The sequence below is a fragment of the Carcharodon carcharias genome, chromosome 8, assembly GCF_017639515.1.
Source record: "Carcharodon carcharias isolate sCarCar2 chromosome 8, sCarCar2.pri, whole genome shotgun sequence".
Taxonomy (NCBI): domain Eukaryota; kingdom Metazoa; phylum Chordata; class Chondrichthyes; order Lamniformes; family Lamnidae; genus Carcharodon; species Carcharodon carcharias.
In genome coordinates this window covers 154,878,296-155,005,264 of record NC_054474.1, presented here as the reverse complement: position 1 = coordinate 155,005,264, position 126,969 = coordinate 154,878,296, and the positions used below count along the sequence as shown (strand labels likewise).

At 41.3% G+C, this 126,969-nt stretch overlaps 1 protein-coding gene across 3 annotated transcripts; it reads right to left on the bottom strand.

Moving 5' to 3' along the window:
• Positions 1 to 10,143: 10,143 nt before the first annotated feature.
• camsap1b (calmodulin regulated spectrin-associated protein 1b) lies at positions 10,144 to 108,473 on the bottom strand. 3 transcript variants are annotated; one of them, XM_041193131.1, is made up of 17 exons: positions 107,874 to 108,473; positions 64,558 to 64,820; positions 58,331 to 58,492; positions 52,396 to 52,476; positions 40,361 to 40,502; positions 38,366 to 38,505; positions 37,643 to 37,739; positions 37,125 to 37,296; positions 36,700 to 36,791; positions 35,059 to 35,143; positions 29,777 to 32,366; positions 24,837 to 24,973; positions 22,897 to 23,105; positions 20,735 to 20,852; positions 19,480 to 19,595; positions 19,272 to 19,390; positions 10,144 to 16,507 (listed from the first exon to the last, which is right to left on the bottom strand). In XM_041193131.1, exons 1-17 carry the CDS (start codon positions 108,043 to 108,045, stop codon positions 16,205 to 16,207), a joined length of 4,998 nt encoding a protein of 1,665 aa, XP_041049065.1. In that variant the 5' UTR covers positions 108,046 to 108,473; the 3' UTR covers positions 10,144 to 16,204. The 3 variants fall into 3 exon arrangements, with proteins under 3 accessions (XP_041049065.1, XP_041049066.1, XP_041049067.1); XM_041193132.1 differs by having other exon boundaries at positions 37,152 to 37,296; XM_041193133.1 differs by lacking the exon at positions 107,874 to 108,473 and adding an exon at positions 92,136 to 92,214.
• Between the last annotated feature and the right edge of the window lie 18,496 nt (positions 108,474 to 126,969).

The window sequence follows — 126,969 nt, the reverse complement described above, 5'->3', positions numbered from 1 at the left end:
CGCAGGTGTTCTGCAAAGCGGTCGCCCAGTTTACGTTTGGTCTCTCCAATGTAGAGGAGACCACATTGGGAGCAACGAATGCAGTAGACTAAGTTGGGGGAAATGCAAGTGAAATGCTGCTTCACTTGAAAGGAGTGTTTGGGCCCTTGGATGGTAAGGAGAGGGGAAGTGAAGGGGCAGGTGTTACATCTTTTGCTTGGGCATGGGGTGGTGCCATAGGAGGGGGTTGAGGAGTAGGGGGTGATGGAGGAGTGGACCAGGGTGTCCCGGAGGGAACAATCCCTACGGAATGCCGATAGGGGGGGTGAAGGGAAGATGTGTTTGGTGGTGGCATCATGCTGGAGTTGGCGGAAATGGCGGAGGATGATCCTTTGAATGCGGAGGCTGGTGGGGTGATAAGTGAGGACAAGGGGGACCCTATCATGTTTCTGGGAGGGAGGAGAAGGCATGAGGGCGGATGTGCGGGAGATGGGCCGGACACGGTTGAGAGCCCTGTCAACGACCGTGGGTGGAAAACCTCGGTTAAGGAAGAAGGAGGACGTCAGAGGAACTGTTTTTGAAGGTAGCATCATCGGAACAGATGCGACGGAGGCGAAGGAACTGAGACAATGGGATGGAGTCCTTACAGGAAGCAGGGTGTGAGGAGCCGTAGTCCAGGTAGCTGTGGGAGTCGGTAGGTTTGTAATGGATATTGGTGGACAGTCTATCACCAGAGATTGAGACAGAGAGGTCAAGGAAGGGAAGGGAAGTGTCAGAGATGGACCACGTGAAAATGATGGAGGGGTGGAGATTGGAAGCAAAATTAATAAATTTTTCCAAGTCCCGACAAGAGCATGAAGCAGCACCGAAGTAATCATCGATGTACCAGAGAAAGAGTTGTGGAAGGGGGCCGGAATAGGACTGGAACAAGGATTGTTCCACATACCCCATAAAGAGACAGGCATAGCTGGGGCCCATGCGGGTACCCATAACCACACCTTTTATTTGGAGGAAGTGAGAGGAGTTGAAGGAGAAATTGTTCAGTGTGAGAACAAGTTCAGCCAGACGGAGGAGAGTAGTGGTGGATGGGGATTGTTCGGGCCTCTGTTCGAGGAAGAAGCTAAGGGCCCTCAGACGATCCTGGTGGGGGATGGAGGTGTAGAGGGATTGGACGTCCATGGTGAAGAGGAAGCGGTTGGGGCAGGGAACTGGAAATTGTTGATGTGACGTAAGGCGTCAGAGGAATCACGGATGTAGGTGGGAAGGGACTGGACAAGGGGAGAGAGAAGGGAGTCAAGATAACGAGAAATGATTTCTATGGGGCAGGAGCAAGCTGAGACGATCGGTCTACCAGGACAGTTCTGTTTGTGGATTTTGGGTAGGAGGTAGAAGCGGGCCGTCCGAGGTTGGGCGACTATCAGGTTGGAAGCTGTGGGAGGAAGATCCCCAGAGATGAGGTCAGTGACAGTCCTGGAAACAATGGCTTGATGTTCAGTGGTGGGGTCATGGTCCAGGGAGAGGTAGGAGGAAGTGTCTGCGAGTTGACGCTCAGCCTCCGCAAGGTAGAGGTCAGTGCGCCAGACAACAACAGCACCACACTTGTCAGCGGGTTTGATGACAATGTCAGGGTTGGACCTGAGAGAATGGAGTGCAGTAAGTTCAGAGAGACACAGGTTAGAATGGGTGAGAGGAGCAGAGAAATTGAGACGACTAATGTCGCGCTGACAGTTCTCAATGAAAAGATCAAGAGGAGGTAAGAATCCAGAGGGAGGGGTCCAGGTGGAGGGAGAATATTGGAGGTGGGTGAAAGGATCCGTTGAATGGGGAGAGGACTCCTGCCCAAAGAAGTGAGCCCGGAGACGAAGACGGCGGAAGACGAGTTCAGCATCATGCCGAGCCCGAAATTCATTGAGGTGAGGGCGTAAAGGTATGAAACTATGTCCTTTGCTGAGCACTGAACGTTCAGGATCGGAGAGGGGAAGGTCAGGGGGTATAGTGAATACACGGCTGGGGCTGGGATTGGAAGATGGGGTGGAGACGGAGGGACAGGCCGGGGTGGAGGGTCCTATATGGGTGTTGGTGTCGATGAGTTGTTGGAGATTGCGTTCCTTAGCACTTGAGAGAAAGAGAAAAAGTTTCTTGTTGAGGCGTCGGATGAGCCGAAGGATAAAATGAAACTGGGGGCACTCGCAGCTTTGAAAAAGGGTATGGCGGTGCTGCTGGAGGGAGAGGTCGAGTGTGTTCATATGGCGGCGCATGGCACTGAGTGTGGATCTCAGAATGTGATGGGAACAGCAGTCCGAGAAACGTTTTATGTCCCGAAGATACCTGTAATCCTGGGTGGGTTCGAAACATGAGGGGTGGAATTTCAGTTGAAATCCACGTGGGGTAAGTCGGAGACGGAGACAGTCACTGAGAAAGGAGATATGGCTGTGAAAGCGGGTTTTAGTAAACACCTTGTCAAACACCAGGAGAGAAATGGAAAGCAATGAAAGTGAGCAAGGCAAAAGAGAGATACGGAAATCTTGTCGCAGAGACGAACAGAACTTCTTCAAGGAGGTAGGCATTTCTTGAAGAGCAGTGGCAGTCAATTAAACACAGAGATAAAAACAAAAAAACTGCGGATGCTGGAAATCCAAAACAAAAACAGAATTACCTGGAAAAACTCAGCAGGTCTGGCAGCATCGGCAGAGAAGAAGAGTTGACGTTTCGAGTCCTCACGACCCTTCAGCAGAACTGAGTGAATCCAAGAAAGGGGTGAAATATAAGCTGGTTTAAGGTGTGTGTGGGGTGGGGGTTTGGGTGGGGGGGAGAGAAGTGGAGGGGGTTGGTGTGGTTGCAGGGACAAACAAGCAGTGATAGAAGCAGATGGCCCGAACAATCCCCATCCACCACTACTCTCCTCCGTCTGGCTGAACTTATTCTCACACTGAACAATTTCTCCTTCAACTCCTCTCACTTTCTCCAAATAAAAGGTGTGGCTATGGGTACCCGCACTGGCTCCAGCTATGCCTTTCTCTTTATGGGGTATGTGGAACATTCCTTGTTTCAGTCCTACTCCGGCCCCCTTCCACAACTCTTTCTCCGGTACATCGATGATTACTTCAGTGCTGCTTCATGCTCTCGTCGGGACTTGGAAAAATTTATTAATTTTGCTTCCAATCTCCACCCCTCTATCATTTTCATGTGGTCCATCTCTGACACTTCCCTTCCCTTCCTTGACCTCTCTGTCTCAATCTCTGGTGATAGACTGTCCACCAATATCCATTACAAACCTACCAACTGCCACAGCTACCTCGACTACAGCTCCTCACACCCCACTTCCTGTAAGGACTCCATCCCATTCTCTCAGTTCCTTCGCCTCCGTCGCATCTGTTCCGACGATGCTACCTTCAAAAACAGTTCCTCTGACATGTCCTCCTTCTCCCTTAACCGAGGTTTTCCACCCACGGTCGTTGACAGGGCTCTCAACCGTGTCCGGCCCATCTCCCGCACATCCGCCCTCATGCCTTCTCCTCCCTCCCAGAAACATGATAGGGTCCCCCTTGTCCTCATTTATCCTCACTTATCACCCCACCAGCCTCCGCATTCAAAGGATCATCCTCCGCCATTTCCGCCAACTCCAGCATGATGCCACCACCAAACACATCTTCCCTTCACCCCCCCCATCGGCATTCCATAGGGATCGTTCCCTCCGGGACACCCTGGTCCACTCCTCCATTACCCCCTACTCCTCAACCCCCTCCTATGGCACCACCCCATGCCCAAGCAAAAGATGTAACACCTGCCCCTTCACTTCCTCTCTCCTCACCGTCCAAGGGCCCAAACACTCCTTTCAAGTGAAGCAGCATTTCACTTGCATTTCCCCCAACTTAGTCTACTGCATTCGTTGCTCCCAATGTGGTCTCCTCTACATTGGAGAGACCAAACGTAAACTGGGCGACCGCTTTGCAGAACACCTGCGGTCTGTCCGCAAGAATGACCCAAACCTCCCTGTCGCTTGCTATTTTAACACTCCCCCTGCTCTCTTGCCCACATGTCTGTCCTTGGCTTGCTACATTGTTCCAGTGAAGCCCAACGCAAACTGGAGGAACAACACCTCATCTTCCGACTAGGCATTTTACAGCCTTCTGGACTGAATATTGAATTCAACAACTTTAGGTCTTGAGCTCCCTCCTCCATCCCCACCCCCTTTCTGTTTCTTCCCCCTTCCTTTTGTTTTTTCCAATAAATGATATAGATTTTTCTTTTCCCACCTATTTCCATTATTTTTAAATCTTTTATGCTCTCCCCACCCCCACTAGAGCTATACCTTGAGTGCCCTACCATCCATTCTTAATTAGCACATTCATTTAGATAATATCACCAACTTTAACACCTATGTGTTCTTTTGTTCTGTTGGCTGTGACATCTTTTGATGATCTGCTTCTATCACTATCACTGCTTGTTTGTCCCTACAACCACACCAACCCCCTCCACTTGTCTCTCTCCACCCCACCCCCCCACCTTAAACCAGCTTATATTTCACCCCTCCCTTGGATTCACTCAGTTCAGTCGAAGGGTCATGAGGACTCGAAACGTCAACTCTTTTCTTCTCCGCCGATGCTGCCAGACCTGCTGAGTTTTTCCAGGTAATTCTGTTTTTGTTTAGGATAGCAATGACTTTCAGCAATGAAACACTGGCCGAGATTTTTCACGGCCAATCGTGGACGGGCGTGTTTGGTGGCAAAATTGGAGAATCACGTGAGAAGGCCCCTAGGCGTGCTTCCCGGCGACATGAACCCAGACAGTGATTGCCCCCCTCCCCCGTCAATGGCGGGCCACATTTCCCAAATGTCGGAAATTTAATCTGAATTTGCGTCTCATCGTTGTGGCCACGAGCTGGAATCATGACCCCCACCCCCCCCCCAAACTTCAAAAATAAAACCCATGTCGGTGTGATTTTACAACAATGTGATTTACCACTGTCTTTAAAAGGCATTCACCTGATGACCTGAACTTTTGAGGGGAACTTGGAGGTGAGGGTACACCACTTTGTGCAGCGCTCACGATGACCCCAATGCAAGGAAGCAGCTCCGCAGATTCAGGATCGCAGGCAGGTCTCCACAGCGGCTTCTTTGAGGTGCCGCAGCAAGGGTGACAGTGCGGGTTGGGGGTGATAGGGTTGGAGAGTGGGAGAGACACAATACAAAAGGCTGGGGGGGTGGGTGGGGGAGAAGGGAACCTCGAAGTAAGGGCTACAGTGCAAGGGGAGGGGGAGGGGGTGGTGGGAGTGGAAATCATGGTAGGACAAACTGAAAATTGAATGTAAGAATATGCCTGGGGAGGGGGGGAGAGGAGAACACAGCTGGGCAAATGCCAAGACATGTTAAAGATGATCACTCTTCTGCAGCTGAGTGCATTTAGCTTGAGCTCAATTGACATGCTTGGGAGTCAGCCTAGTCAAGCAGTTGTGCCCACTCCAACAGCACTAATTCCTCACAGTGCCAATGATTGCTCCTCTACTGTTAATCAGTCACGTGCACACTTCAAACTCAAATGAGTGCTATAGTGCTGCAGAACCATTGGGTGACTGGATAAGCTTGAGGATTCTGTTGGGAAAGTGGCCATCGAACACTGATGAAAGGGTGCGCTCCTAATCCCTTGCAATATGTTTCAGTTGACATTGAGAAGTCACTCTCAGGGCACAAGCAAACCCTGAAGCCTTGGAGTCCAAGTTAGGAAAATGCCTGTGCCTGAGATGAGAGTTCAGGATGCAGTCAAGTGGCCGAAGCTGTTGCCACTCGGTCATGCGGTGTGGGGTGGTGCTGGGTGTGGGCATGGTGAGTCACCATGCGCATTAAACACTGGGCATCCATGTGGTGGCCTGGACTCTCCTGCATGTTTTAAGGGGCCTTGAGAGGAAGCACAGGCAATGACTTGACCAACAGTGGTCCTTGGAAGACAATTGTTGGCCCTTGTGTCTCTCCTTTTGATACTGCAGTGAGGAGACCATCAGGAACATATACAGACTTGCTGTCTGCCTCTAAGCAAAGAATGCGACAGAGGCACCTGGCTCACCAAAGAGAGGAACAGAACCCTGAGGACCAAGGGGCACCACAGCCTCCTCGGCACAGAGGATAAGCCCCATAAAGTCATCATTAATAGGCGCATTGCTAGACCCAGATGGCACATGTGCTACCTGCAGATGAGTGAAAACCAGTGTCACTGACACCTGCACATGTCAAGGGAACTGGTCACGCACGTATGCCACCTTCTGCAGGATTTGGCACAATGGGGACTTATAGGGCATCCGCTGCTAGTGGCAGTTAAAGGTTACCACTGTGGTCAATTTCTACAGCAGTGGCTCCTTCCAGGGTTCCACTGGAGACCTTTGCAGGATCTCGCAAGTCTGCACCCACTAATGCATCCAGGAGGTCACGGATGCCCTTTTTGCCAAGGCACAACTTTGTCAACTTCGACAGCGATCAGGCAAGCCAGGAAGCAAGAACATGGGGATTTGCTGAGATTTCTGGATTCCCACAGGTGCTGGGTGCCATCGACTGCACACACATGGCTCTTAAATCTCCCTGGCAACAAACAGTCCAGTATGTGAACTGCAACGTCTTCCATTCCCTCAATGTTCAGCTGGTCTATGGCCATAACAAACGGATCATGCAGGTGTTTGCAAGATACTCCAGAAGCATCCACAACTCATATGTACCCAGGCCTCAGATCTCTGACATCTTCCAGGGACCACACTGGATGCAGGGTTGGTTCCACGGGGACAAGGGCTACTCACAAAGGATGTGACTGATGACACCCATGCGGTGACCTCCGATTCCTCGTGAGAGAAGGTACAGCGAGGCTCATGTGCTCAACCAAACTCCAAGTTGTGGCACCATTGACATCCTGAAAAAGAGGTTCCAGTGCCTGGAAAGATCTGGTGGAGCACTGCAGGGCACTCCCCAGAGGGTATCATGCATCATAGTGGGTTGCTGCCCGCTACAAAACCTGGCAGCATAAGGGAGGGGGGAAACTTGGATGATGAGGAGATACAAGAGCTGCATGTCTCCTCCAATTAGGAGGAAGTTGAAGGGGATGAGGGTGATGAGGTCCTGGAAGGCAAGGGTGCAGGCAATGAGGCCATTGCACTGACCAAACGAGGCAGGCGTGGTCGGGAAGCCCTCATTGCCACAAGATTCCAGGAGGATGATGACAAGATGCAGTGAGGACACTCCTGAGATCTTCACCTTGCATCTGGGAATGTCTGACACCTGTCTGGCTGAGGGCAGCACACTTCCCTCTGTGAAGAGGCTCATGTAATCGAGACGCTGCTGAGAAACAGCGGCCACATGGACTTTAAGACAAATTGATCCTTTGGCAGGCTTCATCACCTGTTCCTTTCAGCACCACACCTTCACCTGTCAGGAATAGTGTCGGGATTGGAGATCACACAGAGAACATCACAAAACCCAGTGAGGCTTGGGTACGAGATTCTTGTAGCAAACAAAAGTCACTTTGAGGTGCACACATCACTTATCTTTGAGTGACTTCGAAGCTGGACAATCACTGTTCTCAAAAAGGTAACACACTGCATAGTGAAGAGGCCCAGGACTGCGGCACTGGCCTTTGTTTTGTGCAAGAAGCAAGGTTTCACATCTGATTGACACAAGCACTGCTCATTGTAACAAGGAGCCATAGACAAAGAGACATTCTTGGGAGCGCATTTATAATGGTCAACATCAAGTGCGAGTGATGAACACCTATGCCCATGTCATGCAAATACATCTTGATGTATCGATGCTTCCCTGATATCCACAGCAGAGGGAGAGGTGGCCTGCAATGACCCTGGCGGGCATAATCTGGAGGCCCCTGGTCTGCTTTCAGGGTCCTGCTGTGTGGCAGAGGCACCCTCCTTGGCCTGTGGAGCTGGAGTTGAAGGCACAGGAAGAGGGGATTCAGATGGGCTGGACATTCCCAGAGTCACCTGGATGGATGACCCCGGGATGTGCACCTGCTGATCCTCCTCCTTATGGGTGCCCGAGGGTGACTCCTTGAGAGGAAGGGGCAGCTGGAGTGTGCTCAAGATGCCCTGCACCTCTCTCGCATTGACACTGATGGATGCCTGCAAGTGCCTCAGCGATGCACTGCAGTTCCTGCAGCAGTGCAGGACCAATGTCCTGGACCAAGAACTCCATAGCTCCATAGTGGCCACCATCCTACTAGTGTTGACCGCTATGTGATGGTATGCTAGGGCTATCACCTCAGACTGAAGGCAGACGGGCTCCTCCATCATGCCTTGCAATCTGAGCAGACAGCCCTTCCTGATAGTCCTGAACTTGCCTTTGCAGCTCCAGCAACTGAGGTATGACTGAGTCCGGAGGCCCCTCATCTGATTCAGACTCCGCAGATTTCTGGCCACCAGCAGTATTCCAAGTGCTGGAAACCTGGGAAGTCCCTGCATCGGACTGCTGTAGATCAGCCAGTGGGATGTGCTCACTAGATGGTGACCCCGGGGCTATTCTAGAACTAGGTCCCACCGAGGTGTGTCTCTCTATGCTGGTGGAGGGTGTGGGTAAGCGCCAAGATAGATCGTCAATTTCTGTGTCTGCCGATTCCTCTTCTGAGGTGTCCTCGGGGCTGGAGTTGATGACCTGGCTCATGGATCCCCTCGGCTGCTTCCCAGATGTGCCTGCAAAAGCATGGGAAGATGAGTGCATGGCAAAGGACTGTGGAACAGGGAAACTCATTGACAGCATGGCTGTCTGACGGATGTTGCAATGCTTGTCTCACTTGGCTGAGCAGTGCTGACCTCACCGTCAACACAGGGACGGTCCACATCATTGTTGGCCATCTGGATGGCTCTATTTTCAAAGACGGAGAGAACCTTGATGTCAGGCATTGCTCACTAGTCTGTGACCTCTCTGTTGTGTGCCAGGTTGTTGTGCATAAATACATATGGAGTGTAAAAAGGACACCTGCCAGGCCAGATGAGAAGGATGCCTGGCATGGGTGGGTGCTGAATGGTGCCATGGACAGGATAAGGGGTGAAGATGAAGGGGTGTGTGAGTGAATGGTGATGTCCCTCGAGTTGTCAATGAGCGAGATCCCTATGGATGTGTAATGGGTTTGAGAGTTGAGAGTGGTGAGAGGAGGGACTTACCCTGGCTGAATGGAGGAGATCATTCATCCTCTTTTGGCGCTAGGTGGCTGTCCTCTTATGGAAGGCTTTGGCGCTGTCACCACTGCCTCCCATATTGGATGTGTCACCTTGGATGAGGTCCTGCTGTTAAGTTTGGCGGGACTTTAGTGTCCCCAGTCATTTTCAGTCTTTGCCAGAACTTGCCTGCCAGTATCATGGCAGACATGTCTAGCTGATTAACTCATTCCAAGATTTTACTCCATCCATTCACCATAAAGCAGATTGCACTGCACCAATGCTGTAAGAAAACTACCTTCAGCTAAGCCTCAAAATAAACACAAAATTGGTCAGAGGGGCCTAAATGCACATTACCTAGAGGGTACAATTAAAAACAGACACTGTGTACAGCATACAAACTATAATAGATGGGTGGAAACTATAATTTATGGGCAAATAGAAACTTACAAATGCCTACAGGAAGGGTTTATATACTTAGCACATAGTTCCAAAGGCTTGGCAGAGACTCGAAAACTATCAGCGGTATGTGCATAAGTTCTACCATATTTCTTCTTATCACCCTTCTCTTCATCTGGAGCTGAAGAAACCACACTTACCTTTTTATACAGCTTCAGAATTGTCAGAACCAAGGAAGTACTTGCCCAGCATCAGCACTGCCAAAACCTCAATTAGTAAGCATAATTGCGTGAAATGTGTTCTTTAACTGTTGCTCTGGTGGAACACTCAATGAAATCATATGGAAATGTCGAAACAGTCACAAAACATGTTCTCTTCCAAGATTTCACTTGTACCTTTTGCTTAGTAATGATGAAGTACACCATTTAGTAATGAATGATTGTAGATTTTAAGAGTGCTTCAGCGATTATATGCACAGCCTGACTTGGAATTATTTGTTGTAAACCACCCCTTCATCCAATAACTGAGTCAGTGCTGTTTCAATGACACAGATGTAGAAAAAAATGTTGCAACAAAATATGAACAAAATTAAAGTGATGGGAATCAAAATAATACAAATGACCTGATCAGTACAGCTCTTTATTAACTTTTCAGTGCTTTTTAAAATAAATATGTTTTATATGTCAAACATACAAGTGGACAAAACATTTACGTGATGACGAGAAGCATGGTAACGTTACAAAAAAAATGATGCCATTACTGTGATCTGTGTAGTAATACTCAAACCTTTAGAAAACAATTGTGGAGTCTTTAGGTATTTACAGTTCCAACAGACCAGATATTCATACACTTATTTACAAGATGCTGCAATGTATTGCAAGCTCTCAATCCATGTCACACTTATGATTTAAAAATACACAAATAAAAATAAAAAAGCAGTGGAAGACAAACTTGCATTTGTTAGCTCCATTGTCAACATCTTGAGATTATTTCACCAAATGCATCAGTGCAACCTGGTTTTCCTAATATCTGTAGCTTACTACAATGTAAACTGTAATTAGTGCGCTATTACATTGGACTGTGACAGCTTTTTTTGAATATGGTCCATTAAAAAGTGCTCATTTTGAAAACATCTCCCTTTCAAAAGATCAAGATAATTGCACTTCCTTTACACTAAGTAATTCTCCCCTAAAGCACTTTGCATTAAAGTTCCACAATGCTGTCTCTGCATGCTCAGCTCTAGGGAACATTGTTTTCATAAGAGTAATATGGGTAGGAGAGAGGTATGTTTGCATGTCAACGTAAAAATTTTTAATTTCCATTGTTTTCACTTTACATGTTTGGGCAACAAGAAAAAACACCATCAGCTAACTAGCAGCTGTATAAGGAGGAATTTTCTTTGTACTCTTGTACATTGTACTTTCTGTACGATTTACTATTTAAACTACCTTTGCAGCAGTCTATTTAATCATGATTTGTCAAGTTACATTTTAATTTGCGAAGAATTTAACATGGACATTTTTAAACACGTTGTTTTAAAAACTAAAATATCTGAAAAAAGTCACAATTGACCGGCCTTCTCCACCGCAATGATATAAAAGCAAAATACTGCAGATGCTGGAAATCTAAAATAAAAACAGAAAATGCTGGAAAAAAACTCAGCAGGTCTGGCAGCATCTGTGGAAAGAGCAACAGAGGTAACGTTTTGAGTCCGTGTGACTTTGAACTTCAGGGCTCTTGTATCTGTTTTGGACCAGCTATTAAAAATTGCTGTAAGACTTCTAAATGAAAACTTGGCAGTTTTAAAAACTTCATGCAGCTTGCTAAAGAAATTTAAAAATATTTCAATTATTCAGGGAAAAGAGTTAAAGACAGAAGCAGCTTTTTGGAGTGTTGGTATCATCTAATTATACAAATAATTTTTAAAAAGGATTTGGGTTCAAATGTATGAAACTTACTGGAAAACCAAAGGGCTCAAAATATTTGAACAGGCAGGAAGTTACCATGTGAATGTAACATAAAATAGGCAACAGTTACATGAAGCAAAACAGGTCAGGATTTCCTGATCTGCATTATCTTATTTAAAATAAATGGGTTATCATTAATGATGTTCAGAAAATCTGAACCAGTCTCATGCATTAAGGAATTGTGATGATACAAGAACAATATGCAACCAACAGCAGTTCATCAAGTTGTCTTAACCCCAAGATAGTTTGGAACACATTTAAGTGTCTGTTATCAGCACTTACTATTTTCAGTGTTCCAGTGTTTTGCTGACAGGAGTGCTGAGACAGATATAACCATACAGCAGGATACAACTATATACTTTGGCTGCCAGTCACTGGGTTTTAACTGAATGATACGAAGGAACATCAATTTAAAACATACATGTGCACACACTTAATGTTGTCATGATTCTTGGTCGCACTTCTATTTCACCATTTAACTTTGAAACTGATTGCATAAAACAGTTAGAAATTAAATCCTGCATGTGAAGAGTTTACTGTAACAATGGAGATTCTGGCCATTGGGTGCCACTGTGGAGTTTCCCTATTCACCAGCTTGCATACGTGGAGGCAACTTATCCCTGTCTGGACAACATCATAGGCAATTTACCAGTGTATGTTAAAAATATATTTAAGTTAAATGTACTTAATGTTTACAAAAAATGCTTTGTGGACAGGCTCTTTCATTGGACTCTGATACAAGATGTGTCCAAGGGTCCATAAGCAAAGCACTAATTATCCTCTCTTTTTCATGTGCGGGTAAGCTTGTTGATTACTTCTAGTATCTTCTGTTCTAATTTCAGGTTGCCAGCATTTTTGGGGATCCATTTTAATGATTAAAATAGTTATACAGAAAACTGCAATGGGTAAATGGGTAATAAGATTACCGTCAGATTGTGACAGAAACAATGCACTTTCCATCATACCGATTCACCTACATACCTAATGGGGAATTAGAGTTTTGCAAGTATTGCATGGTTTTGCCAAATGGTCTGAACTCTGTGAACACTAGCCACAAGCATAAGCATTTTAAAGGGTCTTAAAAGACTTCACTATTGTAACATGCAACATAGCTAAACTTGATAGATGTTTGGTAATGGCAGCAGTAAAGTTCCGCGCCAAAAACGAAAACTTGCAATACTGAGTGGCACGTAATTAGAAATCTCTATGCTGTCTGCACAATCCATTTAAATTATGACAGCATGGCTGAAGCTGTATACATTTACTATCTTCACTGTTGCTAATGGGATTTTCAAAGTGGCAAAGCTTTCTGGAGAGAGGAGAAAACAGTTCACATAAAGGGTGTTATTAAAGGACACTTTGCTTTTAGGATAAACTTTGTTATTCCAATGTTACTTTAGATAGCACTTTGTTGGGCCATATTTTATACCAGGGCATTATACTTAATGGCAAGTTACGTACAGTACTTATCCTATATGGACCCAACTCACTTCATTTGGGAGATTTCTAGTCAGCAGACTTGCATTGCCTCAACCTGGGCTTGATTAAATCTGGATCCTAGTATTTGGAATGCATTTAACTAATATGTTATCCAATATGCTGTAGTTGCCAATTTCTAAATATCTCAAAGCCAATGTTAAAAACAATGCATAATAACACACATCCCTCAATGTCCTTTATATGTAAAAAAGCGCCTTTATATCAGACATATTGCCTTCCATGGATTATTTTCACTTGCTAAAACAAAAATCACTGCACACAACTGGAAGGAACTCACGTGGGTCCATGGGTATCAGGTGAAAACAAATGTTTCACACCCATAAAAGCAAAACAAAATCTAATCAGCTTAAATGTCTTGTACATCCTGTGAAAGAATTCAGGATACAATAAATATTTAGGTGAACTTTAAATGAACTATCTAGTAGTTGCTCATGAGCACTATTCACCCATTTTAATCAAATGTCAGAAACCAGTCAAAAAATTGGAAATTCTCACTTTAATGAGAAACTCCATGCATTTTTAGAGCAAACTTCCACAGGTGTATTTGCATCTCTGGCACTGTTAATTGACAGGAATACAAGGTACATAAAAAGCACAACAGATAGTTCAAATCTTTTAAAATATTAAGTAGTGAGAATTTACAATGTGTATAAATACTTGAGTCTCTCATAAGTGTTGCACAGATATGAATCCTTTTAATACAGGTACCAAACATGCAAATAGCTTAGTGTTGGCCTACATTCAAGATAATGGTCTCCATATAGAAAACTACTTAGATGAAAAGTTAAGTTCTCACATTTTTAATCTCCTCCTTCTCAAGACCCTGTTAATCAGGATTAAACATTTCAGGTATTGCTACACCATATAGTTATTTATCACAATACTCAGTCCTCTGTAACACGCACTCACCAAAAGTCATCAGCAAAATTAAATGCTTGCTGATTTCCTTACCAACCAGGTTGAACAGATGCATTGCAAAGTCAGTTGTAAAAAAAAGCAATGCACCATAAACACTGCTCTAAAAGGGAAAAAAAAAGTTCTTTGACACTATTCCATTCACATTTCTGTAATTAAAATATCTAGCAAACCAATGAAAATTCTTGCAAATAGCTTTATGCTTATTTTTCCATGGTGCTTTCTGACTTCTGGCTGACCATTTTTAAGTATACACAACCCATCTCGCATACAGTAACTGTGCATCAGCAAACAGAACTCGCTTGTGCATAGCCTCAATAAAAAATTTAAGGGGAGGTGAGAGAGACAACAAAGGCAAAACCCATTTAAATAGTTTTTTTTTTCCCTACAAGTTAATAAAAAAATTAAACTGTGGAAATGTAAAATCCTCATAAGAACCATTTCAATAAACCACAAGATTTTTTTTCTTAGAGAAATCTACCCACTCCCAAAATGGGACTGACTCCATTTTCAAGTCAGGCATTGCCCCATTTTAGGCAAACCTACACATAACCCTGACTGCAGCAATTGGTTACAACTGCAAACTCTCTGCTGTCTTTTCTGCATACAGATCAAGCTTGGAGTGTATGTTTTGTTCAATATTTTTTAAAAACTGAGTTGTCTACAGACAGCAGCAATTAAATGCTATGATTATTCATAAAGCCTTTAAAAAAATGTTCCTATCTAAGAAACTATCATATGTTGGTAGTGTTCTGACCCTATGAACATGCACAAGAGAAATTCAATCTAAGCAGCTTAATCCTAGTTTAGTTCATTGCCACTGAATGATGGCACAATGCTGCTGAGTAATGGAGAAATGGATGCAGCTTTAAGGATCATCACCATGACCACACGTACAAGAGCGATCAAATTATTTTACCACTATACCACTTATTATTAAGATTTTTTTTATTTTAAACGGAACACACACAGCTCTCGACAGGTTATGTTAAAAACTTCAGAACAGGGGAAAGAAAAAGCTGTGTTTCATGAATTTCTGCTGAGTGTCCATTTTGCAGAAATTAGTCAAGGATGACACCTGAAAGAATAAGCTGCTATGAAATATATTAAATACTGTCACCCCAAAATAAAATAAGGATTAAAAGAATGTACACTCTTACAAGAGCATGCTGCTCATACAGCATTGGGAAATGAGAGGATGGAAAATTTTCAGAATGCACAATTCAATAAGAAGCATTAAAATTTGATTGCGACCTCTCAGTGTGCCTCCATACAGCAATACTGTGCTCTGTGTGGTATTACTCTACTTCTACAACAATCTTCCTTACAGGACAATTAACACCCAATCATTACTGCAGAACACAGGCTTTGTCTAAAACGATGGCACTTATAAAATATGCCAAATTCAAGTGTTTAATAAATCCGACTTTCAAAGAGGCAATTCTCTGCATCCACTATCATCTCGCTGTCCTGTGTGGTTTTGTTCATACGTTTGAGTGATTGCTATACCAAGAGTGCTATGGCTATTGATAAAATCGGTCAGGATGCTGCCTTAAAACACACAGATCACAATCCATCATTCTTCACGGCAAGAGTACAAGGAGAAAATTAAGCAGCATCTGGAATTGCAGAAATTCAGTAGTTGTTGGCTTCGTGGCAGTTATTGAATCGGTCTGACTGGTACACGTAGTCCCAGTTAAACGAAAGTCAGACCAGAACTCTCTTAGCCAGTGAAGGAAAATGGCTTTCTGTATTGTTTTGATTTCAGATCAGTACAGTAGTAAGAGCAGTGTTTCAAAACCCATCATTTCAAGTAAATCTCAAGCCAAACTTAGCTGCTGCATTACTCGATCTTCATGGCAACACCACTCCATGGAGGAATAGAGGGAAAAGAAAGAAAAAGCAGAAGAGGCTTTTCACAACTACTGTCCACAAATACTTTTAAGAATCCACTGGCTAGAAAACTTGCCACATGCAAAGAAAAGACAGTTACAAGCCAGAGTAACCAGCGCAGAAAACTAAGCCAGAATTCTGTCACGTACCGCCAGATGTTGGCACCCAGAGACTGACAATCCTTCAGAAAAATGGCCCAACTATTCACTCTGTACTCTGTAGGGTACATTACATTTCATGTACAAAAAAAAGTTTCAATTCTCTCATCTGTAACGGAATCGGAAGGGATTTGTACTCTCCCAAAACTGAATAGCCACCAAATCAAATGGAAAAGTTGCTGATTTCAACACAATCTACTTTGCAAGGGGAGAATGTCTGAGAACTTCCAAAATGAACCAGCAAAAAAATCCTCTCATTTTCCTGTTGACTGTTTCTTTGGCACTGCAGACCGCTTGGCTTGCCACAGGTGATTGTGAATTGTGATAGCGTCCACGCTGACTGACATGGTTTTAGTAGGTATTAGGCTAAATAGCTTTCTGTCCGAACTGTACTTGTAAAGCTTGTCGATCATCTTCTTATTAATGTTTTTTGGCCCTGTCCCAGTTAACTTCTGGATCTCCTCAGAGTCTGGGGAATAAGCATAAAGTGCTCGGAATTGGCAGCCCGCATCACGGAACAAGATGATGTAATGGTTAGCTTCGCATTTCTCAAGCTCCTAGGAAGAGAGAAATCAAAATGAATTTTCTCAAAAAAATTTAAGTGGTAACTTTAACATTTTTATTGATACAAAAAGGTATTTTCGCTCTCTTCCCTCCACTCATATCTGGTGCCGGGGAAGGTAAATTCCATCTCTGCCTGAATCAGATGCAAAATCGGCCACATCTCCAGCCCTAAGCTGTATCAGAAGTCCAGAATCATTTGAAAATTCAGGCCTTGAATGGTGCTGGCAAGCTGCAGACATCCTGGCGGTGAAAGGGTAGGGATTCAGCCAGCTTGCATGTCTGGCCTGGAAAAAAGGTAGATGGGAGCCAATGTTGTCTCTAAGCTGTGCAGCAATCTAAAAGTTCCCATCTAGGCCACGCACAAGTTAGCTCCTTTAAGTTACACAAGAAATAGGAGCCATACGGCCTGTTGAGCCTGCTCCACCATTCGATGTAATCATGGCTGATGTTAGCTTCAACTCCATTTTTCCGTACACTCCCAATATCCTTTGATGCCTTGAGAGACTAAAACTCTGACTATCTCAATGATGGAGCATCCTCAACCCTCTGGGGTAGAGAATTCCAAAGATTCATTAATCTTTCAAGCAAAGAAATTTCTCATTTCAGTACTAAATGACTGGACCATCATCCTGAGGCTGTGCCTGTGTTCTAGATCCCTCAGCCAGGAGAAACAATCTCTCAGTGTCTATCCTGTAAAGTATCTTGTAGGTTTCAATGAGATCACCTCTCATTCTTCAAAACGCCAGAGAGAAGAGGCCCAATTTACTCAGCCTCTCATCATGGACAACCCTCTCCTCCCAGGGACTAATCTATGAACCTTTGCTGTACTACCTCCAATGCAAGTATATTCTTTCTTAAGTGTGGAGAACAAAACTGCATACAGTACTCCTCTAACAATTCTAGCAAGACTTCCTTATTCTTGTACTCCAATCCCCTTACAATTAAAGTAACAATCCATTTGCATTCCTAATTGCTTGCTGTATCTGCATGTACCTTTGTGTTCCTTGCATGAGTATGCCCATGTCCATCTGAACATCAACATTTATAGCTGCACACCTTTTAATAAAACATTCTGCTTTTCTATTCTTACTGCCAACATGAATAACCTCGCACTTCCCCATATTATACTCCATCTGCTGCTGCTCATTCACTTAACCTATCACTTTGAAGCCTCTTTATGTGCTCCTCACAGCTTGCATTCCCACCTAGCTTTTGTATGGTCAGCAAAGTTAACTATATGTTGCTCTCTGTCTCTTCTTCCAAGTTGTACATATCAACTGTAAATAACTGAGGCCTCACTGTTCCTGCAACACTCCACTAGTTACAGCTAGGGAACCAGGCGTACACGTCTACACTAATAATTTTAAACGGCCCATGCACTTAAACAGGCTGCCCTTGCACTACAATAAAATTAGAAGGTACATTGATGAGGCCATGATAAGTTGATCTCAGAGTGGGGTTAAACACTGGCCAACGAGCAATAGTACCATTGTGCAACTTGGTGCAGCAATCCACACCTCTCCTAATTTTCAAGTGTCGGCCCTTTTTCAGTTGAGAAATGGATGGTCATCAGTTGAAAATCACCTGCATTTCCCAGCCAAGATGACAACTTGATCAAAAGCCTCTATCCAAGACCCAGCTAAGTACAGATACATGGGGAAGTAATCAACAACTTCAATTCAAGCCCTCCCCATGATAATACAATTAGGGTTGCACTCTCTGAGACAGTGCATTGGAGATTCAAAGCCCAACCTAATAACCAAAAACAATCAACACAAAGTAGTTATAAAATATTGTCACTTTCCTTCTTGTCCCCCTTTTTCAACCCATGCAACTTAATGCAGATAAGGATGAGGTTATGCCCTTGGGTTAAAAGGAGTGGAAGTATACATTCAGTGCTGATGGGTTTGGAGCAACTGACATGCCTAGTGATACAAATACATAATCACTTAAAAATCAGCAACTGGAGTTTTAAAAACAGGGATTTAGGGCACGAGAGATAATGAGAAATTTGTACACTGCATTGGCAAGACTATTTTAACATTTGGATGCTCTAAAACAGAAAAGGCATTAAACTCAGAAAGTATACAGCATATACTTAATCTGGATGATTCCAGGGAATTCTGAGACTTGAGATCCTCCCAATGGAGATGAAAAGCCTAAGGTGAGATTTAATTGAACTTTCTGATTGACTACCTTCAGAAAGACCACTTGCACTGATTGGACAAGGAATTGGAATTAATTTTAAATCATTTTGGCAAAGAGCCAGTAGAAACACAAAGGCTGAAAGGGCCTCCTTCTCTGCTGAAAAGTTTATGGACCACCCTAGACTTAACATAAAATAAATTTATTTCGATGATTGATGTGAACTTTTTTCCTCAAGTTAAGCTCAAGCACCCAGGTAAATTAAAGCCAATAGTTAAATAAAATGAGAAGGTTGAATAATTGACCACTTTTTGTTGCACAGTTTTTGATTCTTGATTAGCATGGAATATTTTTCAAAATCAAAAGCTTCACAGTTATTACTTTTCGTGGGCTGTGCTTGATATATTTTAGAAATACAAAACATGCAATTGACACGTTTATACATTAACTATATAACTTGGAATGGAAACAAAGCTTAAAAAACACTGGAATTATTTCAGTAAGTGAAAAAATGGCTTGCAGTGTGCAGCTGCTGTTCATTTAACAACAGTTTATCAGACTGTCACTTGAGCAGAGCTCTAGTCACATAGAAATTGGTTTTCTGTTACTAACCTCAAGTATTGAGTTTTTCTGTGCCTCATTTACTTTTCCTGCAAGACAGCAGTGTGAGATAGCGTTATGAATTATTGGTTTGTTTGACTTTGAACTCGGTTCCTTGAATAGCTTTGGACCTGCAACACAGTCACAATGTTGATTATAAACAATTCCAAACTTCAACACACAACTCATAGGATAAACATCCTACTGTTTGTGACTCTACCTGTGTACTCAGCTACTGATGCAATTGATGAGGCTGTGGACGTATTCTCCCAGTCTCGTTCTGTGTTCCTACTCTGATTTCTGCTCAACACCGAGAATGTCTCCATGGAGTCTGTCCTGTATATTGAGCAAAGCGACAAACTTAATGATGAACAGTGGCAATCGAGGCTCCCAAGTTAAACCAATGAGGTGTTAAACTGATTAGCTGGGAGAAAAACATGCATTACTCAAAAAATTGTTCTCTACTGAATTAAAGTATAGAACTAGGAAAATGTCAAGTCATTTCCTGCTTACCACAAAACATTTTAACTTACATTTCATCTTGACTCACTATCAAGATGAGACATAATTGAATTTTAAACTTTGCTTTAAAGTGAAGCATCCAGTAATTTGCTAATTTTAATTTCTGGATACTTTATCTGAAGCACTGAAACCAACACAATATTTGATTTATATTTCTTAGAAATGCTATCCACTAATTTGACTTTCCCAGCCAGATAAATATTCACAATTCACTTAGCTGACAACCAAGTTAAATAAGAGTTATCATCTGAAAATAAAATTGTGAATATTTAAATGCTTTTACTTTTCACCTAAAAACATTTTGTAACATGAAGACCAGAACTGCACAAATGATTTGGGAAACACTCGAGAAAGTGCAGAAAAGATTTACAAATAGGTTACCAGAATCGAAAGGATAGAACCATCAGGAAAGATCAAGCAGGCTGAGCCCTTTCCTCTGACAAAGAAAAAACTGAAGTGACTGGACAAAGGTCTTCAAAATTCCGATCAGGTTTAATAGAATGAATGTGGAGAAACTGTTGGCACCAGGTGAGTCTGCAACAAGGGGCCAGTAATATAAGATATCACTAAAAGATCAAATAAGGAAGTTAGGAACTTTTTCCTTATAAAAGGGAACAGTTAAAATGTGGAAGTTGCTGCTGCATGGGATGCCTGAAGCACTGACACTGTTAAAGAGTAGCTTGACACATATATGATGGGGAATGGAATAGAGAGATACAGGGATAGGGTAGGAAGAGTTAATTAGAGTTACAGAAGGCTCATTTGAAGTAGAAACACCAGCACAGATCAGTTATCCTGTAGATTCTATGTAACAATAAAATGCATACAGTATAAATCATGATCTGAATAGGTAGATTAATACATTCTTTGGTGAATTATTATAACTATTTTGCTTTGGGAAGGTAGATGATTTCAATCCACAGCCATTTCAGGGACAACTGGGTTATGCTTACCTTTGCGAGTAACCACCACTACCACTCCCACCACCAGAGTTCACACTTTCTGCTTCAGTAGTAGCAGCTGATGCTAGAGAGAGACTGGAACCAGACTGAGCACTACTCAGATTATCAGCTAGATGAAAGAAAACAAAAACCAGAAACTTCAGGCAACAATTTTCTCTTTCAATCTCTAAAGTTCAAGTGAAGTAGCTTTCTTTACTTTTATACAGGAAGCTGGAAGCTAAGGTACAGTAGAACCCAGCTGGGGACACTTTCCAGAAAAGGAGATAGTTCAAATCCTAACTTATCTTAACAAGGATTTCAGTATTATACTTGCTTATCTCATCTGACTATTTTTAAAGTAGGAATCATTTTCCTTGAAGCAAAATGGGTGCATTAGAATGGAAAATTGGCCCTAACTTGAGCTTTTATTTTTATTTTTAAAAATTGAGTCTAAAATAGGAAGATGGAAGCTAATCGGCCATAACTTCCTCAGAGTGGCAGTCAGCATCAGATTGCAACTCTGTGCCCACTTACCCACACCGAATTTCTTCCATGCTTGCCTCACCCGATCTTCCAACTCAGGCCGGGCAAGATCCAGGCAGCGCAGCTGTCTCTGAAGTCCAGCACCGTCAAATTAAAGGAGGACACGCCCCCTTTTTTACGGCACTAGATGCCATAAAGCAGGTAAGTTTAAAGGTCCCATTGAAATTGACAGGCCTGTGGGAAGATAAGTACCTAAGGTAAGTGAAAAGGATTTGGGGGGTGGTGGTGTTCAGATGTCAGGTGGGGATGGGGGGAGGAAGGGAGTTGTTCATTGGGTGGGGATGGGGGAAAAGAGGGGTTGGTCATCAGGAGGGGTTGCAGCGGGCCAGACATCAGGAGGGGATAGGGGCTTTGGACATCGGGGACAGGTGGGATGGGGTAAGAGTCAGGAGGTCAATCTCAATTTTTTTTGGGGGGGGGGGGTGGTGGGAATTAGTAAGGGGTAGGAGAATGCCGTGGGTGGGGGGGCGGCGTGGGAACGATCAGTCTGGGTCTTTCCAATAGTTAATCACAAGTTAGAAGAGGTTTTAATTCTTCTAACTTTTTCTAGGTAACAATTGGTATAACCCTTGTGGAACAATCCGAAGTTTGAGATTTAAACCGCATTTTTGGATGGTTACCAGTGCAGTGTAATTGTCCAGAGTGGGTTAGCAGTTCTGGGCAATTGCCATGCAAATTTTTACCTGGGAACTTCCCAGAAGGATTCCTCAGCACATCTTTGGAGTACCCCCCAAATCCAAGTTTAAGATGTGTAAGGTGTAAAAGAGAGTGAAAAGGAAACTCTGACTAAAATATTAGCTTTCATCTTCCTATTCAAGAATCAATCTTTTAATAAAGAAATAAAAGCTCAAGTTAGGGCTAATTTTCCATTCTAACAGACCCATTTACAGTTTTCAAGGAAAATAATTTACATGTTTATAAAAAACAGATGGGATAAGTATAATACTGAAATTCTTATTAAGATACATTAGGATTTGAATTATTTCCTTTTCTGGAAAGTGTGCCCCCAGCTTGGTTCTGCTGTACTTTTATGCAGGAAGTTAGAAGCTAAGAAAGCTACTTTCTTAATAGAATGGATGAACACATATTTCAAGTCGTTATGGCATTTAAAATAGTTGTTTAATCTGCACAAGTTTTCCCACCCTCCAAATTCCACTCCTTCTGACAAAACTCCATTCCAGTGCCTTCCTATAATTATGCATCAGATGACAAATTTGCCACTGCAGTTCTTTTTTATGCACACCAAAAAGAATTTCAGCCATCATTTTAAATTTCATAATGTTAAAAGAAAAATGGATGCACATCATTTCAACCTAATATTAAAAGCATTAAACTTTAGATTTAAGACCACTGCAAGCAGTCCAACAGACACTTTTAAAACTCAGCTTTGCAATGGGTTATTATAAGGGATCTGTGAAAGCTCAAAATGCACTGAGAACGTAGCCTGGCTGAAGCCTCCTAATACTCAGCAGCAATACAATTGGGAGTTAGAATAAGACTAAATAGCTGAGCTACACTGCTATTTTTACATCAATGTGTAATTAAACCATTGATGCAAAAGCATAGAATAATTATACCCTCTTAAATGACGATACACTCAACACTCAATTTGCTCTTTCATTGTGACTTACGGGTAGAAGGATATTGAGATGGTGGTTCACTACAGGATTCTTCCCGATGCACTGATTTTGGGCGTTGCTTCTTAACTTTAGGTTTGGGTTTACCAAGTCCTTGCTCCTCCAGTATTTGCTGCTGCTTACGCCTTAGATATTCCTGTTTGATCAACTCTCTTCTCGCCTTCTCCTCCTCTTTACGAATCCTGTCCTCTTCAGCTTTGCGCCTTTTAAAAAAAAGACCGAATATTCTTAAGAAGAGCACTTTGTGGAGAGTTTGTCTCAAATATAAATTTGTGAAGATCTTGAACAGAAGACCATAATACACTTTGAAAAAAGATTTTTTTGCAGTTGTACTGATGTATAAGAGGAAAGAAAACATTTAACCCAGATTTTTAAGTGATTTACTATATTTACAAGACATGATGTAGCCGAATTACACTGTTAAATTTCATCATGTCAGAGTAGCAGAACAAAAAGTTCTACACAGAGCTTTCTAATTTATCTCATCACTACGCTTTATGTCACAGGATAAGTAAATTATTTGATCATAAAAATAGCTGAAGGGTTAGGGGGCTGACACTAAAGAATAATGTATAAATGAAGCTCAAAGCAAAACCTTTTCAATATACAATTTTGAGTGAATTCAGTAATAATCAATTCAGAGACCATGTTAAAAGTGTAATATGATTAACCAGATTATTACTCTGCAATAATTCAGATCCAGATGGCAAGGTCAACAACGTGCTAAGCTATGAAAACAGCAAGACTAAATGAAGGCACAAATAGTGCAAAGTGTAAGGGGATTTGGAATTATTTTGCACTACATATTGTAAACAATGTTTTAATTAAAACAAACACTAACGAAATCAGACACAACTAAAGATAATAAAAAGCAAAAAGAGACAATGCTCAACTTAAAAAGGGATGCGCACACAAACAATTTGTCATGCAACTTCTGTGTTATATAGCCAGATTATCTATATCCATCAGTGACCCCTTATTTTAATAAATACTCCTAGATGTGGCAAACAAAGTTCCACTCCAGTAACAGGAATAGGTTGTGAGAAACACTCCCAATTCACGCTATTATATTCAGGGAGTTCTATGTATGTCTGCCCCGAGGTTCTTACTAGCACACTCAGAGTAAAAAGAAGGAACAGAGAGACCTACCTAACTAAACTTAAAATTTTACAGCAAACCAGTAGAAGAAACTACATTGAATTTCACTTGTACTTTAAAAAATATATATCATGCTTCTAACTGCTTATACATCCATATGATTTTAGCCCCTTACAACATTCTTGCCTCCTAATGGTGGACTGGGATCCAGGGGAAATGAAGGAGACATTTAGGGGCAAAGGGGAAGTTAACTCAGGTATTGAGGCATCCCCTCGAAGGCTGCTCAGAGTAGCACTGACACAGGCAAGTCATCTGATCACACCCGGCCAGAGATACGGCATACTTTAGAAGGAAGCTAAACAGAAATGGGAAGGGGAAATATTAAATCAAAAAGCAGGAGGAAGTTCAAAAAAAAAATTACAGCAAATATTACACATGGAAGCAGAACAACCAATTACTTTGAAGCAGTACTATTCAACTGATGCTGACTAGAGAAAGTTTGAACAAAGATACTTTTGCAAACAAGAGTCAGACCGGTATTTAAATTTTTACTGTAAGCAGTACGTTTATTGGAACAGAAAATGTTCCCATTGTAGCAATATAATTTATAAGATTAAGCCATCTGCATCCTTTTAATGGTTAATTTGAAGTGTCCCATTTCAACATATATCACCTTTTCTTCAATGCCCATCTTACTTTGCAACTTAATTACAAGCTTCACTGTAATCAGTAGGTTTGAATAACTTTTGCTTCCAGTTCATAGCACTGAACCACCGGGCCATATCTGACACTACACATGTTCTCTAGTTCTATTTAAACGCTCACTAATCCCTCACCTTGCTTCATCACGCTTCTGTTCTATCTCAGCATCTAGCTGCTGTCTTCGTAAGCGAGCTTCCTCTGCTTTGCGCTGTTGTTTAAGGAGGAATGCAGCACGCTTCTTTGCCAGCTCATCTTCTGCTTTCTGGTCATCCTGTAGGGAGTAACAAGTGAGCAAATGGTAGAGGACAACATACACTAAAAGAAAACTACCAGTCGTAACTTTAAAATCACAGCTCACAGTTGAAAAATTGATCTTTCATTCAATTTCAGATTTCTTTTCTTATGTTCTAATGGAAGATATCCCACAGCTGTTATGCAATGACAGAAACATTTTATCAGGTAATCTGCAATCTATTATTCTGCTGCTGAGGTGGGATTGCTCCATCCTTTTAAATCCACAAAATGTAATTGCTGTAAAAAAAAACCTCTTCAAACCATTTAGAGCTTAATTACTGATTGGTGGGGGAAATTTACAGTTTGGAAGATGCTTGTAAATTCTCGGCTGCAGGTCAGGTAAAAAGTATGCAATGGCTCACTTTCTTGCCCCTTTCAAAATATCTTTGGCTCTTTGAACACAGAAGGACTCCAAGTTTTTATTAAATACCAATTAAACTTTCAAATGCCACTCTTTGCTCTGAAGCAACAGAAAATTTTAGGGCTAGCAGTAAATATTGTATTGTCCCATTTTTGGCATTACTACACTGTGTTGTACGTTATCTTGTACGTTAAAGAGATACAGTTTCACAATTCTCATCACTTGGTGGCATTTGTGCAGGAACAGAACAGCGTATTACATTTGGAGATTTGAAATCTGGTAGTGCAACATCACATAGACAAAATTAAACAGCATTTTTTATATTCAAAAAATAACTTTGCTCACTGGTTAAAGGTCCAGACCATCAGAAAATATCCCTCAAATGTGAAAGGCATGCAGACAGAGTTACACTACTGTTGAAGCACTAACCAACAACACAGCAGGTGGCTCTGCAGCCCATGAAGTCGGCATCAACTCTTTCGAACAGCAATCCAGTCAGCCCCATGTCCCAGCTCTTTCCCTTATCCTTGCTTTTTTTTTCAAGTATTTTACCTTTTGAAAGCGATTGGTGACCCTGTTTTCACCATCCGTATTGGGCAGTGCATTCCAAATCGTAACCACTTATCACATAAAAGAAAGGTTTTCCTCACGCCACCTTTAGCTCTTTTGCCCAGGACCTTAAATCTGTATCCGCTGGTTATGGACCCTTCAGCCACTGTAAACAGTTTCTCTTTATTCACTTGGTCTTAAACCTTCATAGTTTAAACACATCTGGCAAATTTCCTCTCAGCCTTCTCTTCTCCAGGGAGAACAACCAGTTTCTCCAATCTATCCAGGCAATTGTAACTAATTTTTCTGAACCATTCCAGCAAAAATCTTCTGTAGTCTCTCCAAAACCTTTAAATTTTTCCTAAAGTGTTGTGCCCAAAACAGGACACAATACTCCAGCAGGGACAAAACTGTTGTTTAAATAGATTTGGCATAAATATTTGGTTTTTGTACTTTATGGGCAGGTTTTTCCCCATACAATTCAGAACCCGCTGTCAGACCTCAAAGGAGTCAGAAGCCTGCACTGTGGAGAACAGTCACATCCCTGAATTGGACAATTAGTCATCAGGCGGGCTCGTTGTCCAATTAAGATCGACAGGTTGGCTCTCAAAGCTGGAGGGTAAATAGGAGGGCCCTCCAGTAGTGAAAAAGCACCAGGCTGCCTTTGAAGGTAAGTGAGAGGGAGTGTGCCCTATGATGGAGGCGTGCTCTCTCAAGCGTTTTTAAATTTAAAAAGCCCTGAGCCGCACGGCTACCACTGTGAAGGGCTGGAGGGTGGGGGGGAAGGGTGGAGGGGGGTGGCGTGGTGTGCTTCGTTCCACAGGGCAAGGCAGCCTGCAGCAGCAGCTGAAGCCTGGCAGGGACTCTAAGCCTGCATGGAGTGAGTGCTGGCCACCTGGTCTGGCATTCCCAACATCTCTGTGGACTTCTAGACTGACTAGAAAATTCCAGCCATTCTCCAAGAAGGCAGCTGACCACCACCTTCTCAAGGGCAACTAGGGATAGACAATAAAACGGTGGCCCAACCATCAAAGCCCACATCCCATGAATGAATTAAAAAAAACCTTTAATTAGATGAATCAACTACCCACCACTTGTGGGCAGGTAGCCCTGCCGCACTACTCACCACCCTACATCTGAGAAAATGGTCCAGGATAGGGTGAAGCCGGTTGGTGACAGGAAATACCATGCCCACTGGCTCCATGTCCTCCCCCACTGAGGCCTAAAATTTCAGCCCAATTTCTCTTGATAAAGACCCAGATCTCATTGTTAACTGCTTTGAAGCTGGCAGGATAGTTTCACAAAGATTTATGCACAATCATCCTCAAGGCTCTATTCTCATATCTCTCCACTCTAGATCCAATAGTTTAATCATTTTAGCTTGTGTTCAGTTGCATTTTGAAGCCAATGAGTATCTCTATTGTGTCTCTAGTCATAATAGTAATCATTCTTGTCCGATAGCAACCTAAAACATCAGCATCTTCAGATTTTCGCAAAAGAGACCAAGAGTGTGCTATTAGGCAACACCCCTTGGTACAGGTCTTCACAGCTATTAGAGCTATCCTGTACTGTGGAGTCCAACAAAAAAATCAACTACTCCAAAAACAGGACAAACTTTCCAATTTCTAAAATGGACATCTTGTACTGCGTTGCCCATGCATTATACACATCCAAAATAGTGTGTCTGAGACTGTGACACTAAATGGGCAAGCAAAATAGATAGGAAGAAGAAAAATAATAGTTGTGAAGCATTAATTTGACTAAATGGAACACTATTGAGAATACATAATCCTCTTATTTGTAGATTTCTAATTATAAAGGTGAACCCATTAAACATCACAGTGATTCACAAGAACAGATTCAAATAGCATATTAACAAACATATTTGGCAAATCTCACATTTATCTGCCAGCACAACTCAATAATAAATTCTATCAGCTGCTGTAATCAAAAAGTGTTCATAGATAAAAGCTTCAAGCGTTACAGGCCGATGACCTTCATGTCAGGGTTCCCAAAGACAAGATCACATCAGTAATTTGAATGGATTGTTGTAAAATGATTCCTCACCTTTACATCTGTATCAATATGATTTATGAAAACATTGCTCTCAATAAGAAAATAAAGCACACTTCTATTTCTAGTCTTCTTTCTACTCCTAGTACTCTTGACAAGTGCTAAATGCTTTCGTGAAATTTTACATTTTTGAGATGGCACCATCTAATTTCAAAATCCTCAAATCCTACTCAAAAGTTCAGTACTAGCCAGGAATCAAGTCCTGACCAATGCAGAACATCTGAGCTCAGTTTAGTTACAGTGGTATATATTTGAGATTGAGAAGAAAGCCAAGCTTCATTAAGCTCAATTGTGGGCAGCTACAAATGGAGTCTGTGAATACAAGAGAACACCATTTTCTTCTGGTGGGAAAATCAACACAAATTCCACTAAAAGAGTCAGCTGCTCAGCAATATTGTGTGACAAGATAGCCGCTGTAATTTTCCTCCTCAATTAGCAAAGAACATACCCTCTCCCAGGCTTCCAAAATGAAACCAATTTAAAACAGAACTCAGGCTGACAGTCGGAATGCAGCTTCCTGTTCGGAAAATGTACATTTTTGTTTAGAATTTCCCAAAGAGCACAAGAAATACTAAAGGTTATTTTAAATAGATCATTGATGGTGATCAGTAGAAGAGGAGTCACTTCAGAAGATTTCATTCAAATTCCTGAGGAATTCAAATACCACTGAATGTAACAAAGAATACCAACTTGTATAACTCCATGGGCCGATCCCCACCGGAGAGGCGGGCCCCGCCACCATTTTAAGTGGGCGGGCCAATTAAAGCCCGCCCAGCGTGACGCGTGGCGGGAAGCGCTTCCTGTGTGATCAGGGGTGACTGCCCAAATGCGAGAGTGTGCTCTTTAGCGCATGCACACGAAAGAGCGCACATCTCCCTGAGGCTAAGTGCTGCCTCAGGGAGATCGCTGATAGTTGTATAAACATTAAAAATGGAAAAAAAAAATCCTTAACATGTCCCCCTCATGTGACAATGTCACACGAGATGGGACATGTTAATAAATTTCATTAAAACTTTATTCAACTTTTTAAATCCCTACATGAGACCTCATCCCGCCAGTGGATGAGGTTGCATGTTTTTTCTCTTCCCCGCCAGGGCTCCTGGCCTGCCTACCAACCTTAAGGTTGGACAGGCCAGTCCTTTAATTGTTTTAATGATCCTGTCAATGGCCTCAATTGGTCATTGACAGGTCGGCAGACCCGCAGCAAAATCAGCTGAAGATTTAAATCATCCTGAAGATTTAAATGGGGTGGGATGACGTCGGGGGTTTCCCCTGATGTCATCCTGCGTCTTTTTGCGCCTCGGCGAGCGGGCCCTGACAGCAAAATTCAGCCCTATGTCTGCAGTACAGAAGTGTTCTTGTGCGCATGTAATTAAATCCACATATGATAAAAGGATTTGTATTTACATAGTGCCTTATAACGGCTCTTGGAAAGTTCCCAAAAAATTACATTAAAGTGCATATCTGTTGTTACGTAGGCAAACATGACAGTCACTTAATACATGGCAAAATCCAACAAATAACAGTGTAATAAAGAACCAATTAACCTATTTTTATTGTTGGTTGAAGAAGGAACCTTGGTTGGGAAATGGGAGAACTCCATACCTTTTCAGAAAAGTGCAACAGAACCTTTAACATCTACCTGAACTAATGAAGATCAGAGCACTCTGGCACCAAGACAGGCCAGAAATATTTGACCACCATGTTTAAAAATACTTTTCTAAAAGGCAAAAGCCAAGTTATTCTGGCAATTTTTCAAAACTGCTATAAGTAATTGCAAGTTTAATTATGACTAACCTTGAAGAAAAATCCCAATCCAGACTTCTGATCAGATTCACTGATCATCTGACTGCTGGAAAAGCCCTGGCTTTCTGATGCTTCACCTTCTGCAGGTGCTTTCAGTTCAGATATATCTACTTCAATGAGGTTTGCCTTGTTTTTGGATTGTTCCTCAATAGGAATGTTCTCTTTCCCTGATCTATCTGAAGTGATAAGCGATGGATATTCAGGCTTCTTTGGGGTGCTAACTACTGCCTCAGTGTTGATTTGCTCAAAGAAATAATTATAACTGTCTTTTTGGGATGTAGAAAGCACCAATGTCCGCTGGTTACTTTCTTCGCCCTGCTTGAGGCCATCAGCATCCTTTGTCCTTTCAGAAGTATGCTCTGCAGAACCTTTGGAAGATCTGCCTTCTAAAGTTCCTGTATTAACACTACCATCAACAGCAATATCATCAGTCTCAGGCTTTAGCAGTTTACTACTTGGGGAGGGTCGCAGATGGGGTAGAGTTTCTACACTGTGTGTCGGCGTGATAATTCGGAAAGAGCCTTGCATTTTAGAATCCCGAGACACTTTTAACTCAGTTGGCCTTGCTGAACGGGGACTTTTCATTGGAGTGCTGCGTGGCTGCTTACGCACAGCTTGTGATGGACTACTCCCTGTGGGCGATAGTGGTTCCACAATCTGTGCTGCTTGCCTGACCTTATGGTCCTGCAGGTTGCGATTAACATTTGGTAGAGGTGTGGTTGGCGCCTGGTCCTTGAGCTTCATCAGCAGTTCCTGCTGCTGTGAAAGCTTGTGCATCTCAAACTGAAGGTTGCTCAGAGTTTCATTAAGCTTCTCAATAGACCGGTTGTATTCATTCACATCAACATCTGCCGCTCCATCTTCAAAACCACCATTAGAATTCACCTTGTTCTTGTCAACATCGTGAGCTGCCTGCGAAGATTCCTTTAACCACCGCTGCCTAACTGCTGCGATGCTCTCTTGAATATCGTTTTCTGTGATTTTCTCACACAAATCTTTTGCTCCTACTTCTTCCAGCTGTTTTAAGTAATCCTCTTTGGATTCTTGATTTGCAAAATCTTCATCTGCTTTAGGTGACTGACATACAAGAGCAACAGTTTCCTTGTTATTTGGATGTTCAGCTTCCTTTGTGAAATATTCAGGCTTAAGTGGCTGTGGAATACCTTCATTCTTCCCTTTTTTAACGATATGTAAGAAAGCAGCTTTGCCCAATTTCAGACGCTGTCTGGCAGAGAGTGCTTCCATTTTCTTTTTCTGGGCTTCAATTGTCCTGCGTTTCTCCTCAAGCTGCATATGAAGCTGAACAAGTTCAGAGGCCAGCATCTGAGCACTGTCTTTCGCCTGTCTATTGGGGCTCTGTTCTCGTTTCTGCCTCCATGTCATCATGGGTAAGGGGCAACATTCTGACCCATCTGGAGTGGTCTTCTGAGAGCTACTTGCACTGGATTTTGCCTCAGCACTGTTGAGTCTTTGCAGTTTACGTTCAGCAAAGCTGGTCATTCTAATACTGGTACTGGCCATGGACGTGCTGCTAGCCTGAGAGATTGTACTCAAACAAGGGCTGGAACGCCCACTGGCACCATCCTTGTCCTCATGTTCCTTTACCTTCATATCATGATGCAATTTTCTAGATTCCTCTTCACCACTATACCCACTTCTAACTTGTTGAACCTCCTCATCGGTAACTAGATCTTGTTCAGCCTCTTCCATATCTAGCACTTCTGAATCGGAATCTTGCATATTCATAGTCCATGTTGCATCAAGTGCTTTACCGCTGCCTACAATGGTTGCATTGTTTATTGACATACCATCCAATCCTTCATCGAGATCACCAGTATGAAGGAAAAAGCCCCCAGACTCCCCCTGAGTTGAAGCTTCAACACTACTACTAGCCAAAGGCCTAAAGTGACTTAAGGAGACTCCTGGCTCTTCAAGATGTCGCAATGACTTTTCAGTGGTTGGATCAGAGACTACTAGGAAGTCAGAGCTAGTTATGGGAGTGAAAGTCCTGTTAATATCTGCCTCAGCATTGACATTTACTGTTTTTTTGCGTGTTGAAGGCAAATGTCCATCTGGCATTCTCTTTGCTGAGGAAGGTCTGTATTTTCGTTCCCCACATTCTTCATACTTGTTAACAATGAGGAGATTTTCCTTGGCTGGTTTTAAGACTGCAGGCATTAAAGGTTCTAAAAAGAAACCACCAGCTTGGTTTGCTAATGCATGGTCATTCTGCTGTCTTTTGGGTGACTTTGATGGCAATAGCTGACTCGTGGCTTTTGATGAAACACTCTGTAACTCAAGGTCAGAATTGTTAACCAGCTCCCCATCTGACTTAATTATTGCTATTAGCTCCTCATCATCCTCATCTTCCATGTCCACATTCCTCAACAAGCTTTTTCCATTGCTTTCTGCAGGTGGAGAAAGTAACTGGGATTGATGTTTTGGGGTTACACTGACTATATTGGATGCGAGACTGTCTTTACTAATAGACCTGGCCAGGCTGATGCTATCTCCAGAGCCGGCGTCTATATCGCTGTCAGTTGCATAATGAAGGGCGAATGGTGTTGGCTGAGAAAGGGGTCTGAAAGAAAATCAAGAGCATCAGTCACAAGACCTGAGGAAAGTATACATTTATGCAGTTTGAAAATACATTTACTGATGCAATGTTGTCAAACACATTCTGCAGATTTATCATGTTAATAATGAATTAGAAAAATACAAAAAACTACAAACAAATAAGAGCTTGCAGCAATGAATGTATTTTAATTGGAGAGTAAGGGTGCCACTGCAGAGATCAAAGCATCATTTTTCTCATCCTTAGTCCTTTGAAAAAGGAACCAATCTATGGGCTGTGTTGTATGCTGCACAGTTTTAAATAAAGGTGCAAGAGCAAAATTAACCATATTACAACTATGACAGGTGCCAAGTGAAACTACTTCAGCAATAGGTAAAGGATGATGGTCAAGGGTGTTTTTGTGACTGGATGCCTGTGTCTAGTGGAGTTCCACAGGGATTGGTGTTGGGTCCCTTGCTGTTTGCGGTATATATGAACGATTTAGACTTGAATGTAGGAGGGTTGATCAGTAAGTTCGCGGATGACATGAAAATTGGTGGGGTGGTAAATAGTGAGGAGGATAGCCTTAGATTACAGGAGCACATAGATGGACTGGTCAGATGGGCTGATCAGTGGCAAATGGAATTTAATCCGGATAAGGTGATGCATTTGGGCAGGACAAACAAGGCACGGGAATACACGATGAATGGTAGGACCCTGGGAAGTACAGAGGAGCAGAGGGACCTTGGTATACTTTAAGGTAGCTGGACAGGTGGATAATGTGGTTAAAAAGGCATATGGGATACTTGCCTTTATTAGCTGAGACATAGAATATAAGAACAGGGAGGTTATGCTGAAACTGTATAAAACGCTGGTTAGGCTACAGCTAAAGAATATTGCGTGCAGTTCTGGAATGCGCATTTTAGGAATGATGTGATTGCACTAGAGCGAGTGCAGAGATGATTTACCAGGATGGTGCCTGGGCTGGAGAGTTTTAGTTACGAGGAGAGATTGGACAAACAGGCTTCTATGACTAATTACTAAAATTTTATTCATTTACTCAAAGTTATACCCATTACTGAAACGTACACACAATTTCTGAGCAGCAGCATTATATGGATAACAAACACACAAGTTGTCAAAACTAACAAAGTGACAGCTCTCTTTTTTCAGCCTTGGCTTTGCAAGTAACAAACTTTGGGGAAACAGGTTTCATCTTCATAAATCCATGCATCATGCTTGTTTTGCTCATTGTGTGCTGCAGAGGGAGCCAGTACACAGCAATAAAGGTGTTACAAAACTGGATTTATAAGATGTACCACTTGGAAATGGGCTAACGGTCTGTAACAACATACCGAATTGGTAAGTGACAAATGCCGAAAGAAACTGAAAATTGGTGCACCTCATGACTTATTTTTGGCACCTAGCTTAAAGACAATGCCTGCATTACAGAAATAGGGAAAACTGCCCACCTATAGTATTAATCAACAGTAATTAACTTATCTAGCAGAGCCGTTAGGAGTAACATTTATTTGACTTGTTTACCACTTGTGTGCTGGACATCTGCCACGTCAGGTCTCACAACAATCTTATCTATATACTCTACGGCTCCAACACCATGCAATTAGTTGTAGTTGTACATTGGTATTAGCCCCCTGACTGTATAGTGATCAACAATTTAAAAATTCAATATCAAGTTAAGAATATTTTCTCAAAATAAAAAAAATATTTGTGAATCTAAATGCCTCCTCTCCCCTTGTAACTAATAGCTAAACTAGAAATTATGTCATTAAAATCCCAATTCCTAAAATGCTAACGTTGTGGAAATCATTCCTAAAGCAATTACAATATCACAAGACATACATGTATTAAATCCTTATCCTATAAATTGCAAACTAATTTTCAAAATCACATGCACACAATTGCTTCATTATGCTACAGTGCTTGGAGTGTCAATTTTAGCCTGTCTTGAATTATAGCTGTAGATTTGGGCATTTTTATTTAGCGAGACATATATATACCATTATTGTAGGGCATACAATCTGGTCACTGAGAGCAGTTTCTTTAAAATTAAGAGAAGAGAAGGCAGCACTGCAGATCTTAATTTTATTTTTGCATTTCACACTAATCTACACAATACTTTTTGGCAGTGACCACTGGCAGGCTGCTCAACCAAAGGGGCAGCACAGCTGAGTTCAATCCTGTACTCTCTTAATGTCCGCACATCTGCACTTCCACCAGAAGTTGCTGAACAACAGTCAGGGGGTGGAAGCCCATGTTGACTTTAGTCTCCCAACAAATGGGCACTGAGGCCAATTATAGTATTTCTACCCTCTTCAATCCTGACTGCAACTAAGTCAGCTCTTATCTGGTTGATATCATTCAGCTACTCCATGCATAAATTTATTGAACTACTAGGGACGTCTTAATAGCATCTGTCCCCAGTCTGGATTATGTCACCTTTTCAGAGCCAAGATGAAAAAGGCTAACTCAAGGCCAGAATACAAGATACAGTAATGGCTAGGTGACAGTTTTAATCATTTTTTTAAAATTTAAGATTAACTTACTGCTTCTAACTGCAAACATTTGGCACATATTTTGTTTATATTCTATACGAAGCCTAACATTAAATGACAAAAATACTACTTACCTATATGTTCAGTCAAGGCAAACATTAACTAAAAGTAGACAAGTGAAAATAAGGTATTCCTGTATTTACCTTGGTTTTCTTTCTTGCCAGGCCAACACTGCACCTCTTGGCTGCCCATCAACTCGGGTTAAGGAATTTGAACGATGCCGAGTATCTAAACATTGAAAATGAAAAGACTGCTAACAGTGCACATAAAACTCATTATGGCACAATAATGTGATGATTATGGTATCAAATTTGAAATCTAGAGGTGTTGGGGATGTGAGTAAGGTATTGGGACAGTAGTGGGGGCGGGGAAGGTGCGAGGAAGAGAAATGGGGAGAAAGTAAGAGTTCAAGGCAATGCTGGAAAGTGGCTGAGGAGAAGCATTGAGAAGAAAAGCTTTCCTTAGCTACCTCACAGTCAGATTGAACAAGAACAAATTCCTTGCCTGATAAGTTGACCAGGAAATGAGAGCTAAGGAAATTACTTAGTCCTTAACCAAAATACAGACAAAACTAGATTAGATTAAATAAAGAAACTACTACAGAAATGAAGAAAACAATTAAATTGGTGAAAGTGCCTGATTCCGCTGTGTATTATAATAAAAAGGGAATTGACTATTGCAGGTTTTGGCTAAAGAATACTTAAAAGATGTAAACTTGGTGAACAGAATCAATTTTTCTTATCTGCAGGTTATTACCCTCAGCTATGATTCATCGTGCATTATTTTGGATATAATTGATCATTTAAGCGCTCAGATATACGCTCTGTTGATGGCAAAGACTTTATTGATGAGTAGATGGACCATGTAGTCAGGAGGGGGTGGACAGTCCAAGGTTTGATCCCAGGTCTGTGCAGGTTTCAGTTCTGATGGAGGAAGGACTTTTAGAATTGGGGTCACTGCTCCTGGATTTTGTGGAGGGAGAAAGGAAAAAGACAGGCAGAGCACACACTACTCACTGCTATTCAACAGCACCTGCTGATAATGCACATGGGGAGACATTGTGGGTTCAGCAGTGAGGTTGAATAGCTTGATAACACTCACTTTTTAAAGCTCACACACAACTAATTGCCTCTTGGGCGATGTAGAGGGAAACTGGTACCTCTGGAACCATGCACCAGCAAAGATCAACATATTCAAGGAAGGAGCAGAGGGGAGCAAAACTGACGAGGAAATAAAATTAAAATGAAGTCAGAATTGATAGTCTGTGTACTTATATCAAATTCGAACATAAAATGTCAATTTAAGTCTGGTTGGCATCCCAACTATACCTGTGCTTCTTCACCTACGAAAAAAAATTCCTCAGGTTTGAAAACTGGTCATGGTATATCTTACACCGATCTTAAAAATGATTTTAGTACCCTAAAGCAAATGAATATCCTAACGTGAAACTATTTACTTTGCATTTGGAAGAACATTTTCCATCTTATTATGAAAATAGTCTAATAATCCATTTAGAATTTATTTTTAAATTGTGAAATGCATATTTCAAAGTGCCTGTAAAAGCAAAAAGGTAATTTACAGTAGACAATTAAAGCAATTACAGAATTGCTGGCTGACACTCCATAAATAATTAGCTTGGCTGCCTTGCTTTGCCAATTAATAGATTCCCTTTGTCTTCTATTTCCCACCTCCTCCAAACCTCCAAGAAAGATAGCATTTCTAAAATTCACCTATTTATTTTCACCAGTACATTCTCCAGCTTGAATACTGTGCAACCATCTTACCTGTGCTGTCTTCACTAGATAAGGGACATTTATACTGCCTCTGTCTTAAAGGCAATAGTGGGTGAGATGGACTGAAGGCAGGGCTTCCTTTGCTAAAGAAAAGAACAAAAAGGATCAAGTTTTCAGAAGTATTTGTAGTTTTTTTTTTAAGCTCAAACATAAATAGACAGGTTTGACGAAAGATGGAAACATGGTTTAAATCATTAATTCTTCAATTCATTCCAGTTACCATAACAATTGACAAGTTTTTCAATTAAATGTTACAAATCACAAAATAGTAAATGCAAGTCCACATATGATTAGCAGCACAGGAAAGTAGAATGGACAAAATTACCCACCACACACATGATTTTACGTAACAGGTTGGAAACCAAAGCTGCAGCAGGACATGCCATGATGACAAGCACAGACAGAGACAGACTTACACAAACTCTTCAGGATGCAGGCAATACCTGGTTCCAATCTCTGGGCTACTCTGTGGAACAGGTGTTGACATATCAGCTGGACCATTTGCTGGGCTGACCATAAAGCTTCGCTTTGTTGCATTGGAAATCGGAAGAGGTGGGCGAGAACTCTTCTGTTGTAGGAGTGTTTTAGCTGAATTAAGATTGCAGATAAAACATTAATATACTTGGGAACTTCTCCCCTTTGTAATTAGGTCGAATTCCAAAAGGTTGCAATCACTTTGAATGATTCTCATTATGGCAATATGTAGGTTGCTTAGGCATTTAAGCTTGAAATATTTTATGCATTTTCCAGCCAGAACAAAACAAAGAAATTTGGCTTGGCCAAAGACTAAGCACACAAATTGACAGGTGATCTCAAGAAAATGTTACTCAGTCTAAGTTGCCATAATGAAAAGCATCATGTATAATTTAAGTTCTTTAAAACAAGAAGAGGGGAAACCAGCATGCAGAATAGTCAAAGCTTTTGAGAAACTTACCATCTTTAATTTCTTGAACTTCTCTTGGTTGTACAAAGTCGGGCTTCACAACTTCAAACCACCAGAATAACTCAGCAATGAACACCATAACATTAGGCTGAAATAGAAAAAAAGCCATGTTCTATATAGTCATATTTGTTTCACAGGAATGCAATAAAATTAATGGGAAAAGATTGCCTTACATCACTAAGGCTACAGGAGCAGGGAAGAAGCAACAGCCTTCCATTGGATTCAATATCCATCCCCTCCACCAATGATGAACTGCAGCAACGGAATGCACTGCAGCAAACTGCCAAGCCCATTCCAAGAGCATATCTAAGCACTGTGACCTCTACCACAGAGAAAAACAAGAGTGGCAACATTGCAGGAACACTACCACATTCAAGTTCACCTTCATGTCACACACAACTCTGACTTGGACATATCCTGCTGTCGTTCTTGTATAGTTGTTTGGACAAAAATACCATACATCATTATGGGAGGACTATCGCCATAAAGACTGCAGTGATTCAAAGAGAAAGCCCATCACTAGCCCCTCAGAACAACTAAGGATATACAATAAGAATGCAGTTTTGCCAGTGGCCCCTCATCCAGGGCACACATGAAAAAATACAGACTTTCCTGAGGAGGGAAGGGAGTGCCTGTTGCTGAAAGTACCACCTCTGCATGTATTAGTGCAGTCACATTATTTTAATTAAATGAGAATTCTTAACTAGAGCTTACCTTCAGCACTAAAGGACTGTACAACATGTCTTCTAGCGTGAGATAGAAACTTCTGTTCAGATAATGGTGTGAAAAATCTATCAGTAGCTGAATATTATACAAGCTGTCGGCAATTGAAGTCACTTCCTTCAAACAAATGTCTACGAAGAAAAACAAACAGTTAAATCAGTCAACTTAATGTTAAAATAATCTTGTCTTTAAGAAAGAAGAACAGGTGAACTTCTATACACAAATTTCCTTTTAAACTGTGGTGTTGGCAACAGTCATCAATATTCTATCAACTTAAATCTTTCATAAGAATTTTTTATTAAAGGGCAATGGATCCTTGCTGAAAATAAATGAGTTACTGCTCTTCTAAGGCATTCTTTTCAAGCTAGATACACTGCACTTCCAAGAACACAAGAATTAGGAGCAGGAGTAGGTCATTGGGCCCTTTGAGCCTGCTCCGCCTTTCGGTAAGATCTTGCCTGATCCGACTGTGGCCTCAACTCCACTCTTCTGTCTGCGCCTCATAACCTTCGACTCCATTGTTGGATCAAAAATCAAACTCAGTCTTAAATATGTCCTACTGTGCACATGGAGTTTTCAAATGCCTGTCTGTCAGGGCAGTTTTGCATTCTATTTTCTTTCAATATTTGGTCTTTTACTTAAGTGTTGTTTCTGTCGCATTCTAATAAAAATATTTTCTGCATTGACAGCACCTGTGTCATCTGAAAGTATAAACTGGCTCATTTAAGAGAAAGTGAATATTTTTAAGGAGTTTTACACATTGAAAAGTTGGGATCGAAGATAAATGAAGTGACTTGTTTGCTTCGAGAGATTCTTGATAAGCAAGGGGGTTTAAGGTTATCGGGGGTGGGCAGGAATGTGGACTTGAGGTTACAGTCAGAACAGCCATGATCTTACTGAATGGCAGAGCAGATTTGAAGGGCTGAGTGGCCTACTCCTGCTCCTAATTCATATGTTCGTACGTAAAGCTTTAGTGGCCTGAAACAATTTTAACCCCATTTCTTTCACTTGAAGCTTTACCACACACTTACATGACAATCTTTTTATACAAAGGTATCAGATGGAAATATTTATAAGTACTTGGGGTTTAAGATATTGTAGAAGAGGTCTGCATAATGTGTTCTATGAAAATTTTGGAGGCCTTTACCAGCTTATTAATAGATTTACGTTTACATTCTTTTTTAGACACAACATCCAAAAAAAAAACCTCACTTTATAAACTGACCTTTAATAGATTTTCATAAATATCTGGCGGCTAAATTTTGATGCTTAATTTTACTTTCCTCCGGTACCCCAGATACTTATTGCCACTTTCCAAGCTGTAAGTGACAATGAATGATTCCTAAATGTTGCCCATCCTGGTTTTAGAAAATTATCTTTGGCCATTAATTAGAACTTAAGTAGCTTGTAATTAAGATTATTTCTAAATACAAAGTATGTAAAACTGATGACTTCTGTCCCTCGAGCCATCAAGGGCAAGTTGTATTCCAACTAAATATTTGCTTAACTTTTCTTTCACCAATCTTTTCCTCCTTGCCACATCACCATGTGCTTAGCTCTGCACCCTCTAAACTCTGCTACTAAAACTAGCTAAAACCAGTCAAAATAAGTTTTTTTAAATTAAGTATGAAATGAAACATGCTATATAAACAGACACAGACTGGAATCAGTAGTTTTACACAAAATAAATGCTGAGTCATAACAAGTGAGTTCGAACACAAACACCTCTCTGCATAAACCTCAAGCCCTGAACATGCATCCTATTATCCACTAGGATAAAAGAATAAAGGCAGCATTAAGTGACAAAATACTTGAATACTGAAATGGTTTCAGCCAGTGGTTTAAGCTTTTCATATGTAAATAAACGCTGAAGACACAATTAGTGAAATATATTTAGATAGAATGAAATTGAATGGTACAACTACACTGTGGAACAGCAGAAAAATATATAAATTAAGTACACTGCATACTCCTAACCACAAATACCTTCTAATTTCATGAGTTCCGGGCAGTAGTAGTGAATAACCGCCAGGAGTGAACAGCCATCACACACATCCCTCATTAAATCCTCCATCAAAGGGAAAAATGGCAACTGCTTGTTCAAGGGGTGATCTCGTCGATAACGGACCTGACACAAAAATGAAGATAAACTTTAAAAAGGGATTGCATTAGTCACTATATATTAATAGATGGCACCATATTCTAGCCCCTCTGCAAGAAATGTTTTTATGGCAAAGGCCAGCTGATATCATCTGCCCAAGATTTCCTTTCCTCAGCCCCAAGCTTTTTTCAGAACTAGTGTCCGTCCGTTAGATTGTTTAATTAATATTAATTAATACTCAAGGCATACAAGAGGTTCTCTCGGTGAATGTACTCAGAGATTTACAATAGGAGCAAATCACGTACAAAAATGTGCAAAACAGGCCTCTCCAAAAAATGGAGTCCACAGACCAACTTTCTTACAAGCTAACTTGGATCTGATTTTGCGTATTTTTGTGTAATTGTGAAATTTCAGAAAACCAAGAGTTAATCAGCACAGTGGATCCCTGAAGAATGCAATGAGGAAAGCAGAAAATTGACATGTTTTGACTCCAACATGCTGAATTTTTCCATGTGGAAATATTCAACAGTACTTTATCCAGCAATGAGAAACAATGGGCTGAATTTTTCTGTCGGCGAGCAGGGGGTGGGGCCTGCTTGCCGATGCAAAAATGACGTGGTATGACGTTGAGGGAAACTCCTGACGTCATCCCGCCCCATTTAAATTTTCAGGAAGGCAGGGGCACAACTGTCCGCCCGCCGACCTGTCAATGGCCAACTGAAGCCATTGACAGGATAATTAAAACCTTAAGGCTGGTGGGCAGGCCAGGAGCCTGGGCGGGCTTCTGAAAAAACATGAAACCTCATCCACCAGCGGGATGAGGTTTCATGTAGGTTTTAAAAAAGCTTATTAAAGTTTTTGTGAAATTTATTAACATGTCACATCTCGTGTGACATTGTCACATGAGGGGGACATGTTAATGAATTTTTTATTTTTCTATTTTTAGAGTTTGAAAACCTTTCAGCGATGTCCCTGGGGCAGCACTTAGCCTCAGGGAGATGTGCGCTCTTTCGTGTGCATGTGCAAAAGAGCGCACTCTCGCTTTTGGGGAATCCTCCCCACACGCACAGGAAGCGCACAGTACTTCCCGCCGGACGTCACGCTGGGCGGGCCTTAATTGGCCCGCCCACTTAAAATTGCAGCGGGGCCCACTTCTGCTGCGGGAATCAGCTCCCCGCCTGCTGGAGATTGGGTCAGGCCCGCCCGCCTGACAGGCGGAAAATTCAGCCCAATAAGTTTAAAAAGAAGCTTCAATAAAATAATCCCAAGAGCATATTACTATACAACACTCAATTACAGATTTAAATAGAAACTACCAGTTTCGACCCCAGTGGCACTGGCAGATGCTATTTTGCTAATGATTTCATCAGCAAGGGCGGGACTGAGCCTCATCAAATGAGAATCTATTCCTCACCCTGTTTCCCACAAAATACATCAGACCAGTTTATTTATATCAACATTGACGATACATATTTTTGAATTTGAAGTATACACCCATAATTTTTAGAACTTTAGGATCACAATCACAATAGGATTTGTAAAGCTTATTAGTGGCAATCTGATTCACTATTTTAATAAATTGATTTCACTATGCCATAAGCAGTCTTTTCTATAAAAATATGTATAGCTGAGAGAGGTGCTGGCATTTCAAGTTCTTTTGTACAAGTTAAATTCCTTATTTATTACTTGCTGACCTGTGCAATCAAATTTCCAAACTACATTCTACACTCAATGCTTCCCTTTTCAAAAGATTCTGAAAAACTATATAAAGAATTGTAAGTCAAATGTCTCGGTGTTCCTGCTACACTAATATACTAGATATTAGTGTTGTTCAATTGGTAGCAGTCTTGTCTCAGAATCAGTAAGACATGGATTCAAGTTTCACTCCAAGATTTGAGAACATAGTACAGACTGACACTTCATTATGGAATGCCATATTGCTGGAGGAATCATCTTTCAGATGAGACTTTAAAAGTAGGCCCATGACAGGTGAATGTAAAAAAAATTCTGACGCTGAAGGGCAAAGGGTTCACACAGGGTCCTGGAGGCTATGGCAACACAGGTGAATATCTAAATACTTCCTTAATATTATGTACAGTTTCTGGCTCAACCACCCTTTCAGACAGTGGATTCCAGACTCCCACCACACTCTGGGTGAAAAAATTTCTCCTCAGCTCCCCTCTTAGCCTTCTACCTCTTACCTTAAATTTATGCCCCCTGGTTATTGACTCCTCTAAAAATGGAAAAAGTGCCTCCCTATCCACCGTATGCCTCTCAATCTTATACACCTCTATCAGGTCCCCTCTCAATCTTCGCTGCTCCAAGGAAAACAGCCTATCCAGTTTTTCCTCATAGCTCAGACCCTTCAACCTAGGCAACATGCTGGTAAATCTTCTCTGCACCCTCTCCAGCGTAATCACATCCTTCCTATAACGTGGTGACCAAAACTGCAAGCAGTACTCCAGCTGTGGCTTAACCAGCATTTTATACATTTCCAGCATAACCTCCTTGCCCTTGTATTCTATGCCACGACTAATAAAAGCGAGTTTTCCATATGCCTTCTTAACCATCTTATCTACCTATCCTGCTACCTTCAGGAATCTATGGATATGCACACCAAAGTCCCTCTGATCTTCGGTACTTTCTAGAGTCCTACCATTCACAGTGTAATCCTTTGCCTTGTTAGCCCTCCCCAAGTGCATTACTTCAAATTTTCTGGGTTGAATTCCATTGGTCACTGCTCTACCCATCTGACCAGTCCATTGATATCCTCCTGCAGTTAACAGCTATCCTCCTCCCTATTTACCACCCTACTAATTTTCATGTCATCCACAAACTTCTTGATCATACCCCCTACATTGAAGTCCAAATCATTTATGCTCACCACAAACAGCAAGGGCTCCAGCACCGAGCCTATGGAGCCCCACCACAAACAGACTTCCAGCCACAGTAACATCCCTCTACCATCACCCGTTGTATCCTGCCTCTCAGCCAATTTTGGAGCCAACGTGCCACTTTGCCTTGGATCCCCCATGGGCTCTTACTTTCTTGACCAGTCTGCCATGAGGGGCCTTATCAAAAACCTTACTAAAGTCCATGTAGACCACATCAAATACATTACCCTCATCGAAATTCCTAGTTACCTACTCAAAAAATTCAATCAAATTTGTCAAACATAACCTTCCCTTAACAAATTCATGCTGACTATCCCTGATTAATCCATGTCTCTCCAAGTGCAGATATGTTCTGTCCCTCAGAATTCTTTCTAGTAATTTCCCCAGCACCGAGGTTAGACTGATTGGCCTGTAATTTCCTGGTCTATCCCTTCCTCCCTTTTTTAATAATGGGAAAACATTAGCAGTCCTCCAATCCTCTGGCATCTCACCTGTGGCCAGAAAGGATTTGAAAATTACTGCCACGGCCCCTGATATCTCTTCCCTTGCCTCCCTCAACAGCCTGGGATTTATCCATTTTTAAGGCCACTAAACACACTAGTACCTCCTCTCTATGTAAATTTCCTCTAATATTTCACAGTCCTCCACCCTGATGTCTATATCTGCGTCGTCCTTTTCCATTGTGAAGACTGACACAAAGTATTCATTGAGGACTGCACCCACATCTTCCGATCCACACACAGATTACTTCTGTAGTCCCTAATTGGCCCTACTCTTTCCCTAGTTATTCTCTTGTTCTTTGTATATTTAAAAAAACCTTTTGGGCATTCCTTTATTCTACCCACCAATGCTTTCGCATGCACTCTCTTAGCTTTCCTAATTTCCTTTTTAAGTTCCCCTCTGCATTTTATATGCACCTCTAAGGACTACCGTATTGGGCCCTCGGTATCTGCCATAAATTTCTCTTTTTTCCTTAATCCTAACCTTTATGTCCCTTGACATCCAGGGTTTTCTGGACTTGGTCTTCCCCTTTGTCTTTACGGGAACACATTTGCCTTGTACTCTTGCTATTTCCTCCTTGAATGCCTCCCACTATGTTGATTACACTATCCTATCCTGAATCCTACGTTGATTACACTGCTACTTAGAAAGAGCAGTGAAGTTATAGCCTTTTATTGGCGTAATAAAAGGAATGCATAAGAGCACAAAATTAGTTTGGTATTACAGTTCCCTCCCTTCTGCAATTCTCATGACAAGATTCCAAATGTTCAGGGCACACAGGAGAATTGATATTCCAAATATCAGTAAAATTAAAAAAGTCACATTTATTCAAAAAAAAAACTAAGTTGCACAGCAGGGTAACACTTGTTCAAACCAAAATGAGTGAGGAGAAACAGAAATTCTTTAATAACATCAAATTCCAAAAGAGCGAGTTTTATCATTTGCTCTTTAAAACAAAAGAAATTAACATTACTATCAACTTTTTCATGAAATGTTACAGAAGCAGCAAATGTCAACTTCATTGGTCTTTAGTCTGGAGAGAAAAGTGTGAAGAATTTACATATCTGTGAGGTATCATTAACAATGCCTGCTTCGCTCCTAGTGTTCTGTGAAGAGTGCATATTAATTCATCTCTCTTAGCTTCATGGAGCTATGAGGGCACTACATTGTCAACCTGCTTTGTGTCTATATTTCAAAGGAAATAGTCAAGAGACAATGAACCTAAAAGACTATTAAAGTTAACAATTGTTTGCAGTTATTTTTAAAGGCATAATAATTTCTAGATTAAACTTGAGCTTTCACCCTGAGTTCCAAATAATTATATTTGTGTTTGTAATTAACCACTATTGATTATGTGCAATTTAATAGTGGAACCTGCTGTTGGTGTGACTATTGGCTTGTTAGAATGCTACAGGGTACATCATTGCAAGAATCAATGCTGGAGAATTGGATTCATCAAACTTAGTAAATTTACTCAACAGATCATTTGTTTTAAATTACGCAGTGATAATTTTAGTAAAAGTTAAATCACTGCTTCTGAAGAGGCAAAGTTAAAGTGCTCATGCAACCAAATCCTTATAAATGCGTGACCTGCTGTGCAAGATTTTCTATAGATAAATAAATTAACGTTTCTCTTATTTGCATTTATTTTAATTCTCATTTTGCAGCTTATAAAAGGTCTATTAAAATTATTGAGGAAAGATTATAACTGCTTGCACCAACACAGCATGCTGCTCTTAGATGAAAGACAATGATGTGACAATGGGTTACCAATGAAAAATGCAACTATTTTAAACTCATTATGATAAATCAAAGCTTCAATAACTGATACTAAGGCAATTGGATCCGTTTAAGGAATTTCAAATAAACATTTCTACTTAACACAAAATAGATTACACAAACAAAAATGACAGGGTTATTCCAGTTTTTTTCAGAAATTGTATAAAACATGCATTAAATTTCAATCACATATAGAGCTCAGAAGCACTGGCTAGTTATACATTTGAATGCAGTTTACAGTAGCTATTGCAGAAACTGCAAAATTTAGGATTTTAAAGTTAAAGACATTTCATTTAAAAATATATGCATTGTACTTTAAGAGATGAAGAAGCACGCTGTACCATCCAAGCATATTCCTCTGGTATCGACATGCAATGGGCTATGGCATGCATCAGATCACACTAACACAAACAGAAGGCAGGAAAAGGTGATGAAAGATACAAATGTATGCAGAAAACAGAAAGCTTTTGAAAGGGAATGTCAAAAGACCTCATATGCTTTGCCCAAACTTAATGCATTTGCATGATAAGGGGGGTGTGGAGGGTGCAGCACAGTTTTCTAATGGATAAACGTAGTGTGCGGGTGGGTTGGGGGTGCGAGAGAAGAGAAAAAGAAGTTTACACTGATCTTCAGATTTGGAAGATAACGGGTCTCTGTTTTAATGCATCATATTCATCAGATAAACTTCACTATTTGTACAAAATAGTAAAAATGATATCAGATCAACAGCTTTGATTTGACAAAAAAATTATAAAACTTAAACAGGAGGCCTGTGAACAAAGGTGACACAACAGATGGCTTGTATAGTCTTATATTTTTACATAAACTACACAATTTTTGTTATGAGTGGTGTTGTACTTTTATTTGGGCTAATTATGAAGGAAGGTTTTTGACAGGCCCTAAGAGTTTCCTGCTGAAACAAAAATTTCATGTCCACAACAAAAGATGATGCAAAGGAGGCTGCTGAATAAGAGAATTTAAGCATGCGCATCACACAATGAAACAACCTGATGACTAGCAATAGCATTCAGTGCCCGAAGTGTGAAAACACACAACGCAAAGGGTCTGAATATTCCAGACCCATTGATTCAAAATGCCCTCATTTGTAAATTCAGTGCTCTCAGTTATCAGTTTAAAATGCATATATTGATCTTTGACACTACATCCAACACATAAAACATGTTCCCTTAAGTAATAAATCCATACAGAGAACATGGTATTTCTCAAGCAAATATTTGTATTTCTCAAGCCATAATTTCTGAAAGCTCAATGGTGTTCTCTGATGTCCTAATTCAGCAATAAACAACAAACCATCTTCCAATCAATTAAACCAGTCTTAACAGTGTAACAGAAAGCCCATGCTGTATAAAATAGTAAATGCTCACAGTTAACAATGGGAAAGTACATTAATACCCTCAATTTCGCAGTAGGGTAGTGAGGCCAACAGCTCTAACAATTCATTGGCGTTCAGTTTATTTTTAAAAAAATCAGATATTCTACAAAATTCACAAGTTTTTAAGTCTTAAAATGGGTTCTCTAGAAATAAATGTAATTGGAAAGATGGTTCTTAGTTGTCAAAAAATGTTTTGTTCTTTATTGCTGTTGTTACATTAAAATTAGAAGAATAGAGAATGACTGAAGTAGAAATAGAAGGTTAGTAGCTCACTTACGGGCACCAGTTTCCAATACCATTTTGAAGGAGACTGCCCAAAAAGCAGGGAAAGGAGTTAGAATTCAAGCATCAAAAAGGGCAAGGAGCAAAGTTTGTTAGAGCATTACATAGAACCAGCGATAAGTATTAAACACTCCATTCTAGGCAGTCTAAACACTTCATTCTAATTAGGGCAAAATACTAAATTCTGTTTTTGATAGAATAATTTCCTTTGTATTAAAAAATGAAACAGTTGACAACCGTCATAATCAACAGACTTTACTTAATTAATTGTGCTATTTTGTTGCTCTAGCGCTTCTAAGTTTTAAGTAAAAACTTTTGGTTGGGATGAGGGTTGGTGGAGGGAGGAAATGCGAAAGAGAGGGAGAGAAGAAAAAGCAATGTTCAGACGATCCAGTCTGCTCTTATATACCACATGTGGTGCCTTTAATTGCAGTGTCCAAATTAGAGCAACGCATTTTTAAAAAATCTTCTGGAAAATGGCAAAAACAGCATTTAAGACGAATGCTGAAATAAAGCTCATCTACTCTGAAGTATAAACGGCTGCTATATCAAATTTTGAGCAGCACTCTTTGATAGGACTGTTATTTCCCTTTTGGCTGAGCTTATCACAATTGAGCAAATTCATTAATTCCTTGCAGAATCCATTTTTGATTTAAACAATATTCAAAGGCTTAGGTTAATGCAGGTGCACCGCATGGAAGATATTCAGTGTTAACATGATTATATTCATCTGTGCTGTATCTTTCGATGTTAAGTGTGCACACCTCTAAACAGCCAAAGATATGAAAGCCACACAATGTGGAATGGTGTAGGCTCATTCGCTCCATTCGCTATACAATCTTTTCATTCCTATCATGCTTTGTGGAGCAATAGAGGAGGGGCTACATGCCACTCCACGTGGTTGGCGTTGAAGGGGGGGGGGGATCAGAGTGAGAGCTGCACCCAATCACTCCAAGAAACCGCTCAGCAGCAAGTTCACATCAATATTTGGCATTTTAGGATATTTCCCTCCCCTTTCAATTTTACAAATCAGTCCATTCTTTAAGAAATATTCACAATCTTCCAACCGTAGTGCTGTTTCAATTACGTATCCAAGGAAAAGGGGCAATTAAGTCAATACTGTTTGAGAATGCAATTTTCCTTTCGATTTTGGGGAATTGCTACTTTCACATGACTGCAGATTTAGGGCAAAGTAACAGAAAAGGCCTCGTAGAAAGACACTGAAACAAAGTTACAAAGTACAAATTGCTGGTAAAAGATTAGTATGAATGGAGAGGCAATATACATTTTTCCCCAATAAGAAATGCATCAAGATGCACTAAATGCTGCAAATATGCTGATCTCACCCAGAACAGGTGGTGATGCTACAAACTGACCTCCCTGATCCTGCATTGCTGGGGAAGGTGGCATCTTCCAAGACAACCCTTTCAGTTTTGAAGAGATAAACACATGACATGGTGCAAATCAGGTGGTCCACAAGGAACAAAAGAAAACAGGCTATGATATTTCAAGACTGACGAAGAGTTCACACCTGAATCGTCATAACCTGCCTTTTTCTTTTAATAATGCTGCTGACTGGTTGTGTATTTCCATCATTTTTTCTCTTTCAGAATTCAAGTTTTTGTTTATCTTACTAGGCAGATTCCCAAGCCTTGCCAGCCTGGAGCAATACAGCATACTGCCGACCATGAATTGGTTCCCCAAATTAAGATGCAATTCCACTTAGATTGCAAGTAAATGTGGCAATTGCCAATTTTTCATCTTATGATCAAAGATGGAATAGAACTGGGCAACCCATTTCCCTGTCTGCATTCTAATGTGGACATATAGGTAACCTGCTCCATATTGTGACCATACAAATCTTCATTAAGTCTACAAAAGAAGAATTACTACTCAAAAACAAAGCCTGCTGACAAGACTGTCATCCTAATTCCTTTGAGGAAAGCCTTCAACACACACATTTGAGTTTATCCCTGATTTACACTGAGTACTGGACTACAGCTCCTACATAGGATTCAGTGCCCATTAAAGTAGCATGACAAAGACCAAGGTCTCCAAGGACGTACTTTATGGTTTCCTGTTTGCCAATGACTGTGCCGGTTCAGAGCTAGACATGCAATGCAACATGGGTTTGTTTTCCAATTCATGTGACAACTTCAGCCTTACGATCAGCACGACAAAAACTGAAGTAATGGCCTGTGAAGGAAAGACCTATCTTGAGCCCAAGGTTTCAGTCATGACCAGAACTCATCAGCAGAGGATAAGTTCACTTGTCTGAACAGCACACTCTCTGGAGCTATATCAACAGGAAGACGCATGCAGGCATTGCTGAAGCAAGTGTAACCTTTGGCAGACTTCAAACATCAGTCTGGGAATGATGAGGAGTAAGTCTGCCATTAAACTGGAAGTCTATAGAGCAATAGTCCTGCCCACTCTGCTCTACACATGTGAGACTTGGACTGTGTACCAGTGTCATGTCAAGAAGCTCAGCCACTGTCACTTGAGCTGCTTTTGGCACTTTCCTAAGATCAGGTGCCAAGACAAAATACCAGACACTGAGGTGTTCATCTGAGCTGGCATGCCAATCATCTACACCATATTGAGACAGTCACAACTTGGTTGAGCTGATCATGTAGCCAGAATGCCTGACATTTGCTTACGAAAGCGAATCTTCTTTGAAGAGCTCAAGTCTGGGCTGTGCTCGCATGGTGGTCAAAGGAAGAACTACAAGGACATCTGGAAGACTTCACTTAGGAGTTTTGATACTGACTTCAAGTCCTGTGAGCAGCTCACCCAGATCCACTGCACCTGGCGCAACCAAATAAAAAAACCGTGCAGCCTCCTTCAAAAGCAAAAGCATATCAGAGACATCTCAGAAATTCACTTAAAATAACAAACCAGAAAGAAAGCCTCTTTGTAGCTAAGATTTTAAAAATAAGATTTTACATGTAGGGTTCTATTTTCCCCATTTGGTAGGTTTGGGACTTCATACTGCTAACTCTACTGCTATACATAGTCCCTATAACACAGGCTGCAGTGGTTCAAGAAGGTGGCTCACCACCACCTCAAGGGCAATTAGGGATGGGCAATAAATTATGCCCTTGTCAGCGGTTCTCACATCTTGAGAAAGAATAAAAAAAAACAATTAAGTCATAGAAAGCGTCTTAAAAACAGATTTCTGTTTAAAAAACCTTCTGTTCCGGTATGGGAAACTATTCCAATTTGCATCGGGCACTAAATGAAATTCAGATGACAATTTAGGAAACTGATGAGGAACCTGACCTTCTGCATAAGCAGCATATTAAACGTTTTACTGTATACACTTCCACTCCACAAACCTGACTTTCCACGTCATGATTCTGAGTAATGCTTTTTGTTACAATAGAGGACTTCCTGTGTAAATAATGGCAGGTTCACGTAAAGTTGTTGCTCATGATGCAGTTTAGGGCCCTGCTCATGTCGCCCAGCCACCAAGGCTGTACCTGCCACACCTCTAAACCTTTGCTTGTGAATTATGGAAGTTGTCTGCAAATTTCTCTATTTGTGATGCGAATAATTCTAACATTTGTGTACTTCACTGCTCTCTTCCACCAAAAAAAAATGCAATAATTCTTAAGGTGTTACTTCTGCTTTACGACTAGATTTCTTCATTCCACAGCTTCCAGCCCAGCCCGTTCTTCCATTTTAGTCTTCCCACTTACCCCATGTCTTTGATCCCTAAATCCCACTCTAAAACTTGCTATTCCATTTTGTTGCTGTCTCCGACTTGTCCTCCTGCTGTGGCCTTGCACCCAACTTGGTACCATGCTGGGCCTCAACACTAGCCTGCCCTTTTAATTTCACAGACTTCCTTTCCTTGCCTCGGCAACGCTGGCCCTTTCTAATTTAATGTTACTAGTTAGTTCTTCTTCACCCAAGCTTTTATAAATTTGTCTCCTTGTAACCTCCAATTGTTCCCAATTTGATTGCACAGATTCCCTTTCTCCAACTTGTAGATTCCAGCTCTAGTCCCAGGCCACTTTTATTTATTATTAAACATTAAAAAGGTTAGGCAACATGCAAAATATTCCCTGGCCTTCTTAAAAACTCCCCCAGCTATTTTTAGATTGACATTTTTGCACAATACATTTACTCCCATGAAGAACCATAATTTTGGGTCTCAGCTGCCCTCTGAAGCTGCTCCAACTAGCAAAGATTATGGTGCACCTAATCTCAAACCGATTCCATTGAATGTGCTTAGTAACACAGCTTTCAATTAACACATAAACAAATCATTAGCAGCTGGATAAGATACTGTTCAAACACGATTTAGAATATCAGTGTCCAAAACAATTGCACTACATATGTGGATACAATCTGGATAACTTCTAGATAACACAATAAACTAAATATTTCTCTGATTTATGAACTCCATTGATCATCTAAAGAGAGGCACACAAAAGGAAACACATCAAGTGTGCAATGTGTAGCAAGGGATCACCAGCTCATAAGATTCAGAGGTCTCAACCCCACAGATGATCAGAGTGCAGTTGTACATTCAAATGTCTGAACCAATAGACACTTATTAATTATGAATGGACCTTTGTAGAAGAAAAATGAACAGCAGGATTTAAGAGAATCTGTACCAAACAGCCCCTATTTACCCAATGAAATTTTGGCACAGGCAGCACATGGATTGACCAGCGCAGCATCAAGTTAAAAGAAAATGAACAGAGTCTGAATATATAGGAGGAAATTCATAGTAACAAAAAATAAAGGTTGTCATTATTAAATCTGCTGACTGTGCAGGTTCAGTGATAAACCCAAGTGGTTGTGTGTTGAAGACTTCATCTACGATCTTTCAGCTGAAAAATCCATTATACCCTATTTAAACTGCATCCAAGTATCTTGTTTTCATCAAATGATACATAAAGAGTAAAATGCATCACTTAAGATTATGAAGCAATTTCTTGCTTGACTGCATATCCTTGATGAAAGATGCATTTAACAGCCTAAATAAGCAACAGTAAACTTACAGTCAATGAATACTGATCCACGATTTAGGATAACTTGATAAACTCATTAGACTTACCTTTTGGTGACTTGGACTCTCCACAACCTGCTGTTTAAGTTTAAGTTCCTTTTCTGTAATTTCTCTCATTTTTAAGTTCACCTGAAAAGACAAAAGACAGCAAAGGGATTCATCATAAAATGGGATTGGATAGGTGTAGACAGACATGTGGGGGTGGTGAGAAAATATAGCACTTTTTGTATTTCTAATATACAAGCCCAGCATCCGATTGCGGAAACATTAAAACTTCCTTTTAAAAAGGAGAAAACATCTTTTCATTTTTTCTCATTTTCCAGCAAGCAAAAATGAGCAAGCCTTTTGTAAGTTAAGACCATAAGACATAGGAGCAGAAGTTGGCCATTCAGCCCATTGAATCTGCTCCACCATTCAATGAGATCATGGCTGATCTGATACTCAACTCCACTTTCCTGCCCTTTCCCCATAACCCTTGATTCCCTTCCTGATTAAAAATCTGTCCATCTCAAACCTTGAATATACTTAATGACCCAGCTTCTTGAGCCTCTGCAGTAGAGAATTCCACAGATTCACTACCTACTGAGAGATGAAATTCCTCCTCATCTCTGTCTTGAATGGGTGACCCCTTACTCTGAGATTATGCCCTCTGGTCCTAGACTCTTCCACAACAGGAAACAGCCTCTCAGCATCTATCCTGTCAAGCCCCCTAAGAATTTTATAAGGTCACCTCTCCTATGAGGACAGGGGCAACCTACTAGACCTCTCCTCATAAGAAAATGCCTCCATGTCCGGGATCAACCTAGTGAGCCTTCTCCGGACTGCCTCCAATGCCAGTATATCTTTCCTTACATACGGGGACCAAAACTGTTCACAGTATTCTAGGTGTGGTTCAACTAGTGCCTTGTATAGTTTTAGCAAGACTTCCCTATTTTTATACTCCAGTCCCTTTGAAATAAAGGCCAAAATTCCATTTGCCTTTCCTATTACCTGCTGAACTTGTATGTTAGCTTTTTGGGATTCAGGCAGGAGGACCCCTAAACCCCTCTGGGCTGCAGCCTTCTGCAGTTTTTCTCCATTTAAATAATATTCAGCTCCTCTATTCCTCCTGTCAAAATGCATAACCTCACATTTTCCCCACATTATATTCCACCTGCCAAGTTTTTGCCCACTCACTTAACTTGTTTATATCCCTCCATTGACTCTGTGTCATCCTCACCACTTGCCCTCCCACCTATTTTTGTGTGATCCACAAACTTGGCAATAGTACATTCACTTCCCTCATCCAAGTCATTAATACATATTGTAAATAATTGTGGCCCCAGCACTGATCCCCACAGCACTCCAATAGTTACAGGTTTGCCATCCAGAAAATGCCCCCCTTACCCCAATTCTCTGTCTTCTATTAGTTAGCCAATCCTCTATCCATGCTAATATACTGCCCCCACCACCATGGGCTCTTATCTTATCAAGTAACCTTATGTGCGATATCTTATCAAACGCATTTTGAAAATCCAAATATATTACATCTACTGGTTCCCCTTTATCTACCCTGCTAGTTACCTCCTCAAAGAATTGTAATAAATTTGTCAGACATGATTTCCCCTTCATGAAGCCATGCTCTCTCCAGAGCTCTCCCCCTCTCTACAGCCCTAGTTCTTCAATTCAACAGGACACTGTACATAAACTTGCACATACAAACCCAATCAAGAGCAACTCATTGAATTTTGTTCAGAAATAATGCAGCCTAATTATTCACAAAAGTTCACTCTGAAGTAGAAAAGAGATTACATTTGGGAATATAAAGAAATCATGTTGCACATGTGTAAAATAATACCCCTGAATACAACCGTTTAAAGCTCAGTTGGTAACACTCTTGTCTGAGTCAAGAGTTGTGGATTCAAGCTCAACTCAGAGACTTGAACACAAAAATCTAGGCTGACACTACAATGCATTACTGGGGCAACACTGTACTATCAGAGGTGCCATCTTTCAGTTGGTGTCTCATTTTAATGTCTCATCTGCTCCCTCCAATTGACATAAAAGACTTCATGACGTCAGCGGGGGTGCTATCACCAGTGTCTTGGCCAATATTTATCCCTCAATCTAAATCACTAACACGGATTATCTGGTCATTCTCACCTCACATCGCTGATTGTGGGATCTTGCTGTGTGTAATATTGGCTGTGTGTTTCCCTATAATGACAACAGTGCCTACACTGCAGAAGTACCTATTTGGTTGTAAAGGACCTTGGGACATTTTGTGGCTGTGAAAGGCGTCATATAAATACAAGTCTTTCTTTTTCATGGGGAAACTGTAAGCAATGTAGAAGAGTTATGATTCAAAATTTAGTTGCTTTTTCTAGTTTAATTAAAAAAAAGTCCCCATTATTGCTCTAATATTGGGCCTGTTGCTCAGATCTCACAACAGGACCAACATACTCAGAATGTCGAGTCATTGCTAACACCTGTCAACAAGTGCAAACACTTGTCAGATCCGTTTGATTCACAGCCAATAGGAACAATGATTCCTGATCATAGCCAACTACTAAACAGTGGAATTTTAGCAAACCAATCATCTACAAGGTATTGTCCTTGATAGGGTAGATTCCATTTTCTCCAATTTCTACCAATTCAGTTTCTCAATGGAAATATAAAGAACTTGGAAATGCTAACTAATTTTAAAAGTTTACGTCCTGAGATTATGTATTTATCAACTCTATGAGGTGACAATAAGTAATCCTAACCAACAGCTGGATCAATTATTAATTCACCATATTAACTCTTACAATTCCTAATAGCATTACAATCTTTTCTGATTATTTTTCTACAACTATTTCAGATTTAATGAAGGCCTCAAATAACATTCAGCAACAAGTATTTGTGTTCTCCAATATCATCATGCATTTTTATCACTGTGGTTTTATTTAGTCAGCCAATCAACAATCGGGCCTTTTGCCAATTTAGGTAGCTGGCTGAATGCCTATTGGACCAACAATCTTATATGATTATTCACTGTTGCTATTGGTTGCTGAACAATGCAATAGGTAGTATTGTATGTTGCTAAGCAAATGTGGGAATAACTACATCTTTACATAACATAGCAACACAAGAATAAATATTAAATGCATGTCAAAATGTAACTGTTGATAGTTCCTAATTTAGAAATTTCATGAAATAAATTTGTCTTTCTATATATTTAAAATTGAAAAACTGCACTGCCTCCAGTACTTCAATGTATCCCTGATATCACGGTGATCGGAACGGGAAAAAGTGCTTTAGGTGTTGTCAAAGCAGAGCACTCAACAATCCAATCTTGACAAAGGCAAAATACTGCAGTTGCTGGAAATCTGAAACAAAAACAAACAGTGCTGGAAAAACTCAGCAGGTCTGACAGCCTCTGTGGGGAGAAAGACAGAGTTAACGTTTCGAGTCCGTAAAACTGAAGAGTTCTGAAGAAGAGTCATACGGGTTTGAAATGTTAACTATGTCTTTCTCTCCACAGATGCTGTCAGACCTGAGTTTTTCCAGCACTTTTTATGAATCTGATCTTGGCTTTTTCTGACTTGTATTCTATTGTTTTGGCTGGAGTTCCAAATTCCACTGCCTGTTTGCTTCCAAAAAAGAACAAACTGACTTGCATTCATATGGCACTCACACCTCTCAGAACTTTGCAAAGTATCCAATGCAGTACTCTTGTAGTCACTGCTGTAATGTATGAAATGCATCAGCCAATTTGTACACAAAGTCCATCAAATGGTTTAATAGCATAAGAAATGAGGAGTCGTCAGTAAGAGGGTATCAAAAGCCAGGAGCTAAATTAAAAAGAACCACGAGAACAGTAATCTCCAGATTACTATTTGAGCCTTGTGCTAATCGACACAGGGAGAAATGGATCAGAAAAATGAACACGCAGCTGAAAAGGTGTGGAATGGGAAGGTGATGTTCCCGTTCATGGAACACTGGCATCAGAATGGCGAGAGAAAGGAGCATGACCCCTGGGCTGGTCTGCAATGGAGCCAGGCTGGGACCTAAGTCTTAGGGGAAAAGACAAATAAGAATATAGAAAGGTTTTAAAACTACTGAGGAGGGGAGGGTGGAAAATTCAGACAGGATACAATAGTAACCTAAAGAAAAAGGGATGAGAGCAAAGTTCAAAGTACTATTAAAGGTAAAGGTAACTCAGGGAGCAGAAAAGGTTATCAGAACAGATAATAAAATATATGATTAAATGAAAAATAAAACAAATCAAATTGCTAGTCTTAGCATCAGTAATAAATTAAGGACCACTGATGGCAACAATCAGAACTGAAGAACTAAGTGTGAGGCAGATGATAGAAAATGGCTGCAGATGGGACACAACTAGCAGTTAAATGTTGCAGGCTAAAAGGGTATTTGGAAATGACAGAGAAAGAAGGGGTTGTAGGGTAGCTGTATTAAATCAGAAAGAATATAATGGTAATGGCAGGTGATAGAACTACAAAAAAAAAGGAACGGAAGCAAAATCCATTTGGTTGAGATGAACGATAGGAAGGGATAGGTCACATTTCCAGGGGTATATGACAGACTGCAAAACAGTGGGAAAGAATTACAGGGGGAAATAGCCAAATACATGAAAATGAGTTTAAAAAATACAATCATTGCCATAAGAGATTTTCAACGTATCCAAATAAACTGGCAGGAAGAGGAGTTGGGGGGGGGGGGGCAGTGGTGGATTTAAAAAAAATATATAACAGTATGTCCAAGGCTCCTTTATGTCCCAATATGGCAGAGGCCAATAAAGGAGAAAGTGCTGCAAGATCTTATAATAGGAAATGGAACTGGAGCAGGCAAGAGAAGTAAGCATGGAAGTTATGGTCAAATTATAATAAGGTTTAAGATAATGATTTACAGAGGTATAGATAGTACAAAGATCAGATTGGGAAAACAGCTAACCAACAGGAAATGAAGATGGAAGATAAACTGGAGAAAAATATTGACAGAGAAAATCACAGGAAAAGCAGTGAGCAAAACGTAAAGGAGAGATTAACTGAATTTAGGAGAAATATATTCCAAGAAAAAGAACAAGCTAGCAGAAAATCAACCCTTTGAATGCTTTGAAGAATAAGTGACAAAGAGTAGACAAGGAAAATGCAATGATGTAATAAAAATGACCTTCCGGAAAACATTTGATAAGGTGCCACATAATAGACTTCTTTATGGTAACTCCATAAATAAAATAGAGAGGGGGAGATAAGGAGTTTCACGCACAGGCAAAAAATGGGAAGTGAATCAATGCAGAGACCACTGTTATTTGCCGTGTACATAAATGATCTGGGGTCAGAAATTGGAATTATAGTTCTAAAATTTGCAGACGCTGTCAAATTTTGGGGTATAGCTAATAAATACAGGTAGACATAAATAAGCTTGCAAAGTGAGCAAATATACGGCTAATGAAATTCAGTATAGCAAAGTGAGAGGCTGTTCATTTAGGTAGCAGGAAGAAGGTTACTCATTCCTTCAGAAAAGAAGGAAAGATAGATCGAAAACAAAAAAGAATTCTCTATCCTTTGTTTTGTATCTTTTAAAATATTGCTCATCTTGTAGGTCTAATGAAGGATTCACATTTAAATAGTTACTCATCTGTTCTCTCCACAGATGTTGTCTAGTGTTCAGCATATTCTGCTTTTGTTTCAGGTTTTCAGCTTCTGCAGTTCTTATTTACCAGTTTTAGTGGTGTACGTTGATAAATATCAGCCAGGGCATCAGGAGAGCATCAGGTGGCAGGCAGGTCTCAGCTCAATGTCTCATCCAAAAGACAGCCCCATCAACAATGTGAACTCACTCAGTGCTGCAGTGAACTGACAACTTTGATTATGTGAAGTCTCAGGAGTGGCACTTAAGTACTGCCACTGAGTCAAGGTTTAATTGGCTGGGAGTGAACATGGAGGAGAAAGAAACACAAAATATCTATGTAAAAGGAGGCAACGTTTTCTACACTTACCTTATTTATCCAGAACACCATGGCATCTTCCAGATCATATGGTAATTCCTTTGAGGCACTAAACGTCGAAAAACGCTTCACAGAGGCCACTACTTTTTCAATGCTGATCATCTCTACTGTATAGGCCATCATCAGAGCATCAATCAAAGCCATGTGGGCACTCTATAGAGGCAGAAACAGCAAATTAGTAAATTCTTCTAATAAGCACTGGTTTGTATGTGTCACTAACAACACAGGGATCCAGTGCAAAAAATGGAATTGTTTTCACTTTCCTTTAAATGTCAAAGTGCAGCTTCAAGTATCTAAAAACTTCATTGTTCAAATGCAGCACATTCTTCTGTACAAGACAGGTTTCAATAACAGTGTTCCAAAATTCCCCTTTTTGGATGCCTGAGCTTTACTGCTTTGCATTGTTCAGGTCAACAGCTATGAGCTCAGAATTCTTCACAACGATGATTACCAATTGCAACATTGAGTTTAAAATAAGCATGGCAGGTACAGAAAATGCTGGAAACACATGATAAGTCCTTCAACATGAAAAGTCAAGCTAAACATTTACCATAGATCACTGCATATAAGTCAACCTTCAAAGCTTCAAAAAAAATCCTTCCAAAAACAGGGATTGACCTATAAGCCGAATATAAAATGTAAACCAGCAATGTTGGTGTAGGTAGTTGCCATTTTGAAATGTGGAAAAAAAACAGTAATTCAATTTAAATCAATGTGTCACATATTATTTAATGAAATTATTCTACAATGATAGTTTGAATCACAATCAAGACGTTTCAAAAACCATTAAATTTGCAATGGACATGGGTACAGAGTTCATCAAATTCATCCCAAGTCGCTTTGGCTATGGCATTATTGTAAGGATCCCACTCTGGATCAAATGTGGCACTTTAGCTTTTATATTCATTCTTCCATAACAAATTACCTTCCTCTCCATCCACTGAATTGTATATTCCCTATTTTCTGAATGATCTGATAACATTTTGCGCATTAATAGCATCTCACAATTTGATGTTGAAACAGCACAAAATATCAAGCAAGGCAGCATACATACTTTCACTCTTTGTGAAGGTTTTCTCTCCATCAACCATCCACCTATTCCATTCAGTGCAACCATGATTCTTCAATGGTTTGCTGAGGCACATATCCAAAGGCTGAACTATAGACATTAGACCTCCTGGCAATATTGCAATGTGGGTGCTATTTCACTGCAGACACCTCTTGGTTTCATCAGTTACATAGGATGTGAACATGTCCCACGTCAATAAGCTGTGTTCTGTGTGTAGGCCAATGGGGTGCCTATTCCACACACTGTCAATTCACAACATCACTCCATCCCCATCCATCCAATTGTTGTCATTGACATCCACAAAAATTCTAGCAGGAAGCTTGATTTTCAGCATGGTTTTATGTTTGAAAATTACTGTAGGCTTTAATTTCATTGCATTGGCCATGCAGGCATGTAGCACTGTGATTATCTTCTCATATCCTGTGGTTTGCACTCGGACTGTTTTCGAACTTTTCCACTCTACAGTTTTGTTGCTGGGCATATTGAAAGTCATGTGCGTTTCATCCATGCTGCTGATGTGACATTTTGGATACTCATGTCTTTGCTGCTGTCTGATGATGACTCACTGGGAACTGAAAATTTTGGCAGAGGCTTTTTTGATGTTCTCTGAGCAATCTTGGTTTTCTAGTGTAACAATAACAAAGACCCATACCTACTATAGGTTGTGGTTGTAACATTTCCATAAAGCGACTACACTAACTAGCTGTTGCTCGGAAACCTTTGCTGGATTCGGGGCTTGATTTGGCACATTACATTTCTGGTGAAAATGAAACCATTCTGATGATTTTCAGGGGCCCATTCTGATACATGCTCCTCAAGATCAGGCCAGTGGCTGGTCCCTGTTCTTATGGCGCATTTGATCTTGGGCATCTTCTTCTGGGTGGATTCCTTTTTCTTCCATTCTCACACCAGTTTTTCACTAACTGCAGCATAGTTATTTGACGAGTTAACAAATGTTACAACTTTTAGCACAAAACCAGCTTCGTACTTCATTCTTCGTGCAGGAGGACCTACATCTGGTCATACGTTGCCATGCACTGTCTGCTCTGTGTGGGCCTGTCTTAAACTCCCATGTTTCTTCTTGGCAACACGGCCCATAATGCCTGCTTGGTCCCACCACCAGTTTATAAGCTGGGTATAACTGTAAACATGTACTGTTGAGCTGAAAAATTGATGCCGTCTCCTAACGCAAGTACAGCCCTAAACATGCTAAACATGCAGCCCCCTTATCGGCATTCCATAGGGATCGCTCCTTCCGGGACACCCTGGTCCACTCCTCCATCAACCCCTACTCCTCAACCCCCTCCTATGGCACCACCCCATGCCCACGCAAAAGATGCAACACCTGCCCCTTCACTTCCTCTCTCCTCACCGTCCAAGGACCCAAACACTCCTTTCAAGTGAAGCAGCATTTCACTTGCATTTCCCCCAACTTAGTCTACTGCATTCGTTGCTCCCAATGTGGTCTCCTCTACATTGGAGAGACCAAACGTAAACTGGGCGACCGCTTTGCAGAACACCTGCGGTCTGTCCGCAAGAATGACCCAAACCTCCCTGTCGCTTGCCATTTCAACACTCCACCCTGCTCTCTTGCCCACATGTCTGTCCTTGGCTTGCTGCATTGTTCCAGTGAAGCCCAACGCAAACTGGAGGAACAGCACCTCATCTTCCGACTAGGGACTTTACAGCCTTCCGGACTGAATATTGAATTCAACAACTTTAGGTCGTAAGCTCCCTCCCCCATCCCCACCCCCTTTCTGTTTCCCCCTTCCCTTTTTTTTTCCAATAAATTATAAAGATTTTCCTTTTCCCACCTATTTCCATTATATAAAAAAAACCCCACTAGAGCTATACCTTGAGTGCCCTACCATCCATTCTTAATTAGCACATTCGTTTAGATAATATCACCAACTTTAATTTTAACACCTATGTGTTCTATTGTACTATTGTCGTTGACATCTTTTGATGATCTGCTTCTATCACTGCTTGTTTGTCCCTACAACCACACCCTTCCCCCCTCCACCTCTTTGTCTATCTCTCCGCCCCCCACACACACACCTTAAACCAGCTTATATTTCAACTCTTTCTTGGACTCGAACGCAAGTTCTGTTGAAGGGTCATGAGGACTCGAAACGTCAACTCTTTTCTTCTCCGCCGATGCTGCCAGACCTGCTGAGTTTTTCCAGGTAATTCTGTTTTTGTTTTGGATTTCCAGCATCCGCAGTTTTTTTGTTTTTATCTAAACATGCAGCTGTTGGCTGAAAAATGCAGGGGTTGACTTATACACTGAGCAAAGGCCTCAGCATGCTTTTTGGCACCAAAAAAATGGGGTCGTCTTATACACCGTAATGTATGGTAGGTACGGGTCTTTGTTAGAACTGTAAACAAACATTTACAAGCATTTTAGAAGGTGTGAAAGTGAAAGAAAGAAATAACTGATGCATCATCTTAGCTATTTTCATATGCTTTGTTCTTTGAGTGTTTTTGCATTGCCTTAATGAAGTGAACTTTGATATCACCCAACAGTTGCCTGTTTTTCTATTAAACAAGTTGCATGGTCATGCAACCATTAACTAGAGTGCAATGTCTGTTATTTCATTCTCTTCCTCTTTATTTTTACTGTCCTCAAACATACAAAAGTACTTTTTCATTTTTCAGTTCCCAGTTTTAATAAGATATTAGTCTGCCTTTTCTTTACAGATCTAATGGTCTGTTGTGTATTTCCAGCATTTGCTGCTTTTATTCCAAATTTCTAGCATGCTCCGTGTTCTCACGTTTCTTTCTGTACCATTATACTTACACATTTCATGTGACAACATTATGAATTACTATGAAAGATACAATGCAATAAGCTGGTTTAGTTACTGCAATTTGAAAGCAGTAACATTATAAACACTTCATAATTAGGGCAATAAATTGCATGAGATTTTTGGTTGGGAAGAGGGTAAAGCAGTTATATGACCTCAATTAGTACCGCCAGATTACAGCTATGTGCCAAATGCACTGCACTACCTAAATTCTGCATTAGCTTTTTCAACATTAACATGACCCAAGGAAATGTTAATGCTAAGTAGGATTGAAACATGTGAAAGGCTTGTTCATTATTTGTGGCTTCTCATTTCCATCTCCTGCTCATTACATTGATGAGTTTCAAGGGAAAAGATATAAGCATTTGATAATTGTGTCAGTGTTGTAGAGCATCCTGAATAAGGTCATTTACTCCAGTCTCTGGACGTAATTACTTTGAACAGAGGCCACTCTGTACAAAATTCTCAGTTCTTTAAATCCTTATTTTCACAATTCATCTTGTCAGTTTACAATAGAAGACTTTCTGCATTAGCCAAGTAACTTCAAATTAATAGATGAACAGGCCAAAGAGACAGATAGAGCTTCTACACTTCACTGTTTTTATTTTCAGGGACAGTACAAACGTTCATGACATGCCATTGGCTTGGGGAAAGAGAATAACTGAAAACAGTAGCAATAAATGGCATGCAAAATGGTTGAGAATGGAACTTCCAGTGAGGTTTTAAGAATATTACTTTTGAAATATTGAGAAAAATAAAGTAAATCAGAAACTACTTGAGGGCGCAGTGATTAGCCCTGCTGCCTCACTGCTCCAGGGACCCAGGTTCGATTCTGACCTCGGGTGTCTGTGTGGAGTTTGCACGTTCTCCCCACGTCCACGTGGGTTTCCGCCGGGTACTCTGGTTTCCTCCCACTGTCCGAGGATGTGCTGGTTAGGTGGATTGGCTACAGTTAAATTGCCCCTTAGTGTGTGCGTCTGTGTGTGCGTGTGTGACAGTGTGCCCTGTGATGGACTGGCGTCCCATCCTGGGTGTAGCCCACCTAGCGCCCACTGCCTGTCGGGATAGGATCAGACCCCCTATGACCCTGGATTGGATAAAGCAGTTCTGGAAAAGTGAATGAGCGAGAAACCACTTGGAAGTACTTCCGAAAGCTCTCAGAAAAATTGATCCCTATTCTAACATAAAGCTAATTTTAAACCCAAAGAAGTGCGTGCAGATATTGTCATGTTGACATAAACATCAAAACTGTGGACGATTTTGCATTATTTAGTGCAATCATCTACAACTATGCAGGTCTCACGCAAACAGCAGCACAAGCAAAGGTAAGCTTGTGGATGCCCATGCTGCTGAAGTGGTGGGAGCTTACTTATTTCCCTGGCCCCTCACCACACCACTGGCTAGCCCAGCTCCCTCAACTGGTCAAGGCAGTTCAGCATTTAAGTATTCTGGCATCACGATGCAAAATAACATGACAGAAAATAGCATTGTGATAGAAGCACACTGATGCTTTGGAATGGTGAAACATTAGTGCACTGACCTTTTGAACATGTACAGTACTGGAAATCTCTCAACACTAGAACAAGGCATACATAGAACAGCAGGTTTTCATCTTCACAATTATTTTGCAAGGAGGCAACAGTTCAGAGAATTCAACTAATACATTTAGGTCCCTTCCCTAAACCTGAAGTAGATTGTGCCAAAGATAACAACGGCACACTCAAATATGACCACAAACTATGTACGGTCACAGTTGACAGTTGAGAAATTCTCCTAACTCATCATACAAATGTAACATTGGGTGTATGAGCATTGTTGTGTGGATCTCTTGAAGGAAAAATGGCAAGTGAAATGTGAACGGCAGCAACTGCCTATGAACCACAGAAGACAGCTTTAGTCTGTGCAACATGCAGGAGAGGATTCTGCTCAAACTGGCCATAATAATCAGCATCTCAGATATCAAAACCAGCTCTATTTCCAAAAAGAGTGCTCAACTTTGAGTACAAGGGACTACCCAGCACACATGTAAAATATTCACTGCTTCATTAGTCAATGTCACAAATTTCTATCCAGCACCTCCCAAAACCTCACTTTTTAAACCAAGACTGTGGTACATTTAAAGTACTAATGCCAAAAGCCTTTAAAACAATAATAAGGGCAGGTTATTACATAAAAGACAGTTGTTTTTGTATTATGCATTATTTTGATTTGCCCCACACTCCTGGCAGGGAGCTAATTTAATAATTCATGAAATGATAAACTTGTTCAGAAATACTAGATAACCACCAGTATAAACTAAAATATAATTCAGATTTGTAGAAAAAGCAGAATTTCTCACTCACCATTTTGATTGGAGACTGTGTGAGGTCCGATTCTGAAACTGGTACATCATCACTTTCCATAACATAAATGCCTTTGCGAGCCAATGCTTGAATGACAGGCTGGTGACCCTGCAATGCAGCCACCTGATCCCCTTTCAAAATTAGGCTGCAGACACGACAATAGAGTTCACTTGACAGCAGCAGCTTGATGACAGGTGGTTTAATGTGCTCCTGTTCATACTGGTCGGTGTAGAAAGCATCCCTTAAATCCTCAGGGATATTATCTGCAATGAAGCGCAAAACAGATTAGAAGAACCTACACACACTTTCAGCAAATCATATTTACAGTTACCTCAAGAAGGTCTTGACAGGGTGGATGTGGAGAGGATGTTTCCTCTTGTGGGAGAATTTGGAACTAGGGGTCACTGTAAAAATAAGAGGGTGTCCATTTAAAACAGAGATGAGGCGAAATTTTTTCTCTGAGGGTCGTGAGCTTTTGGAACTCTCCCAGAAAAGACAGTGGAAGCAGAGTCTTTGAATATTTTTAAGGCAAAGGCGGATAGCTCCTTGGTAAGCAAAGGGGTAAGAGGCTATTGGGGATAGGTGGGTGCAGATTTGAGGTTACTATCAGGTCAGCGTGGTCTTATTAAATGGCAGAGCAGGCTCGAGGGGCCGAATAGCCTACTCCTGCTCCTTGTTCATACGTTCATAAATTTCTTATTTGTCCTAAATATAGGTTTCTAATGAAACAAATAGTCAGTTCAGAGTCCCCTTCCTCGAGCTTGACTGATACAGGTGCTGGAAAGTGGGATTAAAATGAGCGGCTAGTTTCTTTTTTTTTTGGCCCGCGCAGACACAATGGGCTGAATAGGCTCTTTCTGCATCGTAACCTTTCTACGGTTCTATGCTGAAATCTGTAAAACAATATATTAAAATAGATATAACCGTTCCAGAGCATTCCGTTTTAATAAAGTTATTTAAGAAGTCAATGATACAGCTTATAACAAAAGTAGCACTTATTCTTAGTTCTATGTACTTTAAAGTAAATGACAGGGTAGATGCAGGAAGGATGTTCCCGAAGGTGGAGGAGTAACAGTCTGAGGATATGGGGTAGGCCGTTTGGGACTGAGATGAGGAGAAATTTCTTCACCCGGAGAGCGGTGAGCCTGTGGAATTTGCCACCACAGAAAGTAGTTGAGGCCAAAACATTGTATGTTCTCAAGAAGGGGTTAGATATAGCTCTTGGGGTGAAAGGGATCAAAGGATATGGGGAGAAAGCGGGGGCAGGCTATTGAGTTGATCGATCAGCCATGATCATGATGAATGGTGGAGCAGTTTCGAAGGGCCAAATGGCCTACTCCTGCTCCTATTTTCTATGTTAAAACTGCTCTACACAGACCTCAGGAAATCTATTAAAAATTAGACAAAACTAATGAGTCTTTAAAAATAATGTGGTCAACAACTTACTTTCGACTTTTACATCACAAACATCCCAAAGCCCTTAAACGGGATGTCAAAAGTCAGGGAAAAGTTTGGGAAGTCCAGTGGGTAGGGGAATGGTGACTGGAGGCTCTTCAAAAAACCATGAAGTGGAAACACAATAATAGATCAAAAAGCACATGTTGGTATGTAGAGCTCGAGAAGACAGCAAAAGGAAGGTAAAGTGGAAACATGAAGATAAGGAAAAGATTTGTGAAGTGCATACACCGTGATAACAGAAGCAATGAGAGTTCAGAAAGCACTGGAACATATGTGCAGGGTTTAGTAATGTAATAGGGTACAAGCAGCAGAGATTTAATCAGTTGGAGATCATGTAGGGTGCAGAAGAAAACTGGAGGAAATTTTGAGAATGAGATGCAAGTTAAGGATAAGGTAGGAATGAAGACAGGTAATATTCCAAATGAAATGAAGCCATATGGTAACTGACTGAATGCACTCTTATTCACTTTGTGTGCCAGCAAGGAGGGGGTGGGGGATATGGGATCAGCAACTAAGATATAAAGTTATTAGGAGAAACTGAATAGGATGGTTTTGGCATCAAGGAAAATTCTAACTTATCCAGGAACAGATATAGGAACATGGAACTGGGGTAGGCCACCCAGCCCCTCGAGCATAATCCACCATTTGGAAATAGATCATGTCTGATCAACTACCTCCATTTTCTCACACCATCTCCAGATCCCTAGACGTCATTAGTATCTAGAAATCTATCAATCTCTGTCTTGAACATACTCAATGACTGAGCCTCCACAGCCCTCTGGGGTAAAGAATTCCAAAGATTCATCACCCTCCAAGTGAAGAAATTCCTCTTCATCTCAGTCCTAAACGGCTTGCCCCTAATTCTGAGACTGTGTCCATTGGTTGTATCCCTCCCCACCCCCCAACAAGGGAACATTTTTCATCTGCCCTGTCTAGCCCCTTAAGAATTTTGTAAGTTTCAATGAGATTACCTCTCATTTTTCTAAACTCTAGAGAATACAGGCCCAGTCTCTTCAATCTTTCCTCATAGTATAGTCCTGTCATCCCAGGTATTAGTCTGGTGAGCCTCCACTGCAATCCCTCTATGGGAAGTATAGCCTTCCTTAGGTAAGGGGGCCAAAATTGTACACAATAGTCCAGATACTGTTTAACCAAGGTTCTATACAATTGAAGCAAGACATCTTTATTCCTGTACTCAAATCCTCTTGCAATAAAGGCCTAATGGCTTGCTGTACCTGCCATGTTAGCTTTCAGTGACTCATGAACAAGGACATCCAGGTCCCTTTGGACATCAGCACTTCACAATCTCACCATTTAAGAAACACTCTACACCTCTGTTCCTCCTACCAAAGTGAATAACCTTCGTCTGCCACATTCCTGCCCACTCACTACTGGGCAGATAGCCACACCACAGGCTTAGGCATGAAGTCAAAGGTGGGAGAGAGGAGAAGTTGGATGTCACTGGCATGCATTAACCCATCTTGTGAACAATGTTGAAGAGCAACATTTAACTGAAAATTAAAAGGAAATATACAAGGCAGCAGTTGAAGACAATGCTTAACCCTACAATAAGTAATTTTAATTCAGCCAACCCCACAAACCTTAAGTAATTTTCAATCTCTTTTTTAAAGAAATTAATGAATCTACTGTTATTTAGGTCTGTGTACCACCTGTATTATACACAGGCACCACATTAGCTCATTTCCAATCTACAGACACCTCCAGTGGCACTCTCATAATGGCCAATATCTCACAAATCTCCCCAGCTAGGATAAGTCTCTGTGGATTTCTTCATTTTGGGCTCAAGTGAACTTTTCTAGAACTTACAATACATTTACATAAAAGTCACTAATTTTACAAAGTATTACAAAGTATTTACAGCACACAAACGGGCCATTCGTCCCAAAAGATCCATGCTTTATGTTTATGCTCCACTTAAGTTACCACACTATTTACCCTTTTGAATGGCTGGAGGAAGTACTCATTCAAAATATTGATTACTTATGTTCATCTTCAGTTTCAAGTTCATTCCAATCTTTTATGGTTCTTGCTCTCTTTCTGCCTTCTTGCAGTAAAAGTATTGAAAATGTTTCCTACTGTAATGTTTTTCCCCTGCAGGTACTACATAGAATTTGCAGCACAGGAACAGGCCCAACTGAGGCATGCAGCTGTTTAGCCTTCATACAAATGTTTTGTTTTCCCCTAGATCTGCCTTTACCCATCTCATCATCCTGTTTAATACATGTTTCTGCAAGTTCATGGCGGATAAATTTGTTATGTTGACATTGTATCTTGTGTGGAATTTTGGGTGTGGAGGAATATTTTATTGTGAGTATAACAAAAGTTTGGTAAGTGGATTTGATACAAACAGCACCACTCTTCCTTCTGTCCAAAAGAACTAGCTGAAGCATCAGGTTCCAATACATATCAGCAAAAATTATCTAAAACAGAATTATAAATCACAGAGGAAGCCATTCGGTCCATTGTGCATGTGTTGGTTCTTTGAAAGAGCTATCCAATTAATCCCACACTCCTGCTATATCTGCTTCCAAGATCCTTCAGGCAGTGCTTTCGAGATCATAACAGCTCGCTGTGTAAAAACGTCTTCTCATCTCCCCTCTGATTTCAACTACCTTAGATCTGTGTGCTCTTGTTGCCCTTCTGCCAACAGAAACAATTTTTCTCTATTTACTCTATCAAAACTCTCATTTGTCTTTTGTATATGTAGCTCAGTTCTGGGCAACACATTCCAGGTTGATTATGATACACAGTAAAATTGTAACAAATTCCTTGCATTTTTTTGCGACATGTAATACTTGAATATTACCATTTATAGAAAAAAATTAAAATACTAGGGATTAACATCTGCTTCTGTCAAATTAAGAAACATTCAGCAGACTGAATGAATTACAGGATCAAAATACATCTATAATGCTACGATTTTAAATAGAGTAGACCTCACTATAGAATATATAAATAAAACAGAAATGTAAATAGATAAGAGCTTTAAGAATGTACAAACAAATCCTTGGCTTTGTATCCTAAGGCATTGAATATAGAAGCAAGGAATAATGTTGAACTGCTGTTAGACCATCGTCAGTCTTCCGCTGGAATATTGTGTAAACTTTTTTGGGTCCCATTATAGGAAGAGTGGAAAAATGAGTGGAAAAGAAAAGGAACCACATAGATTCACAAGATATCACCACTGTTGAGGGATTACAATTATAGAAAAACTTGGGGCTTTTCCCACTAGAGCTGAAAAGGCTCAGGAATGACCTGGTGAGGGAATAGTGAATAATTAATCAGAATTTATGGCATTTTCAATCAGTTTTTAAAAACTGCTACCGAAGCCCAAAGAAAACAAGAGATACAGATGGAAACAAAATAAAATTCAGTTCATGCAGGTCATGTGTAGACAAACAAAATCTTAGCAAGCTTCCTAAATCAAAAAGCTAAAATCTGATTTCATTTCACACATTAGCAAGGAGCCAGATTTGAAGGGGATTGATTACTGAATTAGATAAAGTTAGTATATAGCGTTGGCGTGTCACAGTTAGCAAAACATTCTAGGTTAATAACTTTGTTGACTAATGTTAACTCAATACTTGCACTAATTGGTGCATTAAATTCCAAAAGAGCTTCCTGATGTTATCAATGTAAGTAAATACATTCTACCCTTCTCTTTCCAGAAGTACCTTTGGAACAAGTTGCTTTTACTGATGACATTCCTTCTAATTACCAGCTATTTACAGAAAGCCATACAAACAGTTGTAATCATACAAGAATTACTGGAACAGCACTTACAACTCTAGCTACATTGTTAGTTTGTAAAATTTCAAATCACCTGCACTCACGTCAAGCCATCGGCTAATAAATTCTGCAATACCGATCACTGATTACCTTAAACTGTTACTGAGTGCCCATAATTTATTTTATATTATAGGACTAGAATAGAATCGCAACAAATGTTCTAATCATTTGAGTTCTGCTTTAAGACCAAATGCCGATTACATTCATTTAACAAAGGGAAGTGAAATGGCAGGGAAAAAAAACTAAGTGTTATAGCAAGAAGCAAACAGGTTAAATTATCAAGCTATATACTCATTACACTTGCCTCATGTAACACTGTTACATCATTTAGCATGGAAATAATTAACCACATAGTATTCAATTTTGATTGCAATAGTTAACAAACCTAGTGCATGCATGGTTTACTTGCTACAAAACAATGGTAAAGGGATGGAGTTTGAAGACAATTAATTCAGTCTTCACCTAAATGTTCAACTGGAGGGCAATGCAGTTCATCCAAGACCAGATATTAGAAAAAGAGTCTGACAAAACAGAGATTGTGCAGCAGCCGAGAAAAGGGATGGAAGGGTAGAGTTGGTTGTTGTTAGCATACGGATGGAACATGCTGTAGATTATTGATTTTGCCTTCAGTTATCAGTTCTCTTCTGCATTCTGAGTATATTTGAACTAGCTGACTAATATTGCTAATTCTAATACCACGCTTGGAATTCAAAGTATGCTCAGTCTTTGAATTTTATCAGATCTCTCAAACTGGCCAAGATCCAAATTAACTTGACGTGTTAAAGCTCCAATATTAAATCTGCAACAAGAAAGGTCCTGAACTACTCCTGATTTTTTGTTGTGACTTCCCATACAAAATTTTATTTTGTTCCTACATAAGAACTGACTTAAAGAAATGCACGGAAGTTTTGCTGAACCAAAATTACAAGTTGCATGTTCAATCTCTCGCTCTCTCATTGCCCTCCCCACAATGCAAATTTCATCCAACCGACTTTGGTTTAACCCTACTACAGTCTACTTCATGCCCATCTTCCAAATGTCAATACTTACACACCCATCATTAAACTATGAGGAAAAAGAGCTCTATATTGTCTCATCTTTAATGTAGCATCACAAATCACTACTCCTCGGAAAAAGGACTACAGTTACATGACCTGCACTGTAAATACAGTAATACATTGATCATGTGCGTTAATTGAATACCACTGCGAGGGCTTGTTAATTTTAATAATTTGACTTTTAAATTGCCCTACTTGAGAACTAGATTTATTACCAGGAGACATTTTTGACTAACTCAGATTACATAGTAGACACACGGAAAGTTAGTAAATATAACATGCTTAACAATTCTACAAAGCAGATATGAATGCTAATTTAAAAAGACATTAAAGTATTGAAATAACTTATCCCACGTTGATTTTATGGACTTAGATAAAGGTAAATCTAACAGGTCTTCCACTGCTTACTGGATATGGAGGTACTATCATCATCAGGAACACCTGCTGCAGGATTGCAAATGTAAACCTCTATTTTCTAACTACTTAATGATTTATTAAACTCAAATATCTAAGTAGAGTGAGAAAGCTGTTGGCTACTATAAACAGCCACTCAGATTTTTAATCAAAAGAAATTAGATTACTGTTGCTCAGCTAACAAGGTTATGATTGCTTACCCGGAGGGATAAGAAAGGCAGGAAAAGGATCAGCTTACAATCATCATTCCTGTAGGGGGCAACAATTTAAGTTAGAACCTATCAAAATAGTCTTGGTGTATTTCAAAACTGCTGTCGGTTTGCCCAAGAGCTTATGTTTCATTCACACCATGGGACAAAACTAATTCAACTTGGACAAGTGTTCATTTTTCTGGTTATGCCATTTTAAGATTTCTATTGACTATTGATTCACAAGACAACTTCATGCAATAAAACTCGACAGGTCACACTGCATCAAAATGACTAAGTACCTCCAACTGATCACCACCTTCACTATACATCTAGGTTCCATTTGCTATTTCAAAAATGCTGCAGGTAAAATTTTTGTGGTTAAATTCTTCTACAAATCAAGCATAATTTGTTTACCCTGAAATATGCTTTCTAAATTTTTGCCTTTATTAAATGTGCATTCCTCCACTTTTTAAACTATTGTATCTGTATCCTTCAGTATCAAAACATTCAATCTTCTAAACAGTTTGATTCATGACATGCTTCAGCAAAGCTCCAAACACAAAAAATGGAACAAAAAGTTAGCAAAAAAACACACACACAACTTCAACTGAATACTGGTGTAGCTTGTTATTCTAGTTCCAAAGTCAACCCTAACCTAAATCACAGGAGTTCTGAATTTAGAAAGTATTTCAAAGTTTCATAGTCCTTCAAGTTGTTACAAATGTGAGACTTCATAAGATGGTTATGGTTTAAACTCTCTCTTTTAATTTCAGGTAAAAGAAAATGTCCTGGAATGGGGAATAGTGAAATTGCATTATATCTGTCCGGAGACAGGCGCTGAGAATCAAGTGCCAGTTTTCACATTTGACAAAAAAAGGGCAGCTGGTCTTGCTCTACACACTCTCAGCTTGACACAGATAGACCTGGGGAGGATGATCGAAAATAGCTGCTAAACTGAGGGAAAGACTATTATGTGTTAACCAACAAGCAGAATGCTGGCAAGAATGGATTCCCTGTTTGAAGAGACAAGACTTGTAAAGATCTAAAGGCCGAGGAATTGCCAGAGAGTGTTTTGCTGCTGGAAGTCAGTTTGATGATAGGAGATTGAGTGAAAGGACTTTAAAAAGAACATTAGAATGCTCAGATAAAAGCAAAATACTGCGGGTGCTGGAAATCTGAAACAAAAACAAAAATAGCTGGAAAAACTCAGGAATTCTGACAGCATCTGCAGAGAGGAACACAGTTAATGTTTCGAGTCTGTATGACTCTTCATTAGAACTAAGAAATATAAAAATGAGGTGAAATATAAGCTGGTTAAGGGGAGTGGGACAGGTAGAGCTGGATAGAGGGCCGGTGATAGGTGGAGGCAAAGAAGAGATTGCCAAAGATGTCATAGACAAAAAGACAAAGAGGTGTTGATGGTGGTGATATTAGCTGAGCTGTGCTAATGATGACATTAAGGGTAGAAAGAAGGACGAGCAAGTGACAGATAGCCCTAGCGAGGGCGGGGTGGGGGGGAAGGGATCAAAATAGGCTAAAAGGTAGAAATAAAACAATGGATGGAAATACATTTAAAAATAATGGAAATAGGTGGGAAAAGAAAATATATTTTAAAAAAGATTTAAAATTATAAATTATTCGAAAGGGGGGATTGGAAAGGGGGTGGGAATGGAGGAGCGAGTTCATGATCTGAAGTTGTTAAACTCAATATTAAGTCCGGAAGGCTGTAAAGTCGGAAGATGAGGTGCTGCTCCTCCAGTTTGCGTTGAGCTTCACTGGAACATTGCAGCAGGTCAAGGACGGACATTTGGACATGAGCGCAGGATGGTGTGTTGAAATGGCAAGCGACAGGGAGGTCTGGGTCATGCTTGCGGACAGAGAAGGTGTTCTGCAAAGCGGTCACCCGGTCTGCGTTTGGTCTCTCCAATGTAGAGGAGACCGCATTGGGAGCAGCGAATGCAGTCGGCTAAATTGAGGCAAGTGCAAGTGAAATGCTGCTTCACTTGAAAGAAGTGTTTGGGCCCTTGGACAGTGAGGAGGGGGGAAGTAAAGGGGCAGGTGTTGCACCTTCTGCGGTTGCATGGGAAGGTGCCGTGGGAGGGGTTTGAGGTGTAGGGTATGATGAAGGAGTGGACCAGGGTGTCCCGGAGGGAACGATCCCTGCAAAATGCTGCGGGAGGTGAAGGGAAGATGTGTTTGGTGGTGGCATCATGCCGGAGTTGGCGGAAATGGCGGAGGATGATCCTTTGAATCCGGAGATTGGTGGGGTGATGAGTGAGGACAAGGGGGACCCTATCATGGTTCTGGGAGGGAGAGGAAGGTGTGAGGGTGGATGCGCGAGAGAGGGGCCAGACACGGTTGAGGGCCCTGTCAACCACTGTGGGTGGAATACCTCGGTTGAGGAAAGAGGAGGACATGTCAGAGGAACTGTTTCAGAACAGATAAGACGGAGGCAAAGGAACTGAGAGAATGAGATGGAGTCCTTATAGGAAGCAGGGTGTGAGGAGCTGTAGTCAAGGTAGCTATGGGAGTCGGTGGGCTTGTAATGAATATTGGTGGACAGTCTATCACCAGAAATTGAGACAGAAAGGTCAAGGAAGGGAAGGGAAGTGCCAGTGATGGACCATGTGAAAATGGAGGGGTGGAAAATGGAAGCAAAATTAATAAATTTTTCCAGGTCCAGACGAGAGCATGAAGCAGCACCAAAGCAGCCATCGTTGTACTGCAGAAAGAGTTATGGGAGGGGGCCTGAGTAGGACTGGAACAAGGAATGTTCCACATACCTCATAACTGGGGTCCATGCGGGTACCCGTAGCCACACCTTTTATTTCGAGGAAGTGAGATGAGTTTAAGGAGAAATTGTTCAGTGAGAGAACAAGTTCAGCCAGACGGAGGAGAGTAGTGGTGGATGGGGATTGTTTGGGCCTCTGTTCGAGGAAGAAGCGGAAAGCCCTCAGACCATCCCGGTGGGGAATGGAGGTATAGAGGGATTGGACGTCCATGGTGAAGAGGCGGTGGTTGGGGCCAGGGAACTGGAAATTGTTGATATGATGTAGGGTGTCAGAGGAATTGCAGATGTAGATGGGAAGAGACTGGACAAGGGGAGAGAGAATGGAGTGGAATACTCAGCCTGGTGTGGCAGGAAGAAGAGAGCCTTTGAGTAGCCGGGAGATGTTTGGGACTTTATCTACAAGGCTACATGTCTGCTGAGAGTGTGGTGTGACGTATAAGCCTGGTATGGGGGTTTTGGTTGTGTTAATTAGTTAATGTGGAATGTGTCTATTCTGTAGCTTAGTGTATTAGTTGCCTACTAAGTAATATTTAGTCGATGTTGATTTTAGTTAGTTTGCTACTGTAAAACTTGAAATTTTGTCATGCAATTCTTTCCAACAGTCATTGGGAAATTCATAATGTCTCTTCTTAAAAGTTCAGTATCTAGAGGGATCGTAACAAAGTCTTGCAGCATACTACCCAATGTGAAAACCATTAAGGTTCAGATAGTCACATTTTATGCTGTCACAGCCATGAACAAATTTCCAACTATTTAGTACAATATGCCTCTACATATCTTGACAATCTTGATTTTTAAAAAAATACTGCAGTAGCTAAAACAGCTTCAAAAGACTGCTTAGTCTTAAGATGGTCATAACTACTGGATTTACGCTGTTAAATGTAATACTTGTATCTTATCAGACAGTACAATATCTGTTAAAAGATGCACCTTCATACTACTTAAGCTTCACAACTGCAGTAGAAAACTGCAGGCAATATGAAGGACAATCTAAAGCTTCTTGCACAATGAACTTTCTTCAAGTTTATTTTAATTTTTTTTAATACTAGGGAAAAGGCAACTGCCAAATGAGCTCCTTTATATGAAAACTTAAACTGCAATTCAATGTTGCTAAGCAGGACATTAAATACATGTTTTTTTTCTGACCTAGGAACAAAACTGAGTTGATAAGAAATGCAGATTTGTCAGCTTCAAATCATTCTAAGCAAGTGGCAAAATCAACTTTATGCGCAGTTAGCAACTTGAATTTTCCCCTGAAAGTTCAACAAAAGAATGCACCTTGTAGTAGGTTATTCGCATGTGTGGACCTGCAAAGGTCCCATGTTTGACCCATTTGTGCCAAGTTTGCAAATCTCAGCTAGAATGGTAAGAAATAAAAGCAAATGCACCTGACCCTGTTTGCTGTCAACTGCTGGAAGTGAGTGCGTGGGTGTAAAACAAAGACAGAATTGAGCTCAAAGTAATGTCTCCTGATTTAATAATCTGTCAACAATATCTATCTGGGCTTGTATTTAAAGAATGATAATTTAACAAGTACATAATTCAATATGAGTAACTGCTTTCTGCAGAAGGCAGGCAAGAATAGGGAACCAAAAAAAAAAACAGCCCATTATTTCATATTCAGAAGCAGTCCAAAATGTTTGAATTTTGCTGAATTACTTCTAAAAATAAACATTTTTAGATTTCTAGAATCTAACTATTTCCTACTGCCCAAATTTCAAATGGAATCATTGGACTTCTGCAAGGGAATTACAAAAAGGTCCCCAAAGTCATCAAATTAATGCTCATCGATTTCTAAGTGTTTTTGCCTTTCCAGAATAACATTATTTATTTTGCTGTACAGTAATAAATGCATTCTCTTCAATGACAAGTATTTTTCCTTGTGTAGCAAGTATTGCCTTTCAGGAGTTAATGTGAAGGTACAAAGTAAGGTCAATATTTTTAGGAAGCTTAGGGAATTTGCCAATATTTGTTATGCTCCCCCAATACAGATAAGTTGGAAAACAATTGTTCTGCTGTAACATGAAGCCCATCATTTATGTTATCTCAAGTACCTCTATCATATTGACTTATTTTTCTAGGAATTCAGTAGTTCATAAAAAATGGGCACTGTTGCAAGGCAACACTGACATGGTATAACTGCCAATTCAGGGTCTTTTTATAGACTGCGGTTGAAACTTTCATTTACATTTACCAACAGGAAACACACATAATTGCTGGGAGTTCTTGAGCTCACAGGATTCTTCAAAGTGCTCAAGTGCACTTTTGAGGGTGTAGCAGCTACTGGATCTGTCAATCAAAGTCTCAAAAGTATAACTAAAAAGCCAGATTTTAAAAGCGCAAAATAAATACAGGTTTTCTCCATTTCAAATTACATTCATCCTCAAGTCACTTCATACAATTTTTCTTCCTCTCATAACCGGAAACCTGATCACAATACTCCACAATAATGCTCCATCACTAATCAAATGCCACAGCAGTCATGGCAACCTCCTTTTAAACTTTTCTTCCTCTGCCATCCATCACTTAAAATTGGCAGAGATTGGAAAACGCACAACATTGAGAACCACCATACAAATCTAGATTTGACTATTCCATGCACAGCATACAGGTCAAATCATAGTTAATTTAACTATGTAAAAATAAATAGTCCATCTTGTGTTGTACAAGTTATTCCCTTCTAAAGGGTACAGATATGTAAAGGCATAGCCTACAAGCCAAATTTTATGCCAATATATTTTGACAATGGACATGATGGGCCAAAAGGCCTCCTTTACTGTAATCATTCTATGAACTATAAGATATTCTACAACAGTATTAACCCATAGCAATTGTTGACTAACCACAGATGTGGTTTTGGCAGCACCATTTTAACGACATGCTCTAATTTTAATACAGGTAAATATATTTCACATGCATGTGTTTACTTAAATATCTACCACCATTGAGTAGCCAAGGAGGTAATGCATTCAACAATCAAAAACACTTGCATATTCTTTGCATCTCAATTTTACTAACAAATGCACAATTGGCTAAAGTACTCATGCTACATGTGTAAATAAGATCAGATGCCCAACGATGATGTATATTACTCATTTTTCATTTAATCAGAAATGCAATTAGCCAAGCGGGCTGTTTTGTTCTGGATGGTGTCAAGCGTCTTGAATGCTGTGAGGGCTGCACTAATTCAGGCAAGTCAGGAGTGTGATGGAATATTCGCCACTTGCCTGGATGAGTGCAGCTCCCATAACACTCAAGAAACTCGACACCATCCAGGACAAAGCAGCCCACTTGATTGGCACCCCATACACAAACATTCACTCCCTCCATCACTGATGCACAGTAGCAGCAATATGTACCATCTACAAGATGCACTGCAGGAATTCACCAAGCCTCCTTAGACAGCACCTTCCAAACCCATGGACACTACCATCTATAAGGACAAGGGCAGCAGATAGATGGGAACGCCACCACCTAAAAGTTCCCCTCCAAGCCATTCACCATCCTGACTTGGAAATATATCGCTGTTCCTTCACTGTCACTGGGTCAAACTCCTTGAACTCCCTTCCTAACAGCACTGTGGGTACCCACACCAAATGGACTGCAGCAGTTCAAGAAGGCAGCTCACCACTGCCTTCTCAGGGGCAACTAGGGATGAGCACTAAATACTGGCCCAGCCAGCGAAGCCCACATCCCATGAATGAATTTTTTTAAAAAAAATCTAGATTTCTAATTAGTCACACACCGCGCCTGGCTAACATATTGGACAACAATGCTTTAACAGTCAGTTATCTTAGTTGACAGATAACATTACATTCAGATAGGGAATATAATTTTTCTGATACATTTACTAAACATATAAATATTTCTATAAACATATTCTCCCAAGGAATTAATGCATCAGATTTATGTTTAAGGCGGATGCAATTTTAACGTTCACTTCTTCTGTCCCCTGAAACCAGCTACACTTCCAAATCTTAATAATCCTCTACTTGATTACTCAGAGGCATCAAATTTCCCTGTCTGCCACCGTGGATAAACAGCCAACTTTCATGCAGCACAATGAAAATTAGAAACATGGTGGGTGGGGGCTTATCTATTGTTTAAAAAAAATCTTCCTAATCTTTGTCCACAGAATGCTGAAATATTGATGCACACTGCACTAGTTAACAAATTTACCATCTATGTTGAAAGTAGCATGGAGCCTCTGCAGTCTAGCAGCAACACCAAGAGATTCAACAGTTGGGGGGGCGGGGGGGGGGGGGGACAGACAGGAAGAAATGCATCTCAAAAAATTAGTCTGTTAACCATCTGCTTTTCTAGAAAATTATTCAGAAATTCAAGTCCACACCTATTCCTTCTGTCTCAGGAATAACTAAATTCAATAGAACTGTCAATTCAAGAAGTTCTAAAATAAACAAAGCTCATTTTTAAAAGATTTTTGTGTAAAAGAATGCGAGATATAGTCACTTCAATAATTAGCATACATTGCCGAGTTTACAGCAAACCAAAGAATATGCAAATTATTCTGCAGTCTTATTTAAAGCGTACAAGAGATACAAAACAGAATTAAGCTCAATTAACTTACAATTCTGTTGCTATCAAAATGGCACCTGGAATTTTAAAAAGCTAGTAAAAAAAATGCAGTCATACTAACAAATATTGTACGTGAACTATCCCTTTCCTATTTAACAACCTGGCAATTAGTTTAAGAATTGATATGAGGGGCATCAGTATGGTCGTGTTTTGGCTGGTAAAATTTAAAATCCTGTTTATATAACATAAGTGCTTTTCCCCCAATTAGCCTCAGGCATTTCTAATCACATATTTTGTTTATGAAAGTATAGTCAATGAAGAGAGTGTCAAAAAATACTTTATCTGGTACCCACTTGTCATCATCAAACAATTTATATTAAATATTTCCAGCCATCTATTTCATGGTCACTCAATAGCATTTACAAGTTATTAAATTTAGCAAGCTTTGCTATACATAGATCATGTGAATATTACACAGAGTATGGCATCATAATGGTTATATTAATGAATTAATAACTCAGAAGCCTAGATAATGCAAAGAACATTAATTCAAATCCCACCAACTGAATTCAGTTCAAAAAGCTGATATTAGTAAAAGCAAGCATGCAGCTACCAGTCATAAAAATCCAACTGGTTCACGACTGCCCTCCAAGGAAGGCAATCAGTCCTCCTGATTCCTTTACAAGACAAGCCCCACAGTAATAAGGCTGACTCAGCACTCTGAAGTGGCCTAGGAAGTCACTCAGTTGTAACAAACCACTACACTGAAGCAACTCAAAAAGTATGGTTCACCACCACCTTCTCAATGCAACAAGGGATGGGCAATAAATGCTACCCTTGCCAGCAATGCCTACATCGCCAGAATTAATAACATTTTTAAAATGCAACAGGTAAAAGTGAAAACAAATAATTCTGTAAAGATCAAGACAAAGGAAATGACTAAAACAAAAGCAAGACAGTATGAATGCTGGAAATCTGAAATAAAAACTGAGCACTGGAAATACTCAGTAGGTCTGGCAGCAGCTGTGGGGATAGAAACAGAGTTAACATTTGGAGTCGTATACAACTAACTTCCTTCAGTTCTGAAGAAGAAACGTGTAATGGGTTTTATGTTGTCAAAAGGAGGGCAGGTAGAGAGGGGGTAGTGGTGAGGGGCAGGAAAACCAAAGCCTGTCCACCATCTACAAGAGTACGTGAGAAATTTAGCTGGAATAATAAAAGGCAGAAAGTAAGAGTTTCTATAGGCATTTTAAAAGCAGAAGGAGAGTTATCAAAGTGAGCACTGGCCTTATAGAAAGTGAGTCTGGGGAATAAATAATAGAAAATAAAGAGATGGCAGATGAATTGAACCAGAAGTTTGCATCGGTCTTCACGATAGAGGATACAAGTAACGTCCCAGAAATAGCTCTAAATCAGGAAATGGAAGGGTGGGAGGAGCTCGGGAAAATTACAATCACCGGGTAAGTGGTACTGAGAAAATTGTTGAAGCTGCGGACTGACAAGTTCACAGGTCCTGTTGGACTTCATCCTAGGGCCTTAAAAGAAGTGGCGAATGAGATAGTTGATGTGATTTTAATCTTCCAAAATGTCCTAAATTTGGGGTAAGTTCCATTAAATTGGAAAATAGCAAAGGTAAGTCCCTTTTACTCAAAAGGGTGATAGAAAGCAGGAAACTACAGGCCAGTTAGCTTAACATGGGTCATAGAGAAAACAAAAGAAGTTATTATTAAAGACGTTATAGCAGGGCACTTGGAAAAACTCTCAGTAATCAGGCAGAGTCAGCATAGTTTTGTGAAAGGGAAATCATGTTTAACTGATTTATTGGAGTTCTTTGAAGAAGTAACATATGCTGTGGATAAAGGGGAACCAGTGGATGTACTGTACTTAGATTTCCAGAAGGCATCTGGTCACATGAAAGGTTATTGCGAAAAATAAAAGCTCATGGTGTAGAGGGTAACATATTAGCATGGACAGAAGATTGGTTAGCTAACAGGAAACATAGAGTTGGCATAAATGGGTCTTTTTCTGGTTGACAAGTTGTAACGAGTGGTGTGGCCTCAACTTTTTACAGTTTATATAAATGACTTGCTAAATTTGCCAATGACACAAAGATAGGTAGGGTAGTGAGATGTGAAGAGGAAACAAAGAGGCTACAAAAGAATATAGGTAGAGTGTGAGTGGGCAAAGGCCTGGCAAATTGAGTATAACATGGATAAGAGTGAAATTGGCCATTTTGGCAGGAAAAATAAAAAACACATTATCTAAATGGTGTGAGACTGCAGAGCCCTGAGATGCAATGGAATCTGGGTGTCCAAGTGCATGAATTGCAAAAGACTAATATGCAAGTAATTAGGAAAGCTAATAGAATGTTATTTATTGCGAGGGGAATTGAATACAAAAGTGCGGAGGTTATGCTTCAGTTGTACAGGGCAATTGGTGAGACCACATCTGGAGTACTGTGTACATGGTTGGTCGCCTTATTTAAGGATGTAAATGCGTTGGAAGCAGTTCAGAGAAGGTTTACTACACTAATACCTGGATTGGGCGGGTTGTCTTATGAGGAAAGGTTGGACGTGCCAAGCTTTTATCCGCTGGAGTTGAAAAGAGTAAGAGGCATCTTGACTGAAACATAAGATCCTGAGGGGTCTCGAGAGGGTCAATGTGGAGAGGATGTTTCCTCTTGTGGGAGAATCTAGTACTAGGGTTTAAAAATAAGGGGTTGCCCATCTAGGAGAGAGACGAGGAGAGATATTTTTCTCAGAAGGTTGAGAGTCTTTGGAAATCTCTTTCTCAAAAGGCAGTGGAAGCAGAGTCTGAATATTTTTAAGGCAGAGGCAACCAGATTTTGATAAGGGGGGAGGGGCGGCGGCAGCGATGAAAGGTTATATGGGTAGGCAGGAATGTGGAGTTGAGGTTACAATCAATCAGATCAACCATGATTTTACTGAATGGCAAGCTCAAAAGGACTGAGTGACCTGCTCATGCTCCTAATTCATATGTTCATACATGGAAAACTGCCCAGTTAGGTCCAGTGCACAAAAAGGACAAATCCAGCAGGGCCAATTACCGGCCCAGCAGTCTACTCTTGATCATCAGCAAAATGATGAAAAAAGTGTTGTCAACAGTGCTATCAAGTGGCACTTACTTAGCAATAACCAGCTCACTGCCACTCAGTTTGGGTTCCGTCAGGGCCACTCAGCTCCTGACCTCATTACAGCCTTGGTCCAACCATGGACAAAAGAGCTGAACTCAAGAAATGAGATGAGGGTGACTACCCTGGACATCTGACCAAGGGTGGTATCAAGGGGTACTAGCGAAACTGGAGTTAATGGAAATCAGAGGCAAAACTCTCCACTGGTTGCAGTTACACGTAGCACAAAGGAAGATGGTTGCAGTTGTTGGCAGTCAATCATTTCAGTCCTGGGTCACTGCTGCAGGAGTTCCTCAAGGGAATATCCTCGGCCCAATCATCTTCAGCTGTTTCATCAATGATGCTCCTTCCATCATAAGGTAAGAAGTGGAGATGTTCGCTGATGATTGCATAATGTTCAGCACAATTCACAACTCCTCATACACTGAAGCAGTCCATGTCCATATGCAGCAAGACCTGGACAACATTCAGGCTTGTGCTATTAAGTGGCAAGTAACATTTGCACCACACAAGTGCCAGGCAATGTTAATCTACAACAAGAGTGAATCTAGCCATCTCCCCATGACATTCAATAGCATTGCCATCACTGAATCTGACACTAACATCCTGGGGGGTTACCATTGACCAGAAACTAAACTGGACTAGCTATATAAATTCTGCAGCTTCAAGAGCAGGTCAGGGGCTAGGAATCCTGCAGCGAGAAACTCACCTCTTGACTCCCCAAAGCTTGTTCACCATCCACATGGCACAAGTCAGGAGTGTGATGGAATACTCTCCACTTGCCTGGGTGAGTGCAGCTCCAACAACACTCAAGGACCTTGACAGCATTCAGGACAAAGCAGCCTACTTGACTGGCAGCCCATCCACCACTTTAAACATCCACTCCTTCCACCACCGATGCACAGAGGCAGCCATGTACCACCTACAAGAGGCACTGCCGCAACTCACCAAGGATCCTTGAGGAGCACCTTCCCAACCCTCGACCTCTACCACCTAGAAGGACAAAGGCAGCAGTTGCATGGGAACACCACCAACTGCAAGATCCCCTCCACGTCACACGCCATCCTGGCTTGGAACTATATCGCCATTCCTACGCTGTTGCTGGGTCAAAATCCCAGAATTCCCTCCTTAATAGCACTGTGTGTGTATCTACACCACATGGACTGCAACGGTTCAAGAAGGCAGCTCACCGCCACCTTCTCAAGGGCAATAAAAATGCTGGCCTGGCCAGCAACACCCACATCCCATCAAAAGGAATTTTTTTAAAAAGCAGTTTGCTAACCCCACAACCACACTCTGAACTAAGAGGCATTTATCGAAGGAGTGATTTGTTATTCCGGCAAGAGGCAATTGCAAAATTTGATGTTCAAATTGGCGCAGTCTGATGAATTTCCCTTCTCATAGAATAGAAGCTCAGATGAAGCATGCCATGTAGACAATACAAAAACAAAAATACCTGGAAAATCTCAGCAGGTGTGACAGCATCTGCGGAGAGGAATACAGTTAACGTTTCGAGTATGAATGACTCTTCAACAGAACTAAGGAAAAATAGAAAAGAGGTGAAATATAAGCTGGTTTAAGTTTGGGGGGGGGGGGGGGGTTTGGGACAGGTAGAGCTGGATAGAGGGCCAGTGATAGGTTGCCAAAAGATGTCATAGACAAAAGGACAAAGAGGTGTTGAAGGTGGTGATATTAGCTAAGATATGTGCTAATGGTGACATTAAGGGTAGAAAGCAGCACAAGCAAGGTACAGATAGCCCTAGTGGGGGTGGGGTGGGGGGAAGGGATCGGAATAGGCTAAAAGGTAGAGATAAAACAATGGATGGAAATACATTTAAAAATAATGAAAACAGGTGGAAAAAGAAAAATATATATAAATTATTGGAAAAAGGGGGATAGGAAAATGGGTGGGGATGGAGGACAGAGTTCATGATCTAAAGTTGTTGAACTCAATATTCAGTCTGGAAGGTTGTAAAGTGCCTAGTCGGAATATGAAATGCTGTTCCTCCATTTTGTGTTGAGCTTCATTGGAACATCGCAGCAGGCTAAGGACAGACATGTGGGCATGAGAGCAGGGTGGAGTGTTGAAATGGCAAGCGACAGGGAGGTCTGGGTCATGCTTGCAGACAGACCGAAGGTGTTCCACAAAGGGGTCACCTATTCTGCATTTGGTCTCTCCAGTGTAGAGGAAACCGCATTGGGAGCAGCGAATGCAATAGGCTAAATTGAGGGAAGTGCAAGTGAAATACTGCTTCACTTGAAAGGAGTGTTTAGACCCTTGGACGGTGAGGAGGGAGGAAGTAAAGTGGCAGGTGTTCCACATTCTGCAGTTGCATGGGAAGGGGCTATGGGAGGGGGTTGAGGCGTAGTGGGTGATGGAGGAGTGGACCAGGGTGTCCCGGAGGGAACGATCCCTGCGGAATGTTGCCAGGGGAGGTGAAGGGAAGATGTGTTTGGTGGTGGCATCATGCTGGAGTTGGCGGAAATGGAGGAGGACGATCCTTTGAATGCGGAGGCTGTGGGGTGATAAGTGAGGACAAGGGGGACCCTATCGTGGTTCTGGGAGGGAGAGGAAGGTGTGAGGGCGGATGCGCGAGAGATGGGCCGGACATGGTTGAGGGCGCTGTCAACCACCGTGGGTGGAAAACCTTGGTTAAGGAAGACATGTTAGAGGAGCAGTTTTTGAAAGTGGCATCATCAGAACAGATGCGACGGAGGCGAAGGAACTGAGAGAATGGGATGGAGTCCTTACAGGAAGCGGGGTGTGAGGAGCTGTAGTCAGGTAGCTGCGGGAGTCGGTAGGCTTGTAGTGAATATTAATGGACAGTCTATCACCAGAAATTGAGACAGAGAGGTCAAGGAAGGGAAGGGAGGTGTCAGCGATGGACCATGTGAAAATGATGGAGGGGTGGAAATTGGAAGCAAAATTAATAAATTTTTCCAGGTCCAGATGAAAGCATGAAGCAGCACCAAAGCAGACATCAATGTACTGGAGAGAGAGTTGTGGGAGGGGGCTGGAGTAGGACTGGAACAAGGAATGTTCCACATACCCCATAAAGAGACAGGCATAACGGGGTCCACGCGGGTACCCGTAGCCACACCTTTTATTTAGAGGAAGTGAGACGAATTTAAGGAGAAATTGTTCAGTGAGAGAACAAGTTCAGCCAGACAGAGGAGAGTAGTGGTGGATGGGGATTGTTCGAGTCTTTGTTCGAGGAAGAAGTGGAGAGCCCTCAGACCATCCCGGTGAGGAATGGAGGTGTAGAGGGATTGGACATCCACGGTGAAAAGGAGGCGTTTGTGGCCAGGGAACTGGAAATTGTTGATATGATTTAGGGTGTCAGAGGAATCGCGGATGTAGTTGGGAAGAGACTGGAGCAAGAAATGAGTTCTGTGGGGCAGGAACAGGCTGACATGATCGGTCTGCCGGAACAGTCCTGTTTGTGGATTTTGGGTAGGAAGTAGAAGCGGGCTGTCCGTGGTTGGGAGAGTATGAGGTTGGAAGCTGTGGAAGGAAGATCCCCAGAGGAGATGAGGTCAGTGACAGTCCTAGAAACAATGGCTTTAATGTTCAGTTGTGGGGTCATGGTCCAGGGGAGGTAGGAGGAAGTGTCCGCGAGTTGACACTCAGCCTCTGCGAGGTAGAGGTCAGTGTGCCAGACAACAACAGCACCATCCTTGTCAGCAGGTTTGGTGAAAATGTCAGGGTTGGACCTGAGAGAAAGGAGTGCAGCAAGTTCACAGAGAGACAGGTTAGCATGGGTGAGAGGAGCAGAGAAATTGAGACGACTGATGTCACGCCAACAGTTCTTAATGAAAAGATCAAGAGCAGGTAAGAGTCCAGAGGGAGCGGTCCAGGTGGAGGGAGGATATTGGAGGCGGGTAAAAAGATCCCTTGAACAGGGAGAGGACTCCTGCCCAAACAAGTGAGCACAGAGACGAAGGCGACGGAAGAAGAGTTCAGCATCGTGCCGAGCCCAAAATTCATTGAGATGAGGGCATAAGGGTATACAACTGAGTGCTTTGCTGAGCACTGAATGTTCAGCATCAGAGAGGGGAAGGTCAGGGTGTATGGTGAATACACGGCCAGGGCTGGGATTGGAAGACGGGATAGGGACAGAGGAATGGGCAGGGGTGGAGGGTCCTGGATGGGCATTGGTGTCGATGAGTTGTTGGAGCTTGTGTTCCTTTGCAGCTGAAAGAAAGAGACAAAGTTTCTTGTTGAAGCGTTGGATGAGACGAAGAATAAAATGAAACCGGGGGCAAGGGCAGCTTAGAAATAGGGTGCGTTGGTGCTGCTGGAGGGAGAGGTCGAGTGTATTCATATGGCGGCGCATGGCACTGAGTGTGGATCTCAGGATGCGACGAGAACAGCAATCCGAGGAGCGTTGTATGTCCCAGAGATACCTCTAATCCTGGATGGGTTTGAAACATGAGGGATGGAACTTCAGTTGAAATCCACGTGGGGTAAGTCGGAGACAGTCACTGAGGAAGGAAATATGGCTGTGAAAGAGAGTTTTAGTAAACACCTTGTCAAACACCAGGAGAGAAATGGAAAGCAATGAAGGTGAACAGGGCAAAAGAGAGAGGCGTAAATCCTGCCAGAGAGAAGACCAATATATCTTCAAGGTAGGCATTCCTTGAAGAGAAGTGGCAGTCAATTAAACACTAAGATAAAAGCAAAAAACTGCAGATGCTGGAAATCCAAAACAAAAACAAAAATACCTGGAAAAACTCAGCAGGTCTGACAGCACCTGTGGAGAGGAACACAGTTAATGTTTTGAGTCCGAGTGACTCTTCATCAGAACTAAGGAAAAATGGAAAAGAGGTGAAATATATTTATATATATTTTTCTTTTCCCACCTGTTTTCATTATTTTTAAATGTATTTCCATCCATTGTTTTATCTCTACCTTTTAGCCTATTTCGATCCCTTCCCCCCACCCCACCCCCACTAGGACTCTGTAAAAAAAAAAACAAAAAAAACTGCGGATGCTGGAAATCCAAAACAAAAACAAAAACAGAATTACCTGGAAAAACTCAGCAGGTCTGGCAGCATCGGCGGAGAAGAAAAGAGTTGACGTTTCGAGTCCTCATGACCCTTCTGTCGAAGGGTCATGAGGACTCGAAACGTCAACTCTTTTCTCCGCCGATGCTGCCAGGACTATCTGTACCTTGTTCGTCCTGTTTTCTACCCTTAAAGTCACCATTAGCACATATCTTAGCTTATATCAACACCTCTTTGTCCTTTTGTCTATGACATCTTTTGGCAATCTCCACCTATCACTGGCCCTCTATCCAGCTCTACCTGTCCCAACACCCCCCCACACCCCCCACCTTAAACCAGCTTATATTTCACCTCTTTTCTATTTATCCTTAGTTCTGTTGAAGAGTCATTCAGACTCGAAATGTTAACTGTATTCCTCTCCACAGATGCTGTCAGACCTGCTGAGTTTTTCCAGGTATTTTTGTTTTGGATTTCCAGCATCCGCAGTTTTTTTCCATGTAGACAATAACTGCGTGCTCATATTTTTCTCAGCATGAATCATGTAATGGACTCTGAATCTCCTGTTCACTCACAGTATTTTTAATATTCCTCTTTTTCATCCCATTAAACTAATTCATGGCTTCTGCTTCAATGGTATCTGACAGAGAATTACACATTACAAGGTGACGAACTGTCCCGTATTTTAACGTATTTTCCCTTATCTTGACTGAAAGCCTTTTGTCCCCTATTTCTAGGGCAGTCTGTGGGAGATTGAGCACCAGAGTTTCCTCTTGCCTTTGCCTCTCTTGTTTGGGAACATGCGCACTACAACTGCTAGGCACCCACCCTGCCCCACATGGTCACCAGAAACAACCCCTCCCCCCAGAAAATGTGTCCTTTATTCTATTTCATAAGAGTTGGTCTCCCTGCACATTCTAGTCACAATTGCTACTGTTATGATCAAGGGAGACCCTTAACTTTTGAGAAGAAATTCCAATTCTCAGTTATTACCCAAAATAAATTAATATGTAAAATCTTGAGAAATAAACAAAACTTCTGTACAAGAACTAAACAAAGCAAGTATTAACTTAACACTATATTATGTAAACACACATTGAGACTGAAAATCTCAGCAGGACACTCCCTGTTCTATTTTTATTTCCACCCAAGAGTTCCCCCTACACATTATGGGATTTTGAAGGTTCCTTCACTTTTCTTAGGACTCAACCAAGATGTGGCACAGCTTTCAGGAATTCACTTTCATACTCCTCAGTGTTCCCGCTATGATCAGTATAGGTTTAGCATCATCATTTTGCTTTATATACTATGCCTCTAGATTATAATGTGATTTAATTTGCAATTTTCAATAGTTTTAGTATTGCACTGCCTACTTTATTCTACTCCACTTTACTGATTCAGTTGCTTTTGCTCAGCGTCATTAGGTAGGGGTTCATGTTTATATTCAGGCAAACACCACTAAACTCTTTCACTAAGCATTCCCATCCTCAGACAGGACACAATCACAATCTTAGTAAATGGTTGACAGAAGTACACCTTTTTTACTGTCCATGTGTCACTACCGTCCCCCTTTCCCAGTAATTCTGTATCCAGGCAGCTGGTGTATTCTTTCTCATTCTAGCAAGCTCTACATAGTTCAAACCACCTTTTCAAGATTACAGAGTTAAATCAGAACAGGCTCATGTGGCTAAGCAAAGGGGTTCCTCAAATAAAGGGTCTCTTGTATTAGCGGAATTCCAAAATGCATTAAGCTAGTACTGGTGAAATCTACATACTGCTCCCTTGCACTCTTCAAAATAACTCCTACACACTAAAAGCTGTAAAGCAAAATGGGCTACATAAAATATAAAAGACTTGAACTCAACTCTGCAGTTCAACAAACCAACAAATTCAGTAACAGCTAAAAATACACACTACAACTGAAGCCATCCAATTTCTTCAGGAAGCTGCTGTTCTCTCTTAAGTAGTTACATAATACTCATCTGGGAAACTAAAGATTGTATCACCAAATACCACAATTTTCTCAAATTGTGTCTATACAAAAATCAGCTAGTCCATCAAAACGGCCCCACATTCATGATAAAAGCAAAATACCGCGGATGCTGGAAATCTGAAATAAAAACACAAAATGCTGGAAAAACTCAGGAGGTCTGACAGCATCTGTGGAGAGAGAAACAGAGTTAACATTTCAAGTCCATATGACACTTCTTCAGAGCTAGAGAAGTTGGAGTCCACCTGGAGTCGGAGGCGGAGACAGTCGCTGAGGAAGGAAATATGGTTGTGAAACCAAGTTTTGGTAATTGAACTGTTCCCTTTAGCCCCCCCCCCACCCGTCCCCGCCGACATGCGTTATTTTGGGACAGGCAGACAACAAGAACAAAAGATCATATTTTAAAAATCTGTGCTAGGCACATGAGCAGTGTTGACTCAGAGGGTCATATTTATTGTCTATGAGCAGCTCCTAGCTTGCTAGGGTGCAGCAAAGGGCATGAAGTTGTTAACCATGTAATATGGACTACAACAGCCTGGTGGTTAGCAGGTATTGAAGGTGGCTTACGGTTTATGTCATGAAACTAGCAAATCAGGGTTAAAATCCAAATGTGGCAAGTCATGACGCTGAATTCAATAAATCTGGCACCTTGCTGGCTAGCAGCAAAAGACGATGATGGAAGCATCCTTTGAGTCGTATAAACTAAAATGGCTTGCCAATGTCAAACAGGGAAAAGAACCAGTCAAAAACAGAATTACCTGGAAAAACTCAGCAGGTCTGGCAGCATTGGCGGAGAAGAAAAGAGTTGACGTTTTGAGTCCTCATGACCCTTCGACAGAACTTGAGTTCGAGTCCAAGAAAGAGTTGAAATATAAGCTGGTTTAAGGTGTGTGTATGTGTGTGTGTGTGTGTGTGTGTGTGTGTGTGTGTGTGTGTGTGTGTGTGTGTGTGTGTGTGGGGGGGGGGGGGGGGAGAGAGAGAGAGAGAGAAGTGGAGGGGGTTGGTGTGGTTGTAGGGACAAACAAGCAGTGATAGAAGCAGATCATCAAAAGATGTCACCAACAACAGAACAAAAGAACACATAGGTGTTAAAGTTGGTGATATTATCTAAACGAATGTGCTAATTAAGAATGGATGGTAGGGCACTCAAGGTATAGCTCTAGTGGGGGTGGGGAGAGCATAAAAGATTTAAAAATATTTAAAAATAATGGAAATAGGTGGGAAAAGAAAAATCTATATAATTTATTGGAAAAAAACAAAAGGAAAGGGGAAACAGAAAGGGGGTGGGGATGGAGGAGGGAGCTCAAGACCTAAAGTTGTTGAATTCAATATTCAGTCCGGAAGGCTGTAAAGTGCCTAGTCGGAAGATGAGGTGTTGTTCCTCCAGTTTGTGTTGGGCTTCACTGGAACAATGCAGCAAGCCAAGGACAGACATGTGGGCAAGAGAGCAGGGCCCTCAACCGTGTCCGGCCCATCTCCCGCGCATCCGCCCTCACGCCTTCTCCTCCCTCCCAGAAACATGATAGGGTCCCCCTTGTCCTCACTTATCACCCCACCAGCCTCCACATTCAAAGGATCATCCTCCGCCATTTCCGCCAACTCCAGCATGATGCCACCACCAAACACATCTTCCCTTCACTCCCACTGTCGGCATTCCGTAGGGATCGCTCCCTCTGGGACACCCTGGTCCACTCCTCCATCACCCCTACTCCTCAACCCCCTCCTATGGCACCACCCCATGCCCACGCAAAAGATGTAACACCTGCCCCTTCACTTCCTCTCTCCTCACCGTCCAAGGGCCCAAACACTCCTTTCAAGTGAAGCAGCGTTTCACTTGCATTTCCCCCAACTTAGTCTACTGCATTCGTTGCTCCCAATGTGGTCTCCTCTACATTGGAGAGGCCAAACGTAAACTGGGCGACTGCTTTGCAGAACACCTGCGGTCTGTCCGCAAGGATGACCCAAACCTTCCTGTCGCTTGCCATTTTAACACTCCACCCTGCTCTCTTGCCCACATGTCTGTCCTTGGCTTGCTGCATTGTTCCAGTGAAGCCCAACGCAAACTGGAGGAACAACACCTCATCTTCCGACTAGGCACTTTACAGCCTTCCGGACTGAATATTGAATTCAACAACTTTAGGTCTTGAGCTCCCTCCTCCATCCCCACCCCCTTTCTGTTTCCCCCTTCCTTTTGTTTTTTTCCAATAAATTATATAGATTTTTCTTTTCCCACCTATTTCCATTATTTTTAAATATTTTTAAATCTTTTATGCTCTCCCCACCCCCACTAGAGCTATACCTTGAGTGCCCTACCATCCATTCTTAATTAGCACATTCGTTTAGATAATATCACCAACTTTAACACCTAGGTGTTCTTTTGTTCTGTTGTTGGTGACATCTTTTGATGATCTGCTTCTATCACTGCTTGTTTGTCCCTACAACCACACCAACCCCCTCCACTTCTCTCTCTCTCTCTCTCCGCCCCCCCACACACCTTAAACCAGCTTATATTTCAACTCTTTCTTGGACTCGAACTCAAATTTTGTCGAAGGGTCATGAGGACTCGAAACGTCAACTCTTTTCTTCTCCGCCGATGCTGCCAGACCTGCTGAGTTTTTCCAGGTAATTCTGTTTTTGTTTTGGATTTCCAGCATCCGCAGTTTTTTTGTTTTTAAAAGAACCAGTCAACCTAGTTTCACTGACGTGACTGCAATCCCACACTACATGACTGGCTCTAAATGCCCTCAGGAAAGGGTAATAAATGCCATTTTCAATAATAAATAATAGTAGAAGCAGAAACCAAGTTAACATGCAAGTTTAGACTGGATATCAACAACCTGTATTTATATAGCACCTTTAACAGAGTAAAAACATTCCAAAGCACTTCACCTGAGCATTCACAAAATTAGACACGAAGTCACATAAGGAGATATTCAGGAAAATGGCTAAAAGCCTGGTCAGAGAAATAGATCTTAACGAGTATCTTAAAAGGAGGAGAGAGAGGCAGAGCGGTTTTGGGAGGGAATTCCAGAACTTAGGGCCTAGGCAACTGAAGCAGTAGTTAAAATTGGGGATGTGCAGAAGGCTATAACTGCAGGAATAGGTGGACAAAGGAAAAGGAATTAAAGGTATTTCAAAACAGGGTGGGTAAACATGAATAGAACTATTTGCTCACGTGAAGAGTAGAAGGCAACATAGCAGGGTTCGGTCATACGGCCTGGTTCCAAGTTCTGCGTATTGTTCTGTAGATTTTGGAGAACTTGACCAGAATTTTGAAGTACGTTGAAGTAGGCTTTCCTCTTTTCCATCCCTTTAAGAGTTATAATCTCTTTAATGGCAGAAAAATAGGCCTTCCCAGGAAATATACCTTGAATTGTAAAGCCCAATTTGAGAGCCCATTACAACAATTAAATCTGAACCGGCACCAATTAACTTTTAGGACATTGTTGCTATTAACCAAAAGCAGGTTTTGACAGTGCAAAACCAAGATCCCAAATTGGTGACACATGCCTCTGGGTCAACAGTAGATTATACACACTAGTGCAGATTATTCACAATTTCCACAAACACAATCTGTATCCACATACGCAGTTCTCTAAAATGAGATTATATTCCTATGTTGCTATACAGTTCTTTAGCTGAAGTCATTTGTTCGTTTCTAAACACTTCAGGAAATGCTGGGAACCTGCACTCTTCATAGACACAGCCTAACCTGCTGAGTGCTCCCAGCGATTTTTGTTTTTATTTCAGATATCCAGTATCTGCAACATTTTATTTTTATTCCAAATATCTTGTCTGGTACTTTGTTAACATATGAACAGGAGTAAGCCAATTAGGCCCTCAAGCCTGTTCTGCCATTCAATGAGATCATGGCTGATTTGTGATCCAACCCTATATTTCTTAGCATCCCTGGTTAGTAAAAATCTATCAATCTCAGATTTTAAATTAATTGATCCAGCATCATTTGCTATTTGCTGATGAGTTCAAACTTCTACCAACCTCTGCATATGGAAATGTTTAACTTTACTCCTGAAAGGTCTAGCACCAATTTTTAAGACTATACCCCCTTGTCCTAGAATTCCTAAATAATGGAAATAGTTCCTCTATCTACCCTATCTGTTCCCTTTAATATCTTGAAAACTTTGATCAAATCACCCTTTAACCTTCCACGTTCCAGGGAACACAACAGCAATTTAACCTTTCCTCGTAATTTAACCTTCGGTGTCCAAATACCATTCTGGTAAATCTCCACTGCATTTTCTCAAGTCAAATATATGTATTCTAAGATGTGGTGTACAGAGCTGCTCACAGCACTCCAGGTGTGATTTAACCAGGGCTTTGTATTGCTGTAGTAGGAATTCTATCCCCTTGTATTCTAATCCTCTAGATATAAAGGCCAGCATTCCATTAGCCTTTTTGATTATTTTCTGCGCCTGCTCATCAAATTTTAATGATGAATCGGGACACTGAAGTTTCTTCAAACCTCCATTCTTCCAGTTTTTCGCCATTTTAAAAATGCTTTGTTCTATCATGTTAGGTCCAAAGCGGATAACCACACATTTCCCAGTATCAAAACCAATTTGCCGCAGTTTTGCCCATTCACTTAATCTATTAGCATATCTTTGTAATTTTATGCTTCCATCAACATGGCTTACAATGCCACCTATCTTTGCCTCATTAGCAAATTCAGATATGTCGCTTTTTATCCCATCATCCAAGTCATTAATACAGTGAATAGTTGAGGCCCTAAATTCTAGTATTTTGTCAAAGTGACATTGGGCTGCAATAGGTTATATCAGCAATGCCATTAATTTTCTTATAAAATCCAGCAAATCCTTAAATTGCTCTGGTCTTATTTTGAAATCTCACACTTGGTAGCAAGAATTTTAAAACTGTATTGTCTTAACAAGCTGTAAATTCAAAAGCTGTCAAATCAGAGCTACTCTGAATATTGATGTTTATTTTCCCCATTGTGGGATTCTTTTGTTAACAGGACAACTAGTTAGGCCCAAACAGTTCAGGCAGCATTACTGCAGTTGAATTTCAGAAAATCAATCAATTATTCATATTCTGGCAAACAGATACGAATCAATAAATAGTTCAGAGACAAAATTTCTGCAGCAACATTTAACTCCCTGTGCAAACAGGATTGACTTTGGCAAAAACAAATAATAATTGCCTTGCTAACTATATTACCATGATAATATGTCAACAAAATAAAAACGTAGGTTTTTTTTGGCTGTTTCCTACGTAACTGTGTCTCTTATTAGCTGCAAGGCAATTCAGGCTGTGACTGCCATCACTTGGACTTGATTTATTTTGACATTCTGTGCAAGCTTATCAAAAAAAAATCAGTGGGAATGTGACTACTGTCACATAGGCTTTAATTTACCTATGTGTTCTGTGGAACTAAACAATTTTGGCTAAAATTAGGAAAAAGCGCATGCATCGACAAATTCTTCTAAGTCTATTTAATAATTCAAAACTATAATATTAGCATGGATCAAACTCATTTCCATATTACACACAATTAACGTGGCATTTTAAATATCTAGTTTTGTTTTTGCAAGAACAGTCTCTCCTCTTACAAAAAGTAACTGATGTTCCAACGTTTTCCTCCACAGTTTTATTTTGAAGTTGAAGATAAGAAATTAAAATAATCAAAATTAGTTTAAAAATCACAGCTTCCTTGAAACAACAGCATCCAATAGTGTCCTCTTATTAAAGTAAAATCTTATCTCCATAGGAAATTGGGGATGCAACATATTTGTAATTTAATTCACAAAGATAATTTTTTAGATTCATTTTTTAAAAATGGTGCTACTAAATAAATCCTACTATAGTATGCATCACCAGCTCTGTAAATCTACTTTTTAATTACTCAATTACTAAATCTTTAGTTGCAGCGTTAGATCATGTTAAAATTAGCTAGTCCTCTTCCCTCAGTTTTAAAGTGTTCCAAATTTATTCTGCAAGTTTCTGAAGTTTCCATAAAAAGGAATGTTAGTACGCACAATACAATATGGCCTGTTTTGGCTCAAGTCTAAACTGGAAGCAGTAAACTCGAATCTTAAGGAAATGTCCACGTCATTAGAAAAAGCCACACAAGACACGCTAAACTTATTTTTGTCATTCTAATCAAAAAATCTCCTCAAATTACTCCACAGCAATAAAAACACTCTTTAACCATGATTTTCTAATTTCCCTCAAGCTCAGATCTGACGTCAATCTGTGAATTACCTTCGAGTCCTTTGCTATGTTAAAGGTACAGTAAAATCCTGATGAGTTGAATTCCAGAGGGCACACTCCAAAATTTGTGTTAAGCAGAGCTTTGTGACAGCTGAGGAGGCCCCATTCCACATGTATGCCTCTCCATGTAACCCGATATGCCTTCATGGTCAATGTCAAAAACAACAGATTCAAATACCAAATGAAAACGCAGTAAAGCAGGAAATGTGTGAAAAGGTCTTTATTCAATTTGTTCACACCTTATAATGGCCCGACCTTGTAAAGGGAAAAATCTTTACATTGGAAAATATCATGAGATAACTCCGGAAAAGATCCATAATCTTTCTCTGCTTATCGGATGTGCGTGATACAGTCCACCATGTCATCAATGCAGTCAAACAAGTTTTCGGTGTTTTCATGCTACATTGCAAGATCCTGAAGCATAGCGGCCTTTGCAGCATCAGCTAGGGAAACAGGTGGACGAGCAGACGGGCATTCATCGGACTCTTCAGGGTCATCCAGCTTCTCAATTGAAGAATGTACTGCAGCTACAACTGCACCAGGTCAGTTCCGTTGTATGGTATACGGCATCGTCCACCTCCATGTAAGTTTCCATAGTTGTCTCTGCTGTCGCTGGCTTCCTGCAAGCAAGTGAAAAGTACCTCATCATTGGGTTGATTGGCTGGCTTCACCCTGCTCCACCTCATTCTTGACGTCTTGCGCAGTCGTAACCTGTTTAAACCCAGCATGATGGAAGCAGTTGGCAATTGTGGTTTCCACCACCATCTTCCATGCCATCTTCATCATGAACATGGCCTTTAGAGCAAGTGGATTCAACTCTTGCTTCTTCTCAATGGGTTTTCAGGTCCCTAATCACCCCTTGATCCACAGGGTGCAGCTTGGCCATGTTATCAGCTAGATGCTTGAGGCCAGCGATGTCGGTGTGTGCAGGGCAGTTGTCTGTAGCTCAGACAAGTACAACTAATCTGGAGTTACCAATGCACTATTTCCACTTATCACAGGCATCGTTCTATGGGATTTGCTATGGGGAATGGTTGACAATTTTGATATAACTGGAATTTTGTGTCACCCGAGTTTGACTCATCACAGTTACTTTGCATTGTATAAATGTATGTTGTTGTACATTATTCATTGTACTTTTTTGGAACAAAGAATAAAATAATAAAATTACACAATGGAAATAAGGAATACGTATTTATCAAAACAACAAAAACATTTAATTTCAAATATGTGCATGTAGAAAAGCTATTAAGGCGGCAGATTAGGAATGGGAGGAAGAATCTCAAAATATATTGCGAAGAGTGAAGAACAAGAGCTGAGCGAGGGGGAACAGTTGTTAAGTGGGGGCAAATAGTTTTGTCCACAATTGGTTTGAAGACTCTGATAGGACCTTGGAGCTAAGAATTGTGTGCGCATATGTAATAGCGCCTCAGCACTGATCCCAGGACTGTCCTGGTATTCATCACAGTGCAAAGTATCTCCTCTGTTACAAATGTGTCCGAGGAAGTCCCCAATTAACCAATTGGAGTGCTGCAGTAACAGCCAATCAGGACACTGAAAGAATGACCAAAGCTGTGAAAAGTTGTCCCATAGGTGAACTGTCTGGGGAAAAAAATTTAACATCCCTGTCAGAGTCTCCACTCAACAGTCACCACTGCTGCCTCCGAGCTCAAGACCCCAAATGACCGGCCCACAGCCCAACGGGGGTCATGACTGATGGTTTGGGAGCCACCAATTTAACATGTGCTTTGCAACAGCATTTACGAAAAAGGATATTGGGGAGGATATAAATCCTGAATTGAATAGAAGTGAGAGAAAAGTTATTTAAACTGCAGGAGGACAAAATGCTGAGATTTGACAGCACACATCCTAAGAGATATGGTGAAAGAAATAGCAGTGAACCTAGTAATGATATTTGAAGGTTTTATTAAGTGAATGCCAGAGCACTGGAGAACAACCAATGTTACACCCATTTTCAAAAAGGAAGACAGAGCTGACCTAGTTAATTATAGGGCAGTGAGCATTCTTAGTAGAAACATTTTTGAATCCTTAATTAAAGATACAATTGCTAAATATCTAGGCAATGAGATAATAATTAGAAGCAACCAACAGATTTCAGAAAAGATGATCACACTTTACAAATCTGATACAGCTCTTTGAGGTGGTGACAGATATGGTGAATGGGGGCAATGCAGTAAGCATGGCCTGTTTAAACAGTGGACACTTCTGGAAATAACTGAGTACGAAACCAAAAGCATAGTAAATGTAACTAAAAACTGGCAAGATGGGAGGAACAGAGTAAAAGGACAGCTTTCTCAGAATGACTGCAAGTGGATATTGGATACCTACAGAATCTGTTTTGGTACTGATCCTGTTCATGTGTACATCAGTGATTTGTAAATAGGGCAAGTAGGAGTAGTGTCTAAATTTGCAAAAATACTAAAATAGAAGGTAAAGTAAATGATTTGAGGGCCAGAGGACACTGCAAGGTAAAGCAGGCAAACAATTAGCACATGGAATTCAATGACAAATGCAATGTGATTGTATCAATGAATAAATATAAAAATATATGATGGAAGGCTTTGTGATGTGGAACAACACAAGGATTTGAGGCTGATGGGATCGGAGCCAAGTTCACCAAGACATGAAAAATATTGCCTCAAGTGGATAAGGTTTTAGCAAAAAGTTTACATTTATGAAACAAATCAGAGTGCAGCTAGAAACAGACAGATTTCAGCTGTTGAGGGTCAAGAATGAGAGAACTCGGATATCTTAAAAATAAGAGGTTCAGCTCAAAGTGGAAGAATTCTTTTAAAAGAGTATGCAGTTGTGGAATCCACTAGCAAAAATGGTAATTGAAGCAAAGATTGTGTCAACAGTTAAGAATAGGTTAGGTAGGTGATTGAAGGAAGGGGGCTGTGGGAACAGGTCAGACTTGAGATTAACACTATTGCTTGTGTAGTGAACGAACAGCAACACGGGTTGGCCGACCAGCCTGCTTCCACATTGTGATTTCTATGTCAGCTCAGAGGTTTTTAAACAAATATTTCTCCAAAGCTCTGGCCACTCGGACACATCCAAAATAGCACAGACAACCATTGATTCTATCTTACCTCTGCCTTCAGGGAACCACCTATCCTCTGTCCAACACCATTCCATACAGGCACATCTGTAACAGAACTGATTGGATGGAAGAATGTAGGTAAATCTTGAATCCTGCTACAACTTGGCAGTGCCACAGGTTCCTAATATCATATTGTCCAACTGCTGTTTACTTCCATTGCATTGCATTGACAACTACTTGGAATTTTAGCAATGGACATTTATCAAGACAGGAAAATTTCACCAGACAAGTTCAGAACATTTTCTATTTTTATTGGAAGGACATAAACAAAGTCACAATAATTTGTAACTCCACAACATATACACATTACAATAAATCTTACACAAGACTTGTTACAAAGTATTTCCAAACACAGTAAACCTCAAAAGTAGCAGTACTATCAAAATGATAGGGTGTTGGAACTAAACAATGCCAGTGGGCAAATGTCAATGGTACATGCCAAAAATGCACACAGAATAAATGATAGGGACACAGCTCAGCAAAATCTGGAAGATATGTGCAGTTTTTCTTTGTGTCATAATTATGTGGCAGCTAACAATATATAAACAAAACAAGTCTTAAAGGCTGTAATTTTCAATACAAATATTATAATTAGCTATTCCTAATGTTCTATACTAACCTTGCAGTCAAATGATTGGTCCCTCAAAAATGAATTACCATACGGGCAAGTCACCTGCTGCCTATAACAGTATTTCAATATTGGATGTGAATATTGACATTTGTAAATAATGTGGTGTATTCTTCCAATGTGCAGTTGCCATTTTAGAATTTTAAAAGTTGTCAAACTTTAAATGAGCTTTTCATGCCCATTCTATTACATAATCTATTCAAATACAAGGCACAAAATTGAAAAGTTGAAAGCTGCCAAGTCTATTTTCAATTTCCACACCAGGAGAACATGAATACATATTAACTACTGTACATCGGTGGTTTTATTACTACTTTCATTATTTTCTTATTTCTAGTGAAAAGTGCTCATAAGGAACAAAAGGTTGGCCAACACACCAGCCCCCAAACCATGCTGCTAAACCTTAGCAATCCAAATGAATTCTAAAAGACACTTGAAAGTCTCCTTTTATCATAACAGAAGATAAAAGGTAATAGTGTTAACAGGTCTAAAAGTTCACTCACAGACAGCCAAATATTCCCTTATACTTCCACAGAAGTGGTGAACTGCCTGAAATATATCTATATATTATACATACATGTATGCACATATAAAAGGTGTCTAAATATATTTTAATATAAGTAGATGCAATAGCATGCACTTGGGTAGGAGCAATTGATACTATAAGTTGTGTGCATAGTTTATGATTCAAGCAGCAAAACTTTGGCAAACAGACTTCAGTTCCTTTTAATCACTCACGAGTCACTCAAAACAATGGTGAGTGCAAAATTATTTCAAGCATCTGAAACTTGCAGCAATTGAGAAAACAGCTGTTGTCATCGAAATACCTTCAAGATTCAGCAACTGAGTTGCACAGACTAAGAAGATCTTGATTTAATATATAGTTTGGATGTTAGCAAATAAACCCAGTCAAGGTGACGGTAGTCGTCGTTACTGATCTTAGAGCTACAGCGTTGAGAGAAAAGGAGGGGAAACATAATTTTTAAAACTACAGGAAAAACTCGCTTTCTTTCATCCTGATTTTAATATTTAAGACAATGTGCCTCAACCTAACCTCAGAAGAGTGCCTCCCATGGCTGCAACATAACATTTTTCCCACTCCCCCATTAATCATCCTTTAACAATTGATGTCATATTAGGATCAACTTTGCACTGTAAGCCAATATCCACTAGAAAATGGACTGATACTGTACAACTCCTTCCAGTGTGGTGCAACAGATATTGCTGACAAGCCATAGGTGTGGCCGAGATGATTTTAGACACTTGCACTAATTTTCATGGAAAACGCCTTGCACACAATAAAAGTTAATGTACTTCACGAGTATATTTGCTTAGCAAACATCTATCACCATTCAGTGTGAAGCTTTGCAGTCTTTCATTTTCAAAGTTTGGAATTCTGGCATGAATTTATCAGATAAAGCATAGCTTAGATTTTTCTCCAGTTGTTACGTGCCTTACTCTGACTTCATCACAGTGGTTGCTGAAAAAGTGAGCTTACACAAGGAGACCGGTCCGGCCCTCCCCACTCTCCATTCAGAACAAGCTTAGATTTTGCTTATCCTCATTGGTGGCCATGCCTTCAACTGCCTATTCCCTGCACATTAGAATTCCCTCCTCAAGCCCTTCTGCCTCTCCAATGCCCTCTATTCAAAAGACCCACCTTAAAATCCACGATTATGACCAATCTTTGAATGACCCTTGCCTCTTTTTGCCTAAGGTGCACTGTTGTCAGGGTTAAGCCTCTGAAGCGCCTTGGGGCATTTTTCTACATTAAACACAATATGTAAATGAAAGTTTTTGTTACTGTACAACTTCTTAACCTCAATTGTTAGGGGTGTATCTTTTAATATATTGAAAACTGAACATGCGTTACATTTAAACCGTATAAGTTAATACTACAAAACTAAAGATAATTTCAACACATGGCAATGGAGTATGTTTATAACTTTACTGAAATTGCTCCAGTGTACATTTTTAAAACTGAAAATACTGGAGGAGGTATTTCTAAACATTCTCTAAACATATTCAAAACGCTTCACAGGAAATGAAGGAGATTCAGCTGTTAGACCTAACGCTATGCAGGTAGGATGTACAAGCAGATTTTTAAACTGTATGTTAGTTGCCTGATACCAGTAGAAACATTTGCTGTTGGCTTTATATTTGACAAGATATAAAGATTATAACGGTTCCTGATAACTTAATATAAAAATGTAGCCAGCATATATAATATTTAATATCGTTAAGTGTTATGTTACATTAATAATTCCCAAGTTATAAGGGTCTCCATTTGACCTGGGCACTGGAGAATTACAACTGATATTGACACAAAGTCAACTGGTACAGTGGGTACTGGCATCTAGTGTACTAAAATCTACCAATGAACTGCGGCAGGATCACTGAATTCTCCTACCACTACTATCATCTTGCTTCTCTCAACAGATACAGCATAATCCATTTTAAACAAAATTACATTAGTGCAGTTATATTCACAAATCAAATGAAGAGTCAAATGAAGAACCAGATTTAATTTCATATTGTCATCATCATAAATTCAGTGACGTAAACAGCCAGAGTCATTCGTCTAATTATTTCTAACTTGCCACTCACCACACCTCTAAATAAAAAGAAAAATACTTAAGCAATTGACCATATCCAAATCAAGTGTACATTTGTTTCCAACACTCTAGTACTCTTCAACTCCTCCACTCTGTAATGATAAGATATAAGCAGCTGTGCTTTGGGTCAGCTGAAGTTTATTAGGTGGAGGATGGGAAGGCAGAGTCTGGAAGTCACAAAGGCATACAGGAGAGTTTTAACAGTGTTATGGGCTGAGGCAGACAATATTATGGTGGGAGAAGGATGCCTTTGTGATGAAAAAGATATGGGGGCAGATTATTGCATACAAGACAACTGTTGACAAAAGCTATGCAAAACCTAGTAATTTCCACATGTAAAAACCAATCAGAAACTTGTTTAAAAAGCTGAAGGTACTTTGTAAGTTGGAAAACAGACCAATACTGAAACACTAGTCATACAAATACTGTGGCTACAAGATCAGGTCAGACGCTAGGAATCCTGTGGCGAGTAACTCACTTCCTGACTCCCCAAAGCCTGTCCACCATCTACAAGGCAGTGGAATACTCCCCACTTGCCTGGATGAGTGCAGCTCCAACAACACTCAAGAAGCTTGACACCATCCATGGCAAAGCAGCCCACTTGATTGGCACCACATCCACAAACATTCACTCCTTCCACCACCGACGCACTGAAGATGCACTGAAGGAACTCGCCAAGGCTCCATAGATAGCACCTTACAAACCCACAACCACTACCATCCAGAAGGACAAGGGCAGCAGGCAGATGGAAACACCATCAACTGGAAGTTCCCCTCCAAGCAACTCACCATCCTGACTTGGAAATATATCGCCGTTCCTTTACTGCCGCTGGTTCAAAATCCTGGAACTCCCTCCCTAAAAGCACTGTGGGTGTGCCTACACCACATGGACTGTAGCACTTCAAGAAGGCAGCTCACCATCACCTTCTCAAGGGCAATTAGGGATGGGCAATAAATGCTTATCTAGCCAACGATGCCTACATCCCATGAATGAATTTAAAAAATACTAAATCAAAAGAACAGATTTAACCTTTTTTTTAAAAATCAAATAAATTTCTGTGTTTGCCCTGGTTTGCAAAGAACAACTGATACATGGTCTGAGGCTGTAAAAGGCACTATATAAATGCAAGTTCCCTCTTTATATTCTTCTCATTTCCTCTCCTACTCTAGACAAGTTGGCACAGAACAGAAAATTTAACATTCCTTGATGGACATTTCTGACAATATTACAAATAGCAAAATACTTGCTTTTATATAGTGCCTTTTACAAACTCAGGACATCCCAAAGCACTTTACAGCCAATTAAGTATTCAAAGTGTATCTAATGTAGGAAATGCAGCAGCCAATTAGAGCACATTAGGTTATCACAGTCGAAAATGTAATATTGACCAGATAATCTATTTGTTTACATGGTTGGGGGATCAACGTTGGTCAGGACACCAAGGAGATTTCACCTGCACTTTTTCAAAATATTGTCATGGGATCTTCAGCATCCGCCTGAGAGCGATGATGGGGCCTCAGTACAATGTCTCATTTGGAAGACAGTATTCCATAGTACTGCAATGGAAATTCAGCCTGGATTATCCGCTCAAGTCTTTTGCATAGGACTTAACCCTGTACCTTCTGACTCAGAGGCAAATGTGCTACCCTTTGAGCCACAGCTGACACATAGGGTTTTTTTTTTAAAGATTCACTTTTTGAAAGCCTACTTTAAAACATAAATTCCTCACATTAAGTTTTAGATTGTTCAGATCATTGTTTATAATCTGCAACAAGGTGAAAATGATCAAAGATCCTTCAATCATTAAAACAGCGATGTTTGCAAAACAGTGTAAGTCAATGGTTTATCCAGAATAGATTTAACATTAAAAGATTCCAGTGTTCCATTGCACAAAATAAATCTACATCACATTAATGAATATTAAATCATTTAAAATTCATCTCATAATCTATTACATTAGATCTAGGCCATTACCGATCTCAAGGAGGGTGGCTGTAGAAGTGTTAATAATTGGCTAACTGATCGTGACCTAGGAAGGGGATAAAACAGTCAGTCATTCTGTGACATCCCTGCTGGAAAGTCTATGTACTAACAAGACTCGTGTCAGGCTTGGATGGAATATCCTGCCAAGGTTGAATAACTGGAGACAACATTTTCAGCAGTGAAGGGAAACAACTGGAACAAAAAAAATTGTAGCAATAATGGCGTGCGTTAATGCCAGCAGAATAGCATAGGAGAAACAGACTCAAATCTCAAGCTCATTTCCACTTCAATTTTGCCCAATAGACTGCCAGTTTCAAACATATTGTCAGGTAAAGCAACTGAGTCACAGCAAGATGCTTAGCCAAGCAAGGAAGGGGGAAGAAAATAAAAAGACAAGACAGAAGGAGTTCCACTAGGGAAAAGCCAGCACTGCCTTCAAGCTTTCAAGGCTGCAGTATTAATGAAGGTCCAGTGGTTAATCATTATCCTCTCAGACACAATGCTCGGTCCAGTGAGTGGTATTAAGGAAGCAAAGGTTGAAACAACGATTTGGATAATATTTTTCTTATATTTCACATTTCCATACTTTATCATTTCAGTTGGTATATTTATTTTTCTATCCAGAGTACTTAGAAATGGTTGTTTTGCTTTGCTAAAATGTTTGTTGACAATACAAAAGGCAACAGTTTTGAAAAACATAGCCCAGCAGGTATTGCTTACACCCAGATTACCTTGTATTAAATACTGTAGAGAGTAGCCTGGAGGAATTGACATTTCTGGTGCGGAAGTAGAAATTTTAAACTTGCACCAAGTTGGTTCATAGATCTTTCAAAACCTACCACTAGCAAGAATTATTTAAATAAATGCAGTGCTATAGTGGAATTCTTCAAGTGAATAAAAGTGCTGTAATAAGTTAACTTCTCCTGTGTAAGTCCAAAACATTCACATTAATGAATTAATGGCCCTTTTCTCAAGTAAAATGCCAATACTGCAGCAACTCCATCAGGTTTTTGAGGAATCCAGGAATGGTCGATTTTAATTTGTTCTTGGGAAAGTGGGTGACACTGGCAAAGGCAGTAATTATTATCCACCCTAATTATCCTGAAGGCATTAACAGTTTCAGTGTGGGACTGAAATCACATAGCAATGCGTCGCCGGTTTCCATCCCAGAAGGACATTAACAAAACAGTTGGATTTTAACAACGAATTGGCAGCTTTGCAGGCATTTTTTCCCCGGTTGCCAGTCCACAAACTACCAGACTTATTGAATTCCATTTCATAACTTCCACATTTGTACATAGGATAGCAGAAGTGTGTCAGTGGATGGGCAGATAGTGAATATTATTCCTAAATTAAAAAGGAGAGATCGAACAAGTCCAGGAAGCTATACATCAATAAATGTGACATTTGTGGTTGGAAGGACATTGAAAATTTACTAAAAAATAATAGAATAACATCTAGAAACCAAAAATAGAAAAAAAATCTAGCTAGCACAGATTCAAAAAGAAAAAGACATGTTTGGTCAACATTAGGTCATGGTTTACTCAGGCAGCAGTTCTTCTATATGTTTCAGAGTCTTGGACAACCTACAGCGGGCATATCAAAGCACTGGAGAAGCACCACCAGCGATGTCTTCACAAGATCTTCCAAGTACGGTGACATAAGGTGATCCAACAGCAGCATTCTCTCCCAAGCCAACATGCCCAGTGCTAATCACTCAAAACAGCTCCATTGGGCAAGGCGTGTCATTCTTACATGTATGTATGTTATATATATATATATATTTTAGATAGAGATAGATACTGTGAAGAAGGGTCATACAGACTCGAAACGTTAACTCTGTTTCTCTCGCCACAGATGCTGTCAGAACTGCTGAGTTCCTCCAGCATTTTCTGTTTTTATTCCTGGAGTACTGTGTACAGCTTTGGTCCCCTTATTTGAAAAAGGATATAACTGCATTAGAAGCAGTTCAGAGAAGGTTCACTTGACTCATTCCTGGGATGAAGAGGCATATCCTATGAAGAAAGATTGAACAGATTGGCCCTATACCCATTGGAATTTAGAAGAACGACAGGTGATCTTATTGAAACATATAAGATCCTAAGGGGACTTGACAGAGTGGATACTGTGAGGACATTTCCACTTGTTGGGGGGGGACTAGAACTAGGTGATACTGTTTAAGAATAACAGGTCTCCTTTTTAAGACGGCGATGAGATGGGAAGAACTTTTTTTTTCTCAGAGGGTTGCTCATCTGTGGAATTCTCTTCCCCAGAAAACGGTGGAAGTTGGGTTATTGAATGTACTCAAGGCTAAGGATAGACAAGAAAGTCAAGGGCTATGGGGGGGGGGGGGGGGGGGGCAGAGAGGAAGCAAGTCACCCTCATCCCTGAAGGACTGCTTTAGAAGACTTCAGACTCTGCTGTCCACATCAAGTTACATCCAGCCAAGACCCCATGTTCACTGGCCTACATTTGCTCCTGATAAAGCAACTCCTCGATTATAAAATTTCCATCTTTTTCAAGTGCCTTGTCTCTCCCTGTTTTTGTAATCTCTCCAGCCTTACAACCCTCCAAGATCTCTGCACTTCTCCAATTCTGGCCTCCTGCTCATCCTCAATTTTAAAAGTGCTCCATCATTACCTGGGCCAAGGCTCTGGAATTCCCTCATTATCCTTCTTTCTTCCTTTATGATACACTCTAAAACCCACCTCAACTTCCCTAACATCTGATGGTGACTTTTGACAACACTTCTGTGAAGCACCTTGCATTAAATGTAAGCTGTTGCTGAGGCGAATTGTAGCGCTGTATTTAAGGGGATGTTAGACAAGTTCCGAGGGGGAAAAGAATAGGAGGATATGCTGATTGGGTTAGACAAAGTGAGCTATGGTAAGACAGAAACCTTCTGTAGAGCAGAGGGGCAAAAGCTCACTGGATCTTGATTTTCCAGCAGCTTGTACAGAGTATAAACAGACCAGTTGGCTGAATGTTTCTGTTGTAAATTCCACGCAACTCACCATGATGGAATGTGAACTATAATCTCTAGGCTTGCGAGTCCAGTACCATAATCACAACACTACCATAGTCATTCTTTCCCTGCTTAAAAATCTAGTTTTGGATTTATATTTGCATGTTTTCCCATGTGAAAAAGTCAGTCCTACCACCTCATTTGTTCTACATTTCCCTACTCCTAATGCTATAAATCATCTAAATATTTCACTTTTTCAACCATTGGAGAGATTGGATAGACTGGGGTTATTTTCCCTGGAGCAGAGGAGGTTGAGGGGGGGCATGATTGAGGTGTATAAAATTATGCTGGGCATAGATAGGATAAACAGGAAGGAACTTTTCCCCTTGGTGGAGGGATCAATAACCAGGAAGCAGAGATTTAAGATATGGAGCAGGAGGTTTAGAGAGGATTTGAGGAAGAATTTTTTTCACCCAGTTGGTGGTGGGAATCTGGAACTCACTGCCTGAAAGATGGTAGAGGCAGAAACCCTCATAGCATTTAAGAAGTATTTGGATGTGCACTTGTGATGCCATGGCATACAAAGCTATGGGCCTAGTGCTGGAAAATGGGATTAGAATAGTTAGGTACTTGTTTGACCGGCGCAGACTCAATGGGCCAAAAGGCCTTTTTCTGTGCTGTAGACCTCTGTGACCGTGACTCTATGACATTCATCACGTCCAAACTGAAGAAGTTGGTATCTGCCTTTGCTTACCAATGTTTCACATCTTTCTAAACGCTGAACACTTTCCTTTAAAAATGCACCTATTTGACCAAATATGATCTCGAACCGCATCAATATGGAACAGGGGGCATAAAAAACATGCGTTGTAAGGGAGTCTGATTACTGTAGAAATGAATTCTACTGGCAAAATTGCCAAGCACTACCGTTAAATGTTCCAAATCAACAGTTCCTCTTAATTCAAAAATCTAAGGAGCAATTCATATGAACTCTACAGCCCTGAAACCAATCCTTAAATTTTAGTGTTGTGTTATATAATGCCGGGAGGGATCCATTCATACCTTCTGCAGGTTTGAAATATCCTTAGCATCGTGCGTTCTTTTTAAAAATAAACATTTGTCCAAGAGCAGTCAGTTGCATATTTTAGTCCTTCATTGCAAATGTAAGGACACACAAAAAAAAATAATTTCTTGGCCAACCCACGAACCTGCTTCCCCCACCCCCTCTGCAAATCTTTTGTCCGTAATTAAGCAGAGTGCTGGATATATTTCTCAAGACCCAACGTTATGCATTTTTCTTACAATGTGCACATATCGAAGTCATGAAGGTTTAGAAAAATTCCATTTACCTATTCCATAGGCTTTGGAAAAGATCCACGCCAGATTGGCGGCAATCTTGGCCCTGGATGAATCGTACAGCTCCAGAGGTACAATCTCAGCGCAGTCAGACAGCTCCAGCATCTTTCTGCTACTGCTGCCATCTCCAGATGCACCGCAGCCACTGAAATCCACATCCACCATCTCCAAATATATATATATATATGTATTTTTTTTTATTATTTAAAAATAGTCGAATTTCCCGAGAAAATAAACGAGCATTCACGGGCGATCTGCTTCCCACGGAGGATATTTTTCCCTCCTCCGCCTTGTCTGTTCAGTCCAGTCTGTTCAAAGGCTGCATTAATTGAGCTCGGCGGCCGCCTCCCTCAGGCGCGGCCTACAGTCCCCGACGCTCCAATGAATGGGAGTTTACCTCACAACACAATAAAATGGCCGGCTTGGCCCACGGGGAAGGTCCGCAGCACCGCCGTCAGTCAGCCAGCAATCTTTTTAGAGAAAAGGGTGTCATGATGGCTCAGCCGATGCTGCGGAAGCTGGCTGCCGGCTGCCTTTTCTGGGCAACCTCCTCCTTCCCCTCCCCGCCGCCGCCACCGACTGCTGCTCGCTTATCACTGACAGGCGGCACCACCGCAGCCGTTGGAAAAGCCCCTCCCCCCCAATCAATCCTACACTGCGCACGCGTCAGACGCCCGACTCCTCTCTACGGCGGTGCACGTCAGGTCCCCCCCAAACTCACTTGTACTGTGCACGCGTCAGTAGCCCCGCCTCTTCTCTACGGCGTACGCGCGTCAGGATCCCCGCCACACAAAAACCAGGCTCCCTTATACTGCGCATGCGTCGGTAGCCCCGCCTCCTCTCTACGGCGCACGCGTCGGATGCCCGGCTCGCTTCTACTGCCGGCAGACCCGATCACCTTCCCCACCCGCTGCGCACGCTCAAGAACCGACCTGGCCCCGCCCACTGCGCTCGCGCGCCGTCACCAAGGAAACAGTCACTCAGCGACAGGTGTGGAGGGAAATTCAAATCGGGGAAGAGGTGAGGGGAAATAATGTTGTAAAAACAAAAAAACTGCGGATGCTGGAAATCCAAAACAAAAACAGAATTACCTGGAAAAACTCAGCAGGTCTGGCAGCATCGGCGGAGAAGAAAAGAGTTGACGTTTCGAGTCCTCATGACCCTTCGACAGAACTTGAGTTCGAGTCCAGGAAAGAGCTGAAATATAAGCTGGTTTAAGGTGTGTGTGTGGGGGGCGGAGAGATAGAGAGACAGAGAGGTGGAGGGGGTTGGTGTGGTTGTAGCGACAAACAAGCAGTGATAGAAGCAGAATATCAAAAGATGTCAACAACAATAGTACAATAGAACACATAGGTGTTAAAGATAAAGTTGGTGATATTATCTAAACGAATGTGCTAATTAAGAATGGATGGTAGGGCACTCAAGGTATAGCTCTAGTGGGTAGAGCTACCCACTAGAGCTATACCTTGAGTGCCCTACCATCCATTCTTAATTAGCACATTCGTTTAGATAATATCACCAACTTTATCTTTAACACCTATGTGTTCTATTGTACTATTGTTGTTGACATCTTTTGATATTCTGCTTCTATCACTGCTTGTTTGTCGCTACAACCACACCAACCCCCTCCACCTCTCTGTCTCTCTATCTCTCCGCCCCCCACACACACACCTTAAACCAGCTTATATTTCAGCTCTTTCCTGGACTCGAACTCAAGTTCTGTCGAAGGGTCATGAGGACTCGAAACGTCAACTCTTTTCTTCTCCGCCGATGCTGCCAGACCTGCTGAGTTTTTCCAGGTAATTCTGGAAATAATGTTGCTCTTCTTCTGAAGGTCTACCGGTTTCAGCTTTTAAACCTACTGGTTTCAGCTTTTAAAACTTTTATTTTTATAAGCTTGTAGCCATGGTGATTTTTCTCAGAGCAAATTTTGTGGGTTTTTTTGTTCATTTATTCCTCACTGGTCCCATGGGTTAAAACTATTGAAACTAAGTTATGTTATGATAACACCAGTTATCTTGCTGGTGTTCTACAAAAGTTGCATTTACTTTATTTTAACATTCGATTTTTGTGGCTTCTACAGGATTTCTTTCATCTCCTATGTCGACCATGACCAAAAACTCACCATTTGGGAATTTTCTGCTTAAAATATTGCGTCTCTCCCTTCATTAAAGCAGAAAATTTTAAGGAGAGATGGTTGTGTAGTGGTAATGTCACTGGACTAGAAATCCAGAGGACCAGTCTAATGTTCAAATCCCACCATGGCAGCTGGTTCTTCTTATCGTGTCCACAGACAGCCTATACATGGCCCAGCCAGAACTGGACACTATCTTGTGCCTTGTTGTTGAATTCGGCAAGATCTGCAACAGTGCAGGGTTCCTCTAGCGATAGGCATTGCAGGAGGTGTTGCATAGTCTGTGGCTCAGTTCCACATTCACAAGTTGTCGGGCTGGTTGTGTATCCCCATTTGCTTTGTGACACCTTTGAATGACCTACACCAGTCCTAAGTCTGTTGAGGTACTTCCAGGTTGTCCAGTTGTAATTAGCTCCTGGAGGAAGGCTTTCATCCGGTAGAATTTCCATCGCTGGGGGTGGTTCGAGACTGGCGAGCTGGTCTTTCCAGAAGGCGATGCAGCTTCAGATGGGGTTGATTGTAATGGAACAACACTGTTCATGAAGCTCTTCCTAGACTTTAGGCAGCTGGGTGTAGCTATATGACCATGTAGAGGGTGCCTCTCATCTGATGTTTAACAGAGTCGCTCTTTCTTGCTGGCTACCGTTCTTCTTATATCAGAGGGAGCGATACCTGCCAGGATATATGGGCTAAAAGCAAAAAACTGCAGATGCTGGAAATCCAAAACAAAAATAAAAATAAAAATACCTGGAAAAACTCAGCAGGTCTGGCAGCATCTGTGGAGAGGAACACAGTTAACGTTCTGAGTCCATATGACTCTTCAACAGAACTAAGTAAAAATAGAAGAGAGGCGAAATATAAGTTGGTTTAAGGGGGGGGTGGGACAAGTAGAGCTGGATAGAGAGCCAGTGATAGGTGGAGATAGCCAAAAGATGTCATAGACAAAAGGATAAAGAGGTGTTGAAGGTGGTGATATTATCTAAGGAATGTGCTAATTAATGGTAGAAAGCAGGACAAGCAAGGTACAGATAGTCCTAGCGGGGGTTGGGTGAAGGAATCGAAATAGGCTAAAAGGTAGAGATAAAATAATGGATGGAAATACATTTAGAAATAATGGAAATAGGTGGGAAAAGAAAAATCTGTATAAATTTTTGGAAAAAAAGGGGGTGGGGATGGAGGAGAGAGTTCATGATCTAAAATTGTTGAACTCAATATTCAGTCCGGAAGGCTGTAAAATGCCCAGTCGGAAGATGAGGTGCTGTTCCTCCAGTTTGCTCTCCCTCCCAGAAACATGATAGGGTCTCCCTTGTCCTCACTTATCACCCCACCAGCCTCCGCATTCAAAGGATCATCCTCTGTCATTTCCGGCAACTCCAGCATGATGCCACCACCAAACACATCTTCCCTTCACCCCCCTGGCGGCATTCTGCAGGGATCGTTCCCTCCGGGACACCCTGGTCCACTCCTCCAACACCCACTACGCCTCAACCCCCCTCCCATGGCACCTTCCCATGCAACTGCAGAAGGTGCAACACCTGCCCCTTTATTTCCGCTCTCCTCACCGTCCAAGGGCCCAAACACTCCTTTCAAGTGAAGCAGCATTTCACTTGCACTTCCCTCAATTTAGTCTACTGCATTCGTTGCGCCCAATGTGGTTTCCTCTATATTGGAGAGACCAAACGCAGACCGGGTGACCGCTTTGCAGAACATCTTCGGTCTAACCGCAAGCATGACCCAGACCTCTCTGTTGCTTGCCATTTCAACACTCCACCCTGCTCTCATGCCCACATGTCTGTCCTTGGCCTGCTGCATTGCTCCAGTGAAGCTCAATGCAAACTGGAGGAACAACACCTCATCTTCCGACTAGGCACTTTACAGCCTTCCGGACTGAATATTGAGTTCAACAATTTTAGATCATGAACTCTGTCCTCCATCCCCACCCCCTTTCCGATCCCCCCCTTTTTTTCAATAACTTATATAGACTTTTCTTTTCCCACCTATTTCCATTATTTTTAAATGTATTTCCATCCATTGTTTTATCTCTACCTTTTAGCCTATTTCGATTCCTTCAACCCACCCCCACTAGGGCTATCTGTACCTTGCTTGTCCTGCTTTCTACCCTTAATTAGCACATTCCTTAGATAATATCACCAACTCCAACACCTCTTTGTCCTTTTGTCTATGACATCTTTTGGCTTTCCCCAACTATCACTGGCCCTCTATCCAGCTCTACTTGTCCCACCCCCTCCCCCCACCCCAAACCAGCTTATATTTCACCTCTCTTCTATTTTTACTTAGTTCTGTTGAAGAGTCATATGGACTCGAAACGTTAACTGTGTTCCTCTCCACAGATGCTGCCAGACCTGCTGAGTTTTTCCAGGATATATAAGCTGTTGGTGTTTGTTAGTTTTAAACAACCTTTGATAAGTTGGCAGCTTGCATTCAGAACGGCATCCATCTTCTTAGCATGAGTAGATCTTTCCCATGCAGGGCAAGCGTATTTTGCAGTGGAATAGCAAAGTGCAAGTGCACTGGTTCGCAAAGTTTTCGAGCTTGCTCCCCATTTTGTGTTAGTGAGCTTATTCAGGATGTTGTTTCATGCGCTCACTTTTGCCTTTGTCTTTTGGCAGCTGGTGAAATTTTAATTTAATTAATAAATCTAGAATATAAAGCTTGCATAAAACTATCATCAATTGTCATAAAACCCATTCGGTTCGCTAATGTCTTTTAAGGAAATATAATATGCCAATCTTGCCTGGACTACATGGGACTCCAGACACACAGCAATGTAGCTGACCCTTAACTGACCTCTGAAAAGGCTTAGCAAGCCACTCTGTTCAAGGGCAATTAGGGATAGGCAACAAAGGCTGGCCCTGTAATTGGCGTCCACATCCCATGAAAGAATTTTTTAAAATCAGGATCTAGGTTAATGTTGTCAAAATCAAAAAAGCACTAATGAAATAAAGCATCACTATGCAGGAGCCCTCTGCAGTTGTGAATTGTTCACCAAGAAAGGAAATTCTGAAGAAAATTGGTGGTTCAAATAAATTTGGCATTGGCCTCTCACAAGTATTTCACACTTTCTTGTGGTTGGATTGATTGCAGTGTCATTAGTTTGAACTTTTTTCACATTCACATTTGCAATAATAACATTCTCTAGATTCTTCTGTTTTGAACTTTGTGAAATCTTTCACAACCACAACAGCAGGTCTTATGCAGGCCACACAGCAAATACCCCACTTGCAAATTCAAAAAATTGCAACAAAGAGGCATTGCTGCAGGCACTTAAAAAGTCATCAGCCCCTTTGTTAGAGGCTAAAGCAGCTTGATGAGACTGGTGGAAGCTGAGAAGTGATGTTTCACAAGGCTGAAACCACTGTTGTTCACTATTTACCATAAACAATTTGGACTTAGAAATTGGAATTACAATTTCAAAGTTTGCAGATGACACAGCATTGGGTGGTATGGTTAATATTCGGGAAGACTGCAACAAATTATGAGATTGGAATATAGGAGCAGGAATAGGCCATTCGGCCCATCGACCCTACTCTGCAATTCAAACCAATCATGGCTGATCATTTACCTCTATGCCATTTTTCCCAACTATGCTATATCTGATGATGTTTATAAACTACCAGAATGGTCATGGAAATGACAAATTAACTTAAATATTGATAAATATGAGGAAGTACATTTTTGTAAGAGGAACAAGGAGACCTCATACTCCTTGGAAAACAATCTAAACCAGGTAGAGAAGCAAAAGGATCCAAGGATATAGATTCACAAATCATTAAAAGTAGCAGTGGAGTTTAACAAAGCCTTAAAAATGCGAAGAAGAGTTTATTTCTAGATGAATAGTATTGAGAAACAGAGCAGCTGTGTTAAAGTTATATCATACCTTGGTTAGACAACACTGGAGTACAGTGCACAGGTCTAGTCTCCATATAATGAAAAGGATATAGAGGCACTAAGGAAGGTGCGAAAAAAGATTTACAAGGATGATTCTAGAACTGAGGAGTTTAAACCATGAGGAAAGACTGAACAGTCTAAGGTTCTTTTCTGGGGAAAAGATAAGGTTGAGAAGTGACCTGATAAGTTTTTAAACTTACCTAGTTTGATAGTGAATGTAGAGAAGATATTTCCTCTTGTGAGAGAGATAAGAATTAAAGGTCATCAAAATAAGATACTCACTAATAAGTCCAGTAAAGAATTCAGGAGAAACCTCTTTACCCAAACAACTGTTAAAATGTAGCATATGGAGTAGTTGAGTATAACATGAGAATTCCATTACTCTTCTCAGAATAATGCCACGGGATCTTTTATGATCACCTGAGGGGAAAAGATGGGTCTCATCCAGAAGACAGCACTTCCAGCAGTGCAGCGCTCCCTCAGTATTGCACTAGAGTGTCAGTCATGGTCATGTGCTCAAGTCTATGGAATATGACTTGAACCCACATCTGAGACACTGAGACAGGGCTAAGACTGAAAATATAATCAGAATGTGAAGTAGCAGAGAACTCCTGGTACTTAGGCTAATATAAGTCAAGATTCAATGCCCTCAAGAGAGAATCATGTTCATCATTTAAAAATGCATTTTGTTTACTGTTGGCTCAGTAGCACAACAATCAGCATGCCCTCCTCCTAGTCTGTTTTCTTTCATAAAGCCATCAGCATTGAATGTACAAAATAGAAAAATGAAAGGCATGTCAAAGGCTCTTCTATCTCTCCTGCAGGTGTTGGTTCCATGCTCAATCCCTCCAACTTCCAATTGGTGAGGCGGAAGGTATTCATCCCATAAACTTGTCCTCGCCCTATGTTTAGCACTGGAGCAGAAAGCACAGCAATTGTATCCATCCCTAACCCAAAGCCTCAATGGCCAACACTGATCACCATTGCCACCCCAAAATCAGCTAAGTCAACACGGACCAGGGATTAAATTTGGGGCTTCCCCATTAAGTGTGGCTTTGTTAAACCTGTACAGCTACAGTATGAGTCCAAGTATGCCATTGATAACCATATTATCTGTTCTGAACAGTCATATTAAACTCAAAACCTTAACTCTGATTCTCTCTCCACAGATGCTGAGACCTGCTGAGTTTTTCCAGCATTTTCTGTTTTTATTTCAGATAATCATACTATGTTTGACGGTATAATTTTTAATAATGATGGACTCCTGATGGTGAAACTTCCTGTTTAATGAATATTAAATACCTGAGCAATTTAAATTCAGGTATTTTAATTCAGGAAACCTTTGTTTCTAAATATTCAGGGACCAAATTCTTATCTTAGCTAATTTTAGCAAAATAAAACATGTGTAAGGAGCAATGGAATAGCACTTTGTGTTCACTACTGCTTTTTCACACAAACAAAGGCAGAAGTTTCAGCCCCTTAATGGTCTAAAGGCAGTGGGTAGCATCTCTGCCTCTGCCTCTGAGCCAGAAGCTCTGAGTTTGGGTCCCATCTGGGACTTGATGGCCAAGAAAAGTGCATCCGTAAAACGGTCAAGCAGGTTGATCATCAACCTGCAAATCCTTCCAACACATGCCAATGGCAAGCGGTAAGAATTGGAGAGATTCCTGGTCAGCCATGTGACAGGAAGAATGTTGGAGCCTCCACCATCACTATCCATAGCTCCAGGCTACAATATGCATGTAAAAAGTGCATGTTGCCATGGCAACCCAGATTTCCTGAGCTAACTGTAACACACCACCGATGATCTGAACAATCATAGAATAGTGCAGCACAGAAGAAGGCTATTCAGCCCATCGAGGCTGCACCATCTCTTTTGAAGAGCAGCCCAGCTGCTTGCACTCTTTCACCATATCCTTGCAAGCTTTTCTGCTTCAAATATTTATCCAATTTTCATTTTGAAGGCTACTATTGAATCTCTATTCACCACCCTATCAAGCAGTACGCTCCAAAACCAATCACTCATTGGATAAAAATGTTTTCCCTCATGTTGCCTCTGGTTCTTTTGCTAGTCGCCTTAAATCTGTGTATCAAAGAACTGCATAAACTACTGGCCCAAACATTCTGATCTGTATAAAACAAAAACAGAATTACCTGGAAAAACTCAGCCGGTCTGGCAGCATCGGCGGAGAAAAAAAGAGTTGACGTTTCGAGTCCTCATGACCCTTCGACAGAACTTTTTCTTGGACTCGAACTCAAGTTCTGTCGAAGGGTCATGAGGACTCGAAACGTCAACTCTTTTCTTCTCCGCCGTTGCTGCCAGACCTGCTGAGTTTTTCCAGGTAATTCTGTTTTTGTTTTGGATTTCCAGCATCCGCAGTTTTTTTGTTTTTATATCTGATCTGTATAAATTTTCACCACTCTCAAGAAAATGCCTGAGTGGCCTTTTAGTCAGCAGCATTGCTACATCCTCTTTAAAAGCACACATCTTAGGTTGAATAATATGTTGTGTCGCAGCGGGCGGGAGTCGGACAGGGGAGTGAGTGGCTCGCCGATTCACACCCCCCCACCACCACCACACACCCCGCCCCCTCCCCACCCCAAGCCGTTCCAGGACGCCGGATAATACGGCAGTCCACCAATTATCATCCACCAGGTGGGTTTCCGACCTGCAACGTTCCAGGAAGGCGGCCTCTCTGCCCAATGTGGCTTAGAGGGCGGGACATCCGGGTACCAGGCTGGCAGGCCGTGACCCAGAAGGAGGTCATGGCTGCTAATTTAAAGGGACACTTGGCACGGGACTGTGTCAGGTGCACCAGTGGGTAGGAGCTTTCCAGAAGGAAGAAAATTTTGATGCAATGTATAAATATTTGCACATATTGGCACAGGTGAGTTTGAATTTTTAATTCATTTTGACTATTTTCACAGCGAGGCAGAATTAAGGACCTTTGGCAGGGAGGACACAGTCATGGCATGCATTCTAAACATAACCCTGATGAAAATAGGGAAATACGGAGCAGCTGACTGGTAACTATCTTTCTCCCTCCATAGATGGTCGAGAGAAGGGAACCAGATAATGGGGAGGGAAGAAGGACCAGGGAGGTCCCAGGGATCAGCGATGGCTCCCTGCGAGCCCTCCTCCAGGATGTAAGTAACAGGCAGGAGTTTCTCAGGCCTCCTGGTGAAAGCGAAGGCCTCCCAGCATGATCAGAGCAGCCTGGATGGAGGTGGCAGCAGAGGTCAGTAGCGTTGGGAGTTGTGTAAGGGTGAGTAAGTCTCCATTGTGGACATGACCGTACACAAGGCCGTGGGGAGGCTCCATCTGGATAATGCCTTGTATACTGCTCAGAAGTATGAGGCACAAATAACACTGATTGTGCCTCTGAGGCATATGTGGCGCTGGGGGGGTGTGGTGGGGTAGAGGTGAGGTGTGGAAGGTACACGGGCTATTGAATACTAATCATTGTGTAAACTGTGAGTTCTCACAGGGTAAAGTGGCATATCGGGGGCATCATGGGATCACCCAGGCTTGGCCAAGTTGTGGATGTAAGTTTTTTAAAAGTGTTTGTAATTTTAAAAAACCTGGACAGTCAGCCAACTCCTCATCCCTCTCAGAAACGCAGGGAAGCCCAATCAGTCCCTTTGGTGGAGGTTGAGCATCAGCTGCTGCCATCTAGGAGCACCTCTCAGGGTGTTTCTGATAATGGCAGCCTCTCCTCCGCTGTGAAGGTCTATCCAGTTACAACAATGGTTAATGGATGAATACAACGAATGTGCTGAAATTACTTTTGGAACAAGTTTTCTGTGGAAATGGGATGAAAGAAATGTGCCTGGAGGATAGACTGTCCAGAGGCCTTAACCGCATCACCTATTAGAACCTCTGCATTATTAAGACCTCACGTATGTCACAACCATCCATGTGCTGCTGTGCAGGCCCTTGCACTTCTCCATCTGGTAGTTCCCCCATAGAAACCATGGAAAAGTTACAGCAGAGAAATAGGCCAGTCATGTCCTCATCAATCTCATCATCAGAGGATTGACTGGTCTCCTGTGGCTCCTCTTCCTCCAGGGGATCCTCTCTCTGCAGCGCAAGGTTGTACAGAGCGCAGCACACTTGACCATCAGCAACACTCTGGATGGAGCGAACTGGAAAGCTCTTCCTGATCGGAACATCATCTTTCGGAGCCCAATTGCCTGCTCTATGATGTGCCTGGGTGTGCCATGGCTGTTGTTGTACCTCCTTTTTTCATCCATCCTAGGAACCCTCACCGGTGTCGAGTCATTTCTTCAAAAGATAACCCTTGTCACCAAACAGCCATCCACACTCAGCATCAGGTCAAGTAAACATGTCTGGCACATGAGGGTTCCCACGAATGTAGGAGTTGTAGATTTTGCCAGGATACTTAGCACAGACCTGCATAATTCTCCAATGATGGTCACATACTAATTGCACATTTAGAGTGGTAGCCCTTTCTGTTTATAAGTGTCCTGGGCTGGCCGGCTGGTGCCCTTATGGCAACATGCCTATTGTTAGAACCATATCTTCTAGGGCAATATTTTTTTTAAGATTTGGAAGGGCATTACGTTATTTGGACACTTGGAGCTGACTTGGAATTTTTTTTTTTAAAAGGTCTTAACTTCACCTTGGACTGTGAACATGCATGACCTGCATGGCACTTGAGGAGTAAGAGCTATTTGAACTGCAATCATTTTAATTGATGGAAAAAAAAATGTTTTAATGGCAAAGGACTGGTGACTTACTGGAAATCACCTGACAGAGGAGATTTATGTTTTGAGCTTGTTTTTTTTTAACTCAGTTGGGAATGAATTGAGAATTGGAAAGCTGCCCAGCTCAGACTCTCTTTTCCTTGCTTGAAATAGATTGGTTATCAGTACCCAGCTAGGAATCTTCATCTCAGTGGAACTTGTCTGTCTTTGAAACCCAAGAGGCTGAGTGAGAAGGATTGATCCAGTTCTATTTTCTTCCATGCCGAAGCTCCAGTAGTGAGAACCTCCAGGCATCTACTGGTACCAGTGATCTGTTTTCACACAAGGGAGCTCAAGATCAACAGCGTCGAAACCCTGCAAACTTCATCCTTTGTTTAATAAATGCTTTTTTTCAACTGCCCGTCTCCACAGAGACACTATCTGTTTGTCCTTTGTTTGTGTGTGTGTATGTGTGTGTGTGCGTGCTGGGGAATTTTAAGAGGGATAGGTATTTATTCTTCCAGATTACAATTGTGTCTTAACCAGTCATTGCAACTTGTTTTAAAAAAAATAAGTTTTGTTTTATAATAAATAAATCAATAATTCTGAGTTGAAAGAAGCCTGGTTAAAGTCTTTTATATTCTGGGCCTAACAGTAGGGAAGGTAAATAATTGGCCATTTTGGTGAGTGAATTAAACTTTTAAACTAATGGTGCGACCTGTGAATTAGTGGAGCTAGATAAATTGTGCACTCCTCCTGTCCCCATCGTAACACTATCACTGCCTGAACCCTGGAAAAACCTGCCATTGCTATGAACCTTCTGGCTCATATATATTGACTGCAGCAGTCAATGGAGAATGCAATATGCTGACCTGCCCTTCAGGACGTTGCATCGGTGAAGACCGATGCAGTGGTGGGCAGGAGGCTGCGTTATTCCACTGAGGTTTCCAATGCAGCCTGAAAGGATCCAGTCACAAAAATATTCATCACTACAGTGACCCTCAAGGTAAAGCATTGGATGAACCCCCCATGCAATTGGGAGCAATGACCCCGGCCACCATCTCACATAGGTTACTGTAGCTCTGACAGCCTGAGCCTCTTTTGACACTGAATCTCAGACGTTTGAAGATCACTCATTCTCGCCCTGTATACTGGACTGGGAGGATAAGGCCTTGTTCCACGACTCTGTGGTTGCAACATCCTGCCCTTAGCAGACGTTTGCTCCGCATAGGTCGGCCACCTTCATACATTCCCAGTGCTTCCTGCCCCTGACCATCTGGGGCCTTCTCGCCCTCCTCAATCTTCCCCTCTTCCTCTCCTCACTGGAGGATGTGTCCCGGACGGAGATCACTATCCCGATGTTGATCACAGCACAAAGGCTGCAGTACAGATGAGGCACTAGAAGCACTGTCTGCTCTAAACTTTCAAGACTAAAACACCTATAGATGTCATCTTCCAAGAATAACTACACACATGACTCACAGCAGGCTGGACTGCTGAAATCAAACACTGAACCCAACTGCAGCACTTAAACCCACCCTGACAGGCAACCATGGAAAAAAATGAGTTTCCCACCTGGAGTTTTTCCAACACTCTGGACGTATTATTGCATTCAGCACATAGTATTGCAGTCGATTAGACTGCTAATGAGCTCAAGTACCCATTAATTGACAATTTGAATCTGGCGTTGGGCCGCCTGCCCTCTGTATGATTGCTTCTTGCGTGATGGTATTGGCAACGCAACCTGATGTCATCGCACTGGATATTACATCACCACGGGCACAGAGCAGTCCCATTTTCGGAGCCCATTATTCAGCCCCTCATTTCTGCAATTGCGTGTAGCTGATTAAGCTTAAAAACACATTAGTGCAAAAGAACTATTCTCTGACGTTGCTGGTTGCCATGGAAATAGGTAACATATGGCATAGCCATTTTTGGATCAGCCAGAGGAGGCGGAAAGTGTGAAATGAGAAGAGAAGTGTTTACGAATAAGGGCATTGAGGAAATGGCATGGAAGGTTATGTACACAAGACCATACAGGAAGCAATATTGACTCCAACCCTCCTCAAAAAAAATCACAGGTGCCAAATAATATAGCACCACAAGCAAATGTAGTACTATGTGATAATCTGCCCCAATTCTGAGAGCACTGGTTTGTTCCAGTGCAGAAGTCTAAGTGAGCTCATGTCTCTCTGGGCCTTACAGTTAATCCCAGGTGAAGTGATGACAATGTTTACTCCATATGCTTATATTAGTATTGTAGGCTGACACTTCAGTGCAGTTTTAAAGGAGTGCTACATTGTTGGAGCTGGCATCCTTCAGACGATTCAATAAACCAAGACACTGTTCTAGTGACTTGTGGCATTAAAGATTACACAACCCTATTCGAAGAACAATAGGGAGTTCTTTCAGTGTCTTGGTCAACATTCCTCCTTCAATCAATACCACAGATTATCTGGTCATTCACCTCACTGCTCTTTATGCCATCCTGTTGTACACAACACTGTTTACCCACATAACAGATTTTGTAATTCATTACAAGAAAAGCCTTTAGGAGATGTGATGTGATATGATGCTCTGTTCTTTGCTTCCTAGATAGGCATGAAGAAATTCTCTCTATGATAAATGATTTCATGTGCTCGTAATAAATTCTCTTTTCATTGCTTCTTTCTACGTATCTTTTTCAATCACGTAATCAGGAAGTACGTTCTCTCAGTCTCTGCCAACATTCTTTATCTGGCATCTGACCAGTGTGCCAGAGCAATGCAGTGAATCACACCCCAATTTGTCAGCAGCTCCTGGACAGGAAGGAAGAAAAGCAAAAGACAAACAATTTGAACAACAGGATCCATGGTCTGATTATTAAAAAATATTTGATTTTGGGATGTGGATGACACTGGAAAAGCCATATTTATTGCAAGGCCATGATTATTGAGATTATTGTGGCTTTATAGGACTATAGGTCAATGAGTGACTCTTATCTTCTTGTTCAGATGATGTTAATGGGCCTTGCTCTTGAACCATTTCAGTTTTTCTGGAGGTCCAATGTACTGCACTCCTCCTCTGTATTTAGTTTAACAATTATGTTGTTATGATTTTGATTAATTTCTATTAGGTTTTAGCCATTATAGGGGCCTGCTGCCAAATTTTCTATTCATTCTCAGGATGTGGGTGTGACTGGCAAGACCAGTGTTTGTTGCCCATTCCTAATTGCCCTTGAGAAGGTAGTGTTGAGCCACCATCTGCGGTCCATGTGGTGTAGGTACACCCGCCATGCTGTTAGGGAGGGAATTCCAAGATTTTGACCCAGCAATTGCTTTATTCTGGATGGTGTAAAGCTTTTTGAGTTTTGGTGGAGATGCACCCATCCAGGCAATCGGTTAGAATTCCATCACAGTCCTGACTTGTGTCTTGTAGGTGGTGGAGCAACTTTGGGGAGTCAGGAGATGAGCCACGTGTCAAAGAATAATCAGCCCCTGGCCTGCTCTAATAGCATTTGTGTGATGCTTCAGTTGAACCATCAATGTTGATTATCCAGGAAGTTGCTGGTGGAGGACTTGATGATGGTAATGTCCTGGCATGTCAACGAGAGGTGATTAGGCTGTGTCCCGTTGGAGATGGTCATTGTCTCACATTTGCGTGGCGTGAATTTTACATGCCCCTTATCAGTCTGAGATGTTGTCCAAGCCTTGCTACGTGTGGATACAGACTGCTTCATTTGCCTGAGGAACTACGGCTAAGCTCTGCATATCCCAGCATGATTCTGTGCACAGGTTGTATATAATGCAGTCAGATTGGAAAATCTGTACAATCACATCACATTCCCCACTGAATCAAGCCAATTGTGTAACCCACCAGTAGTCAAGCCTGGCACCTTCCGAATTTAATTAGCAGCTCAAAGGCATGTCAACTCTTCAAGTCCCCACGGAGCCCTCCAGGAAAAACTTGTATAGGAGGTATCGTGGGCTGATTGACTGATGGAGATATGAGACAGCAGGGGCTTCACTGGTGCCCTGCGTTCCTACTCATGGTGGACCCTGGCAGCCGGTCTCTTTGATAGGAATTTGCAGCTGCTGAGAGAGACACAGACTCCAGGCTTCCAACCCACATTCTGTGACTCATTCCAAACGTGCTGCAGTCAGCAGGGTATGACACAAACAAATTATGCCTGTCTAGAGCCCTAGTCTCTATGACAACTGCTAGAGGAATCACAGTCTTTAGCTAATACAATGACATCACGGGAACAGAATGGACAGGAGATTTTGGTTAAATAGTGCTTTATTATATCACCACCACTGTGCAGGCTTTACAGGCCTCACCATTCAGACCTCCCTTTTCAGTTTCTATTTGACTTTAGTTTGATGACAATTTTAGGCCTAGCAACAATCCGCGTTGAAATGACCTGCTTTCTCGTTCTTGGCTTTCTCCTGTTAAAAAAATAAATGATGTCCATCAAATCATATAATTTATGAAAATGTAACAACCACCATCTCAGCCATCATATTAAAAGGAATTAAACTGATGGAGTTTATGACTTGGCCATTAGCTCACTGTGCCTTTATAGGATTATAGATCAATGAATGACTCACATGTTCTTTGATAGATTCTATTCTCAGAATTTGTCTCTGGTGCATGTTGAAAGTGGGGTGGAGAAGGGCAAGACATTTTTCCTTCCTCCCCCAAAGGCACTAACCCTTTGCTGGCAGCCCTCACTTAAGAACATATGGAACAGAGCATTTGGCTCCTCAAGCCTGTTCTGCCATTCCATTAGATCAAGGCTGATCCAACTGTGGTTTTAATTCCCCTTTCCTGCCTGCCCCCCATAACCCTCGACTCCCTTGTAGATCAAAATTCTATCTAACTCAGCCTTGAATATATTCAATTGACATTCTTTATGCGTGGCCAAGGAAGCAGTACAATGCAACAGAAAATTGCAGTCATGTAGCACCTTTAATATAGTAAAATGTCCCAGGGTATTCCTCAGACAAAAATTGACAGAGAGAAGGAAGGAGATGTTAAACAAAAGCTTGGTCAAGGAGCGTCTTAGTGGAACAGTGAGGTAGAGAGATACAGGGAGCGAATTTCAGTGCTTATGGCCTAAATGGCTCACAGAACAGCAGCTAATGGAATGGGTAGGCTATTCAATCATAGCTCAGCTCAATCCAGAATGATGCAGCACAGAAGGAGGCCATTCAGTCCATCATGCCTGTGCTGTCTCTTTGCTAGAGTTATCCAAGTAATCCCATTCCTCCGCTCTCACACCATCATCTTTTTTTCCTTACCCCATATCCACATTTACTCCAACAATGATGAGTGACAGTTATAGTTTGCTTTCCACCTCCCTGGCTCAGGAGGACCAGGCCTACATGTGACACCTGCAACCTTTACCTTGGGTAGGATCAAACAACTCAGCACAGACCAAGGATTGAACCTATGACCTTCATGGAATCATAGAAAGTTTATGGCACAGAAAGAGGCCACTCGGCCCATCTTGTCGGTGCCAGCCGAGAAACAAACCACCCAGCCTAATCCCACTTTCTAACATTTAGTACGCAGTTCTGCAGGTTACAGCACTTCAGGTGCATATCCAGACACCTTTTAAATGAGTTGAGGGTTTCTGCCTCTACTCCCCTTTCAGGCAGTGAGTTCCAGGCCCTTACAATACTCTGGGTGAAAAACATTTTCCTCATCTCCCCTCTTTTTCTTCTACCAATCACTTTAAATCTATGCTCCCAAGTCAATGTCCTCTCTGCTAAAGTAAATAGGCCCTTCCCATCCACTCTATCCAGGCCCCTCACAATCTCAATCACATCTCAATCAAATCTCCCCTCAGCCTCCTCTGTCCCAAGGAGAACAACCCCAGCCTATCCCATCTTTCCTCATAGCTGCAATTTTCCAGTCCTGACAACACCCTCATAAATCTCCTCTCTGCCTTTTCTAATTGCAATTACACCCTTTCTGTAATCAGGTGACCATAACTTCCACATAAATAAGTGCTCAGGGTGATTTTTCTCAAATTATTATCAGTTTTGAGAAGGTGGGCGATGTTGGCTCTGATGCCCCATCACTCCTATTCTACAGTGACCAAGTATCTGTTAAATATATGCCAACTCTCTTTTTTGGATGTCCAGCGAGCTCCCCACACGAATGGAGATCATTTATAGGATGGACAGGAAATTATTCAACCTTTGTCATCTCCACTCCAAAACCAAGGCCTCTCCAACCTCAGTTTCAAGCTTCATGTTGTACGCAATGTTTTGCGCTTGCACTCACTCGGAGGCTGAGCTCCAAGTCATTGTTGACTCCTTCATCAAAACATATGAGAGAGGATGGGCCCTATTTTAAACACCTGAAAAACTCAGGTCCACCTCGAATCCACTCCTGCAGCACAACATGACCACCACTACCATCCCCGCAAATCCCCCCCCACCCCTGCAAACCACCACCCCATCCCTCAAGATCCAAGATGTTTCCTTGGAAAACATGGACCACTTTCCATATCTTGGGAGTCTCCTCTCAACAAAGGCAGACATAGCTGATAAAATCTTCCCCTGCCTTCAATGTGCCAACTCAGAGTGCAGCCAACTGAGGAAAAGAGTATGTGAAGACTGGGGCCTCATACCTAGAAGTAAAATCCTACATGCTTTGGAGACTTGGACAATCTACAACAGGCACCTAAAAGCATTGGAGAAATACCACCAAAGCCATCTCCGCAAAATCGTTCAAATTTGTTGGCAGGATAGGTGGTTTCATGTTAGTATCCTCTCCCAAGCCAACATTCCCAGCATCAAGGTGCTAATCACCTTAAAACCAGCTTTTCTGGGCGGGTCACGTTGATCACCTGTCTGGCACCAGGCTCCCAAAACAGCTGCTCTACTCCGAACTTCGTTGCGGCAAGAGACTCCCAGGAGGATGGAGGAAATGCTTTAGGGATTTTCTCAAAGCATCCCTGAAGCAATCCAACATCCTCACTGGTTCTTGGGAACCTCTGGCTCGTGACTGCCCAAAATGGAAAAGGAGCATTCGGGAAGGCATGGAGTACCTCAACGGACTTTGACGGGAGCACCGGGAGGCAGTGGAAGAAGAGCCCAGCAAACCCCAAAGGCAAGTCATCTCCTCAACCCTTCAAACGTCATCTGGCCCACATGTGGAGTCTGCAGATCGTGCATCAGAGTCGTTAGTTATCTCAGAATGCAAAGAACCAGATTGGCAGCAAATCATCCTGGATCCTGAGGGACTTACTAAGAAAGAGAAGAGTAAATATATGTCAACTCTCTTTTCTAGCTATCTTCATTTAGGAATAACATGCTCCCAGCTTGACACCTTGCCACACAGACCCAACTAAGATCCAAAAATCGCTAACTGGGGAATCCTAGATACAATCCTAGGCTTCCCCATCGCAGAACATGCCAGGTATTAACCCACCAACAAACTCCAGCATGCCCTCCTCGTGCCAGTGAACTATTTCACCAATCAACCTGTCCTTGTCCATGCTACAATGTGCCAATGTTCCAACCCACCAAGACAGCTCTCCTACAGCCTGGTGTTTGTAGATGTTTTTAACAGAACATCAGTTCTGTTAAAAGTAAAATACTGCAGATGCTGGAAATCTGAAACAAAAACAAAAATTGCTGGAAAAACTCAGCAGGTCTGACAACATCTGTGGAGAGGAAGACAGAGTTAACGTTTCGAGTCCGTATGACTCTTCATCAGGACTAGAGGAATAGAAATGTGGTGAAATATAAGCTGTTTAAGGGTGTTTGGACAGGTGAAGCTAGATAGAGGGCCAGTGATAGGTGGAGGCAAAGGAGAGATTGCCAAAGATGTCGTAAACAAAAGGTCAAAGGGGTGTTGACGGTGGTGATATTAGCTAAAGGATGTGCTAATGGTGACATTAAGGGTAGAAAGCAGGGTGAGCAAGTGACAGATGGCCCTAGTGGGGGTGGGGTGGGGTGGGAGAGAAGGGATCGAAATAGGCTAAATGGTGGAGATAAAACAATGGATGGAAATAAATTGTTTTATCTCCACCTTTTAGCCTATTTCGATCCCCTCCCCTCCCCCTCCCCACCCCCACTAGGGCCATCTGCCACTTGCTCATCCTGCTTTCTACCCTTAATGTCACCATTAGCACATCCCTTAGCTAATCTCACCACCGTCAACACCCCTTTGACCTTTTGTTTATGACATCTTTGGCAATCTCTCCTTTGCCTTCACCTATCACTGGCCCTTTATCCAGCTTCACCTGTCCAAACAGCCTTAAACAGCTTATATTTCACCACATCTCTATTCCTCTTTAGTCCTGATGAAGAGTCATACGGACTCAAAACGTTAACTCTGTC

What these genes read in the sequence shown, in the direction of transcription:
- camsap1b (XM_041193131.1), bottom strand. Translation starts at nt 108,045, where the DNA reads ATGGTGGATGTGGATTTCAGTGGCTGCGGTGCATCTGGAGATGGCAGC. An exon ending in CACAGTCTCCAATCAAAATG is followed by an intron (nt 58,493 to 64,557) that starts GTGAGTGAGAAA and finishes CTGCCTCTATAG; the next exon opens with AGTGCCCACATGGCTTTGAT. An exon ending in AGAAAAACTCAATACTTGAG is followed by an intron (nt 16,508 to 19,271) that starts GTTAGTAACAGA and finishes CTCTCTTCCTAG; the next exon opens with GAGCTTGAGAAATGCGAAGC.